Source organism: Musca autumnalis, unplaced genomic scaffold (assembly GCF_047663935.1).
Source record: "Musca autumnalis isolate F117 unplaced genomic scaffold, ASM4766393v1 scaffold_2, whole genome shotgun sequence".
NCBI lineage: Eukaryota > Metazoa > Arthropoda > Insecta > Diptera > Muscidae > Musca > Musca autumnalis.
This window is the reverse complement of record NW_027411755.1, coordinates 260,654,651-260,798,829: the sequence shown is the minus strand read 5'-3', so window position 1 is coordinate 260,798,829 and position 144,179 is coordinate 260,654,651. Positions and strand designations below refer to the sequence as shown.

Here is a 144,179-nt window from a genome sequence, read left to right as displayed (position 1 = left end):
GGCGATCGCCAAAGATAAACTCGCCAACCTTTTGCATAGAGAAGATTTCACACTTTTCACAGAGAGTGAAAACATCATCACTCAAACAGAAAGCCAAAAACACAAAACAACTCATATCAACAAGTTAGAAAAATTAAAACAACAACAACATCGGGAACTCATCACACAACACAAAAGAGAATGGTTCGTCAACATAACCAACACCAACATACCCACCAATGTGGAGTGGTTGCTTTCGTTGGGACCAAAATTCGCACTCCCAACAACAAAGACAACTTTCCCACTGTTCAATGTTATTGCTGAGGGAGAAGATTGTATCCAGACTCTAGAGAGTAGAGAACAACAGGAGAATGCGAGAATGAACTTTGTAACTCTAATTAACGACCACATGCGTAACATCAAATTGAGCAAAAGAGATCGCTTTGTTTTAAGTACAGTGGTGCAAACTAACAAGTTTCTCAAGGAAAATAAGGATATATTAATCCTAAACTCAGATAAGGGTGGAAAAACGGTTGCAATTCTTAAAAGCGAATACGAGTTAAAAATGCAACAATTACTAAGTGATATGTGCACATACAAACGCATTAGAAAAGATCCCACATCAACCTTACAAGAAAAGTGCAACAAATTAATCATGCAACTGTTCGAATTGAAAGTCATTAATGAAAATGACAAAAATAAACTCATAAACAGGACTTCGGTAGTCCCAAAAATCTATGGACTACCGAAAATTCACAAGGACGGGACTCCATTACGTCCTATTTGCTCCTTTATAAATTCACCATCATATGAGCTATCAAAATACATGGCCAATATTTTGAAGTCTTTGACAAAAGACTCAAAATACAATATAAAAGATGCATGTGAATTCAAGTCTTTGGTCAACCAACAATTTATAGATGACGACGAAATGTTGATTTCCTTCGATGTTGTTTCTCTATTCCCCAGTGTGCCAATAAACCTTGCGATCAATGCAATAAAAGAAAAGTGGAATATAATTAAGGAACACACACAAATTCCAATGCATTTATTTATAGATATACTAACCGTATGTATTAAGGACTCGCGTTACTTCCTATATAATGGCAAAATTTACGAACAATTAAAAGGCATGCCAATGGGTTCACCAATATCCCCAATAATCGCGGATATAATCATGGAAAAATTACTTGACGAAACCATGCAAAAATTGACTACAAAACCAAGGATTCTGACGAAGTATGTCGATGACATATTTTGCATTGTGAAAAGGGATGAAGTTGACGCTACCCTCAGCCTTTTAAATTCATATAATCAGCAGCTACGTTTCACAATGGAGGCTGAGAAAAATAATAAGTTACCATATCTTGACTCACTTGTAATTAGACAAGGAAATATACTGTTGCTAGATTGGTATCAAAAACCAACTGCGTCGGGAAGAATTATAAACTTTAATTCAAAACACCCACGACGCATAAAAATAAATACTGCTACAAATTTCATACGCAGAGTACTCAATATAAGTGATAGTAAATTCCACGCGAGTAATGAAATCAAAATAAGGAAGATTCTGGCCATGAATGACTTCCCAAAAAAGACTATCAATGAATTAATAAAGCAGGCTAAAACCAATAAAATTTGTCACACAGAACAAAAATCAGAGAAGATTTACAAGAGAGCAACGTATGTGCCAGGTTTCTCTGAACGTTTCTCGAATTCAAATCTATACAGCAGAGAAAAATACCAAATTGCATTGAAAAGCAACAATACCAACAACAACTTTTTCAGCCGCACAAAGGCGAAAATTCCAAACGAAGAAAAATCGAACGTCGTTTACAAGATCAAATGTAATGGCGATATTTCTAATACATGCGAAAAGGTTTACGTCGGGACAACCAAAACAAAATTAAAAACAAGGTTAAGTGGGCATAAATCTGACCAAAGAATAAAGAGCAAACCTATAGAACAAAAAACTGCACTAGCAGCACACTGTGCAGTAACAGGACACACACCTGACTTAAATGATGTACAAATACTGTCACAAGAAAATAACTACAGACGGCGATATATGTTGGAAATGCTCCACATCATTAATGTACCATCAAAATATCGCATTAATTACAAGACAGATACTGAGAATTGTGCTCAAATCTACCGAAGCACTATTGAGAAACACAGAAATTCTTCAGTTGGAAAATACCTTAGAACATGAGTGGAAGTAGAATTTTCGCCAATTTATTAACGTAAAACAACAAAATGTAATTATTGCTAAATTTATATATTTTTGTTATTTAAAAAAAAAATTTTTTATGTAACAATATGTTATTGTTTTTTCTATTTAAAGTCAAAAACCCTGATGATGATCGTCGAGGACGATCGAAATATCGGTAAAATAAAGTGATACATTAAAACCAACTACAAATGGTTGTTTTTATGTTTTGCATGACCTCAAGCCAAACCAAAACTCCAAGAATTTATTTTCAACTATTATAAAAAAGTAAATCAAACGTGTTATTATTCATTTGAACTCAATGTAAATGCGGTTATAAAAGGTGCATTGTATTATAAAAATTGTTTTTTTTCTCAAGGAAAATAAGGATATATTAATCCTAAACTCAGATAAGGGTGGAAAAACGGTTGCAATGCTTAAAAGCGAATACGAGTTAAAAATGCAACAATTACTAAGTGATATGTGCACATACAAACGCATTAGAAAAGATCCCACATCAACCTTACAAGAAAAGTGCAACAAATTAATCATGCAACTGTTCGAATTGAAAGTCATTAATGAAAATGACAAAAATAAACTCATAAACAGGACTTCGGTAGTCCCAAAAATCTATGGACTACCGAAAATTCACAAGGACGGGACTCCATTACGTCCTATTTGCTCCTTTATAAATTCACCATCATATGAGCTATCAAAATACATGGCCAATATTTTGAAGTCTTTGACAAAAGACTCAAAATACAATATAAAAGATGCATGTGAATTCAAGTCTTTGGTCAACCAACAATTTATAGATGACGACGAAATGTTGATTTCCTTCGATGTTGTTTCTCTATTCCCCAGTGTGCCAATAAACCTTGCGATCAATGCAATAAAAGAAAAGTGGAATATAATTAAGGAACACACACAAATTCCAATGCATTTATTTATAGATATACTAACCGTATGTATTAAGGACTCGCGTTACTTCCTATATAATGGCAAAATTTACGAACAATTAAAAGGCATGCCAATGGGTTCACCAATATCCCCAATAATCGCGGATATAATCATGGAAAAATTACTTGACGAAACCATGCAAAAATTGACTACAAAACCAAGGATTCTGACGAAGTATGTCGATGACATATTTTGCATTGTGAAAAGGGATGAAGTTGACGCTACCCTCAGCCTTTTAAATTCATATAATCAGCAGCTACGTTTCACAATGGAGGCTGAGAAAAATAATAAGTTACCATATCTTGACTCACTTGTAATTAGACAAGGAAATATACTGTTGCTAGATTGGTATCAAAAACCAACTGCGTCGGGAAGAATTATAAACTTTAATTCAAAACACCCACGACGCATAAAAATAAATACTGCTACAAATTTCATACGCAGAGTACTCAATATAAGTGATAGTAAATTCCACGCGAGTAATGAAATCAAAATAAGGAAGATTCTGGCCATGAATGACTTCCCAAAAAAGACTATCAATGAATTAATAAAGCAGGCTAAAACCAATAAAATTTGTCACACAGAACAAAAATCAGAGAAGATTTACAAGAGAGCAACGTATGTGCCAGGTTTCTCTGAACGTTTCTCGAATTCAAATCTATACAGCAGAGAAAAATACCAAATTGCATTGAAAAGCAACAATACCAACAACAACTTTTTCAGCCGCACAAAGGCGAAAATTCCAAACGAAGAAAAATCGAACGTCGTTTACAAGATCAAATGTAATGGCGATATTTCTAATACATGCGAAAAGGTTTACGTCGGGACAACCAAAACAAAATTAAAAACAAGGTTAAGTGGGCATAAATCTGACCAAAGAATAAAGAGCAAACCTATAGAACAAAAAACTGCACTAGCAGCACACTGTGCAGTAACAGGACACACACCTGACTTAAATGATGTACAAATACTGTCACAAGAAAATAACTACAGACGGCGATATATGTTGGAAATGCTCCACATCATTAATGTACCATCAAAATATCGCATTAATTACAAGACAGATACTGAGAATTGTGCTCAAATCTACCGAAGCACTATTGAGAAACACAGAAATTCTTCAGTTGGAAAATACCTTAGAACATGAGTGGAAGTAGAATTTTCGCCAATTTATTAACGTAAAACAACAAAATGTAATTATTGCTAAATTTATATATTTTTGTTATTTAAAAAAAAAATTTTTTATGTAACAATATGTTATTGTTTTTTCTATTTAAAGTCAAAAACCCTGATGATGATCGTCGAGGACGATCGAAATATCGGTAAAATAAAGTGATACATTAAAACCAACTACAAATGGTTGTTTTTATGTTTTGCATGACCTCAAGCCAAACCAAAACTCCAAGAATAATAAGTCCAAAGGTCAACTATAATACAACATAAAAAAGTTGAAAATAAATAATAAATAAACTAAACCGCTTTATTTTCATTTAATTTTTTGTATAAAGTTTGTACCGATAGCTAACAAAACTTCACAAGAAATGAAGAAATCACGTCAATCAAATTGTTTTTCTAATGCTGCCACTATTGTTTTGAAAACAATACTCTCTATAACAGAGAGTAGTATCAATGCTCCAGACTTGAAGCATTTGTTTTTGTACAACATAAAGTGTCGCTTTTTATAATCCTGTAAGTCACGCAGTTGTGACCACATACGGATAAAAAAGCGATAACAACATATTTGTTCTTGTAAAACGACAACAGTCGCATTTTTAACTGAATGCAGACACTTTATAGAGACACATTTACTGAGAGAAGATATATTTAACTTCCAAATGTTTGGAGGGTATATGAATGTTACTGCGGGTGTGTGGGTATGTGAGAAGAGAGTGTGCATGCGCCAAGTATATGATGTCGTCGTTGATGTTTTTTTGCTGCTGTTGTTGTTGTTGTTATATGGGGATGGGGCTATTATTTAATGTATTTGACTTTATGTACCAAACGACGACGACGACGGACAGACGAAATACAAATGGAGAGCCACACACCAACAACATCGCCACCACCACACCACACTGTTTTTTAGTTGGTGGCTGTCTGACTTGGCTTGGCTCACTCTGCCTGGCTGGTGATGATGTCGTTGTTGTTGCTTCTCCACAATATACAATGGTGCTTCACACAGGTCTGTTTGTCTGTCTGTTTGTTTTTGTTGTTATTTCAGTTTCGTTTTCTTTCGTTTCATTCGTTGATTCCGCTTTAAAAAAATTAAGCGGGCGGGTCTTCTGTAAATAACGCCAGTTACCAGTTAAAAATTGACTTTAAACGCAAAATGAAATGAAAAAAAAAACACACAGAGAGCAACAACAAAAATCGTTTATACAGCTAATGAAGCTCCCCATGAAAAACAACAACAACAGCAGCAAAGGGGTTCTAAGGTGTTTCTCGATGATAGCTCTGAGTAGCTGTAATTAACGCAAAAAAACCAACAATTTCTACGACGATATATTCCGCTACAGCGAATCAACGTCACGGAAAATAACGCGTTATATTCTTAAGGTCGTTTGCTTTTAGCGATATGGGGAGAGGGGGGAGCAAACACATCATGAAATCATCCGGTAATGTGTTTTCGTTCTCCGCAATATTATCTGATGATATGTGAATAGAAAACAGTAGAGCCAAGGCTGGAGAAATTAGAAAAACATTGATGAGGCCAATGCCTTGGGACTAGGGAGTTTCTTAATGCATTAAAATATGAACACATTAGGACCCTCAATATGCCTATAGAAATTACAAGAGTGTTTTACTACTCTTTCTTTATGTTGATTCTCAGAGTTTAGATCCGTCCTTGATTAAAATAATTTCTCGTACTAAAATTCAATTTTATATCGTCATGAATTTTTTAGTACACCTCAACAGGAGCCCACTGTAATGCATGGCTATTGACAAAACACGTTTTGACGCCTTAAGGAAATTGTATTTCATACCGGTAAACGGAAGTGGCCGGAAAAAAAGCATTGCCACACAAGAGATTGTAATCTAATTTCGCACACACATTTGCAGTGGTCATAGAGAAACATTGAAGATATCTGTAATTAAGTGTATTCACATATCCGGAGATGGGTTACGCAGACAATGGATTATTTATGTAGGTAATGTGCTTTAAGAAAAACACAACTACCACAAATTATTTATGCAACTTTAAAGCGATTAAATCTATATAATTCTCTAGGTATAGTAAGATTTTCATAATACTACCCTAAAAGGACAAGGAAGACTTGGCTTATATCAAGTCCGAAAGAAGTGTATAACGACACTACATATAAAGAAGGTTTACATGACTGAAAATGTCCGCTAAATGTTAACCAGAGTAAGTAAATAATATATTTTGAGCCAACTCAATGCTTCTGAGGCAGCGCAAAACTAATTTACCAACCCGATAGGCCCATTGATATTGCAAATTATTATTTTCAAAGTGGAAAATAATTGTTTCAGTCATTGATCTCACAACTTGTCACGTTACAAAAAAATTGACAAACCGACTACATCCTGCCATGGTTGGTACACCAACTCAACATCATGGTTTTGCAAGTGCAACAAAATGACAATTCACAAATAAACGGTACTTTCCTTTCGAAATGGACAAACGGAATCAACAACGATCCACTGACCGACCATCATCTAACGGATGATTGCACTTTTCCTTGCATTTGAATAGGTTTAACTCAACATCTGCATTTGTAACCCAAAGGAGAAGCACACCACACAATGTGACAGCACGTTCACGAGCGTAAATACCAGAGTACCACCACCACCATCATTTTTTTTTTTTTTTGCTCTGTATGTGTCTCCCGTTCGTTTCTCCATCTGATACACAATTTAATGTTGTGATATATTTTTTTAATTAATTTATCATGACCGCAAGGAAGTCAGTCAGACAGCCAACCGACCATTGAGTAAAGCGTGCACTGACTGACTGTATCCAAGGAAAGCAAAGGAAATCAGTTCGATGTTCAAATCCTGAGGGTATTATATTGTCTGAATAATAATGAAAAAGTGAGAAAATAATTTAGTTTGGAAAAAAATGTGAATGGCAACATTAAAAAAACATTGCGGACATAATGTCGTTTAGATACGCTATTGATAAAGCTCTTCGCTAAGGGGATTGAGACAATGTTGTGTCCAAACTTAGTCCACTCTTGTGGAAACAAATTAGGACTAACAATGAAACAGATCATTCGAGGGGACTAACATAAACGGAAACACATAAAGGGAGAACAGAACACGAATGATTAACACGTAAAATGGTCTTTCAGAACTTGTGTCATACTTCGTTTAAATACTGTTTAAGGATTCTTTTACGATTGTTTCCAACTTTTCATCGAAGGTAGTCCTAGTGATCCTGATTACTACGATATTATTTTATAGTCGGCAAGTACATACTTCTTGACACAGCTCAAATCTATGCTGACCAACTGAAATACATATCTCGTGAGAACGATAGCTACCGAAAGGAGTGACTGACATCGTAATATGTATCTCAAACTGAAATGGAGTACGAAGAAGATCTATAAAGGATATATCCTTCAAGTATTTCTCCTACAAAAGTTCGAGTTTTTCTCTTAGATATAGTTTAAGGACTTTTCGAGGATGATTTTTACACCCTCAGCAATGTGCCTCATCGAAATAATGGTTTTAGACCCCAAGTATGTTTGGACGAAATGTGTTTCAGACAATTTGGAATTGAGTTAGCCATGTCCGTCCGTCTGTCTGGCTGGAGCGCACGATAAATCTCGAACGGATCAACCGATTCGGTCCAAAATTTGGCTTTCGTAATATTTTGTCCAAACTTAGTTTAAGTTCGAAGATGGGTTACATCGGTCCACTCCTTCCTCCCCACAACATTTCGAAAATGTTCGGAAAATGTGTGCGCACAATAACTCTTAAAGGGAGAAACCGCTTTGGTCCATATTATGCACATCGTGAAATTTCTCCCAAACTTAGATGAGGTTCCAATATGGACTCAATCGGTCCACTCCTTCGGGTACCTCCCACACAAAATTTCGGAAAAGTTCAGTTTAGGACCTGCTCTCGAATCGCATTGATTCTTGTTGTAGCAACATGTATTCACTGCCCCCCATACGACGGCACAAGTTTCATCAGGGTCAAGTCCATTTTTCCTGAGAAAATAGCGTGAAAGGTGCAAAAAAAACCACATGACACCGTGTGTAGTGGTTGGAGCACAAGATAGCTCTCGAACGGATCTTCCGATTCGGTCCAAAATGTATATATAGTATATATGTCCTTTTTATTTGTTACATACATATATCTAAATACAGATTGCAAATAAATATATTTAACAAAGGTTGATGTTGAACATAGGGCGATTACGAATTCTCTCCATCTTCTTCTGTCATTAGCGATATTCTTGACTTGGTTCCATGTCTTGTTGTGGGCTTCGTATTCCTGTTTGACCGTTCTTATCCAAGTGGTTCGTGGCCTTCCTGGTCTTCGCTGGCCTTGAGGATTCCAGTGTAATGCTGATTTTGTCATATGATCGTCAGGCCTTCGGGGAACATGACCGATCCAGGTCCATTTGCGCTTCTTTATTTCTTTCTCAACTAGTACATTGTTGGTGCGTTCTGGCAGTTTGAATGTTGTTATTGTGTTGGGCCAATATATGCGTAGTATTTTTTAAGACATTTTTTTAAGACGTTTGGGTCTTCTTCTTGATTTTTACCTTGAGACCTATGCTTGCGGCGTTTATTACCAGTTTGTTTAGTATTTCCTGAATATCCACAAAACGGTGGGCCATCAGGCAAATATCGTCAGCGTAGTCAATGTCATTAAGACGATCGTTGAGGTTCCATCTAATGCCATAAGGTCCAAAATGTGGCCTTCGTAATATTTTGTCCAAACTTAGTTTAAGATCGAAGATGGGTTACATCGGTCCACTCCTTCCTTTCCCACAAAAGTTCAAAAATGTTCAGAAAAAATTTCCGTACAATAACTCTTGATGTGAGTGTCCGATTTGGTCCATACTTTACACATTCTAATATATGTATATACCATATGCAGATCAGGTTAGAATATGGACTATATTTGTCCACTCCTTCGGGGCAATCCATACTTCTTGAGAAAACAGCTCGAAAGTTGTAAAAACCCCCTACGGCACCTTATGTAGTGGCTGGAGAGCTCGAACCGTATACTGAATTCGTCCATAGACGTAGCAACCGATTTGGTCCTAACTTTGGATCTCTACAAATTGTCAAAACTTAGTTTATGTTCAATTTGGGTCCTATCTGTCCAATTCTTGGGGTACCACCCACACAAATTTCAACATTTTTGTGTGGTTGACGGTCTGTTTCAGGATCCTTTGGACATTTTTACCGAATGTTTCACTAGTGGCCCTGTTTACAGCGATATTATATTTTTCATAGGCTAGTATTTTAAAAAAGTCCTATCTATCGTTATCTTCTATCCATATTTTTGTCGGTTCATAAGCCCAAAATTTCGAAAACGAAAAAAAACGGAAAAAAATATTTCAATGTGTGGGCTGAAGATATATCTCTGTCGGCAAATCGGACTGATACTTTTTTACTTCTTAATAACAACTATCGAAAGAAATGATTCTCAAACTTAGAGCAAGTTCCACGAACTACGTACAGCCACTTTATTGATAGTGTCTGATTGTGTTGAAATTTTAATACATAGGATTTTTTGTGATTACGTCTAAACATTTCATAGGTTAAGGTATTACTTTTCGTCATATGGGTCCCTAAATGTTGCGATGTTTAGGGTACCTTCTTCATACACCTCCTGCACAAAAGTACAGTTTAGTCCAGTTTTTTACTCGTGGCCTCTATTACAATAGAGTTACGTAGGGGGTGTAAGATACTAAGCAACGGCCTTGACCAGCTTTAACATAGAAAAGTACTTATCTTGGTCCCTTTCTCATCTCAAATGGACAATGACCTCCCTAAGGTTACTAACCAACCCCTAGAAAAAATCATCCTACTAAGAAAAAACAAATGAAAAGAACAACAAACCCCTCTAAAGTTGAAGACACCCGCAAACGTTTTAAGGTCCATGATCTGTGAATCTGCACCTGGGATTTTTGGATTTTTGTTTTGTAAAAAATTGAAATGAAAAATATTTGCCTTCTAAAATTTATCATTTGATATTTATTTCCTTTACAAAAGTTTTCATTTCAAATTTTCATAAAACAAGAATTGAGCCCTTGGAATGTTCGCACTCTTTATAGAGAAGGTGCAGTTTACTCACTGGCAGATTAGGGATACGCAAATCGACTTTAGATTAATCGATTCTTCGACTTGTTGGTTAGAAAAGTCTAAAAATCTAAGTCGATCTTTGACTTCACAGAAAATCGAAAGATCATTTTTCTATTTTGATTTTTAGATTTAATCAGTCGAAATCGAAAGATCGATTTCTGTTTAGACTTTTAGATTTTAGTAGGATGTAACGACAAGAAAAGCAAAACGAAAAAGTTTACAATAACGCTAACAGAGATATAAAACCATTGTCTCAGGCATTTATATGTGACAATCAATAAATTCATCATGCCATAACTCAACTTTGATCTATGACGAAAATTTACTTTTGGGAATAAAATCGAATGATCGAAAAGTCGACTTTTCAGTTGTGAGTAAAACTCGAAGATCGATTTTTGAGATCTCAGTAAAAATTAAAACATCGATTTTTTTAATTTTAACCAAAAATCAAAAGATCGAAAAGTAGACTTTTGCTTTGTAATACGTATCCATATGATAGAGGTACTTGAAAAGTACAAGGCCGATATAAGTGTCATTCAGGAAATACTATGGATTGGGAAAGACGTCACAACAACACCTATTGGTGGCGAACTGTATTATAGCTGCCATGGCACAAAGCATAAGTTTGGATTCGGATTTGTAGTTGGTCGGAGGTTAAAACATCTGATCTCCAGCTTCTTCCCGTTGAATAAAAGACTTGTTACAATTCGAATAAAAAAACTCAAAATTCTTCAACATCAGCTTTATATGCACGCATGCTCCCACTGAAGAGAAGGACGAACAGACCAAAAATATATTCCAGACTTGAGCATCTCCACATTCATAAGGGCATTTGGCTATCTCCAGATCAAAAAAAAAAAGAAATCAAATTGATCACGTTGTGATAGATGAAACACATTCATCGAACGTGTTGGATATACGTTCGTTCCGAGGAGCGAACATTAACTCAGACCACCACTTTGTTGCTCATAGCAAATAAAGAGAAGAGAAAAACGCGTAGCATACGTGAGAGGTATCGGGAGAAAAGGAGAGAGGAGAAACGTCTTTTCCGCAGAAAAAAGTCAGAAATGGTAAAGCGGGGGTGTGAAGAAATCGAGATGTACAGGAGCCAGAATGAATTCGGAAAGTTCTACCAAAGAGATAAACATCAAACTGTTGGCGTTGGTGTAGGCAAATTCTCCTGTAGAGATCAGCTACGTAATTTGGTAACTGATACAGATAGTGTGCTCAGGATATGAAAAGAGAATTTTTCGTACCCAAAAGTAGCGAAGACACCACAGATCCAAGCCCAGAAGATGGTATCGAATGTATACCATCAGGTAAAGACAGCAATAAACCAGCCGATCTCTTCAAAACCGGAGGCGACGCGCTGATAAGGTGTATTCATCAGCTAGTTAGTTGGAACCTGAACATCCTGTGCCCTGTTAACAAGAAAGGAGATAAAACTGTATGCTGGAACTATAGGGGCATACGTCTTCTCCCTATTGCTGCAAGATAGTGTCAGGGATATTGTGCGAATAAAGTTTATTGAATTGAATTGAAAAAAAAATTGATCTTCCGATTCGGTCCAAAATGTGGCCTTCGTAATATTTTGTGCAAACTTAGTTGAAGTTCAAAGATAAGCCATATCGGTCCACTCCTTCAGACACCTCCCCCACAAAAGTTCAAAAATGTTCGGAAACATTGTGCGCACAATAATTCTTGATGTGAGTGTCCGATTTGGTCCATACTTTACACATCTTAATATATATACCAGATATAGATCAGGTTCGAATATGGACTATATTTGTCCACTCCTTCGGGTACCTCCCACACAAAATTTTGGATAAATTCACTTCAAGACCTGCTCTCGAATCACTTTGATTTTTGTTGAAGCAACTTGCGTTCGCTACCTCAATTACTTACGACAGTAAAAGTTTTTTCAGAGGTAAGTCCATACTTCGTGAGAAAACAGCCCGAAAAGTTTAAAAAAACCCCTATGGCACCATATGTTGTGGCTGGAGAGCTCGAACCGAATACTGCGTTCGTCCACACTTTGGATATTGCAATATTCCTTCGAATATTAGATGAAATTCGTAGGTGGTGCTTATAGATCCACTTCTTCCGGTACCTCCCCCACAAAAGTTCGAAAATATTCGCTAAAATGGTACGCCCGATTTCTCATAGACGTAGCAACCAATTTGGTCCAAACGTTGGATCTCTAAATATTGTCGAAACTTAGTTTATGAAATTTGGGCCCTATCTGCCCAATCCTTGTGGTAGCACCCACACAAATGTTCAACATTTTTGTATGGTTAGGGTCTGTTCGAGGATCCTTTGGACTTTTTTACCGAAGGTTTTCCTAGTGGCCCTGTTCACAGCGATATCAAGTTTTTCGTAGGGTAGTGGGAAAAGTATTTGAATCCACACAGGCTGAGGGTAAATCTCTGTCGGCAAAGCGGACTGATACTTCTTTACTTGTTAATATATCGAAAGATTAAAAAACCCAAAACCACTCATATTTTGATGAAAAATAGTAACAAAAATTACTCAAAAGTTTAACTTTGAATATTATTGAAGTTATGAAAATATGAATCAGGAAAAACGATACTGTATGTCGTCGACATACAAATACCTGCTCTATACAGCAACCTCTGTACTAAGAAAACAAAACAACCAATGCACAAATTATCTGATTGTACGTCCAAGACTGCGGTATTGCCGAGAGGAAAGCAAAAATACCCCTGCCTTCTAATTACCATTTGCAGAGTATTGACGTATACAATGCTCATATAAAATTGAAAAAAGAAATTTTATTTATTCTTATCAATGGACATCCCAAATCTACTTCCTCAAAATACTCAAAAAAAAATGTTGTAAATCATCAATTTTATGACTTCACCCTTTTGGCCTCAAAAACTAAATCACACCGATAAAATGAAAGCGCTTTGCATTCCAAATCTGAATCCAATCATTATAAATTCAATGCAAATCAAGTGTCCCCAACAAGAACAATTGCATTGTATTTGGTGACTCTAAGGAAATGAAAGTCGTCCTGAACTGTGGCAATGCGCGACCGACCGGTGGACATCATTCGTTTGAAGTAAATTAAACGAAGAAAACGAATGACAAATAGTTCGATGGTGTCTTATGTTTTAATAAATGATACCTTTCTCTTCAACGAGTAAAATAACAACAACAAACAGCAAAAAGAAGAAAAAAGACGATGCTCTCATCTCAGACGTAAGAGCAGTCCCTGTGTCCAGCCTGTGTCCAACATTGGATAGTGGTGGTGCTTTGTTTTTTTAATATTCAAAGTAACACCGTTTGGTTTTGCTAAACATGGTCATAATGATGGGTTTTCTTTTTGTTTTTTCAGTTTAGTGACAAAGGCAGCGACGCTAACAAACTGGATTTGTCCAAAAATACATACCACGCGAACATCAACCAGACACCATAACAACAACAACAATAAGAAAAACCACAAAATAACACATGAGCTGGATGTTCGTTCATAGAATCATATGTTGGCAATCGCAACCATGGATGGTTACAACTAAAACAAAAAAAAACACCAAAAGCCTCTCCAATGAAACAGTAGCCCAAAACTTGTGCAAATTTCCATGACAGACATGGACATTTACGGACCACTCAAACAACACTCACTCACAAACGGTTTGGTCAATACGGCCCCCGTTTGCTATTCATTCATTCATGCACAAGAAGTAACCATCACCCATCCACATCCATCCAGCCAGCCTAGCTGGCTAGCCAGTCATCCATCTATGCAAGAAACCATCGTGATTTTATTCATTCACCACAACAACCGCCACACAGCTTTGACCATTTGTGGTCATGGTGAAGTGATACCATTACAAATTTCAATGGAAAAGGTACTTCCACAAGTCGTCTGCAGCTGTCAACTGTGCGAACGACCATCTATTAAATCTTTAGATATGTCAGTACTCACATCCACACTGGCGGCGGCACCGCAGCCCAATGACAATGTTCCTCCATGCTTTTTGGGAAAGTAATGAAGATCACTGCTCTAAATAGTAAAAATATAGTAGCAGCAAATGCCACAGAAGAGAGATATACTCCTTCAGATTTGATTGATCTTCATGTGGATCACTTTAGTATGCCTATCTCAAATGTAGTGAAAATTTTTGTATTTTTTATTTGAAACCCTTTTTTGAAAAGCTTTCTTTTTTGGAGGACTAGAGTTCCTTGGGTAGCTGCGGCATAAATCAATTGCCACTGTTGCAGATGAAAAAAATTGTTTGACAGCTGACTAGCTTTTAGTGACAGTTGACAGACAATGAATGACATGTTTAAACTAAGCTAATGTCAAAGCATAATAAAATATACAGCCGTAGGATAATTTTAGTCACACAACACCTAACCCCAAAATGACAGTCACCATATTTTCGGAAGATCATCTTTTTCAAAATTTAGTTCAAAATGTACTGAATAATGGAAAAAGTTTGGGTGTTAGTTGTTTGCTAAGAACGTGTATGCGTGCTTGGCAATAGACGTTGAATCTTACGTATCCACAAAATCCATTCCATCCTTGTTGGTGGAAATAATCAACAATGCTAAAGCGAACCGTCAACCACCACATCTTATATCAAACTGATCTACAAAAGTCAAAAGCATTCGCATTTTATGTAACTAACCAAGATGTATAAACGTGCAAAAACTGAGCAATTGTGAGTATTGTTTTTTGAGACAATGTTGTTGAGAAAAAGAGTACCATATTTTGTTACGTTACTAAGAGATATGACTATGATGTTGTTCTCTTTGTTACGAAAACTAAACCAGAATATGTAGTTAAAACCTGTTCACTATCAACTCATCAAAAGAGAATTGGTTTCAAACTGAAAAAATATATAAATGAAGGATTATGACTATGATGTGAAATTATTTCAGGTAATCTAGAAAAATATATTTTCTTCTGAAAAAAACTATTATATAAAATGTCCACTTCTATATATGCAAACGAAAGAATATACGATGATCAGAGGATAAAAATCGTTATTTAATAACACTAAATGTAGTAGACCAAAATTATGAAGGGGTGTGATGTATTAATTCTGTTTTGTTGGTGTCCAACGGATTTCCTTCGGTTTTCTTTTCGTTAGAAGAATCGAATATTATATTTCAAACAAGCCGTTATTTTTTGAAATCATTTAACAAATGACCAATGTATAGTGGTTTAAGTGTGAAAAAACGTATTAAAATGTTTATGCTCGGGCTCCAAACTGCTTAGAAGGAATGTACCAAACGCGAAAATTGGCAAGCTTTCTAAATTCTAAATTTTTCTGTAAAATGGTGTGAACGATAGCTCTCGAAAGGAGAAATTGATTTGTTCCAAACTTTGTACATCGTATTATTGCTTCCAGACATAGATCGTATATGGACTTTATTCGTCCACTCCTTCGGGTACCTCCAACACAAAATTAGGATAAAGTGAAATTTAAGGACTCCTCTCGGATGGTTTTGCAATTTTTTTTCGGTAAGTTTTCCTTGCGGCTCCCTTTATGACAGTACAATTCTTTTTGGGCTCAAGTTCGCATTTCCTGAGATCATGGCCTAAAAGCTCCAGAAACCCTGACGGCACCAACCAAAATTGCAAATCCACAAGATAATTCTCGTATTATTTCATCCAGTCATGTATCAGGTTGGAATATGGACTATATCGGTCCACTCCTTGGGAAACCTTCCACACAAAATTCGGATAAAGTGAAGTTTAAGAGCAACTCGTGGATCGTTTTGAATTTTTTTTTCAGCAGGTTGTCCTTGCAGCTCCCTTTACGAGGGCAAAATTTTTTCGGGCGCAAGTCCATACATCCTGAGATAATGGCCTAAAAGCTCGAAGATAAGATGACGGCACCAACCAAAATGGCAAATCCGCAAGATAATTGCAGCAGGTAGTTTCTGATAGGTGCAGACTTTGCACATCGTATTATTTAATCCAGTCATGTATCAGGATGGAATATGGACTATATCGGTCCACTCCTTCGGGTTCCTTCCACACAATGATTTGGTATTGTCCCACATTACGGTACCTAGAGATTACGCGTATTTTTTGTCAGTGGCTGAGGGTATATCTCCGTCAGCACAGCTGACTGATACTTTCTTACTTTTTTGTTTTTTTTTTTTGCTTTTTGTTATAATAAATTGCATTTGGAACTCGTTGAACTCATGCTGCGTATAATAGATAGTATGGTTTTTATACGTAATGTGTATCATACGCATTATGGACTCCAACGTTAAGAATACAAAATATTTATACAAAAAATACCAAAAAGATAAAACACAAAAAATTGCATCAGTTATCTATTTCTTAACTGATTTTATTGTTTCTCTCATTACCGCTTACTTACTTTCCTTTGGGAAAAAATAAGTTATCACCGTTTAAGGTTGAAAATCTAAGAAACATCATTTCCTCTACAATTACCCTCTTAAAATCAAAGAATTAAGTGGCCCAAAGAAACCTAAGATATTTTCGTCTTCCATGGTATCCAATAAACTGAATTGGTACCTCAGAATTTCCGCATTTTTTAAATTTTTGACTAATAGCTTTATTAATAAAGAAGGTTAACTTGAAAATTATAAGAATTAAATATTGATTTTTTATCCTCTAAATTGCGGAATTTTCACTCCTTATACTTCGAAGACTATTACCTTTGGATGAGTCTTCTAACGATATGTGACTGTAACTTTATGAAATACTAGCAAAGTGCCCGCTACTTCGTATGCGGAAAGGGTATAAAAACAAATAACAATATATAATATGAAAATGGCGAATTTTAATCAATATTTATTTTAGTACTGTTCGTCCCTTTTTAGTTCGATTTTCAAAAAGATCAGCCTTATCTCACCTTTACACATTAACGGCGAGACAAACGTTACAATACTCACTCTAACTCCAAAACATACAGATTCCAGCACAGTCCCTACACCCAACAAATTGAGTACACTTATAGCACGTTTTTCGACGACATGTTTCAATCCTACACTAACTTGAATACAAAATAAAAACAGTAATCGTAATTCTAAATCTCAAGATTCCAGGTGTATCTGTTCATCCAACTCCAAACTGTATCATTTCGTACTCTTCGTACCCATAAGTAAGGTTTTCGAAAACTACCTCAATTCTTCACTTAAACAGTAATCCTAATTCCACATTTCAGGATTTCAGCTCTATCCGTTCATACAAATCCAAATTTTACCAAATTTAGTTCCATTTAGTACTTTTCGTACCCATAAGTACACATTTTCAAAACTATCTCAGTGCCATGTTCAAACAATAACCTTAATTCCAAATTTCAGGATTCCAGATATATCCGATCACTCAAATCCAAATTTGGTACCATAGAGTACTATTCGTATCCAAAGTAAACCTACCTCTATCAACTTGGAGTGTTGATCAATTTTAATTCCCAATTTCACGATTCCAAATGTATCCTATCAATGAAATACAAATTGTACCATTTAGTACTTATCCTACCCATAACTAAACATTTCCACAACTTTATCAATGCTACACTCCAACAGTAGTCCTTATTACAAATCTCGGGATTTCAGCTATATCCGTTCACCCAAAATCAAATTGTACCAAATTTTGTACCTTAGTATTATTCGTACCCATGAGTACGAATTTCCACAATTACCTCAATCCTACACGCCAACAGTAATCTTAATTCCAAATTTCAAGATTACAGCTGCATCCAATCACCGCAATCCAAATTGTACCAAATTTGGTACCATTTAGTAATTTTCATATCCAACGTACGAATTTCCATACCTACTTCTATCAACACTCTAACAGTAATCGTAATTCCGAATTTCAGGATACCAAATGTATCCGATCACACAAATTAAAATTGTACCAAATTTGGTACCATTTAGTACTTTTCGTACACATAACTAAACATTTCAAAAACTTCATCAATTCTACACAACAACAGTAATCTTTATTCCGAATCTCGGGATTCCAGCTATATCCGTTCACCCAAATCCAAATTGTACCAGATTTGGTACCATTTAGTACTTTTCGTACGCATAATTACAAATTTTCAAAACTCAGTGCTAAGTTCAAACAATAAGCTTAATTCCGAATTTCAGGATTCCAGATACATCCGATAACTCAAATCCAAATTTGGTACCATTTAGTACTATTCGTATCCAAAGTACGAATTTCCAAATCTACCTCTATCAACACTCCAACATCATCGATTCCAAATGTATCCTATCACTGATAACTAAAAATTTCCAAAACTTTATCAATCCTACACTTCAACAGTACTCCTTATTCCAAATCTCGGGATTCCAGCTATATCTGTTCACTCAAATCCAAATTGTACCAAATTTTGTACTATTCGTACCCATGAGTACGAATTTCCACAACTACCTCAATCCTACACGCCAACAGTAATCTTAATTCCAAATTTCAGGATTACAGCTACATCCGATCACCGTAATCCAAATTGTTCCAAATTTAGTACCATTTAGTACTTTTTGTTCCCATAGGTCCAAATTTCCAAACCTACCTCTATCGAACAGTCCAACAGTAATCTTAATTTCCAATTTCAGGATTCCAAATGTATCCGATCACCCAAATCCAAATTGTACCAAATTTGGTACCATGGAGTACTTTTCGTAGCCATAAGTACAAATTTTCACAAGTATCCCATCCCACACTCCAATAGTAATCATAATTTCAAATTTCACTATTCCTGCTCTATCCGATCACTTAAATTCATATTGTACCAAATTTGGTACCATTTAGTACTTTTCGTACCCAAAAGTACGAATTTCCAAAATAGCTCTATCGTACACTCCGACAGTAATCCTAATTCTAAATTTCAGGATTCCAGGTCCATCCGTTCCCCCAAATCCAAATTGTACCTTATTTGGTACTATTTAGTACCTTCCGTACCCATATGTACGAACTTCGAAAACTACCTCCATATCTCAAACCTACACTCCAACAGTAATAGTAATTCCAAATTTCAGAATTCCAACTTTATCGGTTAGCCCAAACTCACATTTTACCAAATTTAGTCCTATTTAGTACTATTCGTACACATGAGTACACATTTTCAAAACCACCTCCTAATATCAACTTATCTTCTAAACCTTGATTTTCATTCCAAATTTCAAGATTTTTGCTCTGTCCGTTCACGTTATACCAAATGGTACTAAATTTAGTAACTTTAAGTACTTTTCGTACACTTATAGTTCGAATTTCCTAAAACCCTTAGGTACACCTTTCTAACTCTCCATCAGTGAACCTCATTCCAAATTTCAGAATTCTAGCTGTTCGCGTTTGCCTAATACTAAGGGTACCATATTTAGTACCTTTTAGTACTTTTCGTACTGTTATAGTTCGAATTTCCAAAAACCGAGCCTTATCTGACCTATTCGGACCATGAGTGACCCTCACCCAAAATTTCAAGATTCTAGCTCCAGCCGTTTAGCCTGGGCGTTGATTATCAGTCAGTCAGTGAGTCAGTGAGTCATCATTACTGAACTCTTTTATAAGTATAGATTTTATTGGACATGTATAAGTTGATTCCTTGTTATCCTCTAGTCTGAAATCAAAACATTTTCAATAGTGTTATGAAAAACCAACACCAAAATCGTACCTACCAACTGCTTATTTCTATGGCGCACATCTCTGCCTCCACTTGACGTATTTCAAGGAAAGAAAGTCCTTATAATTAAAGTGGACAGTCTGATGGTGTGTTAATGTTCATGGTCAAATATCAGAGTTAATGCTATAAGCTATCCCAATTTTAATATGTTTAAATTTGTATTTCAATGACAAATATCTCTGCTTATATTTGTAATATGTATTCAAACAAGTAAAAAAATATCAGTCGACTTTGCAGACAGTGATATACTACCCTCAGCCAGTGTGAATTGAAACACTTTTTTCCAAAATATGTATCTATTTATTTTCAGAATTTGTGGCTGGTGGTGAAATTTGAAGGAGGTGCTTGCTGGTCGTATAGGTTTTGCAAGTTGCTACAACAAAAATCAAAGCGATTCGAGAGCAGGTCCTAAGCTGAACATTTCCGAAAATGTGTGTAGGAGGTACGTGAAGCAGTGGACCGATAGAGTCCACATTTGAATTTCATCTGCGTATGGTAGAAATTTCACGATGTGCAAAGTATGGACCAAATCGGTTACTCCCTCAAGTGTTATCGTGCGCACAATTTTCCGAACATTTTGTAACTTTTATGGAGGAGGTACATGGAGGAGGTACATGAAGGAGGGGACCGATATGGCTCATGTTAGAACTTAAACTAAGTTTGGACAAAATATTACGAAGAACAAGTTTTAGTCCAAATCGGCTTATCCGTTCGAGAGTTATAGTGCGCTCCAGCCACTAAATATGGTACTATAGCGGGATTTTACAGCTTTCGGACCCTTTTCTCAGGAAGAATGCCCCTGAAAAAACTGTACGGTCGTAACGGGGGCAGCGAATACAAGTTGTTGCAAAAAGAATCAAAGCGATTCGAGAGCACTTTTCTCAAATTTTGTGTGGGAGGTACCCGATGGTGTGGGCAGATAGATTTCATATTGGAAACTCAATTTTAGCGAAATGTTTTTAATTTTTGGAGGCAGGTACCCGAAGGAGTTGACCGGTATGATCTATCGTCGAACTTAAACATAGTTTGACAAAATATTATTTTTTCATTTTTGCGATTTCAATTGTACTGGCGAATATCGTAGCCTTGGTTGAAAGCATTTCAACAAAAGTGTCCAATATTAAAGAAGAAATTCTGTCCAATATTATTTAAGAAATTCTGAGCTTTCAATTGGTCCCAATTGTGTTAACAAAAGTGGTCAAATACTAGAGATATAGGAAATGACGATCAGGTATCCCAATTTCCAATTCCTGAAATTTAATTTCCAAGGCGGATATCACCGCTTCTGTTGAACATGTTCCAAGAGAAATGAAAGTAGACCGTCTGAGCTTTAAATCAATACCAAAGAAATGTCTACCGTGAAAAGCTCATTCAGATGGCTAGTGGGGTTGGTTATCACATAGTCGGCCCCGTCCCGACTATAGCCTTTGATCACTTGTCTATACGTTATATCGTACAATGTTCGACACACTGTTAGGACTCGGCGATAAAAATGATGTTCCATCACCGTCACTAAATTAAGTCCAAATCGATTTTGTTATGATGGATAACATACACCATGTATGTTGGACGTTCAATGCATTCTAGAGGCAAATATCGACTAGGATATTCCTCTTCTTCATGAAATTTGCGCAGACAAGTGAAAAATGCGGAAATTAGAAATATTTTAGCTAACATGATTACTTTATGAAAGTACTTACTCCTAATTCCGATAACGGAATGTTTTTCATAAAACGTTTCTTCAACGAGCATCGTAGGAGGGACTACAGAATCTTCTCTCATACCAAGGAGTGCATCGACATTCATATTACCTCAACGATAAGGGATCAAAGTCCGAATTTTTATTATAGTGCCGAATATATCTGTTCTATTATTCTATTAGCTGCATTTTATTACGTTACATTATTGACATAAACGAAGACCGGTCGAGCTTTATGTCACTCGAGCTAAAAGTAGAATTGCACTAATGCATATCAGAGAATGTTTATGAAACATAGTTCTTTTAGTAAAAACCTTTTTGCAAAGTACATTGAGGCGTATGACTAATTATTTGAATTTGCATTATGTATACGCAAAACACTTAATTTTCGCAAATCCTTTGGTCATATATGTAAGGTTTATTAATTATTTTTTTATTATAGTACCAAAGAAAGGAGGGTTGGCGTTTCTTATTTGGCATAACGACTTCTATTTTGCTTTTCAAAATAGTAAGGCTAAATCCCATAGTAAAAACGACTATGTGATTAAGCCTGGTTATTTTGAAAAGCAAAAAGTTCCAAAAGAAAGTTAGTAAAATAAATAAAAATAAAAGAATGCACATAACAAATGTTGAAGTTAACGGAGTTTAGAATTCATCATAGAAAAAACTCTGTTCATTAGTTTACCGAACCTTATATTAAAATTTGCCTTATTCCAAACATAAATACGTATCCTAACTTTATAATATCCTTAAAACAATACATTTCAAGTTAATATAACTTTTTCATTCACTTCCATTCATTGATAAAATTCTCTGTTAGAAGTCTCTTAAACAAAATAAATAGCAACGATGTTTTAGTTTACTCTTCTGTTTCATGTCTGCCATAGTCTCTCAATATCAGTACTCAATTAAGTGAGCTAACTCTAGTACTACTATTCCAACCTAACTTATCTCTCTCTCTCTTGCAAAAGTGATCTTCTCATCAAAACACAAACACAGCTTAGACAACAATAACAACAAAGACGACAACGACGATAAACAAAAGCATGCTACAAATACATGTTGGGCGGAAGATACTCCACCCAATTTCGGATGCAAAAAAGTAACAACTTTTAAATGGAATGCCAGCCAGTCAGCCAGCCGTCCAGCTAGCTAGCAGGCAAGCATCAAAACGTGCTCCAGCCACCTCTGTCTGTGGCTGCTGTGACGCAGATGTGTGGTCGCAGACAAGCAAGCAGTGAGTTCTCCCCATAGTTGGTGCTGCCTGCCTACCAGCCAGTCAGCCAAACTGAATTACGACGACGAGACTACAAAAACAGTTAACTGAATAACTGAACATTCATGACTTTGGCTATGTGCTGTGGTGGTGTGTTCCTCATGTGTTGTTGTTGTTGCTGTTGGTTGGTTGATCGGTTTTGTTTGGTTCATTCATTCATTGACTAGCTGATGATGGTGGTGGTGGTTTGGGGATTTCTGTTGTGGGGTAACTGGGGGTTAGCTGGCTGGCTGGCAAGAAGGAGGAGGAGGGCAACAAAAAGGGAGTAGTGGCTGGCTGGATGGCTGACTAACTGGCGCGCACAAATGTTTTGGGTGATTTCGATGATCTTTTTGTGTGTGCCAGCAAAAAGGATGGATGCTTGGCTGGCTGGCTGCCTGGTGGCTTGTAAGCTTCTGCTTCAGTTGGTAGAGCTTCTTAGGCGTTGGCGTAGCCACCGACAGAGCCAGTACGTAGTATTAGAAGTTGTGCGGTGGTTGTTATTATTTTGTAATGATGCTTTGGTGCTGGAGATGGATGGTCGGTTGGTTGGCGGGCGGTTTTGCTTGAGCTTGATTTGAATTGCTTGTAATTGTAACAGTTTCATATGTAAGTCGTCTGTCGGTGCTGGTAGGTACACCTTTCCGCTCTCGTTGTAAGAGATGCCTAGGTGGATGATGATGTTGGTTGGAGCCGTGTTGTTCACTCGTTGTTGTCTTCTTCAATTCTGTTCGCTTCGAAGATTGTGGCTGCCGTTAACTTCTGACTTGAGATGAATAGAAGAAGGTTTTGTTGCCATAGTCGGTTGGTTGGTCTTTGACGTTGGCTGCTCTGCCATGACTGTGTAGGTAGGTAGGTCGCTTGCTGGTTGATCGCTTTGTGTGTGCAGCGCTCTATGTAGCTCCTCAACTGATATTCACTTCATAGTTGATCTCGTTCAGTATTGTCGTGGTTGTTGTTTTTGTTGCTCTTTTTGTTGGGATGTGTGCTGAGTCTGTTTTAGTTTTTTTTTGTTGTGTTTTTGTTCCAGTGAGTTTTGTATTTTGTTTGGGGTAAAGCTGAAGCGTTAAGATTGTTATGAATTCAGTACTTCATCACGTACCTGTAGAGAATGGTCGTCATTACGGGTTAATCCAGTTGTTACACATTTTTTGAACTTAGAAACCGAAAACTGTGGAAAAACTCTGTGTTGTTGCATTTGCATTCGATGGTGATGATGATGAGTGTGTGTGCTTGATGAGCATCGAGTGAATGTGTAGTAAACGAGCATCGTGCCTGCAAATGTGCAATTCGAACGGAAAACTGTAACAAATGCCAAACCCAATTCTAGGGGATATTTTAAAAAAAGCAACAAAAAAATAAATTAAAAATCAAAACTTGAAGAGCGGTTTTCTACCACCCTCTTTCCGGCTGTAACAACAAACGAGAGTGAGCGTAAAAGTAAAACATCGATCGATCGTGTGTGTGTCGTATGGTGCAAATGATCGTGAAAAAAATTGGAGCACTTTTAGTCAATCATTTTTAGTTTCGTGAAGAGGATATTCAAAGCGGATAATTAAAAGTCAAGCAAAGTAAAATAAAAATAAAACAAACCAAAAAAGAAGTAGAGAAAAATATTAGAACAAATAAAAAGAAAGTGAATTATCTAAAGGACATTAATTTAAAATAAAAATATTTGAAACAAAATAATCCTTTTTTCTGGTGCTTAATTAACATTTACCACAACTTGTGTTAAAATAAAGAAAACCTGCCACAAACAAACAACAAAAAATCGTTCCCACGAATCTAAAGCGGACAAACGGATATGCATAATAAACGCAAGAAAATCATTAAAGATTGCCGCCCATAAATAACGGTTACCCCAGTGTGCGTCTGAGTGTAATATAACTTCCGGAAAAATGTGTTTGTGTCTCGCCTAACAGTCACAGTACCTGCACACCATAAAAATACATACCAAGGATGCCCCTCTTAAGCTAACGCAAAAACTCCCCGCCCCAAAACCCAACAACCCCAATAAACACCTGTAGTGATTTGTTATTTTTTCCTGTTGAAGTTGGCCCCCCTCCAGACATCCTCTTCAATAGCTGCACTCTTTGTGAATCCGCGAGTGTTTTTTGTTTTTCTTTGCAAAAGCGGATATCCGTTTAATCATTCTCTCTATTCCTACAACGCGCTTAGTGTGTAGTCTTCCAATAAGCAAAAGAAAATATAGAAAAAAAAAACAACCAAGAAAATAAGAGAAAAAAGTTCACAACAAAACGCCAGTGAGAAAAAGTGGTCCAACTATTATCATTACCAATGGTTATGGAATAATCAGCAAACAACTCTCAAAACAATTTATGCGGATATTTATAATTTGCATGTTATGGAAAATTGATCATCAACATCGGCGTCATCCTCATCTTTGTTGTCTGTCTATCAAACCAACCTGGCAACAATAGCTACAACATCATCTTCCGTTTGCCCTGCTTTTATGATCCTCTTCTGGTCTCCTACAAAGCCAACCAGAGATATTTGCTGTTGTTCCTGTTCTGTTCCAGCCGGCTTCCATTAAAAGAATGTAAGTTTTTATTTCTTCCTTTACACCCTCTCTCTCTCTCTTTTTAGACTCTGTGTCTATCATCATCTTGTTGCTATAGTTTGTTATTCCTCATTCTATAACGGTATATTTCGATTAGAAGAATTTAATTTTTTTATGCAAATTATCCGTTTCCATATAACAACAACAGCTACAACAACGAAAAAGAAAAATAAACCGCAAGGGCGGATATAAAAACCGTGTTGGTTGGCTTTATGGAAATTATATCGGTATTTTGTTTTGTTTTTCCAACGAATCACAGAGCATTTTATTCGTTATTGTCTCCCTTTCTCAGTGTGTGTGTGTGTGTGCGCGCCAAGTTGAGTGTTATGCATTTATTTGTGTGATTGTGGATGTGTGTGTGTTTAGTAGAATTTGAAATATTTATGGTGACATGGAATTGATGTCATATGTAAAATTGTTATGATTCGCCCATGGGTGTGTGTGTATGAGTAGTAACAGAGGATGTTATAAATCTCTGCCATACCAAAAATGAATGTGGAGCATGAAGGAAGATCTTACCATTTCCAAGAACTAGGTTTTTAGAATATACAAAGAGTGATAATATCATGTTAGACAATATTTTAGGGTATTTTATTTGAGACAAGGACATAGAAAATATATATATATATATATATATATATATATATATATAAAAGAAAAAATACTGGATAGGTTTGACGGTATAACTAGAAAATTTAGTAAAATTCTGGTATTGGTTTTTATAGACGAAAAACGTTGATTTATTCAACATTTATCCATCGCACTCTGTTTAGGTCTAATAAGAACTACTGCAGAAACTATATAATCTAATAATACATTGACATTCTATTCAACAGCTTCACCTCCATCCCCTATTTCCTAAAAGGAGAGACTTGTAAACTTGCCTAATGTAGTTAGGGACAAAGCTTTTTTATGTCCGTCCGTAGTTTTCTTTGATTCTTGGATTGTCATGAAATTTGATAAGGAATTAAGATTTCTCTATTCCTATTGAAAGTTAAAAATCGGACTTAGTATCATTATTAAAATTGAAGAGGTCAAATAATCTACTCCATTAAAGTCGTAAATGTATTTTATCTAAACACTAGTGCATTGGTTAGTCTCGGTCTATTTTATAACATCGGATTATGAGGATAATTATTTAAAACTATTTTTTGTTAAAATTATTTATGCCGACGGTGTTCATAATTAAGAAACCTTACACCACTACAGTTATACAACATTTTCTGCATAATGAATCTGCATCTGCAATACATACAACTACAAGAAAAACATCAACCTAGATAATCTAATAACACTGTGCAACATTTTTAAGATAATTTTGTGCAAACAATTTGAGCTGAGGATTTTTTGAAAGTACAGACCCAAACGACAAAAACCCTAGTTGGGTTTTGTTGTGACAGATCCAGCTTGCATTTTATGGCCCCATCTAAACATGGTTAAATATTGATTTTTTAAAGCAATTCTGGGCTATATCTATGAAACCTATGTAAATCTTCATCTGACCTCTGAAGAAAACTTGTAGATAACGGCAAGAATAAACTATTTGGATAATAATGAACTCAAAAAATTACATTTATTGACTAACATTGTATAAATATCACCACCCTATCTCCAAACCCGTTAAATTTTTCGTAATGTTTTCTTTGGAAAAATATTCTCAGAATGTAATGCACAACTCTTCAGAACATGCCATTATTGTAAAATGCCTCTATCACGTTGTTTTGAGTATAGTTTTCAACGACCATTTAATAAATATGTCAATAATGTGGTAAAATCCGAAATGCGAGAATAAACTGTTGGTGTGAACAATGTGTACATGTTGTAAAAGATATGATGCAAAATATCAGTGAAACAACATGATGTAAGCATTTAGCTTTACTTTTAGCCGGAACTTTGAGAACTTTCTTCGGAAGATTTTTGCAGAGGGTTACTTGGTTCAACTCCCAATAGTTAAGCTGATACTGGCCATAATTTCAGCAAATATGTAATATTTCCTATATTATATAGATTTTGATGCCCTAGATGGAGTGCCCGAACTGGATCTGACAGGACAAAACCCCACTAAAGTTTTTGTAGTCTCAATATGCATTTTCAGTGTTGCATAGTGTTATTTATTAGTTAAGATTGGGACAAAAATCCCTATCGCCATAAATCCAAGTTTTGTGGCAAAAATTATATTAGTCATAATAAATGTCCAAAAATAATTATTTTAAAGTAAACTTTTAAACATGACATAAGTTAATATTTTTTTTAAGAAGAAGTCAAGAAGTTGAAATGGCAGATTATAGTTGAATATATTTTTAAGTGTAGCTAAAACACTCACGATATCAAAAATCGGACGGTACCGTTGCATATTGGCTATGACAAAAGGTGTACCGCATAAAAAACATACATTTTTTACAATCTCAAAATCCTTAATATGAATTTTTAGGAAAATCGCTTGTAAAATGAAGATCTTAACCTCACTTAACCTTAACCAATTGAATACATACGGTAATTTAACATATGTGTCCAAAATTTCACTGTAGATTGTGATCTGCATATGCAAAGACAATCAGTACGTTGAATTTGCTGTCGGAAAAAATGGTTGCTATTTCAAATCGAACAAAAACACAGGAATCCTTTACAAAATATGTAAGAAATTATTATTAGATTATTATTATAAATGTGAAAAATTATAAAATCGCGAAAAATAAAATAGTTGCTACAAATAGCTTTGTGTTTTTTTTATTTTCACCAATACGTGGTATAAAAGAAATCGAAATGAATGGGATTTTCCAAAAAAAAAAACGAAGTGATAGCTAATATATATTTTTCACAGCAACAACAATTTTGACAATTTCTGAAATATTGGATAATTGTAAAGCTTAACAAAAGCAAACTTTAATTATATTTTTCCAAGAAAAGTACGAAACTTTTTTGGTAGATTTTTTCTTCATCTGAGAGAGCATAAATTAATCCGCTTTTTGATTTTTTTTTTTTTTTGAACCTATAAGAAGTTTTGTGACAAATGGTTGTCTACGAAACCCTGTTATTATTGAAGAGTTGTACTGTGCCGACTCTAGATCGAAAACTAATAAACCGATTATGGGCTTGTGGGCTTATCAAGGACATTAAAACCTAGTTTTTCATCGATCGATTTTATAATAATATAAGATTTTACGGAAATGGTGTACAAAAATCTGAAGTTTTTGGTCATAAAACCGACAATCAATATGTTGTAGTCATTTCTAGATTTTTATCGGATCACCTAATAATTAAGATTTTTTTAATCTTATGAAAAATATCTAAATATGATACAGTGATATGAGATTGAAAAAATAAAGAAATACATAAACATACGGGTAAAACTATTAAAAGACAATGAAATCGTGACAATATCGAGTTCTTGGATGTGGGTAACCTACATAAAATTTTCGTCGGAACATCTTTGTATAAATTTTTCATGTAGAAAACCTGATTGTGTGGTCAGTTCAAGAACAAAAAGGATATGGAAAGAACTAAGCTATTTTCTCAAGCATTATTGGGGGCCAATCAAAAAATCTTTACATCATAACGCAGAAACTTCAGCTATGAGATCCTCTGGAGTTTTTAATATACTCAATGGGGGCTTTCATTCCATCTCACAGTGTCCGATTTTCCAAAAAACCTGGCCAAAAATCAAAAAAAAATTATCAATTTACACTAAAAAGGGTCAGATATTGTTTATAGGATCCCAGTGCGTGTAATTATGAAAAAATATATACATTTCTTGTTTAATAAGTGGGTATAAAAGCAAGTCGAAGTGACCCTATTTGGAATTTTTTTTTTAATATTTAAGTTGTTTATAAACCTATGATAATATGCAAAATAAACAACGGTTATTAAATATTTTCTTTTTGTAATTGTAATGAAAGGTATGTGAAACGTATTTAAGATGTTCAGTGTCGCCAATGAATTGTGCGTTCTTTAATAATTGATGTCCGTATATGTTAATTTTTTTCAAGATCAATTTTTACAATAAATTATGAAAATAGTTGTGAGTAAGATCGAGTTGGTCCATGTAATTTATCATTTCATAAAAAAGGAAGGGTTTTTTATCAATTTCCATCGAAACATCCTGCACATATTTACACTTTTTGTTTTTATGTGATATTTTGTCTTGCAGGTATATACAGATTTTCTTTCATTCAGATTGTCAGAATATAGTATAGGGTCACATTGTGGCGTTTGGGCATAATTTAGAGTTTTAATATATTTTAAGACCTGCAGTAAAACTTTATGGCGAACAAATTTCTAGAATATTTTGGTCTGATCCGACCACATTTTATAGGAGATTTTAAAGATTTGTGGAAAAAGGGACCAAAAGGACCCCTTTTATGACTCCCACGAGGGTTAATTTTTTTAAGACAAATATTGCTTGCATTCTTGTCAGTAAAGTTGCCAAAGACACCTAAAGTGTAAGAATTCCGAGTGATCTTAACCCAAATATTTCCAAAACTGTAGAAATTGTGGAAGCTTGCACCCCTATTTTAGTTTCTTGGTTTTTTGGCAAAATTGATACCGATATTTCCTTGGTTTGTAACGCGTATAGAGATTTCATTTCTTTGGTGACTTATAGTGAAATTTAGCTGAGAACATTTTTGTCTTTGACGCCATTTTTCTAAAATGACGCTTTGTATGACAATTTTGCCAAAACTTTAATGAAGTACGACATTAACCCTAAAATGTTTTTCTAATTTGCATATTTCTGGAGTTAAGGTAAGATATAGAGTTTTGGTGTATTCTAGGACCTATAGTAAAAATTGATGGCGAAGAAATTTGTAGAATATTTTGATCCGATAAGATCACATTTTATAGGAGAAGGGGTCAAAAAGACCCCTTAAAAGACCGCCTGAGGGTTAAATAATATCAAAAATTTAATCAGCGGCCCGAAAAATATAAGAACCAAAGGTTAGGTCAAAATCCATTCATTTTTAGAGTTTTGGCCAGATTTTTCGGAAAATCGGACACTGTGAATCGGACCAAAAAATATCGACATGCATTTTGTAATAAAAACGGAGATAAAAAGATTAGACTTCACAGGATAGTAAATATCCTGTTTTTGAATCCGTTACAATTTTTAAAAATGTAATATATTGTGGCCAGTTGTTCTTTATTATGTACAGAGAGCTTCTAACAAGTTGTTTCTGTACTTTGTCGTTGGATGGGATAACAACAACAATAATATTGGCTGATCCTCAAGAACGGGGCTTGCAAAACAATAGCAACAATAGAATATTATTAAAAATGGCAGTGTCATCGGTGTAAATTAACTGTACATTTGACTTAAATTTGTCTTTTGGGGCATGTTAGTGTCATTTTAGAAAGAATTTGCATTTGTTATCCTAACAGGGTTGCCACTTTCTCAAACGTTTCCCATGGTCTGGGGAAAATATCATAATACCCCCAAATCAAAACTTTTTCCCTCATATAAACATTTAAATTTTAAAATATTCATTCGAAAATTGGATTAATATCAACCGTTCTTTTGTTTGCCGCATAATAAAAAAGTTAAACAACCGAATAGTGGTAAATGCGATACATCCTGGTGTAAACCCCTTGAGGCCATTGGCACATTGTGGCTTGAAACGTTGAGGAAACTTTAAAAATAATGCGAATAAAACCAACCAAGTATTAGTTGGGGCTCTTATTTCCGATACATGGCCCAGAGTACTTCGCAGAGGAAGTTTTGAAACCAATTCGAGAAGTTATACAGCTCCCAACTCAAACAACACAACGGTCAAGAACCTATTGTTTCAACCAACAGTGAGTAAAATATCCTCATATGGCTAATAATACAGGTTTTTCTATATTTTTTTTATTAAATCTTATTTTTAATATAATTTATTGAAAATAAAATAAAAAATCTTATTGTCGCTTAAACCATATAAAACATTGTATAACAGTGTATAACTTTTTAAATTGTTTTCAAAACTTCTTCTGCGAAGTACTCTAGGTCATATATCGGAAATAAGAGCCCCAACTAATTCTTGGAAGTTCCTATTAGCGTTATTTTTAAAGTTTCCCCCACGTTTTCCGCCAAAATGTGCCGTTTGTGTTTACCAATATTTGATTTTTTAACTTTTTATTATGCGGCAAACAAAAGAACGGTTGATATTAATCCACTTTCCGAATAAATATTTTAAAATTTAAATGTTTATATGAGGGAAACAATTTTTGATTTGAGGGTATTATGAGATTTTCCCCAGACCATTCGAAAAGTGGTAGAAAGTGGCAACCCTGTTAGGATAACAAATGCATATCCTTTCTAAAGTGACACTACCATGCCCAAAAGGCAAATTTAAGTCAAAAGTACAGTTAATTAACACCGATGACACTACAATTTTTAATAATATTCTATTGTTGCTTTTGTTTTGCAATCCCCGTTCTCGAGGATCAGCCAATATTATTGTTGTTGTTATCCCATCCAACGACAAAGCACAGAAACAACTTGTTAGAAGCTCTCTGTACATAATAAAGAACAACTGGCCACAATATATTACATTATTAAAAATTGTAACGGATCCAAAAATAGAATTACTGCAAAATCCTAGATTTGTTGCTTTTGATATGCACAACACTGTAGGTCAGGTTTCAATATGGACTCTATCGATCCACTCCTTCGGGTACCTCCCACACAAAATTTTGGATAAATTCAGTTTAAGACCTGCTCTCGAATCACTTTGATTTTTGTTGAAGGAACTTGCATTCGCTGCCTCAATTACGACTGTGAAAGTTTTTTTCAGGGGCAAGTCCATACTTCTTGAGAAAACAGTCCGAAAGTTGTAAAAAACCCCTATGGGCCCATATGTAGTGGCTGGAGAGCTCGAACCGAATACTGCGATCGTCCACACTTTGGATATCGTAATATTTATTCGAATATTAGATGAAATTCAAAGGTGGTGCTTATAGGTCCACTCCTTCCGGTACCTCCCCCACAAAAGTTCAAAAATATTCGCTAAAATATTCATAATTGGTTTTAGAAAATATTCCGTTGCTCTTGTCAAATAAATATTGTGTTGAGAGTAAAGCGTATTGATATTTTATACTCTTAATTATTAATTTTGCGAAAGCCATGTAATTATTGGTTTACAAACAATCATGGTTTAGAAACAATCATGCTTGTAAAAACTCTTTCTGATGATATCAAGTGCGTCTACCCTGAGGTAATTACCTACCCCATTCTTGCCAAGGGAAACCAAAAAACCGTTTTTGGTCAGCGATTGTACGTCGGATGCTTCAAACCAATATTGACTTAGTGATTGATTCAAAGATCATTCAAATATTACTTTAATGCACTGCCAATCACACTTGGTGGTGATCTGAAAAGTGAATCTGTTATTTAATTCGTTCAACATTTATTTCCTGCTATCGCATCTCAAGATCGCCGAACATTGAAATAATTGAATTAAAAACATGTGCAGAAAATTGTTCAAAATAAATTGGATTGAATTTATTTAATGAATCTTTATCAGTGAAGACAGCAGATGTGGTGTGTGGTGCTCTGTGGTCAGTTGGAAGATTGCATTGCAAATCAAACCCTTCTCCAATTTATGGCCAACAAGGCAAGGTAACATAATATTGATGTTGTTGGGATCCTCTGCGAAAAGCGTGATACGATGATGTCTGTTTTAATTAATGTATTGGTAGTTGTTGTTGCTGTTTAGTTGGTCTTTAATTCTTAAATAGGGTGTGAATAAGCATCGCTTTTTAAGATGTTTAATACAATTTAACAAATCAAGATACAATTTATTGCAACTTTTTGTGCATTTTTGAAAGCTTTTTGTTCGGTTTGCTGCATTAAAAATTGTTCAAAGTTAAATAGAGTTTAAAATTAAATACCTATTTTTTTTTTTTTTTTTTTTTGTTTTTGCAAGTTTATGATCGAAACATAGTTTAGTGTTTATTTAATATCATCACTATCATCAAAAGCAACAACAACAACAACGTACATACGACGACAACAGCCATACAATGGCAAGCAATTATGCCAACTGAAAAATGAAGAGTCTATTAAGTGGCGTTAATTGAAGTTTGTCGAATGTTGTTTTAATATGTTTGCATTTGTGTTGTTGTTTTTGATGGTGATGTTTTTGTTTTTATTGTGTGTGCAAATTTAAATGTTTTTGCGGTGATTAATGTTGTTGTTGCTATTTAAAGAGCTAAAATGAAAACCAGCAAATTAACACCTTCATTGAAAATGGAGACTTTGTGGGCCCATTTAGGCAAAAATAGAAGCGATTTTTAAATAGAAACTTCGAAATTTGAATATCACAATAAATATCAAAGAACTTACCCACCAAAAATTTGAGAGCTACATGAGACGAATAACCCATTACAAAATAATGTTAACAAAATACCTTATGCATTACAAGCAAGCTAAAAAATAGCTTATTATTATTACGGTGGCACAGAGCGTGTATGTCCGACTACAAAACCGAGTGTTGTGATTTCATCGTTTACCGTCGGCAAACCGCTTTTTTGATGAAAAAAAAAAACGTTGTCATGTGTCTGCTTTTATATTCTCGTATTATAATAATTATGTCTTTGTAACTAGATTCCAATCAGAGTTTACGGTGCGCCTTAACTAAATTTAAATGAAATGTGCTTATACCTGGAAAGTTTTTGCGGTTTCTACAACTACAATGTTAATAGATGAGAAAAATCAAAAAACAAAAAAAATCGACGGAGGAATTTTAAATAAATCGCGGTCAAAGTTCACATTTTTAGGGCTTTTTAGGTTTTCACGATTTTGCTTGGAAACCGCAAGACCTATAGAAATGGGATTAAAGACAATGTTGTAGCAGTGAAAATTCTCTGCATGATTGACCTTAAAGTTATTTTCGTAGGTTTTACCATTTTTGAGATATAGAAGTTCAAATTGGGACAATGTGCTGACTGTATGGTCCCCTATAAAACAATGTCATGCAGGGTGCACCTTACTTAACATTGTATAAAAACCGCTTACGCCTGGGAAGTTTTCTGATACAGCAATGTTCATCGCTGGAGGCATTTTTAACGAGGGTACATACACTTTCATACGGGCAAAATGTGCCTCATCGAAATAATAGTTTTAGACCCCAAGTATGTTTGGACGAAATGTGTTTCAGACAATTTGGAGTTTATTTAGCCATGCCCGTCGGTCTGTCTGTCTGGATGGATGGTGCGCACGATAACTCTCGAACGGATCAACCGATCCGGTCAAAAATTTGGCTTTCGTAATATTTTGTGTTAGTTTAATTTCGAAGATGGGTTACATTGGTCCACTCCTTCCAGTACCTCCCACACAAAAGTTCGCAAATGTTTAGAAAATTTGTAAGTGTGTATGGTCCCTACTTTGCACATCGTGAAATTTCTACTAGACTTAGATGAGGTTCCAATATGGACACAATCCGTCCACTCCTTCGGGTACCTCCCACACAAAATTTCGGAAAAGTTCAGTTTAGTACCTGCTATCGAATCGCTTTGATTTTTATTGTAGCAACTTCTATTCACTGTCCTCTATACGACGGTACAAGTTTCATAAGGGGCAAGTCCATACTTCCTGAGAAAATACCCTGAAAGGTCCAAAATTTGGCCTTCTTAATATTTTGTCCAAACTTAGGTTAAGTTCGACGATTAGCCATGTCAGTCCACTCCTTCAGGTACCTCCCCCCAAGAGTTCAAAAATGTTCGGAAAATTGTGCGCACGATAACTCTAGATGGTAGTGACCGATTTGGTTCATACTCTACACATCCCAATATGTCTACCAAATATATATAAGGTTTGAATATGGACTATATTTGTCCACTCCTTCGGGTACCTCCCACACAAAATTTTGGATAAGTTCACTTTAAGAACTGCTCTGGAATCATTTTTGTTGAAGCAACATTCATTCGCTGCCTCAATTACGATGGTAAAAGTTTTTTCAAGGGCAAGTCCATACTTCTTGAGAATATTAGATGATATTCGAAGGTGGTGCTTGTAAACAGAGCAACCCGGTTAAGGGTCTGTGCTAGGATCCCTTGAAATTGTTTACCTAGTGATCCTGTTTACAGCGATATCATGTTTTTCGTAGGCAAGTACATGCTTCCTGATATAATGGCCCAAAACCTTTCAACTATATGGTGACCAACTGAAACGACATGTGGTCGCGATATCTATCGAGGGGAATGACACCCAAAATAAGACCCACTTTCAAAATGGAATATGTCATGTTCATTCCTTTAGATACCTTCCGCGCAAGACTTTCTATCCAAATCCATATTTGTGTTGGTTCATACGCCCAACATTTGCAAAACCCCTTAAATATATAAGATTTTTGGAGTGTTTGAATTCACACAGGCTGGGGATATATCTCTGTCGGCAAAGCCGACCGATCCTTTTTTACTTGTTTTTCCTAGGTTGTACCATTTTTGAGATACATTTATAAGTTTAAGTTTGGAAATTGCAGTCATGATCTTGTTTTATAATGAGAGGATACAGTCAGTAAATTGTCAAAATGTGAACTTCTATATCTCAAAAAATGGTAAAACCTACGAAAAAACCATTGAGGACAGACTTGTAGAGAATTTTCACTGTTACAACACTTTCTTTAATCCCATTTCGATAGGGTTTCCAAACAAAATCGTGAAAACCGTGAAAAAAAGCCCTAAAAATGTGAAGTTTGACCGCAATTTATTTGAAAATGCCTCCGGCGATTTTTTTTTGTTTTTTTTTGATTTTTCTCATCTATGAACATTGTAGTTTCAGAAACCACAAAAACATCCCAGGTATAAGTACCTTTCATTTAAATTTATTTGAGGCGCAGCGTGAGTTGTTTGTGGTCCTATAACCATGTGCTCCGAATCAAGTGATACGCAGTTCGAATGCTTAGTTCGAATCTGTATTATTAGAAGTGCACAGTCTAACTCCGTACTATCGAGGCGACCTGGATAAGTACACCTAGCGGATTTCCGTCGGTCCCAATCGTGGTGGGAGACCTGGATAAGTACTCCGGTGGATTTTCCAAAGTAGGCCTGGATAAGTGCTCCTTGCTAGGACGCTTGCGTTGCTGGCTCTGATGGAGACCTGGATAAGTATTCCTTTCTATTCCGTGGTTATGGCTTTTCGGAGTCCTGGTTAAGTACTCCCCTGTTTTCGGCGGTTAAACGGTTGTTGGGATCCACTGAAGATTAACGAACGATCCTACGGTCAGTCGAGGATTGACTAAGGCAAATCTATGTTTTACGGACACCACTTAGGCTTGTCGCGGCCGTTCAGCGCTCACCGGAGGGTAGGATAAGGGAGACCTAAGAGTTACGGACACAACTTAGGCTTGTCACGATGGACCAGAGGGTTAAAAAAGGAGACATAAGAGTTACGGACACTTCTGGGCTTGTCACGGCGGCCCTATGCTACCGGAGTGTTAGATAAGGATGGCCTAAGAGTTATGGACAGAACTTAGGCTTGTCACGACGGTCCATAGGGTTAAACAAGGGAGACCCAAGAGTTACAGACATAACTTAGGCTTGTGACGGTGGTCCTATAGTCGCCGGAGTGTTAGATAAGGAAGACGCAAGAGTTACGGACACAACTTAGGCTTGTCACGACAGTACGGAGGGTTAAACCAAGGATACCTAAGAGTTACGGACACAACTAAGGCTTGTCACGATGGGCCAGAGGGTTAAAAAAAGGAAACTTAAGAGTTACGGACACAACTTAGGCTTGTCACGGCGGTCCTTTGCTACCGGAGTGTTAGATATGGAAGACTTAAGAGTTACGGACATTACGTAGTATGAAACGACGGAGGCCTAAGAGTAACGGACCCAAGTTAGGCTTGTCACGGAGGTCCTATAGTCATCGGAAAGTTAGATAAGGAAGACCTAAGAGTTACGGACACAACTTAGGCTTGTCACGACGGTCCATAGAGTTAAACAAGGGAGACCCAAGCGTTACCGACATAACTTAGGCTTATCACGGTGGTCCTATAGTCGCCGAAGTATTAGATAAGGAAGACGCAAGAGTTACGGACACTTCTGGGCTTGTCACGGCGGCCCTATGCTACCGGAGTGTTAGATTAGGATGGCCTAAGAGTTATGGACAGAACTTAGGCTTGTCACGACGGTCCATAGGGTTAAACAAGGGAGACCCAAGAGTTACAGACATAACTTAGGCTTGTCACGGTGGTCCTATAGTCACCGGAGTGTTAGATAAGGAAGACGCAAGAGTTACGGACACAACTTAGGCTTGTCACGACAGTACGGAGGGTTAAACCAAGGATACCTAAGAGTTACGGACACAACTAAGGCTTGTCACGATGGGCCAGAGGGTTAAAAAAAGGAAACTTAAGAGTTACGGACACAACTTAGGCTTGTCACGGCGGTCCTTTGCTACCGGAGTGTTAGATAAGGAAGACCTAAGAGTTACGGACATTACGTAGTATGAAACGACGGAGGCCTAAGAGTAACGGACCCAAGTTAGGCTTGTCACGGAGGTCCTATATATATATATATATATATATATATATATATATATATATATATGTCCTTTATTTACATCAGTATATCTTACATAAAAAAATTGCATTAATTACATAAAGAAACAGATGTAAAAAGTTCAGGTAGAACATAGGGCATCGACAAGCTCTCTCCATCTCCTTCTATCATTGGCCAGATGTTTTGCCTGGCCCCAGGATATATGGGCTGATTCAAGCTCTCTTTTTGTACAACGGATCCATGTGTTTCTTGGGCGTCCTCTCTTACGTTGTCCTTGCGGATTCCAGTCTAGAACTGTTCTGGCGATGTCACTGTGCGGTCGCCGAAAGATGTGGCCTATCCAAGTCCATTTCCTCCTTCGAATTTCTACCTCGACAGGGAGGTCCTATAGTCATCGGAAAGTTAGATAAGGAAGACCTAAGAGTTACGGACACAACTTAGGCTTGTCACGACGGTCCATAGAGTTAAACAAGGGAGACCCAAGCGTTACCGACATAACTTAGGCTTATCACGGTGGTCCTATAGTCGCCGAAGTATTAGATAAGGAAGACGCAAGAGTTACGGACACAACTTAGGCTTGTCACGATGGACCAGAGGGTTAAAAAGGAGACATAAGAGTTACGGACACTTCTAGGCTTGTCACAGCGGTCCTATGCTACCTGAGTGTTAGATAACGAAGACCTAAGAGTTACGGACATTACTTAGGATGAAACGACGGACGCCTAAGAGTTACGGAGCCAAGTTAGGCTTGTAACGGCGGTCCTATAGTCATCGGAGGGTTAGATAAGGAAGACCTAAGAGTTACGGACATAACTTAGACTTGTAACGATGGTTCAGAGTGTTAAACAAAGGAGACCTAAGAGTTACGGACACAACTTAGGCTTTTCACGGCGGTCGTATGGTCGCCGGAGGGTTAAATAAGGAAGACCTAAGACTTACGGACACAACTTAGGCTTGTCACTACGGTACGGAGGGTTAAACCAATGAGCCCTAAAACTTACGGACACAACTTAGGCTTTTCACGGCGGTCGTATGATCACCTAGGGGTTATGTAAGTGAAACCTAAGAGCTACGGACACTGCTTAGGTTAACGCTGCTCTGTAAAGGATAAAGCACCACTCTGACTCTCCTGGTTTGCTATGTCATGTAGAAAACCTGTTCGTCGACTGCCCCTCTTCAAATTTTTTCAGTCCTTTTATAGGAAAAACCACGTGGATATTTCACTCACTAAATAATTTATTTAAGAATCTTGTTGGTTAGGATAATCGTGGTGATAGATGACCTATTAACAGTTGGTAGCAGATGTGTGGCCTTGACACGATCGGTCATAGATTCTAACGGTTTACATTTAAACTAATTTCGTAAACAACTATGACAGTTGTTACTTCAGTTGAGAAATAGTTAAAGCATAATGGTTGCAGACAAAAACGACCGTAGCAATTTTCGTCGTTACACTCCTTAGGGAACATCCCACACAAAACTTAAGCATTTTTGTTTAAGAGCAGTTTCAGATCTGTTGGAAGATACGTTGGAAATTTATACCTAAGCTACTACTTGTGGTCCTGTTTACAGTGAGATAATATGTTCATGCATCCTTACATAGTGGTCCAAAAGCTCTAAATTATACGCTGACCAACTGAAATGACTGGTGGGCGCGATATTTATTAAAAATAAATGACTCCCAATAATAAGATCCACTTCTAAATACACTTTTGAGCTTTAATTCAAATCCATATTTTTGTCGGCAAGTTCTTTACGACCATTGGTAATTTTTAGGACATTTTTGTATATTTTACTCATAAGGTTAAAATTTTGTTCACTACCGAAATGGTGTATTTCTGATTGCTTCCCTGCTATAGACCCAACTGCCATCAAACAACATAGGGTTAATAATGAAGCAACCCAAACAACAGTCAATTTGATACCACCTCATTAAATCAACAAAAGTGTGAATAATTTTTTAAAGTTTCGCTTTTACGAGAACTTCATTGCACAAAATTTAAGTGCCTCAGCAGTATAGAATGACAATATCATTGTCACAAAATGTTGCAGTGATAACAAATAAAACCAAAGTGTTTTAGTGACTACTACCCTCCTACCAAGGTTAGTTATTTCATTCAATAAAATATGCATCTAATAATATTCATATTTTTATATATGGTAATTATTATATCAGTAATATGAGGACTTCCTTGCCATTGAAAGATAGGCTAGAACAAAAGAAAAATGGTTCAGAATATGGGGATAACAACGTTACCTTCAGGATTGTAAAAGGATAAAAGAGAAGAACAAGTATGGCTACCGAACACAGTATTAGCATAATAATATGTATATAGAAGTTCCCACGAACATCTCCGAAAATACAATGGGAGACTTTTCTCATATCGAATTCATCGATCAATGAAAAATGTTTTCAAAAATATCTTTGAATTTGAAACCCTGAGTTTGAGTTAGTTCCAACAGCTTTCAATCACAGCCACCTTCCATCCTCTTGAATGAAAATGTAGGTCAATAATGCTTTGCAAATCAAAATTGCACAATTCGATCAAATATCTGCTGTATATGATTTTGATATGACCTCTACTGGATGCATCTAGAAAATGCCTTTGCACGGACAGATTCCGTTTCTAGGTTATATAAAAAATATAAATAAAATATCAAGTTTTATAAGCAAGTCAATGTAAAAAACAAAATATCAAAATCCTCTAAATATGTATTGCATTAAATGCAACAATAGCTTCAAGAACACTGCTATCACCTCACCAACCTCCTAAAAAAACTCTTCACTTGGTAAACAACGAAATGATCAAAATCGTTCCAGTAATGGATCGTGGACAAATGCAAAATAAGTTCTACCTTACTTTTCATGCTAATGAAATTCTAAATTTGCAAAAAAAAAAAAAAAAAGAGAAAAGCACCTTCGTTCACGTTCCTTGAGATCGAGTAGCGTAGTGTAGTGGTAGGTGGTCTTGTAGATATTCTAAGAATATTGCTAAGCTATGCACACGGTGCATGATGACAATATACATAGGTATGTATAAATAACACTGTGTCGGCGTCGCACCGATTTCAAAATGATGTTCTACTTGCATTGCAAATTCATTTCTTTCTTAACCTATTTATGTTTATTTATATTCAATTTCATTCATTTTGTGGGCCAGTGGATCGTTTAAGCGGCACACGGATTGTTAAGATTGTTTTTCTTCATTTGTGCGTCACTCAAAATATTTTTGTTGGGGGAGGAGGAAGAGGAAATCTGTTGGTATTTTTGATTTGAATGCCCCTATTACAATTATTGGTGATTGTGATGGTGGTTAAATGATTTTGCATAAATTCAATAACAAATTTGTTAAGAAATCTTCTACATTTCGAATCAGCGAGGTTGTGTTCGTAATTGATTGGCTTTGATTTGGAGATGTTGTTGTTGCTTAGAGAAATCAAAATTAGATTTCTAAGGCATTAAATCAAACGCGCATTAAATGGCCATTTAAACAATTTAATTTCAAGTGTGCAAGTATTGCTTCTCCTACCAGCATCAGTTTGCTATCTCTCATTACCTCTCTAATAAAGTGGGAACACAGGCAAGTTAGCGTCCGGTATGAAGCTTACCAGGTTATTATTGCTGTTTGTGGCTGTTGTTTATGATTCATATCTTTCTTTCGAAATTTGTTAAAGGCCAGGTTTTACGGATTCACAAACGCAAGTGCTACACATTAAATGATTTACACGTCTTTCTCGTATCCCCTTCCCCATCTAGTAGAGGTTTTAGACAATTTGTTAGGCAATTAATTTGAAATTTTAAAAACTATGAATGAAATAATTTTGTTTGTTGTTGTTAACTATGTTTGATTTTTTAAATGGCGATAAGCAACCCTATATAAATAATACTTTCTATAAAAAACTTGGGAAAGATGATGATATACAAGACGAAGATTTTTTATCTTATAAACGATGGAAACAAAAAAACAATTGAAATAAAATAAGAAATATAATATATAAAATATAAAACATGAAATATAGAATATAAAATATGAAATATAAAATATAAAATATAAAATACATAATAAAAACAATTTAATATAAAATATAAAAAAATTAAATATAAAAAAGTAAAATTTGAAATATAAAATATAAAAAATAAATATAAAATAAAACATATAAAATATAAGTTATAAAATAATATAAAATATGAAATATAAAATATTAATTATAAAATATAAAATACAAAATATATAATATAAAATATATATATAAATATATATAAATATATATAAAATATAAAAAGTATAAAATGTAAAATATAAAATAAAAAATTTAAAAAAGGAAATATAAAATTTAAGATATAAAATATAAATTATAAAATATAAAAGATAAGATATAAAACATAAAAATATAAAAATACAAAAATACAAAAATATAAAAATATAAAAATATAAAAATATAAAAATATAAAAATATAAAAATATAAAAATATAAAAATATAAAAATATAAAAATATAAAAATATAAAAATATAAAAATATAAAAATATAAAAATATAAAAATATAAAAATATAAAAATATAAAAATATAAAAATATAAAAATATAAAAATATAAAAATATAAAAATATAAAAATATAAAAATATAAAAATATAAAAATATAAAAATATAAAAATATAAAAACATAAAAATATAAAAATTGAAAAATTTAAAAATATAAAAATATAAAAATATTCAAATATAAAAATATAAAAATATTCAAATATAAAAATATAAAAATAAAAAAATATAAAAATATAAAAATATAAAAATATAAAAATATAAAAATATAAAAATATAAAAATATAAAAATATAAAAATATAAAAATATAAAAATATAAAAATATAAAAATATAAAAATATAAAAATATAAAAATATAAAAATATAAAAATATAAAAATATAAAAATATAAAAATATAAAAATATAAAAATATAAAAATATAAAAATATAAAAATATAAAAATATAAAAATATAAAAATAGAAAAATATAACAATAGAAAAATAGAAAAATATAACAATAGAAAAATATAAAAATATAAAAATATAAAAATAAAAAAATATAAAAACATAAAAATATAAAAATTGAAAAATTTAAAAATATAAAAATATAAAAATATAAAAATATAAAAATATAAAAATATTCAAATATAAAAATATAAAAAAATAAAAAATATAAAAATATAAAAATATAAAAATATAAAAATATAAAAATATAAAAATATAAAAATATAAAAATATAAAAATATAAAAATATAAAAATATAAAAATATAAAAATATAAAAATATAAAAATATAAAAATATAAAAATATAAAAATATAAAAATATAAAAATATAAAAATATAAAAATATAAAAATATAAAAATATAGAAATATAAAACTATAAAAATATAAAAATATAGAAATATAAAAATATAAAAATATAAAAATATAAAAATATAAAAATATAAAAATATGAAAATATGAAAATATAAAAATATAAAAATATAAAAATATAAAAATATAAAAATATAAAAATATAAAAATATAAAAATATAAAAATATAAAAATATAAAAATATAAAAATATAAAACTATAAAAATATAAAAATATAAAAATATAAAAATATAAAAATATAAAAATAATAAAATATAAAAATATAAAAATAAAAAAATATAAAAATATAAAAATATAAAAATATAAAAATATAAAAATATAAAAATATCAAAATATCAAAATATTAAAATATCAAAATATTAAAATATTAAAATATAAAAATATTAAAATATATAAATAAAAAAATATAAAAATATAAAAATATAAAAATATAAAAATATAAAAATATAAAAATATAAAAATATAAAAATATAAAAATATAAAAATATAAAAATATAAAAATATAAAAATATAAAAATACAAAAATATAAAAATATAAAAATATTAAAATATATAAATAAAAAATATAAATATATAAAAAAAATAAAAATATAAAAATATAAAAATATAAAAATATAGAAATATAAAAATATAAAAATATAAAAATATAAAAATATAAAAATATAAAAATATAAAAATATAAAAATATAAAAATATCAAAATATCAAAATATTAAAATATCAAAATATTAAAATATAAAAATATTAAAATATATAAATAAAAAAATATAAAAATATAAAAATATAAAAATATAAAAATATAAAAATATAAAAATACAAAAATATAAAAATATAAAAATATTAAAATATATAAATAAAAAATATAAATATATAAAAAAAATAAAAATATAAAAATATAAAAATATAGAAATATAAAAATATAAAAATATAAAAATATTAAAATATTCTGTTATGGTTTTATTGTCGACCTTTGATTTTCCTCTTTCTTTTTGTGATTTAGTTCGGCTGTAGGTCTTGTTTAAATAAAACAAAGAATTTTCGTTTTATTTTAATAATTTATTTCCGATATTTCGGCCGTCTCCGACGGTCATCATCAGGGAACTTTTGAAAAACAAACATAAAACATTGATTACATAAATGTTTTAACAAAAATACTTAACAATATCATACTTTTGGTATTATTTAACAAATATCAACTGTCAATCCTGCATCACTGCTGTTGTTAAACTGAAGTTTTTCTTAGTTTTTTGATGTTTCTGTACGACATTCCGATATATTTGCGCACAGTGTTCTGTATCGGTTTTGTAATTTATTCTTTTTTCTGTTGGCACATTTATTATGTGCAACATTTCCATCATATATCGGCGTTTGTAGTTATTTTCTTGAGTGAGTATTTTAACATCTTTTAGATTCGGGGTATGACCTGTTATAGAACAATGAGCAGAAAGAGCTGTTTTTTGTTCCAGTGGTTTGTGTTTGGCTTTTTGATCTGATTTGTGTGCACTAACCCTGGTTTTTAACCTCGTTTTTGTGGTGCCAACATACACTTTTTCGCATATGTTGGACTTATCCCCATTACACGCTATTTGATAGACTACATTTGACTTATCGTCGTTAGATATTTTTGTTTTTGTACGGCTGAAAAACTTGTAGTTTGTATTGGTAGTCTTTAGAGCGATTTGGTATTGATCTTTATTGTACAAGTTACTGCCAGTAAACCGTTCTGAGAACCCAGGAATATATGTGGATCTTTTGTAAGTTTTATCGCTTTTTTCTCTATGTTCAGTATTCTTATTTTTGACTTGTTTTATTAAGTCATTAATTGTGTGTTTTGGAAAATCGTTCAATTTAAGGATTTTCCGAATTTTCTCTTCATTTTTGGAGTGGAACTTATTATCACTTATGCTCAACACTCGGTGTATGAAATTGGTAGCCGTGTTAATTTTTACTCTTCTTGGATGCTTGGAATGAAAATTGATTAGTCTTCCAGAAGATGTAGGTTTCTGGTACCAATCTAAATATAGACGATTCCCATGTCTCTGAATCTCAGCATCAAGATATGGTAATTTATTGTGTGATTCACATTCCATTGTGAATTTTATTTGCTTATTGAAATTATTCAGTGCCGCAAGTGTGTGTTCTACCTCATTTTTCTTTATAACACAAAAAAATATCATCCACATATTTCGTTAAAATTCTAGGTTCTGCGCTCAGAGTTTTAATTGATTCATTCAAAAGATGTTCCATCACAATGTCAGCCACGATATAAAAATATAAAAATATAAAAATATAAAAATATAAAAATATAAAAATATAAAAATATAAAAATATAAAAATATAAAAATATAAAAATATAAAAATATAAAAATATAAAAATATAAAAATATAAAAATATAAAAATATAAAAATATAAAAATATAAAAATATAAAAATATAAAAATATAAAAATATAAAAATATAAAAATATAAAAATATAAAAATATAAAAATATAAAAATATAAAAATATAAAAATATAAAAATATAAAAATATAAAAATATAAAAATATAAAAATATAAAAATATAAAAATATAAAAATATAAAAATATAAAAATATAAAAATATAAAAATATAAAAATATAAAAATATAAAAATATAAAAATATAAAAATATGAAAATATAAAAATATAAAAATATAAAAATATAAAAATATAAAAATATAAAAATATAAAAATATAAAAATATAAAAATATAAAAATATAAAAATATAAAAATAAAAAAATATAAAAATATAAAAATAAAAAAATATAGAAAAATATATATATAAAAAAATATTAAAATAATAAAATGTAAAATATAAAATATCTGGAGATACTCGTATGTATAGCCTCAGGATAGGAGGAACCTGCAAAAAATGTAGATTTTGTATGCTGATATCTAACGAACGGTTACAGATACAGTATCCAAATTTAGAATAAGTAAGGGAATTCGGTCTAGAAATAAATTTGCCAAACTATATTGAAATCGGTTCAGATTTGAATATAGCTCCCATATATATTTTCGGCCGATTTCGTGTATTTTATGCACCAAACACGCTATGAATGTCCAGTTTCCTTGACATTTGGAATGTGTGACGGATTTGGTTTAAAAATAAGTATGCCAAATTATATTGAAATCCGTTTAAATTTGGATATAGTTCTCATATATATTTCCGGCCGATTTCATGTATTTTATCATGTATTTCATTATAGTATTTAAAATGGTATAATTATATATATATGGTATAATTATTATATAGGGTTCAGCTAGTAAAATTTAAAATATAAAAAAATATGAAATATTAAACATAAATAAATATATAAAAAATAAATTAAAAAAAATAAGTATAATATAGAAAATATTAAACATACTTAATGAACCTTAACATATAGAATGTGGGTCACTGTTTGATATACGAACTTGGAACAATAAGGTATAAAATGCTGTGAACTGGTAAATCTAGAATTCTGAAACTTGGAATGTGAAAATGTAGAATATTGATTTTCATTTAACTAAAATGTATGGTATCGTTTTAGTAACTTTTTCGTTACTGTTAATTATTCCAGAAACTCATTTGTTTGTTTTTAGTTGTTACAACAACATATATTTTAACAACTTTTCCATCGATAAAAGTTGCTGACTTCGGTCACAGAACATAACGATTTATTGCCATATTAATAATGTTTAATTTGTACTTCATTCCCTTTCCGCGGCCTCTTTGCCAGTCTCCAATATTTTTTTATGCTCCAAATTAAGAGCAAAATTAAATAATTTTTAAAAAGGATGACTAACAAACCGTTGATCTAGTTTGAAATCTTACATACATATGTATAGGTATGTGTGTAATAATTTTCTTTTCATGTTCATCATTGTCTTCATCATTATTATCATCATCATCATCTCTGCCTGTGTAATATTGGTATATGGATTATTTTATTTCCCACAATTGCACCGACAAAAATATTTCAAACTTATGGATTGTGTGGCTGACTGGCGATTCATCGGCTGGGTTAACTGCATGAAATCATGTGTGTAATAAACTTATCTGCGATTAGTAGTGGTTTTAAGACCAAACATCAAAAAACCGACAGCAAAGACAATAATAATAACAACAATAACAGGCGCAGAAGAAGAAGAAATCATAGCAACACAAGAAACCAAGTGGAAGTTGCGGTAGCCAAATACCGCTTCAATGCAATTTCAATTCGTAAATAGTAACAGCAACAACAACAACAAAAGGCTACGTAAACACCATTAAAATGATTTAACTTTTCCGGTTAAAAGAGCAATTATCGTCTTAAGCCGCTAAAACTAAGTCGGACAACAGTAGCAGCAACAACAACAACAAACAAAAGCAGAAACAATCATTTGAACTCAAAAATTACAACAACAATATGTAGTATATACGAATTTACAACATAATGTGGGCAAAGGCAGGAGAAGGAGGAGAAAGACTGGTACAATACAGCTGTGCAAGAGCTAAAAAACATTGAAATTACTTTTCAAAAATTACAACAACAACAAAACATCAAAAGTTGTATTAAATGAAAAGGAAAAGAAACTTAACAAATAATGGAAATTTATTTCGTATTAAAATGTTAAGCATTTAGCAAATAAAACCAACTAACCAACCTTCGTAACAATGCGGCCGACCCAAAAAGTCATTTCACAGAAGACAAAAAAAAACAAATTTGGTAGTAAACGTTTACGCACTTTCAGTTTCATTTTTGTTAGTTTTTATTAGCGTTGTTGTTGTTGCTCGATTGCATTTGGAAAATCCATCCGATGAAGAAAACAAATTCCATTGAAATGACCCAATAAAACGTAAACTGAAGTTTTATTTCTAAACGTAACGCACTTAAGACGCATCGGTCGCATGCCAGAATCTTATCGTTAATTACAAGCCATAAAAAATGTAAATTTAAAAATGTTAAATCCAGTGGTTAGTTAGAAAACGATCATGGTAATGACGAAAAATTGTCGTGGTCAGTACAAAGATAATTATATAATTGGTAATTTTTGGCTACTGCGGTAGTCAAAGTGTGTCTTAGTGATGTCAATAAATATTTATATATTGTAAAATGGAGGTTCGTGGAAAATTGTACGACGATCGATCTTCAATTGAGCAAATTAGAAAAATATATTATTTTCGCCTTATTAAGGCGAAGGTCTTTTTTTATAGTGACATTTGATTTAATTAGAAAAAATAGGTCATAACAGCTCAACACGAACGGAAATTAATTGAAAAATATTTAACCCACGGCAGCGGGTTCTATCGTACCGGATTGACCCGAAACCATAGTGTTTCGGCCAGCGGCTGCCAACCCAGCATCAAACCTATGCTTCTACGTAGCTTTGTTGATGCTACAACAACAACAACATGGATCTTTGGCATCAAATTTCAATACACAGTTGAAGTTCGATAAATCACAATCCGCAATAACTCGCAATAAACTGTCCCTTTCTTTATGCGATCTCCGTTGTTTTTAGCCCAGCTAGACGAATTACATTTGTCCCTCTGATTGAATTTAACTCCATCGCAGCCGATACCTACCTATCAATTTGATATCTTATGACTTCTTTAGGCGAAAACTTTTATGTATTTAAAAATGCCTGAACTTAATATTATTTGCGATCGAAAAATCTGCGTTGGAATGTTCCGTTGCAGGAGCAATGTTTTTTACAACAGGAACAAAGTTCGACATTCAAATGTCCTTATCATTATGATTACGACTGCTGTAAAATTCTCTTTTTTGAATCTTTTAGAATCATAAGTATATTTGTTGCTGTTGTTGTTGCATCAGTTCGGCTGGAATCAAAAGATCTTTCTAGAGGAAATAAAAGAAGTAGAAAAAATAAAAGCAAATGGAGGATTACCAAATACATATTCTATCCATATTTCTTACACACTATACGGATTGTAAACACCAGAGTACAATAATACATTTTGAAATTTAAGCGTTCTTCTTTCACTTAAAGTTTGTCGGTCCTTATGTTGTTGTTGTTATTGTAACAGTGGTATTATAGTATGTTTATGTGTTCGTTCTTCTGCTGAATCTGGCTCTGGGTCTATTACCAGTTCCAGGAAAGTGGCTGCTTCGATGGGATGTAACCACAGATCCACTGGAGATAGATGAGTAGGTTTGGCAGCGCAGACAAAAAGGAACAGAGTATTGTGCGGGCCCATGCCGTATCCTGGACAAATATTTCGCACGGTGCGATTGATCTTTGTCCTTTAAGAATTTAGGCGATTGCAATACCCCGAGCGTAGTTGAGCCAAAGCAGCCAGCGCTCCACAGCTACGATAGATGGGGGATGTACTCCGAGGACTTTATTCACACTATAGTTGCTTAGCAACTGCTTCCGTTTGAAAGCTATTCAAACCTGCTTGATAAGCTTCTTGATCTAGGAGTTCTCTCCTGTGGCTCCTAACGCTCCCCAGCTGTTTTAAATGGGGGATGTACTCCGAGGACTTTATTCACATTATAGTTGATTATTGCCTTATCAACTGCGTCCGTGTGAATGCTATTTAAACCTGCTTGATATGCCTGTTGATCTAGGGGTTATCTCCTGTATCGTTGGACCTCCTTCTCTAGCACGTGAAGATCCTTCTTGCTGTGCCTGCGTGTGTCGGGCCTACCCACCAGAAGATGATTGGAATAGCTCTCACGATAACACCCAAACAAGTACTGTAACGAAAGCATCTCATTGTGTTGCTGTATCTTTGCCTCCTCATGTAGATGGTCCACTGAAGACATAAGGAGGCACCCTGTTGCTGTACTCAGGGCGGCATTCTGACAAGTTTGAATATTATTCCATTGCGTATCACATAAACTCGCGGACCAAACTGGCGACGCATAGCTTACCACAGACCGACCTATCGTGTTACATGTTGTCAACAAGGTTTCCTTATCTGCACCCCAAGTGCTGCCGGCTAGGGACTTGAACACGTATTCTTACGTGTGAACGTGCTGTCGAATGTGACCCCTAAAATCTAGAGGCAGTTTGTGGTAGGAATTCTGCTACCATCGACCACGACATTTAAGTCTCTTTTCAGCTGCGATTGTGGTGAACACAGTGACCGGATTAGTGATGGATATCTACATATTTCGATTAAATAGGAATTCAGTCTTTCCCAGATGTCATCAGGGAAGGTACCTGACCAGGAAGGTACCAATGCCGGAGTTCCGTTTCCGGAGGTATCACCCCACCTTGGGGAACTCCCTGTTTCACTCTAAGGTATTTGGACTTCTTCTTCTTCCTGAATTCCACGTACGACTGGCGTCCACGCATATAGTTGATTATCCAACGTTTCAGATTTGGCCGGATGGTTGTCTGATCAATGTCCTTAAACAGTGTGGAGTGCCTGACAGTATCAAAGGCTTCTGATAAGACAATCGCCACCATCACTGTTCTATCACACGGTTATCCTGGTTGAGTCCTCGACAAATATGTGTGGAGATGGCGTGCAGGGCTGTTGTCGGGCTGTGCTGCTTACGAAATCCATGCTGATGATCGGCAACTGAATAGCTATTTCTGACGCTGGGAAGGACTAAGGCCTCAAGGGTCTTTAATACAGGTGACAAAAGCGAAATCAGCCTGTACGATTCACTTTTGCTGGCATCCTTGCTTGGCTTCAGTAGCGGGACCACCCTCCTCATTTTCCAAAATTCGGGAACGATCAGGTTGGCTGGCGACAGGTTGACAACTTTAGTAAGATATTCCAGTCCCGGCTCATCCAGCTGTTTCAGCATTACCATGGAGATTCCATCAGGGCCGAACGCTTTGGATTCGCAACATCATCCATTGTAAACTGAGGTGGTTCATCATTGTAAACTGCAGGAAGTGATCTGATGAGACGTTGTACTCTCTTTTGCGCCCTATTACTCATGGGATGATCAACAAACTATCGATTGAAATAACTTGCTCACCTCTTCGGGTCAGTCAACATAAAGTCGCCAAACATTACTGAGGTCCTATCTTCCCCTTGCAGGATTCGAGAGTGACTTAACCGTTGTCCACAATTCACCTATACCGGCTCCAATGTTGCAACTCTTCATACGGTTTAACCACTTGTTCTGCTTATGCTCGCCGACCAACCTGTTAACCTCCAGTGTCAGCTCCATGACTCTAGGGTCACTGGGGTTAGCGCGACGAAGCTCATCCCGCTCATTTGCTAATCCCGTCGCCTTTGCTGGGAAGTTTGGTCTCACTTAGGGTATTCAACCAACGGGTATATGGCGAGCGGCTGCAGCAGTGGTGACGTCTCGGAACTTCCTTTCAGCTACCCGAATATCAGAAGGATTGGGAGGATCTCAAAAGCGGTGATTAATGAACACTGTGAAACTCGGCCAATCGGCATTCCATGATTGATGAAAGTGGCGGTCCTTAGGTGGATGCAGGCAGCTACATGGAGTTCTATTCAAAGTAGTACCAGAAGTTCTAATGGATGCGACTGGGAGAGAGATCTTCCACAATTTATTGATGGTTATGGCAATATGACTGATAACCCGTCAGCAAGAACTGTCAGCATCACATTATATTGTCTGCTGTCAGAACCCAAGGCACCTTACAGAGTTGATCGACACAAGGCATTTGAACACAACCCTATGCAAATCGAAATAATACGGAACTATATTCATAACGAGAGAGGCTAAATGAAAGATGCGGAATGTGGTTCCGCCCGTTCATTTCAAGGAATCATTCATTTTAACTACACCATTTTCAGAAGTAATTCAAATCATTTTAATTGTAATTCGAGAATTACATTTGTACTTCGATAATATATAATAATTGTTCCACAAACATCACAGGCGGGACAGGGGAGACTTCTCTCATATCAATGAGTGCACCCCGATTCATATTAACTCAATGATATGGGACCTACTGTTTATCGCCGATTCCGAACGGCGTGTCTAAGACACCACTTGTAGATAAGTTGTACAAGGCTGAAATACTCAGAAAATGTCGCCAACATTACTGAGGGGTATTTTGCCACCGTTGAAAAGTGTTTGATGTTGACTGGCCGGGAAGTCGAACTCACGACCTTCAGCGTGCAAGGCGGGTGTGCATACCATTGTACTTCGATACATTTCAATTTTAATTTGAAAATTCCATTTGTAATTCGAAACATTTCAATTGAAATTCGAGAATTCCATCTGTAATTCGAATCAATCCATTTGTAATTCATTACGTTCTATTTTAAATTCGAAATATTTCATTTGTAATTCGAAATATTTTATTTTTAATTCGATGTTTTCCATTGGTAATTCTAATTATTTCATTTGAAAATTCGAAATAAAAAATTACAAGATTATGTGTAGTTGACATGGTTTTATATTTGGTTTTTCGAATTACAAATAAAATGTCTCGAATTACAAAAGGAATTTTCGAATTACACTTGAAATGCTTCGAATTAAAAATGGAATTCTCGAATTAGAAATGGAATAATTAGAATTTCAAATGAAATTTTCGGATTACAATTGAGATGCTTCGAATTAAAAATGGGATTCTCGAATTTCAAATGCAATTGAATTGAATCTAAAATAATTAAATTTACTTTTTAAAATGGTGTAGTTCGTCCACGAACGTCACAACTTTATGAAATACATTATTTTCCATTGTTTGTTGATTTCCGTACTAGAGTTGGGTAATTGAACGACCTAGTTCAAAAACGTATGAGTAACGTCATACCAACTAACGTGTGATATTACCGATGTCTATTGAACTACATAGTGAACTAGTTCGTTCAATATAGTTTAATTGGCACAACTCTATTCACTCCCATTGAATCCACGACCTTCTGCATACAACAGCTGCCAGTACAGTATCCTTAATCCAATGATATAAATTTATTCGATGAATTCCTGTCTAGAAACCTGGGCTTGACAGTTAGAATTGCAAGCATGCAAGTTTCTTATTGTCTCTTCCTGATCCGATGTATGCGTTATACTAAGTTATCTTATCTAATATGGATCCCACACGTGTTTTATGTTTTAGCGAACAGTTGGCAAATTTCGCAAAGATCAAATCTCGACTTTTCTTCTTCAAAAAATATTGTCATCTTCCATCACATCCATATTATCACCAAATTTAGTTCAAGTTCAATGTGCAAAACAAAAACGTCAAACATTTACAAGAAATTACCAAATTTCTTTCACAATATCATCGGCAGCGTCATTAACATTGACGCCCTCAAATGTTTAATTCAAGCTCACTGTTGGATACAGTTTCTTGTTACAAGTAAAACAACAATAACAACAATGACTATGAGCAAAGCTACCGCCACCAAATAAATTCAAACTTGAACTAAAAAAACACAACAACGACTGACAATCAGACAAACATTCAGCAGCATCCACTCATTGCTTCTAAATGAATTTGCATTAAAAAACGCAATGTATGGTGAACAAAATCGTAACAAGACCACACACATACATCGACACCACACACAATGCAAGCCCAATAAATATTTGACGGCGACGAAAAAAAAAACACACAACAACAACGAAAATAATTGCAGATCACCAAAGGAAATAACATCAATAATCATAAATGATGCAAAAATATAACAGCAACAACAACGGTGAAAAACGCTATTCATTCATATTTTTCAAGTTAGGTCTGGTCAGGTCTTGTCTAGCCAGCAAAATGTCGTTCCATTATTTTTTTGCACACAAATCCAAAAACACATTTCATGAATGAATTCCATCATTCCGTCATATGACCATCGTTCATTAAGCTGAGAAATATCCAACCATTCATCCGTCACACACTAAACGCAGGTACTCCCTCAACTTGAAGGTTACCTTGGAGACACCTTTGAAGCAGCAGTAGCTTTTAACAATCAAACCAAATCAAATGGCATGGAATAATGCAGTAGAAAACTTTAATTAAACCCTAAGAGATCTTTGGGCAGCAACAACATCGAGACAAGATGAAATAATCAAATCAAAATTGGGACAATTTCCACGCTGCTGAACAACTAATCGCATTTTGGAACAATTTATCGATGATGGAATTGACCACGAACCAAAATAATAATGACAACAACAACGGCAACAACAGCATCATCATCATCGCCAATAGCCCAACATCTGTAGCTAACACTTGACCCCTAATTTAATGTATATTGACTAAGAAATCTTCATACAATCACACAAACAAACAAACACACATCCACTGCACACAATTCAGCCAAGACCAAAATCAATTGTTGTTACCGTTATTATGATTAGCATGTTGTAGTTGTTGTTGCTGTAGCTTGAATGTTGTTACGGTTAACACACCCGCTAAATATTTTTGGAATATACTTTTTTCAGTTGTCGTAGGTTATTATATTGCAGATATGAAACGAGGGTCCCTTAAACAATTGGGTTATAGTTTCTTATACGATATTTTTCATTAATTATTAAGAACTGGAAAAACTAGAACTCAAAAGTATGTAGTTTATTACATTACTTATTTTATAGCCTATATGATTGTACATTACCTATCACGCATTTCAATATCCTATTTTGGCACGACGTCAGTCAGTCACTCAACACCAGGGAACTTCTAAGATATAAATTCTTAAGGGAAATGCGCTTTGTGCTCCTTTTTGTTGAAGCGAGTACGAGGTCAAATTCATTTTTAACATTGATGGTTTGTGATAGAGATGGCCAAAGAATTCCTACAAAAGGCCCGCTCACACACGAATACATCGAAAGGCTTGATACCTACACCTATCTCAACTCAAGAATATTTACTTGTAAAATAAATTATGAAAATTTTAAAATGTGCATGCATTAAATGAAATTGTTTAGACAAAAATTACGCACGATCGTACCACTCACATGGTCTAAAGCACTGCCGACCAAGAAGAGAGCACACAAAATTCTTAATATTGGCAACTTTTGACATTTGATCTCTTTTGTGTGCGTTCGGGTCGTGCTTGTGAATTACCGAAAACCTTCGTAACTTCAACAATACCAAAGAACGACATTGGTCTAAAGTTTAATGCTGTTATCGGCACTAATACAAACTCATTGTTTGAGGTCTCACGCATACGTCTCTCTCTCGGTCTCTCCACAAACAGCGTGTGCGTTAATACAGTGCTAAAACTAAGAATCATTGAAACAAACGACAGCAGTACCTTCTTCATTGACTTCTGAACGAAGACTGAGTGGTGGTTATTCTGTTGTTATTCTCATCAAGGGCACGTGTGCCCCTTTTTACCGGATGCTGGTTTAATGTATCAAAAATGCAAGTCATGAAACAACATTGAATGTTTGCAGGGAGCAGGCGGGATAGGACGTCAGTCAAACGCGTTCGTCTATATTCAAGATCCTAACTCCTAATACAATGGATTGGGCCAGGCTTCACAACAACACCTAAAGGTGGTGCACTGTATTATAGCTGCCATGATACAAAGCATGAGTTTGGTTGCGGATTTGTAGTTGGTCGGAGGTTAAAACATTTGGTCTCCAGCGGGGTGAAGCGAATGAAAGACTCGCTACAATTCGATTAAATGGAAGATTCTTCAACATCAGCTCTATTTGCGCTCATGCTCCCACTGAAGACAAGGATGAACAGACCAAAGATATATTTTACGAGCCCTGCCCATGACATTAAAATTATTCTAGAAGATTTTAATGCCAAAATTGAAAAGGAGAATATCTTTGGCCCGTCAGTCAGGAAATTTAGTCTCGACAGTGAAACATGTGACAATGGAATGAGGCTGAAAGGATTCCCAGCGACAAAAAACATGGTAGTAGGCACTTGCCTGTCTCCAGATCGAAGAACAAGAAATCAAATTGATAAATGGAAGACATTCATCGAACGGGTTGTGGATGTACGCTCGTTCCGAGAATCAAACATAGACTTGGAACACCACCTTGTTGCAGCAAAGGTGCGTATCCGGTTAAATGTATCAAATAAAGTACGAACAGGCACAACACGGAAGTTGGACATCGGTAAGCTGAAATCACATCAGCGTATTCCACTCAACTGGCCCATTTGCTTAACCAAAGCACTTCTCGTCCCCATAACATATCAGCACAATGGCAAAATATTGCCCACTTCATACAAGCAGCCGCAAAATCAGTATTTGGATACCAAAGACCTCCACCAAGGATCCATGGTATGCGCAGGAGGTTCGTGCTGCTACCGAAGAAAAAATGCGGCATATTGGCCTACTTTACAATCAGTAGCAACTCGTAGTACACGAGAGAGGTATCGGGAGTGTGAAAAATGCTGTAGAGACCCAGCAAGGTAATATGGTAACTGGTGGTATGGTGAGACAGTGTGCTAAGGATATGGAAAGAGCAGATCCAATCCCCGAAGATGGTATTGAATGTATACCAACCGCCCAAGGTCAGGTAAAGACATCAGTATACCGGCTGAAGAATAATAAGGCAGCAGGAGCCGATGGCCTACCAGCCGAGCTTTTCAAAACGGGAGGCGACTCGCTGATAACGAGTATGCATCAGCCAGTTAGCATCATCTGGCAAGAAGAACGCGTATCCGACGATTGGAACCTGAGCATCCTGTTACCCGTCCACCAGAAAGGAGATAAGGCTGAATGCTATAACTATAGGTGCATAAGTCTCCTCCCTATTGGCTACAAGATAGTGTCAAGAATATTGTGCGAACGACTAAAGCCTATGGTAAACGAAATATTTAGGACATACCAATGCGGATTTTAATGTAGCAAGTCAACCATTGACCAGATATTTACTCTGCGGCAAATGCTGGAGAAGACCTAAGAGATACTGATCGACACATACCACCGTTTTGTCAATTATAATGCAGCCTTCGACAGTCCCCTACGTTCAAAGGTATTCCAATCCATTTCTGAATTTGTTAAAGCTCATTCAGATTTGTAAAATTACTCTTACTGATACTCGGTCCTCAGTTAAAATAGGAAAGGACTTCTACGAACAGTTTTATACCAAAAGAGGTTTCAGACAAGGAGACAGCTTTTCGTGTGATCTCTTCAACATTCTGCTGGAAAAGGTTATACAATCTACATCAATAGCCACATGTTACTTGCTTATGCTGATGATATAGACATCAATGTACGATCAGTAAAAGAAGTAACTGATACCTTTATGAAGGTCGAAGGAGAATCTGCTAAAGTAGGTCTAGCGGTAAACGGTGCGAAGACCAACTTGATGGTGTCGAGAATTGGCTTACAGATGCTACTTTGGTTTAAGTAAGCAGTTTAAAAACAAAGCCACATCTCGTCAAACAAATATAACGCTTTACAAAACACTGATACTACCCGCGCTGATGTTTGGTTCCGAAGCCAGATAAGGCAATGCTTGGTGTGTTTGAGAGAAAAATTCTTCGAAAGATCGAGATACAATGATTGCGTTGGCTAGGCCATATTATAGGAGTGAGCGATGATGAACCCGCTAAAAAGCCGTATAAATACGGGCCACATGGCGGTACATGCAGAACTGGCAATCCAACGCTTCCATGAAGCAAACAAGTGGAAACCGAAAAAGTGGTATTCCAAAAACAGAGAGAAATTGAGATTTTTTCATAGTTCGGGTTAATGATCAAATGTTCTGTAATGGGCCAGGACGTTACTCAGCCACTTAACACCCGAGAATTTTTAAGATACAGGGAAATATCCTTTTGAGTTGTTGGTTTGCTAAAGCGAATACGAGTTTCTGCGCACAGATTTAGGATGATAAAATAGATGATCAGGTAATTGGATCGTTTACACACAAATACGCCGAAAAGCACGTGCAATTTAAAAAAAAAATATTATAGAAACTTCGAAACTTTGCATTTATTTATAAACTAAAATGACTATTCGTCTGACCAAAAATTACGCACGAACGTGTCACGCGTGATCTGAATCTCCGTTTAGACACAATGCCACTCAAATGGCTTAAACTTGAATTTATCACAACCACCAGGATATTTCAATATGCCAGATGTAAACGAAGCACTAAACAGAGAGAATTGGAGATCTTTTCTTAGTTCGGTCTATGGAACAAATGTTCTGTAATGGGCCAGCTAAGTAAGTAAGTAGTAGAGGTAAAAGATGTAAGTCCCTCATCACGAAAAAAATACGCACAGAATAGGTGTAATGTTCCGCTACTGGAGGGCACAGGAAACTATGTCTGCCCATGTGTTGGTGTCCATGACTGCGGTATACCTACGTCAAGGTATTTTGGGTAAAGGGTGCAGGACACGACACCCTACGTCTTGGTTTAAAAGTTTTTAAGTAGACTGTTCGAAAAAAAAACTACTACCCAAGCACTACCACCCCCACCCACACTACTGAGTCATTTAATAAGATGCAGAGCATAAATGAACAAGATGAGCACTCGCCTTTACGTTTTCGTACGATTCACCTCGTGTGCATCATTGATGTAGAGTGAAGTAGAATCAATTTTTTTTATAGAACGACATTTGTTTGATATTTACATTATCCTCTCTGAGAAAGTATTTCCTTGCTAAACGACGACAGATGTAGATCCGATAATGTATATGGGCGAGTAACATGTGTTTTGCGTATAGTGTGTCATATTATTTCATGTTCCCATATCCTAAAACCTCTTCCAACAGAATGCTAAGAAGATCAAGCGATACATTTTCTCTTTGTCTGAAAAATCGATAGTTAGTGAAGTGGAATATTAAACATAGTCATGGCTTGGAGCACCATTGATCGTATAAGGCTGTCGAAAGCAGTCTTCGTTGAAAAAATGGTCAATGCATTGGTTTGCTTTCTTTTCATTTTGTATGCCTCTTTGCCCAGGTACGTGGTTCAGTGTCAGAAAAGAACATCAATTACGGACGTTATTGGTGTACCTTAGCAGCAATTATTCTTCAGATTGTTTTTAATTTGTTTATACTGAAAGTAAAAGCTACCTAATATGAATGAAATCCTACGTTATATAAATGAAATTTGTCATTGATTTTGAGGCACCGTAGAGCTTTATTGAATAAATCAAAATCGTTTCATTAAAGTAAAATTAACGAATTTGTTCATTAATGCAATGCAAACTTCTTCATTGATGGAATGAAACTTTATCATTAATGTAATGAAACTTTTACATTAGTTCATTGAAACATATTCATTAATGCAATGAAACTTCTTCATAAATGCTTTGAAGTCTTACGTTGGTTAAAAATCAATGACAAATTCCATTGATGTAACGTAAGATTTCATTCATGTTAAAAACTCATTTCATTAAATACACTAAACAATGTTCCTCATACTCACATAATGAACACAAAGATATTGCAAAGTAGAAGTATTGTGACTCCAAACATCGTTGTTTCAATTTCAACATTTATTTTTGTTAAATCCAAAAATAATTTTTGTCAACTGAACATTATTCTTCTCATTTCTTCGACAATTGTATACTCTTCTGTCGGTATTCGATGTCGTAGTGAAAAAACAAGTTTGACGAGTTTTGTTCGTAAGACAGGATGATTTTATCTTTGTTTGTCATTTTATGTATGTCGCCCATAATATTTACATAAATACTAAAACATTATGTTCATCGTTTCTTTATGTACACGTACACTGTACGTGAGAGAGAGAGAGAGAGAGAGAGAAGCAATTGCAAAAACAACTCACTGGGCGCCCTCGCTATACTGTCTTGCAAAGAAGCTCGTCCCTGATGTACACCAACAATGAGATTCTTGTTTTTTATGTGTTTCTTCTTTCTCATTCTTCTGATTTTTAATAGATGAGTAATACCGGCACAATTGAAGAAGTGTTTTTGTGTTTTCATGTTTGTTATGGTTTTTAAGTATTCCTTATGTTGTGAAGGGTGATTGGATGAGTGCAATGAAGTAAAGCAGCAGTGACATTTATTTTAAAGTTATGTGGAAGGTGTATATGAGAATTATATGCAGTCAACTCAAAAATGTCAGTAACAGGTTTTCTGAGCTGACAATAGTGTTTGTAAAAATTCTAAAAATTATAATAATTCCTACCATCGGTATTGTTAATGATTTTTACAATATTGCGGAATTTCGCAAGTTCTTTTTGTTTTGAATGTTTGGAGCAAAATATGGTACTTTTGGATTTGCAATAACAAGGCTTGAAAAAACAAATAAATTGCGACAAATATGATTTCTCTGCGTGTATGGTCAGAAAAAAGGCGCTGGCGCTCGCTCTTGAAAAAAACTGAAGTTTTTCGGTTAGCTGAATTTTCAAGTCCTGAAAAAAGTATTCTCTCTATAGAAGACCTGTATTAGTTCTTCTATCCATAAACGATCTATGAAAAGTCTGTCTTCATCCATAACCCGTAGCAAGCGATTCTATGGAAAAACTGGGGAAGTTCTTCTATCTATAGATGACCATGTAGAAGATTTTTTTCAAATAAGAGATGTAGAAGGTCTCCCTACATCTATTGAAAGATAAAGAAAGTCCCATATTTATGGAAAACCTATATACGGCGTTATATTTATAGAAGCCTTATAAAAAGTCTTCCATTCATAAAAGATCTGTTAATAAAAATACCCTCTATCCACACAAAATGTGTAGACGAACATCTAACCCTAGAAGACCAGTAAAAAGTTTTCTGCACTTGCATAGGAAAGGCCCGCAGAAAGTATTCACAGAAGGTAAGATGAAAGCGCTTTGATATGTTTGGATCCAAACATGTTATTTGGATCAAACATGTTATTCGTTTGCACCCAAACATATTACTTGTTTGCGGCATTTATTTCTGTGCGTGAAGTCTTCTATATAGAAGACCCTTAGGGTGTATCTATAGATAATCTACTGACGATTTTTAGATATTCTATCTAGAAAAGACCTGTAAAAGGTCTTCCTTCATGGAAGAACCTTAGAAAGTTTTCTATCCCTAGAAGACCCGTAGAGATTATTTTATTTATAAAATATCTGTAAAAGGTATGTTATTTATAGCAGATTTTCTAAGTGCTTTGGATCTTTTTAAATATCTAATCCAATCTTTATACCAACCTCGTTGTTGAAAAAACAGTCAAATCAAATTCATACTAAAAACAATTGCAATGCTTCCTTGGTTGAAATGATAGTTTCTTTGTTGTTGGTTGGGTGATGCTGATGATATTGAATTGAGCTGCAACTATGTATATTAACGCTCATTGTCGCCTTCGTCATAGTCATCGCCGCCGTCTGCCGTTGTCGTCATCTTCATAGTCATTGTCAGATGATGCTATTTTTTTGTTTTGTTATTTATTTTGGTAATGGGAAATAATCTCAGAAAATTACTTTTTCAAAAATAAACACACAGAATAAAAAGACAACGAAGAAGAAGGGAGCAAAGGTGGAGGAGGAGGAGTAGGAAAACAAAAAACTTCAAAATCATTGCAAATCAAAACAAATAAAGTTGTTCGCATGAATTTTTTTGTTGTTATTTGTGTGGATGACAACGAAGAAAAACGTCAAGTGTTTAAGGGGACGACCTTGGACCATAAAAACCTCCCATTGTTTGCCACAAACGACGAAGTAACAACAACAGATGACAACAAAGGCGACGAAATGACGAAAAAACTGTAACAAAGTTATTGTTAAAGAGTCGAGAAAACCACCAAAGACAGATGGGTTTGGTACGAAACCCCATTCAATGGCATCATCACATATGAGGAGATGTTTTTGTATTGATGGCGGCTAGTAGCTTTGATAAAATAAGCTTTGGCTGTAATATTGGAGATGTTAAACTGGAAATGAATTTAATATATGAAAGGATATGCTCATAAAAACTACAGTAATATCCGCCTATTTTGCCCCAAATTCCAAAAAAATAATCAAAATCATTTAATTAACTCTTCCTTGGCTCTGGGTTATTTACTTCAACCTCATTACATTTATTATTAGATTAAGATTTCAATTCCCCCGGGGGCGTAAAGTTAACCCAAATTATGGCAATAGTCGGCTCATGGTCGCAATGAACAATAAATTCGTTCACGAATTCCACAAAATGAAATTTTTGCGCCACTCATGTTGGCAATTTGTGTAATGTCAATACGTCTTTTGGCATGACATCAATGTCCGCCAAACAAACACCTTCTTAGAGAAAAGCCATTAACTCCCTTAACCGGATGATGATTGATATCGAATCTAAATTTAACTACGAACACACATCAAAAATATTTTTGCTGACTAATGCCAAACGCCTCGAATAAGAATCAACAACAAATCGATTTAGAAGCAGCAGCAACCTAGCAATTACATAATTGACCTGTGACCCAACAATGTCTGTTAAGAGCAGTGAGGTGGAAACGGCATAAAAACCTACATTTGTCGATAATGTCTATCCGGATGTGTATGTGTGTGTGCGTTTGTGTTCATAATGCTCTCAATCAAAGCCGTTAGTTATTAATATTCTATGGCGTTGAGCGGCGTGATGTGAGTGTTAGAGGAATGTCAACAACAACGATTTCAATGAACCGCATATAAAAACTCGGGTTTTTCCTCAGTGGGCAGCTTATGGGGATTTTCTTACTGTTGACGGATTTTGCATGGAATTTTAATTGTCAATATTGGTAGCAGGGTAATCAATGAAAATTTCTTTGGTCTATAAGATGTTAAACTTAGTTGACACTTGCAAAATTATACAGCATTCCATTACCGTTTTAGTTCCGCAATGCAAACATTGGAGTTCTACTTAGCGGTATACTCGTCAGCCCCCTTAATCAAAAAGTTATATCAATGGAAGATAGGTTATAACCTACAGTAACTGGACCTTCTGCTGGTAATCCTAGAACTGAAGACCTTTTACAAGTAGTCTTTGTATAGAAGACCTAGATACATATATCCCACAACATCCCAGAAGGGCCAAACGTAACTTCTCTCATATCAATGAGTACACGCTGATTCATATTGGCTCAATGATATGGGACCTAGATTTTATTGCCGAGTCTGAACGGCGTGTTTTGCGACATCACTTACAGAGAATTTTTTCATTCGCTTAGGGGATTTGCCCCCGCCGAAAACTTTAATGTTTCGGTCGGGGATTGAACAGCAGACCTTCTGAGTGCAAGTCGGACGTGCTTACCATTGCACCACGGTGGAACCTTTCTGTGCGTCTTCTCTGGATACAACACCTTCTACATGTCTTCTACAGATGTAAGACCTTCTACAGGTCTTCTACGGATAGAAGACCTTCTATAGGCCCTTTACCGATAAAAGACATTCTAAAGGTCTCCTACGGATAAAAGACCATATACACTCTTCTGGGTCTTCTGGGGATAGAAGACATTCTACAGGTCTTCTATGGATGGAAAACTTTTTACATGTCCTCTGTGGATAGAAACCCTTCGATATGTCTCAATGTATGGATGACACATTAACAGGTATTCTGCGGATAGAAATCTTCTACAGATCTTCTATGAATAGAAGACTTTCTACAGCCTTCTATGTGTAGAAGACCTGGATAGACGAACTTCTACGGATAGAAGACCTTCTATAGGTTTTCTACGATTAAAATCCTTTCTACAGTTCTTCTACGGATAAAAGACCTCCTATAAGTCTTCTACGGATGAAAGACATTCTACAGGCCTCCTCCAATTAGGAGACTTTCTACAGCTTTTCTACGCAAAGAGGACCTTCTAAAGGTCTTCTACGTATAGAAGACTTTTTTAAAAGCCTTCTACGGATAGAAGACCATCTATAGGTCTTTTACGCATAAAATACCTTCTACAGTTAGAGACCTCCTACAGGTATTCTATTATTATTCTGTAGAAGACCTTCTGCAGACCTTCTATGGATAGATTACCTTCTACAAGTCTTCTATAGATAAAAGACCTTGTGGAGGTCTTCTATGGCTAAAAGATTTTCCACGGGTCTTCTATGTATAAAGACCTCCTACAGGTCTTCTATGTATAAAGACCTCCTACAGGTCTTCTATGGATAAAAGACCTTCGGCAGGTCTTCTGTGTATAAAAGACCTTCAGCAGGTCTTCTATGAATAAACGACCTTCATCAGGTCTTCTATGAATGAAAGATCTTCTGTAGGTATTCTATGGATAAAAGATCTTCAGCAGGTCTTCTATGGATAAAAGATCTTCAACAGGTCTTCTATGAATAAACGACGTTCATCAAGTCTTCTATGAATAAAAGACCTTCTGCAGGTCTTCTATGGATAAAAGATCTTCAACAGGTCTTCTATGGATAAAAGATCTTCAACAGGTCTTCTATGAATAAACGACGTTCATCAGGTCTTCTATGAATAAAAGACCTTCTGCAGGTCTTCTATGGATAAAAGATCTTCAGCAGGTCTTCTATGGATAAAAGATCTTCAGCAGGTCTTCTATGGATAAAAGACCTTCAGCAGGTCTTCTATGTATAAAAGATCTTCAGCAGGTATTCTATGGATAAAAGACCTTCAGCAGGTCTTCTATGGATAAAAGACCTTCAGCAGGTCTTCTATGGATAAAAGATCTTCAGCAGGTCTTTTACAAATAAAAGACCTTCAACCGGTCTTCTATGGATAAAAGACCTTCAGCAGGTCTTCTACGAATAAAAGACCTTCAGCAGGTCTTCTATGGATAAAAGATCTTCAGCAGGTCTTCTATGAATAAAAGACCTTCAGCAGGTCTTCTATGGATAAAAGACCTTCAGCAGATCTTCTATGAATAAAAGACCTTCAGCAGGTCTTCTATGGATAAAAAACCTTCAGCAGGTCTTCTGTGGATAGAAGACCTTTAGCAGGACTTCTATAGATAAAAGACCTTCAGCAAGTCTTCTATGGATAAAATACCTTCAACAGGTCTTCTATGGATAGAAGATCTTCAGCAGGTTTTCTATGGATAAAAGACCTTCAGCACGTCTTCTATGGATAAAAGACCTTCAGCAGGTCTTCTATGGATAAAAGACCTTCAGCAGATCTTCTATAGATAAAAGACCTTCAGCAAGTCTTCTATGGATAAAATACCTTCAACATGTCTTCTATGGATAGAAGATCTTCAGCAGGTCTTCTATGGATGGAAGACCTTCAGCACGTCTTCTATGGATAAAAGGCCTTCAGCAGGTCTTCTATGGATAAAAGACCTTCAGCAGGTCTTCTATGAATAAAAGACCTTCAGCAGGTCTTCTATGGATAAAAAACCTTCAGCAGGTCTTCTATGGATAGAAGACCTTTAGCAGGACTTCTATAGATAAAAGACCTTCAGCAAGTCTTCTATGGATAAATGACCTTCAGCAAGTCTTTTATGGAGAAAAGACCTTCAGCAGGTCTTCTATGCATAAAAGACCTTCAGCAAGTCTTTTATGGATAAAAGACCATCAGAAGCCTTCTATGGATAGAACCCCTACAGCAGGTCTTCTATGGATAAAAGACCTTCAGCAGGTCTTCTATGGATAAAAGATCTTCAGTAGGTCTTCTATGGATAAAAGACCTTCAGCAGGTCTTCTATGGATAAAAGATCTTCAGTAGGGTCTTCTATGGATAAAAGACCTTCAGCAGGTCTTCTATGGATAAAAGACCTTCATGAAGTCTTCTATGAATACACGACCTTCAGCAAGTCTTCTATGGATAAAAGATCTTCAGCAGGTCTTCTATGGATAAAAGACCTTCAGCAGGTCTTCTATGTATTAAAGATCTTCAGCAGGTCTTCTATGGATAAAAGACCTTCAGCAGATCTTCTATGGATAAAAGACCTTCAACAGGACTTCTATGGATAAAAGACCTTCAGCAGATCTTCTATGGATAAAAGACCTTCAGCAGGTCTTCTATGTATAAAAGACCTTCAGCAGGTCTTCTATGGATAAAAGACCTTCAGCAGGTCGTCTATGGATAAAAGAACTTCAGCAGGTCTTCTATGGATAGAAGACATTCATCAGGTCTTCTATGAATAAAAGACCTTCAGCAGGTCTTCTATGGATAAAAGACCTTCAGAGGGTCTTCTATGGATAAAGACTTTCAGCAAGTCTTCTATGGATAAAAGACCTTCAGCAGGTCTTCTATGAATAAAAGACTTCAGCAGGTCTTCTATGGATAAAAGATCTTCAGCAGGTCTTCTATAAATAAAAGACCTTCAGCAGGTCTTCTATGGATAAAAGATCTTCAGCAGATCTTCTATGGATAAAAGACCTTCAGCAGGTCTTCTATGGATAAAAGACCTTCAGCAGGTCTTCTATGGATAAAAGACCTTCAGCAGGTCTTCTATGGATAAAAGATCTTCAGCAGGTCTTCTATGGATAAAAGGCCTTCAGCAGGTCTTCTATGGATAAAAGATCTTCAGCAGGTCTTCTATGAATAAAAGACCTTCAGCAGGTCTTCTATGGATAAAAGATCTTCAGCAGGTCTTCTACGAAGAAAAGACCTTCAGCAGGTCTTCTATGAATAAAAGATCTTCAGCAGGTCTTCTATGGAAAAAAGATCTTCAGCAGGTCTTCTATGAATAAAGCAGGTCTTCTATGGATAAAATATCTTCAGCAGGTCTTCTATGGATAAAAGACCATCAGCAGGTCTTCTATGGATAAAAGATCTTCAGCAGGTCTTCTATGGATAAAAGATCTTCAGCAGGTCTTCTATGAATAAAAGACCTTCAGCATGTCTTCCATGGATAAAAGACCTTCAGCAGGTCTTCTATGAATAAACGACCTTCAGCAGGTCTTCTATGGATAAAAGATCTTAAGCAGGTCTTCTACGAATAAAAGACCTTCAGCAGGTCTTCTACGGATAAAAGACCTTCAGCAGGTCTTCTATGAATAAACGACCTTCAGCAGGTCTTCTATGGATAAAAGATCTTCAGGAGGTATTCTATGGATAGAATACCTTCAGCAGGTCTTCTATAGATAGAAAACCTTCATCAGGTCTTCTATGAATAAAAGACCTTCAGCAGGTTTTCTATGAATAAAAGATCTTCAGCAGGTCTTCTATGGATAAAAGACCTTCAGCTGGTCTTCTATGGATAAAAGATCTTCAGCAGGTCTACAGTCCTCTCTGGATAGAAGACCTTCAGCAGGTCTACAGTCCTCTCTGGATAGAAGATCTCCAGCAGTTCTTCCTAGTATAGAGGACATTGTAAAGAAATTCTACGGATGAAGGACTTCCTACAGGTCTTCTACGGATCGTTGGCAGGTGTTCTACGGATAGGAAACCTTCTAGAGTTCCCCTATCATGGAGTTTCTACAGGTCCTCTATGGATAAAAGACCTTCAACAGGTCTTCTATGGATAGAAAACCTTCTACAGCTATTGATAGAAAATGTTCTTCAAATCTTTCCTGTGGATAAAAGAAAAAACGTGTTACAACTCTTCCACATATCTTATTTCCAAACCGATTCGGTTCCTAATAGCTCAACAACTCCATCCTTCGCACAACACCTCAACTGTAAACCATACCTAACACCATTCTTACACATGTCTATCATTCTGTCTCGAATGTGTTAACAAAAATTTACTCCCACACTTTTGTTCGTCCCGTTGAAATCTCAGCACAAGCAGAAGAAGAAGAGGAAGAAGGAGTAAAAAATAGATTTATCACAAAACACAAATCCTACAATCATCAAAACAACAAACAAAAAAAATGGGGGGCACACATGTTGGGTAAACTGAGAAACAGCGAAATTATTTCAAACCTACTCACAACAAATTCTTACATACGAAAAAATATGCGCTGTCATAAACTTCATATTGTCGTCTTTGCCCAGATGTAACTCTCATCTGTGGCACAAGAAAATATATCACCAAAATGTTGGCAAATTAGCCAACAGCGCCAAGAACCAAAGAGGAACGGAGCTTGGAATTCTACAAATGTGCAACAACCTTCGTTTTTTGTTTTTTTTTCTTTGTATTTTTTGTACAGATGTACGTAGGTATCTGCACACATGATGTGGATGCTGAAACTTCTGTTCGAGTTTTGTTACAGATGCAGGCTGCAGCTACTTAAAAGGCTCAGTTATTTAGGCCCAGTAACAATAAACGGCAAACGACATACAACAAACATTGATGACGACAGGCGAACAGGCAGCAGCAGCCAGACAAAGCCCGCACACACACACACACTATCACATAAATACCCAGTACAACATTAGTCACGTGCCTTTTATTTTGACGTTTATGAGCATCGAAACTGCGATTGATTAACTTGGCTGTCGTTTTCCTAACTTCTTGTAAAGACTGCTGGCTGGCTGGAAGGCTGATTGCCGGAATGGCATTGTAACCACATAAACTTTAAGACGGTTTTTCCATCATTTTCGGTAATTGAGCTTATGTGAGCTTAGCAGCAGGCTGCAGCTTCAATTTCATCTACAATGCCTTGAATCAATGAATGAATGAATGAGTACTGAAATGGTACTCTTTGTAACAAACCACTAAATGACTGACGAACTGACTGGCTGCTCTGCAATTGGAATTGCACTGACTGTAGGTCTGCTGTTTGCTGTTATATTGGCAAGGAATGTGTGTGCGTTTTGGTCATAATTTTGCTTAACAAATGTTGCAGTAGATATTTCTTATTTTTGACTTCTTTTCTTCCCCAAACGAAATAGACAAGAAAATAATGTTTACGAGTGCACATGTGCGAGTCGCTTGTCATTCATCTCCATCCACCACCAAGTCAGTCGGTCCACTCAGCCAGCCAGCCAGAGTTACAAATTTCAAGCTTCGCTCAACGCAAAAGAGTGATAAAATAAAATAAATGAACTCTTAGTACTGACACTTTTTGGCTGCCTGCCACCTTGCTTCTGCGGTTGTTAGTTATACGCCACCACCGCCAGCCACCAGCCAGCCAGCAGCACCAGCAACCGAATAAATTTTGCTGTCATAAATTGTCTTATAGTTTTGTGGCGATATCACAAAGCTACATATCCCAGATTGGGAAAATACAGCAGCAAACAGAGAGGATTGGAGATTTTTTCTTAGTTCGGCTTATGGAACAAATGTTCTGTAAAAGGCCAGCTAAGTAAGTAAGTTTTGTGGCGTTATAATGCGTTTACTATTTTCTTAGTGATAAAATTAAATTGAAATATTCATCAAATTATAAATAATGGGAAATATTGGTTATATTAGGGTAGAATTAAGGTAAAGTTGTAATTTTGAGTATAATAAGATTTTAGGGGCTATGTGTTTTACGTTTATTTAACAGCGGCAGACGCAAAAGGCGCTGTTTTTTGTTCCATAACCGAGATGTTATATACCTACAATGACGTTCATTTACGTTGTATGAATTTGTTTCAGATATATTCCAAATTTTCAACGTACCTAGTGGAATTTTTGTACTATGAAGAGATAACCGAAGGTCCCATATCATTGTCCTAATTTGAATCGTTGCACACATATTGACATGAGCGATGTCTTCCTTGTCCCTTCAGGTATGTTCGTGAGAAACTTATGGGTGTAAGCCAGATTTTGATATTGGCCAAATATACATATTGGAGCAATATCACATCTGAACCGATTTTCATAAAATTTTCGGCGATTGGAAAATAATTGTGCCCTGCAATACAAATTACTATGGAAACAAAGATCGCTAGGATGGCGACGTTAATCGATCGCCATAATATTTCATATATAAGGTTTTTGGATCAAATGGAAAAAATAGGGGGTAAGCGTTTACATTTTTCTCTTTCTTTTTTTTTTTGGATCAGTCTAATGTGGCATCATAGGTCAGTTAGCACCACATGTTGCTTTGCATTTGCATGCGTTCTTTCCGCTTTATACTTTCAATGGACTCCAAAGTAAAATTGAAGTATTGGTGGAGTTTTTAAGTAAAAATAACATTTTGATTGCGGCTGTGCTCAACAACGACTGCAGCTTACAGAGTTCTGATGACTACAACATTCATGTTGGCACCGTAAGTGGATTATCATTCCTCTTGCACTTATTTCTCTAATTTTGTCAAGTGTAGAACTACCGAGGATGAATTGTATATACCGCGAAATATAGCTTTACTCCACGTATTAGAGAAATTCGATGCAGATCATTGGTTGTGGAATTCTGTCGAGAGAGGTTTAGCGCTGGCAGGCACATAGCTCTACGCTGCACATGAACGTGGACACACAGAATTAGTGGATAGTGTTACAGTTCGACAGACATAACCACCTAACACCATGTGGTTAAATCATTTGAAGAGTAGCAACATTGCAGCCGAAATACGTGAATTGTGGGCAACGGTTAAGTCACTCTCGAACCCTAGAATAAACGCAGATAGGACGTTGACTGATCGGAAGAGGTGCGCAAGTTATTTCAGTCGGCAGTTTGTCGAGCACCCCGGAAGTGACAGGGCGAAGAGAAGAGTACTAAGTCGAGTCAAAGAGTTCTGCCGAGGATTAACCACAAAAATGTACAATGGCTGATGTTTGCGAATGTCAACAGGAACGCTAAACCATCCAAAGCGTTGCGTCCTGATGGTATAATCTCCATGGTACTGTTGAAACAGTCTACACCACCGTTACCGAAGTCTGGAAAATGAGGAGGGTGCCAGGCAAGGATGCCATTAAAGGTAAATCCTACAGATCGATTTCGATTTTGTCGCATGTAGCAAAGACCCTTGAGGCCTTTGTCCTCCCCGGTGTCAGAAAAAGCTATCCAATTGCCGATCATCAACAAGGATTCCTTAAGCAGCACAGCACGACAACAGTCTGTCTTCTCTACACATATTAGTCGAGGACTCAACCAGTGACGGTGCTTGACTCATTAAAAGCCTTTAATACTGTCAGGCACTCCACGCTGTTTAAGGACACATTGAGCAGACAACCCTCGGCTAAGCTTGCAACGTTAGACAACAATTATATGACTGGACGCCAGTCATACGTGGAATTTAGGAACAAGAAGTCCAAGACCCGTAGAGTGAAACAGGGAGTTCCAAAAGGTGGGGTAATATTTCCGGAACTGTTGAACCTATACCCGTCCGCCCATCCAGACGGCATTGAGATCGTTACGTACCCGGACGATTGTACGATCTTGGCATCAGATACCTTCCCTGATGTCATTGTGAAAGGCTGCACTCCTATTTGATCGATTTTACCACTTTTTTCCACGCAAAGAATATGAAAGTATCTGCAACTAAATCTACGACCACTCTGTTCACCACATGAACGGCACAGATGAGAGTTAAAAGTCCATTCGACAGCATGTTCTCGTCGTCAGCGCATCAACAGCTGACAAGCTGAAATGTAGAACCAAGGTCCTCAAGTCCCTAGCCGGCAGCACTGGGGCTGCAGATAAAGATATTTTGTTGACCACATATAACGTGATAGATCCACATATAACGCGATAAAAAGATATTCAAACTTGTCAATATGCCGCCATGAGAACAGCAACGCGGTGCCTCCTCATGACACCAGTGAACCTCCTCATGATACCAGTTGGGTGTTATCACAGTGAGCATCATTGTCGCGTTTTAATGGACAAGTTTCCACCACAGAGGCACGTCAGGACAGATCTTCATGATCCAGAGTAGAGATAGGCAGTGGGCGCTTACTGAGAGCAAGAACTTCATGTTAAAATGCATGCTCGCTTGCTCTCAGAAAGCGCACACTGCCTATCGCTGCTCTGTCCTGACGTGCCTCTGTGGTGGAAACTTGAGGTTTACTACTCTGATTGTATGCCATCAGCATACATATATAATATTTGTTCCACAAACATCCAATACGGGACAAAAGAGACTTCTCTCATATCAATGAGCGCATGCCGATTCATATAAGATCAATGTTTATCGCTGAGTCCAAACGGCGTGTTTTACCACACCACTTGTAGTGAAGTTTTACATGGCCGAAATACTCGCCAACATTATTACCTTCCGATGAAGGCGACTGGGTGTACATACAATTGCACCCAGTCGAGGCTTTAGACAGAACAGACCATAACATATGTACCTATCGGAAGCCTTTGTTACCGTCAACCACGCCTCACATCAAGCAAACCATCCTAACTTAAAAAAAGAGTTGAAGCTACGTTTAGTGAAACTGACACTACCTTTATTGTATTCCACCACCTCGTTACGTATGTGATTGATTGTACGATCTATTGCTATTAACCTTTTTCCGATTCCATATAACATTTCCGACCACTAAACACCCTAACATATTAGAGGGTCACATTCGGTGACATGTTTAAGTCGTCCATGGGTTCCAGATATATGTATGTGGGACTGGCCGGCGGAACTAGGTCCTCAGTTTTTGACATTACTTGGGAAAGAACCCCAGTAAGGTTGTTAAATGCAAGTGCAACGCAGTGGAAAAGTTTGCAAAGCTGTCAGACCGTCGACTTGAATACTCGTTGGAGTTGAACTGAATGATCGAAGTGTTTTGCAAGTGAAAAAGGAAAGCCGAAAATTGGAAGCCACACAACCACCAGATTATGTGACCGGTTTCGCTGTTAATTACGCAACTCATCAGACATATCGGATGTGGAGCGGCTTTTCTAGCAATGCCTCGAAACTCATACTTATACCGAAGTTATTGATGATGAGCTTTTTGCCATTCAACTGGCATGGCAATGGCCCATTCAACCTGGAACCACGACAAACGCTTTTTAGCGCAGCTTTCGGATGAACGTGGAAACCACAGTCTGACTCAAGCGGATTTATTTTATTTGAAAATCTTGTCTGTTAGTTTTCATTAGTTTCTCGTTGAAGTTGAGCTGAATGATGGAGGAAAATTCGAACCCACACAACCACCAAATTATATGACAGGTTTCGCTGTTAATTACGCAGCTCATGTCGTTACACTATCTACTGTGTGGATAGGATCACCCTGAGAGGAGTGTCAAGAAGGCACCTCATGATCTAAAGAGCGAAAACCCCTATAAAAACAGGCATATTAGACTTGGTTGAATACTATTCAAATATACAGATGCAGTCCCTGATATCATAAAAAAGTTGCAGGTGATTTTTCTGGTACATCTGAAGTTTTCGACTTACCTGGAGAACAGCGGACACATCTGAAAGATAAAAATATAAAAACTTATTATTTTGTTAAGACATATATATTAACAATTATTATTATTATTGGCGTGATTTCACTTATAAAAAACTTGGAATTTTTTGGTCTAAGGCCAAAGCGTTCTTTGAGTTATTAACTTTGCAGCTAAGCGTATCTGTTTCGCAGGATGTGATATCTTCAAAAATCTGCAATAATAATTATATATGTATGTATTCAGATTTTTCAGAATACCTAACACTGCTTCTCCCTAATTATCTACTACCTTTATATGTTTGTTTAAAAAGCCGTTGCAACCATTCGCTCCCGTTTAATTCCCTTTGCAATATTTCCGATGTTATACTTTAAATGGTGAAATTTCCGTCAAGGACGTCAATGAAATAAATGACCAAACCAAGTCAGGTGAAATAAAATCAAAAAAAAAAAATAAAAAATAAATGTGCCACAAAATTAAGAGACTCTTTAAAAATTTAAAGAAAATCCGAAAAAAATCAACAACTGTCACTGCCAACAAAGAAAGAAAGGCCATTATGAAAATGGACCTGTAGCTGCCGCCATCACAAGGTAACCATGAAACTAAATCATGGCACGGTATGATGATGATGATGGCATGATGGCCTGACATTGCCAGCCAGGCATCCATTCAGTCAGTCAGCCAACCATCCAGCCAGCGCCAGGCATTTCATCTCTGATTGCCAAGTCATGTCCGTTAACGACAAGTGCACAGCTCCACTTTATTTTCCAATTGTAGGCACAAATGAGTTGATCATTGCTTTGTATGTAGTTATTATTTTGTTGTTGTTGTTGTTGTCTTGACCGTATGCCAATCCTTTGAACGGAACGTGCATCTTTGGCAAATTCCATAGAAAATTAATACAATATTTGTACATTTTTTGCAAATGCATGGAAATGGAAGCCTAGCCAAAGGGGGGACTGACTACTAACGAAAAAACCTCCACAACATCGCTTTCGGGAGAAAAGATAGATATGAAATGTCTATGAATTTGTTGTCAAATATTGACGATGAATGACTATTGAGGAGCATATTTTGGTATTTCATTAGCGATCAGCAAAAAAATATACAATGCTAAAGGCTGTCAAACAAAGAGAGCCAGACAGACGGATGGACAGACGGCTAAACAGTAAAGAAATTAAAGTAACAGCTAAAGGATTATGACGTTTGTTTGGGGGGAGCACTGTGGTTCGGAAGGTTTAAGATTGAAAATAAGACACAAATAATTTAATAACGCTGAGGAGAAACGATTGGAACAAAAAGTATTTTGATATGGGCAACATCGACCAGATCTTCGCCTTACGTCAAGTAGTGGCATCGACCTACTGCCTACAATATTCCTCCTCTAGTGAAATAGTAAAGAAAAAAATAACCTCTCCGAACAGTTCAGTACCCAACGAAGAAGAAGAAGAATTGAGGTAAGAAGTCAGCCAAAAGTGTGATACTTTTTTACATCCTTCAGGAGAAGGCTATGCGAGATATCCAAGTTCTCGATAATCTCGACAACTTCACGTTTCTTTCCGACTCATAGGAATATCTTGAAAATTCATTGCTGTGACCTTTTCGGACATCCTTATCTATTGTGCGCCTTAGAGCTTTGAACAATCGTATTTTATCCTAAAGATCCTGCATTTTGCCTATTTGGCTTCTCCTAAGAAACCTGGAAATCCAAGGATTTGTCTTCTATGGATCCTGCTAAAAATCTGAATATTTATATTTATCTGTTTGGCAAAATTGAATATGCACTTTTTTGGTCTCCTAAAGAATAAAAAATCTTCTAAACTCTAACACGTAGAATATCGTTAAGTTTTTATACCCTAGCGAACTTTTTATACCCTCTGTCATAGTTTCCATTCATGTCCACAATTTTAAGTTGAGATATTTTGTGACCACCGAAAATACTTAAACAAGGTCAGAAAATTTATCAAAAAATGTCTTCAATCGGGCGCCACCTTTAAATGGGGGCTATATCAAAGAGTTGACATATGTTGACAATTTTTGGAGGAGAAATGTTGTGACCACTGGGAACCGCAAACGTCAACCTACAGGTACTTTCATCAAAAAAGTAGCTAAAATCCTCCAAATACCGAAAATCGGGAGGTACCGTTCTAAAAAAACATACATTTATGTTGACAATTTTTTTGTGGAAAAAGTGTTGTAGCTAAAATTCTCAAAATACCATAAACCGGGAGGCACCGTTCTATGGGGGCTATACCAAAACATGGACCTGTGTTTGCAATTTTTGGTGGAGATGTTTTGTGACCTCTGGGAACCTCAAATGTTAAATTACAGGTAGTTCTGCCAAAAAAAAAAATATAGCTAAAATCCTCAAAATACCGAACATGGGGAGGTATCGTTATATGGGGCCTATACCAAAACATGGACCTATATGGACAACCTTTTGTGGAGAAGTGTTGTGGCCAATAGGAGCTTCAAATGTCAAACTGCAGCAAGTTCGGTCGAGAAATACAGCTAAAATTCTCAAAATACCGAAAATCGGGAGGTACGCCAAATTGGGACCTATACCAAAAAGTGGAACTATATTGAAAATGTTTAGTGAGAACATTTTGTAACCACTTGGAATCTCAAATATCAAATTACGAGCAGTTCCGTCAACCAATGTAGCTAAACCCTCAAAAATACCGAAAATCGGAGGTACCGTTATATGGGGGCTGTATCAAAACATGGACCTAAATTTACAATTTTTGGTTGGGAAGTTTCGTGACTGACAGAGAACCTCAAATGTCAAATTACAGCTAGATCAGTTAAAAATTGAAGCTAATATCCTCAAAAATCCCGAAAATCGTCAGGTACCGTTATATGGGGACTATACCAAAACATTTTCGTATACTGATAACTTTTTGTGGAGAAGTGTTTTAACCAATAAGAGCTTCAAATGTCAAATTACAGCAAGTCCGGAAAAGAAATACACCTAAAATTCTCAAAATATCGAAAATCGGGAGGTACGCTAAAATGGGGTCTATACTAAAAGGAGGATCTGTATTGAACATTTTTAATGTGAGAACGTTTTGTGACCACTCAAATGTCAAATTACTGGTAGTTCCGCCAAACAATGTAACGAAAACCCTCAAAATACCGAAAATCATGGACCTATGTTGACGATTTCTGGTGGAGCAATTTAGTGATCCCTGAGAACCTCAAATGTCAAATTACAACTAGTTCGGTTAAAAATTGTATCTAAAATCCTAAAAATACCGAAAATCGGGAGGTACCGCATAGGAGCTATACCAAAACATATATTGACAATTTTTGGTGGAGATGATTTGTGACCTCTGGTAGGTAGATAGTTCGGTCAAAAAAATTTAACCAAAACCTTCAAAATATTGAACATCGGGAGGTACCGTTAAATGGGGGCTTTACCAAACCATGGACCTATGTTGAACATTTTTAGTGGAGATGTGTTTTTTACCACTGGGAATGTCAAATGTTAAATTGCAGGTAGTTTGGTCAAAAATTTAGCTAAAATTCTCAAAAATACCGAAAATTTGGAGCTACCGCTATATGGCTGTACCGTAACATCGACCAATGTTGACCATTTTTGTTAAAGATGTTTGTGACCCCTGGGAACCTCAAACGTCAAATTACAGGCAGTTCCGTCAAAAAAGGTAGCTAAAATCCTCAAAATACCTAAAATCGGCAGGTACAGTTACATGGGGGCTATACCAAAACATGGACCTATATTGACAATTTTTGGTGGAGATGTTTTGTGACCTCTGGGAACCTCAAACGTCAAATTACAGGTAGTTCCGTCAAAAAATGTAGGTAAAATCCTCAAAATACCTTAATTCCTGAGGTACCGCTATATGGGGGTTATAGCAAAACATAGACATGTGTTCACAATTTTTGGTGGAGACATTTTGTGACCACTGGGAACCGCAAACGTGAAATTACAGGTACTTCCGTTACACATTATACAATACTGTTTCTATCAATTCACAGTTTCAGTCGGTGAAAGAGGGTGTTGAGAGGTAAAGCGTCCCCATAGCCTCACCTCTTTCCCCCTAAATGGGATAATCCCAAACCGCCACAAAGCCCTTTGGTATATTTCAGTTCTAAAAATATCCGATCTTAACTGACTCTTTGAGTCTTCCGAAAGGGTCTTGAAAAATATATGTTCCTCAGCATCTTGAAAAATCCACTGTAAATTACATGAGTAGGATGCTGCCAAACATGCCGATTTGGTTGTTGATGATGACGAGGTGGAGGATGACTATGACAAAACCCAGTCCATGTTTTTTTTTTCTAACTTTATGATGTTGGCTGTCGGTCTCCTGTTCGATCGCTCGCTCGCTTCTTTGGTCGGTCGGTCGTTGGCTGTTTGCTGATGATGGTGGCGATAAAACAACATAACATTCAACACTTTGCTTAAAACGAAATTAGTTTATTTACGACGGTCTACTCCTCTCCAATAATTTGGCATCATTGGAATGTCAAATACATTGTCCAAGAGCAGCTGTGCCTGTCGCTGTATCCGAAGCCAGGCAAAGTGAAAGTGCTCCAAATTTGCCATCAAACAATCGAAATAAATGCAGAAGCCAAAGCAGAAGCTACTGTATAATATTAGAGTGCGGTCAATGGTAGTGCCTCATGATGCTGCATGGTCGTCTGCTGTTGGGGAGTCCTCATTCATTGGTATGCTGGCATGGATAAATGAAAATACGGTTAGTGACTACTATGGCTCCTTTTAGTAATCTCCACATTATTAAAGTTATATTTTAGCGATGATGTTAGGCGCACACACACACATATTCACCTACAAACATGTTGCGGAGCATGGCTCTTGAAACAATTGCCGTTGATGTGGTTGAGGATCACAAAGTTTTTTTTTTTTCTTTTCTCCTCAAAAAAAAAAAATGTTTATTGTTTAATGCACATTGCCCACTGCTGTGGATTTGGACTTTTGTTGGTGTCCATTGTGCTTAACTCAAATGAAATGGTGCTGATCTCAAAATGTCCACCTTCCTAGACCATACTAGTGTAGTTTTTGTTGTTGTAATTCATGCATACTGACATTTCTTGGACCATGTTTTGCTTTTGTGTGTTTTTTGTTTATTTTTTTTTTTCTGATATTCCATTGGCTTGCAGCTAACAACATTAACATCATCACCGCCACAATTCCAAAGAGTTGCGGCACAATAAAGCTGAACAGCTACCCAGGAGTAAAAGTACTGGGGGAAAGATACTTTCAACCACACGTTCCTAAGACAAAACCAAAAAAAAAACCAAAGCCATTGATCGGTCATTTATTTCTTTGTTCCACATCCACATCATTGGAGGAGGCACAAAACACAGCAAAAAGTGGATAAAAAAAAACGTAACATAACATACCACCACCACCATCACGGCAGTCCAATTTCAATTCCATGCAACAATTTTGAACATGTGGTGGCTTCATTTGATCCGCTCATCGTATGGTCGTAGCAGTCGTATGTGATGCTGGGTTGTTAGACATTTTTTTCAACATTCACCATTTGAGCAGTTGTTCCGCTTTCCGTTATTTCTCCCCTCATCCCTTTCTTATTCCTTGTTTCATCTTGCCAATGTGGCAGACATCATCCTTTATTCGTTTTAGTGTTTTTATTTTTCTTTTTAACTTATATGGAGCATCTAAGCTTTTCCTTAGCCATTACAGCCGGCCTGGACATAACATCCGCATGTCCACCATTACGATCCAACCATTCATTTAACTGATAACGTTCAGTTGAATTTAAGCTAAGCGAAGTTAACAGCAACCCACAACTATGGCTTCCATTTAAGTTAAAGTCCTCCATCGCCACCACCGCATCATCATCATCACCGGCATCAAGCCCGAAATTACGTAGCCTTAAAATGCTACAATTTTTTTTCTTGTCTTGGCCAATATTGAGCTCTAAAATTGATTTCTCATTTTGTGGAAAATTTGTTAATTTTCTTTTGAAAAATATCTACTTTTTATCTGATTTTCTACGACGAAAGAAATGGGTTCGCTTTCAAAGTTAGGAGAGTTTTAGAGTGTTTTTATTGTTGGCCCAAAGAATGTTAATTTGTTTTTGTTTTATCTTAAGGGGGAATGGTGAGAGGTATTGTTGTACATCCCCAACATTATTGTATTTTTAATTGGAAACGTTTGGACGAAAACAACAATTAAGAGAAACAAATTGTGTATTGAAAAAAAACGTGTAGTTAGGAAAGCCATGGACTTCAAATCCAGAATCAGGGAGTCCTTTTCGATTATCAGGTTTTTATAGATAACACCCATTATACCTAAAGACTGGTTGATTAGAGAGCTTTCGATTCGATGTCTTCGATTATACGAACTTATTTTTGAACGCCCAATTTGTAAAATATGTTACATCTACAAACTACTGAACCGATTTTAATGAATTTCAGGAAATATATAGGGATGGCCCCCGTTGAAAATAGACTGCATATTTTGTTTGATATTTAAAAAATCGCTACATTTACAATAATAAAGAATGTATCGGTTTGAAAATTTGCGAATTTATCTAGAATCTATATATATTATCTAGAATCTAGGTACTTCTTTTGGGCCTAAAGACCCGACCACACTTCATTTTTAAATATGTTATATTTCCAACAAATGGTCAAGGTCTGCCGTGGCAATGTATACTTTATGAATTTCAGAGGAGGTGGGGTACCTTGGGCTGTGTCTTCGACCGTAGGTACATATATGGAGTCAAAATACCGAACCACGCTCACTTTTTTAAATATGTTATGTCTTGGTGCCAGAAGCCCGTTTTTAAGTATGTTGTTTTTTTTTTCTCATCTATGAAAATTTTAGTTTCAGAATCCGCAAAAACTTCCCAGGTGTAAGCACCTTCCATTTAAAGTTACTTCAAGAGCACCGTGGTCTTCAATATTAGGGTGGTTGATTTTTTTATACCCTCAGCCTATAGGCTATAGAAGGAATATGGTAAAAACCAAAAATGTTTTACAATCGACGAATCCGAGTTTCAACCATTCAGAATTAGCGAACTGTTATCATATTCTTATAGTATGAATGAAAATCTTTAAAATGTAGTGTTTTAGGAGAGATCCCATAATGCCGCCCATTAAAATTAATAATCGTGAAAACTGTTTTAGCATAAATGTAGAAAAATGGGTAAAAATGGGTTGAAGCCAACAAGTTTTTTTATGTTCCCTTCCGATTTTTGGCTTAACCTTACATTTTGTAGACCTATGCCCAAAGAAAGAATCACAGAATACTCCATGGGAAACATGATACTAGTATATGAGTTTTCGATACATCCACTGCATCCATTTAAAATTGATGCTGACATTTTGATGCCGGAATTTTTTGAATAATCCGGCCGCGCAAAGATAATACTCAAAACTAATAATATTACTATAAAACTCGTGATTTTACGTCGTTTAATGCATATCTCATGAGTGTGCTCCTTACAGCATCCTAGTAATTGGAGTCTAAAGGCCAATATTTGATGCGTGAATTTTTTTAAAAAACCTAATTTCTGCGTTTAAAATTTACAAGTGTCATTCAATTTCCTTTGCACCCCGCGTGAATTTAGTTTTTTTACGCGACGGATCTAATGAGCCCATCCGCCCATCGAATCCATCCACTAAAACCGCGGATATAGATACCCTGAAAATAGGAAAATCAGCAAAAAATATATATTGGCATTGTGAGATGCAACTGACGGCACACTATGGCCGCTGAGTGAAACATTGAAATATGCATAGGCATTAAAAGAGATTGATTCGCTGTATTGCAAATCGGATGCGCATCAACCGACTTTAACTAATTCGCGAATAACAAGCAGTTTAATTTTCATATTTTTTGAATGATTGTAATTTCAATATTACTCTTAATTTCCTATCCTTATAAGTTATCAAAGTAAACAGTTAAGCTTTCGCGATGGTAAACTATATTTCTTGATGAAGTTTTTGCAGTATACTTTAATTATTGTATGGGAATTTAGCGAAACAGTTGGAGAACTCCCAAATTTTTTTTCTAATCGAACAAAAAATATATTTGGAATAATATTTTAACAAGTTTTTTTTCTTTTGTTGTTGCTATAATATACAATTTATAAAGCCAATGTTTATAATTTTGGTTTCATTTTTTTACGTGTTGTCTATATTGTATGTATTTTTAATTTATTTTTTAGAGGTTTATACGGACTGTGAGGTAGTATAGTTTAGATTTGCTCCCAGGTTTTTTTATTTTATTTTTATTTATTTTTATTTTTTTTTTTTTTTGATTTTCCGCGAAAATAACAAATTTTAGAAATTATGGAAATTATGGTGCATCTACGGATGGGTATCAAATGCTGTTACTGATATATGCATACATTTTCTCAATACAACAAATGAGACATTTAAAATTTTATTTCTTTATAAGAGAATAAAAACCGATATAACTTTTACGCGCCAATTTTGTTAACACGAACAGATGTGAGACCAGCATTTTTTCTTTAACCTCTATACCAAAAATCGAAGATGTGCTCGCAAAAAATTTTTTAATTTTTTTTCAAATAGAATTGTAAAGGAAATTTGGTTTTTACCATATACACTTTGATGCGATCAAAATCAAAAATGTGCCACACTGAAACAATGTTTTTAAACCCCAAGTAGGTGTGGAAGAAATCCGTTTCAGACAATTCGGAGTCGATTTAGACCTGTTAGTCTATCTGACTGGCTTGTGCGCATGATAATTCTCGACTGGATATGCCGATTTGGTCCGAACTTTCGTAATATTTTATACAAGTTTAGATCAGCAATCGGCTGCTCTCAGCAAGCGCACGCTGCCGATCGCTGGTTTAGATCGAGTTTGAAGATGAACTATATCGGTCCACTCCTTCAATTACCTCCCACACAAAGTTCATAAAATGGTACTCACGATAACTATCGAATGAAGTAATCGATTTGGTCCAAACATAGCAGATGTTTCGATACCTTCATACAAAAACTTTTACAAAAGTGCAGATTATGGACATGTGTCGCATTGTTTTGAAATTATTGCAGCGGTCGCTATTAAAATGGTAGAATTTTTGAGACAAGTTCATAGCTACGTTAACTTTGCAAATCATAATACTTCTACCAATCGTACTTTAAACTTCAAGGAGGTCCCTTTCGGAAATCACCTTTGGTTTAAGTGCAGTTTAAATGCTATTTGAGGATCGTTTTGAAATTTTCGTCGAAGGTAGTCCTTGTAAAATCCTAAGTTGACTACTAAAATGACAGGTTGAAACTTTAACTGCCGAATGGAATGACTCCCAAAATTAAATGTGCTTTCTCAGTCCATTCCTTTGGTACCGTTTTAATCCCGATTAAGACCACTTCTGGGATCGTGTTAAAATTTTAATAATTGTATATTATTTTTTGCTAAGGGTAGCCAATACTTCCTGAATTATACTTCCTCCTTATAACAGCCCGAATATTCCAAAAGCGCCGTCCAATTAATGTTCTTACAATTATGTACAGTCAAAGGCTGTGGGTATTTATACCCTACACCACTATGTGGGGAGGGTATTATAAGTTGGTTTTGCCCAAAAAGTTTGTAACGCATCGAAATAATGGTCGTAGACCCATACGTATATATACCAAAATGATTGTCTCGACGAGTTGAGTCGATCTGGCTATGTCTGTCCACCTAAACCTTGTAATCACGCTACAGGTCGCAATTTCGATCGGATCGTCACGAAATTTTGGGGGTTACTGGGGGTCCTAAAGAGGAAGAAGTCTATTGATTTTGGTGATGGTCGGATAATATTCAGGGGTCGGAATGGGCAAAAACACTTATTTGGAGAAAAAGTCAACGTTTTAATGAAAGTAGAAAATATAAACTTTACAATGATGTAACGTAGGTTGTCAACAACGAAGATATCGCAATAGTCGCTAATAGAACCTAACTTTTCATTTTTGCGGTTTTAATAATAATGACGGATATCACAGCTTTGGATGCGGACCTTCAAAAAGCAAAGTGTGACTATGAAAGTAGAAAATCCCACCTTTACAATGGTGCAAAGTAGGTTGGCGTAGGTGTCCAAATAACGGAGATAGTCGGTAATACATCCCATTTTTCCATTTTTTTTGAAATCACGCTACAGGTTACAATTTGATCGGATCGTTACGAAATTTTGGTGGTTAATGGGGATCCTACAGATGAAGAAGCCTATTGATTATGGTGATGGTCGAATATTCAGGCGTATTTGTAGAAAAAGTCAACGTTTTATTTCAAAGCGAATATCTCCGCTTCTATAATTGGTACATCAAAAGCAAAGCCTGCTAATGAAAGTATTAAATATCACCTTTGCAACGAAGTAACGTAGTTTGTCGTAGTCAAACAACGAAGATATCGCAATAGCCGCAAATAAAACACAACTTTTCATTTCTGCGATTTTAATAATTATGACGAATATCACAGCTTTGGTTGCGGACCTTCCAAAAACAAAGTCTGACTATGAAAGTAGAAAATCTCATCTTTACAATGATGTAAAGCAGGTTGGCGTAGGTGGCCAACTAACGGAGATAACGCAATGGTCGGTAATACACCCCATTTTTTAATTTTTTTGGTAATCACGCTACACGTCGCAATTTTGATTAAATCGTCACGAAATTTTAGGTGGTAATGGGGGTCCCACAGAGGAAAAACCTATCGATTTTTGTAATGGTCGGATATTATTCAGGGATCGGAATGTGAAAAAACTTATTTGGAGAAGAGACCAACGTTTTATTTCAAAGCGAATATCTCTCTTCTGTAAGAGGTTTGTCGAAAGCAAAACCTGGCAAAGAAAGTAATAAATATCGCCTTTACAACGATGTGAAGTAGGTTGTCATAGGTGATCAAACAATCACACTACAGGTCGGAATTTTGATCGAATCCTCACGAAATTTTGGGGGTTGATGGTGGTCTCACAGAGAAAGCAGCCTATTGATAGTTGGCGTACATCTCACTTGTCCATTTTTTTATTTGAGTTGTACTGACGATGCACTTAAATGCGTTTTAACAAAATTGACCTGTACTAATGAAGACATTCAGAGCAAAGGCGCTAAGCTATCCCAATTTTAATATTTTGAATTTTACCAGTCAAAAGCTTATGCTGAGGGATTGTGGTGAAGGGTATCACATAGTCGGCTCCGATCCGACTATAGCTTGGCTCACTTGTTTTCATAGTATAATGTTTTCCTGGTAGCGATTTTCGACTTTCCGATTTTGGTCAAAAACTAAAAATGCGATTTTTCAATCTGGCGATTTAAGTTGTCTTAAAACTCGAAAAAATCTCAAAAAAAACCTTTGAAAATTTGAAAATTTCTTTTGAAACTGTAAAACCGCCAAAAGTGTAAAACCACCAATAGTAAGTTTACATTTACGAAATCTACTCGATTTCAACTGTCAATTCATTGCTTAAAAGTCAAATGAAATCCAATAGATTTCAGATGAGTTTTCATTTGACGTATACGCAAAGGAATTGACAGTTGAAATCGAGTGGATTTCAAGTCAACAATCTATGGACAAACTCGAAAGTCGATCACATAATAATCGATTATGCGGTTTCCCTCCAGACAAAAGTCGACTACGATTTTTAGACTTTTTACTGCAAAAAGTCGATTAAACGAAAGTCGACTTATCTATCCCTAAGCTAAATCACTCAAGACGTCTTGCCTAAACGTATAGGAGTCTTAACTAAAAGTGGTATGGAAGATTCGCCAAATCAATTGCACATTTATTCTAAAATTCTTGACAGGGATTTGCTGAGAACATTCCACTAAGAAAGCAAGAACAAACACAACATCCAACTTTCGTGGGCCAAACGTACATTTCGGTAACCGCAGAGTGATGCGTAGCGGGGTAACTACTACGGTTATGATTTTTACAACTCTTTACCTAAAATTAGATAAAATCATAGGTTTAAGGCGATTCTATAAAAAACTTCACGCACAAAATCTTTTGAAAGCTTTTATATATGAGCAATTTTAAAAAAGTTTTCATATCACTGTAAGCAGATAATTAATTTAAAACAAGCTTTAGAGCCAAACGACATAACCAACAAGACATAACCTTTAGTTTCGCACTCATTTTATCATCATATCATTTTATTTCATATCTATATATATATGTATATAAAATAGAAAAATGTTTGTATGTTTGTTTGTTTGTTTGTTTGTTTGTTTGTTTGAAATTTATAGACTCAAAAACCGCTGAACCGATCTTGCTGAAATTTTCAGGGTATATTACTACATCGCCTGAAAGTAACATAGGCTATAAAAAGTTTCGAAATTCCGCTCTGATCCGGAGATATAGCACCAGAATCGGAGGTACCTCCAACAAATTTAAACTTTGTATGCAAATATCTATAGAACGGTTACAGATACAGACTCCAAATTTGAAATGTGTGATGGATTTTAGCCTTAAAATAAATGTGCCAAAATATATCGAAATCGGTCCAGATTTGGATATAGCTTCCATATATATTTTCGTCCGATTTCAAGTATTTGATGTACCAAACACGCTATATATGTCCGATTTTCATGAAATTTGGAATGCGTGACGGAACGTGGCTTATAACAAAATGTGTTAAACTATATCGAAATCGGTTCAGATTTGGATATAGATCCCATATATATTTTCGTCCGATTTCAAGTATTTGATATACCAAGCACGCTACATATGTCCGATTTCAATGAAATTTGGAATGTGTAACTAAATTTGTTGCAGAAATTAGTATGCCAAATTATATTGAAATCGGTTCAGATTTGGATTAGCTCCTATATATATTTTCGGCCGATTTCATGTATTTGAGGCACCCAACCCACTATGTATGTCCAATTTCAATGAAATTTGGAATGTGTGACTAAATTTGTTGTAGAAATGAGTATGCCGAATTATATTGAAATCGGTTCAGATTTGGATATAGCTCCTATATATATTTTCGGCCGATTTCATGTATTTGATGCACCCAACCCACTATGTATGTCCAATTTCAATGAAATTTGTCCCGTATGGGATGTTGTGGGACAATGTTTAGTTTTGTAACTAAATTTGTTTTAGAAATGAGTATGCCGAATTATATTGAAATCGGTTCAGATTTGGATATAGCTCCTATATATATTTTCGGCCGATTTCATGTATTTGATGCACCCAACCCACTATGTATGTCCAATTTCAATGAAATTTGTCCCGTATGGGATGTTGTGGGACAATGTTTAGTTTTGTAACTAAATTTGTTTTAGAAATGAGTATGCCGAATTATATTGAAATCGGTTCAGATTTGGATATAGCTCCTATATATATTTTCGACCGTTTTATGTATTTGATGCACCCAACCCACTATGTATGTACAATTTCAATGAAATTTGGAATGTGTAACTAAATTTGTTTTAGAAATGAGTCTGCAAAATTATATTGAAATCGGTTCAGATTTGGATATAGCTCCTATATATATTTTCGGCCGATTTCATGTGTTTGATGCCCCAAACACGCTATGTATGTCCAATGTATCACTAAATTTGGTGTAGAAATAAGTATTGAAATCGGTGTTGATTTGGCTATAGCTCCCATATTTATTTCAATGAAATTTGTGCGTTATCTACGAGTATATCTATAACGGAGGAAAATGTTTGTACGTTTGTTTGATTTAAGGTTTATGGACTTAAAAACCGCTCAACCGATCTTCCTGAAACTTTCAGAGTATATTACCACATGGCCTGAAAGTGTCACAGGCTATATAAATCTTAAAAATTCCGCCCCGATTTGGAGATATAGCCTCAGGATCGGAAGTACCTCCAAAAACTGTAGACTTTGTATGCTGATATCTAACGAACGATTATCGATACAGTCTTCAAATTTGGTATGTGTGACGGAATTTGGTCTAAAAATAAATTTGCCAAAGTAATTTGAAATCGGCTCAGATTTGGATATATATTTTCGCCCGATTTAATGCATTTGATGCATAAAACACGTTTTGTATGCCCAATTCCAATGAAATTTGGAATGTGTGACGGAATTTATTGCAGAAATAAATGTTCCAAACTATTTTGAAATCGGTTCAGATTGGGATATAGCTCCCATATATATTTTCGGCCGATTTCATGTATTTTCTACACCAAACACGCCATGTATGTTCAATTTTGACGAAATTTGGAATCTTTGACGGAATTGATCCTAGAAATTAGTTTGCCAAATTATATTGAAATCGGATCAGATTCGGATATACCTCCAATATATATTTTTGGCCGATTTCATGTATTTTATGCAATAAATACCCTATGTTTGTCCAATTTCAATGAAATTTGAAATATGTGGCGGAAATTGATCTACAAAAAAATTTGTCATATTATATTGAAATCGGTTCAGATTTACATATAGCTCCCATATATATTTTCGGCCGATTTCATGTAGTTGATGCACCAAACACGCTATGTAAGTCCAATTTCAATGAAATTTGGAATATGTGGCGGGAATTGGTCTACAAAACAAATTGGTAAATTATATTGAAAGAATTTCAGTCAATAGAATTTCAGGAAATGTACGAACGTACAAATCCATTGATACTGTGGCAACTGAAGACGACTATCCAGTTGAATTCCTAAGTTCGTTGGATCTTCAGGCTTTCCACCACATAATTTAGTGCTAAAAGTTGGTGTTCCTATTATTTTATTAAGAAGCATAGACCCACCTCGCCTTTGCAACGGTACAAGGTTAACAGTAAAAGAAACTACATAGCTATTTAATTGAGGCAACGATTATTACTGGGAAGTATATAGGTTCAGAAGTACTTCTACCTCGAAACCCTCTTATAGCAACCGAAACGCCCTTCAATTTTAAAAGATTGCAGTTTCCTGTACGTTTGGCATTTGCAATGACTATAAATAAATCCCAAGGACAGACTCTTCGTGTATGCGGCCTAAATTTAGCATGTTCTTGCTTTTCTCATGTTCACGTGTTGGTACACCGGCCGATTTTTCCTGAAGGAAAAACAAAAAACATTGTATATCTTTCTGATTTCAAAAATCCGTAAAATTTCAAATGCATATCAATCCAAAGGGGGTAGCGAAGCGCACCGGGTTCAGCTAGTATCATATAAATTATAAGAGGTTTGTGCGTGGCCATTTTCAATATTTAAATGGAATAAAGTTATTTTTGTCATTAATAGGCCAAGGTTTATTCATTGTTCATTCATGCAATAGGAATTCTTACTATTGACTATTTTGTAAAAAAATATATCCTTTGTCACGAATGAATGAGCTTTTGCCTATTAGTAACTAACATAATGTTTATTCCATTTAAATATTGAGAAAACTCACGCAATTAATTTTAAATAATTTTTATTATTTTTCAAATCTTTTTGTGGCTGGGGGTTTCTATCGAATCACCTTACCTAATCTTAAATAAAAATTCATAAAAATATGGTACAAGGGTGCGAGGTTTTAAAAAATCATCACCCAAATGCGTAGATGAGATGCTAGTAACGTCTGATTAACCGTGCTGGGGAAGTTGGTGCAGAATATATCGAACTTATACAACTGTCATTCGTTGTTTTATTTTTGCTATGACAAACCATCCATTGACGTTTAATTTTAATTGCTCTAAAGTGAAGTGCTCTAGAATGGGTGGAGTCACCTTTGCAAAATGCAAATGTGAACAATAATTAAATAAATAATTGCTCAGTAGATCAACATACAAATATACATATGTACATGGATGGTTATCAGATCTTTAAACATCCACTTACTAAAGATGTCAATCTTTGTTTTCAAATCCAACTACCAAAGAACTGCAACCAAATGCCTTTGTCAAGAAAATCACCACAACATTTAATTCAATTATATCTTCACAATTAAACAACAAAAACAACAGCAACAACAACAACAGAAAAACTGCAACAATCATTATAAAAATTGTCACCAATATTGGCAAATTATAATGGCCAATCAGACAGACATGGATGGCGTTTTTTTTGCATCTGTCTGTCTGTCTAACTGCAGCATTATTGCTTGTCATTATTAAAACTGGTCTGTCTGTCTCTCTGGTCTGCCGTGGTCTTGTAAAACAAAATTATATTTTATATTGGGTGTAAAAAAGAAACGAATGACATGTGTAACAATTAATTTCAAATAGAATTGAATGCCTGTAAATTGTTTCAAATAATTGCGCATATACATGCATATGAATATTACTCATACAAATGCACAGTTGCCGATCGATGTACTCTGGCTGATGCAGAGTTGTTAATGTATCTGGGAATAAAAAATAATCTCTCACTGCGAAAGATGCAAGCAAGTGGAACTGGCTAATAGTTTTGTTCAAATCGTCGCAATTTCCCATAACATTTAATCTTTATCTGTGCAACAACAACAACACATGAACGCTGACTGACAACAACAACAAAAATCACACACAATTTAATACATCATTTTATAATCGAATCGAATAAAATGAATTCTTTCAACATATTTTTGCATCATTACACACACGTCCATCCAGGTATTCATGTCCCTGTATTTCTTCTCTGCTCCGCTCTGCTGTTGTTGTTGTCATTGCACTGGTTGTTGTTTGGAGTTTGTAAAGTTATTTGTAAAAATGTATTGGATATTTACAGTGGATGGGTTGGGGTATTGAAGCCGGTTGTGAGGTAATATAATGCAATACTGGGGCTACTGAATTGATGTGTAAAGTTCAGAGATGGGTTTATCGGTCCATTACACAGTGGTCCCACTTGTGTGGGAAGCTGGGACAATCATTTTTTCTATATATCCGTTTGATCTCAGTTTTTCATCAGTGGTGCATAGTGAACTAAAAAAATTAGCTAAAAATAAATAAAACGGAAACAGTGGGTTTCAACAGCAGAATACCCTCAACCCATGACCGTACAAAAACAATAACAGGAGTGGTGAACCTAAATGCACTATAAACAGATCCCTTAATTAAAAAAATAGGTTTTACCTAGGTGACAAAAGAAGTTTTTGAAGTTTATAGAGTAAATTTTATACCTTTGGGTAGATATTAAAAGTAGTGGGAATACCTATTCCATTGACAAACCCAACAACACTGCCCATTTCTCAGGAAGTTTAGAGTTCCACAAGCAAAACATTATGTTGCAATTACGATCCGCTATTAAAATTTTAGCATTACTTTCAGGAAATCGCTCTACAGGCCACAATTATTTCCCAATCGATCAACAAATTTGACCAGTTCATTGCTAACAACTGAATCCTACAAAAATTTGTGAAAATCGGGCCATATTTGGGCCCTATTATGTAGCTAATTTTAAAATCCAATCCGATTTTCAAAAAAATTTGTAGGACTCGTTTTTAGCCACAACAATGAAAATTAACCGATCGCCATAAAATTTCATATATAAGGTTTTGGACCAAATGGAAAACATTTAGGGTAAGCTTTCAAAAAAGAATTTTTGTCGATTTTTTGGCAGCCCTAATGTTCATCATAGAACTGTATATAATTTAAGGACTAATTTCATTCGATAGTTATTGTGCCAACCATTAATTTTGGTTGTGCACCGTAACATTTTTAGTGGCTTCAATATATCAGGGTGGACTTTCTCACGACAAAATATGCCGTTACAATCAGGACCACAAAGGCTACAAGCGGTACAAATTTCAAAACAATTCTCGAAAAGCTTTTGTACTACACTTATGCTAGAATTTCGAAATTTTCTAAGGGAGGTTCCAGAGGACATTATCCGATATAGCCCAACTTAAATCTGAGATAAATATTACAACGCGCAAAGTTTGGAAAAATGCCAAACACGTCTTTCGATAACCATCAGCCCACCAGCTATTTAAGTTGGACATCGAAGGATTTTAGAACTTTTGGCCAATTATGTCAGGAAGCATGGACTGGCCCGCAAAAAAATATTATATTCATATAATATCAGGACCACAATGAGTATATTCCAGCAAAAATTCGGATCCGTTAGTCATTATGTAACCCATTACAAAGTAATGTTACAAGGTAAAACTACTAACTTCAGTACTTACTAAGTAATGAGTACGGTGGCACAGAGCTTTTTTATCCGACTAAAAATCCTAGGCTTGTGTGTTCAACGCTCACGGCCGATACGCGAGTTTTTCTGTTAACAATATAAACAAGTAAGAACGGCGTTAAGTTCGGCCAGGCCTTTATAACCTCCACCACGAGTTGTATTGAAGTAAAATGGAACAATTAGTTTCCTTTCGTTTATGAAGAAGACTAAATACCAAATTTCAGCAAGATCGGTAAAATAATGTGGCTAAATTTCAAAATACCGAAATTCGGGATGTACCGCTCCATGGGGGCTATATGAAAACGTCGATATATATGTACCTACAAAATTCTGATGGAAAGAAGACAAAGAAGACTAAATACCAAATTTCCGATATTTCGGTAAACCCTTCAAAATAACGAAAATCAAGTGGTACGCTTCTATGGGGAATATAGGACAGAGATATACCCTCAGCCTATGTGGATTAAAACTTTCATCAACATACATAATATGTACATATGTATTACATATCGAATGTATTTAGGGTATTTTTAGAATTTTGTGGTCATTTTGGACATCTACACTTGCCGACAAAAATGTGGATTAGGATTAAAGTTCAAAAGTGTTGCGGAGGAATGGACCGATATAGTCCAATGAAAGTGGATCTTATTTTGGGAGTCATATATTTTCTATTGCGCCCACTAGTCATCTCAGTGGGTCATCGAAGCATGGACTTGTCCACAGAAAACATAATATCGCTGTAAACAGGACCACAACGAACAGCATCGGTATACATTTCCAAAAAACCTTCGAACAGACCTTTAACTGCACTTAGCTTGTGGGGGAAGTATCATAATGAGAGGACCGATGTGGGCATTTTAGAATTTTAACTAAATTTGGACAAAATATTAGGAGATCCAAAGTTTGGACCAAATTGATTGCCTCGTTTAAGGGATATCGTGCATACCATTTTAGTGAAATTTTTAAATATTGGGGAGAAGCACCGGAAGTTGAGTACCGGTATTGCCCATATTCGAACTGAAACTAAATTTGAACAAAATATGACGAAGCCCAAATTTTTTACCAAATCGATTGATCAGTTCGATATGCGATAGGGTTTTTTACAACTTTCGGGCTGTTTTCTTAAGAAGTATGGACTTGCCCCTGAAAAAACATTTACCGTCGTAATTGAGGCAGCGAAAGCAAGTTGCTTTAACAAAAATCAACAAAAATCTAAAAATGACCTTCGCCTTAATAAGGCAAAACAAAAAAAAAATGATTTCAGCATGAGCCAGGCTGGGATTCGAACCTGGGACCCCAACAACCAAGTGACACGGTTGCAGGCGTCTTAGCGTTCTAAGCCACCATCAACTTGTCAAAGATTCCGATGACAAATATTGATGATCAAAATCTTCTGATACAGAAGAACTAATAAAATGAAGGTGGAAAAAAGCTGCCTTAGTATTTGTAATAAAGCATTGAAAAATAGGGTTACGAGCCAAGTCGGACTATAGGAAAGGTTTGGAATTAAATGACTAACATTAAAATAAATAAATAATTCGAATATACACATTTCGAATGATTTGTGATATAAATGCTAGTCTCCAAGCTTAGCCTTCGTCCACCCACTAAAAAACACCATTCAATATGCCTAATGATCGGTCTAACCACCCGTGAAACGTAGCATAGTGGTTGAATGTGTGGGACTTCGGTGGATTCCTAATTTTTCAATGTACCTATTAGGTCTAAATAGCTCAACTCGAAAGAGAATTAATTCAAATATCACTCTAAAAATGACCTTCGCCTTAATAAGGCAAAACAAAAAAAAAATCAAAGTGATTCGAGAGTAGGTCTTAAAGTTAATTTATCCGAAATTTCGTGTGGGAGGTATCCGAAGAAGTGGACATATATAGTCCTATATGACCTATATGACTTATCTTCGAACTTATAAGGCAGCGATACAGTCAATGCATTGTCCCAATTTGAACTTCAATATCTCAGTCACGGTAAAACCTACAAAATTATCATAAAGGTCAATCTTGTAGAGAATTTTCTTAGCTACACATTTTCTTTCGTCCCTCCCATTTTGAAAGGACTTGCTATTTTCTAGAAAAAAAAACCCTAAATAGGGCAACTTGAATCGCGATTTATTTCCGGCGATTTTTTTTATTTTTCTCATCTATGAACGCAAAAACGTCCCAGGTGTAAGCACCTCCCATTTAAAGTTGATTCAAGAGCACCGTGTGCTGAATCGACTTCAAATTGCCTGAAACGGATTTCGTCGAAACATATTTGGGGTCTAGAACCATTATTTTGATGAGGCACATTTCGCCCGCATGAAGGTGTATATACCCTCGTTAGCATTAATGCTGAGGTACAATTTTTTCCCAATTTGGAAAAGGGTATTTTTTAGCAAATTTCTGGATTGTTGACTTTAAGAAGCGTTTACAAGAAGTGAGATGTTTTATTTTTTCTCAGGTACTAAATTTTAGTAAAATTCCAACTTTAGTGGACTAGAGCATGGAACAAAGTTTCGTCTTCCCAGAATGATGCATGAGAATGTCCACTTTCAGTCCGATTAACACTTTTTTAAATTCATTGAAATTACATGGGTGAAAAATGTTTATTTTTTCATACCGTTTCCAATATAAATTATAGCTGTTTTACACAAATGGAAATTTTTTTAATATTAAAAAAAAATTGAAAAATTTCATCACAGCTTATCCAAATTCCCAATAATATTTTTTCATCATCTGCCTGCCATAATATCTGCATCCAACACTGTATATGCAATTGCTTTGAGTATTAATGATGCATAGTTTAGTTGTAGATGTGTGGTGAAGTAAAGTGAAGTGATATTATGACTTATTAACACAACATGAAACATCGATTATAAAAAACGAGAAGAAAAAAAACAGAAGAAGAAAAATGGTATGAACGTACCGAGCAATGTGGTCGCCCGGTCAAGTATGGAAGTCTGGTGTGGTCTGTCTCTTTGGCCATTGCAATCCAAACCATCATCCATTCATTCAATGTGAACAACAACATACCAAAGCTGGAGTTCAAAAAGATAACAACATGAAATGCATGAAATCAAAATTGTTTGATCTATGATCTGGTTTTCTGCGTTTTTTCACTGTTAAACTTTTTTCCTGCTTCATCTTCCAACTTCCAAATGCAAAGTAAAGCAAAATAAAAAAACATTACGTCCAAGTTTACACAGGTCAATTAAAAATTAAAAAAATTAATAAAGATCATCTCATCTCATTTACCGGCCACACATCACCACCATTTCCATCGTTTACGACCACCGTCCGAATGTCTTCTGTGTGTGCGGTAGCCACAAAATTTTATAATTATATTTGTATTTTTATGTTTTTACAAGACATCAACGATGGTATGCGGTGGCAACAGTTCAAACAGGTCCTTACCATAATAATAAAAATTGTATCTCTCTGTCTGCCCCTCTCACGGATGGAGTTTGAGTTGTAAATTTAGAAGATGCAGAAAATTTTTTAGTTTAGGGCGAACGAGTATATTTAGGTTTTTGGTACAATGTCCTACCAGGATTGAATAACTCACATAAAAAGTGCTTAATTATATCTCAGAGTTCTCACAAAAACTCAGTAAGAAGAGTATTGGACCTAAGTGTACTATGAACCGGTCCCTGATTTGTAATAAATACTATTTTCGTAGGATGTCTCGACATCCATAAGTGCACCTGGCTGTCTCCAGATCAGACAACAAGAAATCAAATTGATCACGTTGTGATAGATGGAAGACATTCATCGAGCGTGTTGGATGCGCGTTCGTTCCGAGGAGCAAACATAGACTCGGACCACTACCATGTTGCAGCAAAGATACGCATACAGTTAAACGTAGCAAACAAAGTACGAGCAGACACAAGACTAAAGTTAGACATCGGTAAGCTGCATTCACAACAGATAGCCACAGCATGTTCCACTCAACTAGCCCAATTGCTTAATCAAAGCACTCCTCATTCCGATAACATATCAGCGTAATGGCAAAGTATTGCCCACTCCATGCAAACAGCCGCAAAATCCATACTTGGATACCAGAGGCCTCCACCAAGGAATCCATGGTATGATCAGGAGTGTCTTGCTGCTACCGAAAAGAAAAATGCAGCATATAGGACTACTTTACAATCCGTAGCAACGCGTAGCGCCCGAGAGAGATATCGGGAGAAAAGGAGAGAGGAGAAACGTCTTTTCCGCCGGAAAAAGAGAGAGATGGAAAAGCGGGAGTGTCAAAAAATCGAGATGTACAGGAACCAGAAGTAAGTCCGAAAATTCTACCAAAGAGTCAAGCATTAAACTGATGGCTTTGGTACAGGCACATCCTCCTGTAGAGACCAGCAAGGTAATTTGGTAACTGATACAGATAGTGTGCTCAGGATATAGAAAGAGCATTTTTCAAAACTGTTGGTACCCAATAGCAACGAAGACGACGAAGATAAAGACAGCAATAATTCGGCTGAAAAATAATAAGGAAGCAGAAGCCGACGGCTTACCAGCCGAGTTGTTTAAAACCGGAGGCTAGGCGCTGATAAGGTGTATGCATCAGCTAGTTAGCACCATCTGACAGGAAGAACGAGTACCCGACGATTGGAACCTGAGTATCCTGTGCCCCGTCCACAAGAAGGGATATACGATTGTATGCTCTAACTATAAGGGCATAAGTCTACTCCCTATTGCCTACAAGATCGTGTCAGGGATATTGTGCGAACGACTAAAGCCCATGGTCAACGAAAAAATTGGACCATACCAATGCGTCTTTAGACCTGGCAAGTCCACCATTGACCAGATATTTACCCTGCGGCGAATCCTGGAGAAGACCCAAGAGATGCAGATCGACACCTACCACCTTTTTGTCGATTATTCAAAAAGGTTCAAAGGTATTCCAAGCTATGTCTGAATTTTATATCCCCGCAAAGCTCATCCAGCTTTGTAAAATGACTCTAACTGGCACGAGGTCCTCAGTTAAAATAGGAATGAACCTCTCCGAAGAGTTTTGTACCAAAAGAGGTTTCAGACAAGGAGACAGCCTTTCGTGTGATCTCTTCAACATCCTTCTGGAAAAGGTTATACGAGAGGCAAACGTCAAAAGATGTGGCACAATCTACACCAATAGCCACATATTACTTGCTTATGCTGATGATATAGACATCATGGGACGATCAGTAAAAGAAGTAACCGATACATTTATGAAGGTTGATGGTGTCGACGCACAATGCATCCATTGAGCTCGGACCAACTGTGGAAGTTAGTTCCCATCATTTTGAGGTAGTAAAAGACTTCGTCTACCTCGGCACCTCCGTAAACACAACAAACGACATCAGTTGTGAAATAAAAATAAGAATGCTACTTTGGTTTACGTAAGCAGTTTAAAAACAAAGCCACATCTCGTCAAACAAAAATAACGTTCTACAAAACACTGATACTACCCGTGCTGAAATTTGGCTCCAAAGCCTGGATACTTGCGCAAGCAGACATGGCAGTGCTTGGTGAGTTTGAGAGAAAAATTCTTCGAAAGATCTACGGACCAATCTGTGTTGACGGTGAATATCGACGTCGCATGACGATGTAGATTGATGATGACAAGATCGGTTGATGAGCGGGTTCTACGATGATCGGGAAAGACGAAGCTGACCGAAAATAGGGTTCTACGATTTAACGACGATCGGGAACGTGTTGATTAATGATTAGACGGTTGATCGGGAATAACGATATAATGTCGGATCGGTCGGGAACTTTGCGGATGATAATCTGGATCGGCGATATGATGAAGTTCGGGAACGACGATTGTAATGACTAGCTATTATAACTATAATAACCGGCTACAGTCTCGTTTAAAATACTGGTACTTCTAGAAACAGGGAACCGATGTTCCTGTGAGGTACTGAATACCAAAGTATATGTGTGGGGCAGGAAGTCAAAGCTGAGACAGAACACTAAAGTCTATTTGTGGGACAGAAAGCCGAAGTCTCTATGAGAAACAGTAAATAAAAGTTTCTCTGACAATGTGTTGATATGACTGAATGGGTAGTATTTCCAAAATGTGTTAACACAACTTTTCACCTAGGACTACCTTGCCGTATGGCGCAAGCCCCCTACAGTAGCAAGCGAGCAATGTGATTAATATATGCCAGGTTAATTTACATAAACGTTTCGTCGCGTTACAAAAGCTTTTAGGCCATTATCTCAGGATGTTTGGAACTGTCGCTAAACGACAGATAATCTGTGCAATCTGTTACTCAATTTGAGAGTTATTGTGCGCACCATTTCAGCGAACATTTTTGAGTTTTTGTTATGGAGGTACCCAAAGAAGTGCACCGACATGGCTCATTATTAAACTTGATCTATGCTTGGACAAAATATTTCTGGGTTGTTATAGCTTTTATATGAGAAACCAAGGGTGCGGCGTCGGTATTTAGTCACCAGAGACGCGATATCTGTCGGTACGTTATGACGAAGTCGGATTGTTGAAGATGAAGGTAATTTGATCAAAGTTACATACAGTCACGCGAGAAATATGCAGATATTCGCTACAAAATCTACGGTCACTCTGTTCACCACATGGACGGCACAGTTTGAAAGTGATTTAAAATGTCGTTGTCGACGGTAGCAGAATTCCGACCACGAATAGTCCCAAAATTCTAAGGGCCACATTCACCACTACGTTCACGCATGCTGCAGCTATCTGCGAAAAACTAAAATGTAGGAACAAGGTCCTCAAGCCCTAGCCGGCAACAGAAACCGGAACCTTGTTGACGATAGGTCGGTCTGTGCTAAGCTATGTGGTACCAGTTTGATCAGCGAATTTATGTAATACGCAATTGAATAAGATTTAAACATGTCAGAATGCCGCCCTGAGAACATCAACAGGGTGCCTCATCATGTCTTCAGCACAACCCACTGGACCTTTTCAACTGCCCGGCCAAACCTACTCATCTAACTCCAGTGGATCTGTGGTTACATCCCATCGAAGCAGCCACTTTCCTGAAACTGGAGATAGACCCAGGCCAGATTGAGCAGAAGAACGTACACACAAACATACAACAGCAGTCATGAGATCCTACTGCGGCTCGATTAGCAAAACCAAAGCTCATCCATATTTTCATGTTACTTAAAATAAAGTTTGTCACCGCTGGGTTTGTTGTTGCGTACTTAACATTCATTTATTCCTAGTACCTTCAATATATAAACCGTACCTGACATTACGCGATAGATTGGCTGACTTCCGAAACGTCAAAATATTTCAGTTGCACACTCATGCATTGTTCCTGCATTACAACTGCAACGTTTTGAAATACTTAGCTTCGCAGTTGTTAAGTACCTCCGATATTTCCAAAGCAACTGACATTTCGGTAGTCAGCCATTTTTACATCATGAACCTGAAAACGTTTCCGGGTGTCTTCAACACTAGGTTTCTTCGTCTCTTACAGCTAATCAGCTAAGCAAATGGTTTTAAACATAATAAAGCTCCAGATCTAGAAAAATATCAGATTTATTTGGCGTCACAATTTATAATGAAGGTTTATCGCTCAATAAAATCCAGAAACAGTACCCGCTTTTTGCCGAGTATGATCAGAAGTAATCGGTTGGAAATAGCCGGTATATGTCATGTTTTTCCGACGCATGCTTGAACATCTTATACCCAATAGGATTTTGACAAATTGATATAAGATTAGTCAAAGCCAGAAAAGTGCTTGAGAAGATTCCCTACATTATGTAGAGTTATCTGATGAAGGCATGGACGCCTTGCTGACGTTATAGCAGACAGCCTCCAAGTGCTGAAACTGACCTCTACCGGTGAGACACTAAATGATAAAACTTGGAAAAGATCAACAAAAGAAGATACTGAAGGGCTACCTGTTATGCAGTCAAAAAGAAAACGTTGTAAATCACAGAGATGGAACTATAGAAGATCAAGATAAAACTCAACCACATGAGGAAATGTTTCCTAATAAGACATTGCGGGGACCTCGGGATCCGAGGTTGATTGAAAAACAAACTTGATAGGTGCTTGCTACCCAAAAATTCGGCCCTTTTACAATACGCGAAATCTGTTGTATTCTTTCTTTGGCCTAATTTACTGGAGGTATACTTGGTAACTTCTCAATTCCGCTGAATTATATACAATTATTGCCACGACGATTTACATGCAAGGCTAATGAGCTTAAATCACGTCACCTCCTAGATTATAGTTTAAACATTAAGCTGAATATGATTTGAAAAGGTAAGTGTCGTGGCGAAGTTCGTGTCACGCGGACTTCTTCTAAAAATCACCTCTAATATTTAGGCATTTAAATAATGAAACCCCCAGGACCAGATTTGCATTATATAATTTTGCTTTAGGCAAATGCCAGTTTGACGGAGAGAGAGTTGAAATATATGCTAAACCTTAAACTCCCAACACCCTCTGTCATCGACAAACTGACAATTGCCGCAAGTAAAAATGTCTAATGTAAATCTGGACTTATGCAGAGCAAGTGTGTATAATGATCGAGCCTTTTTCGTTCGAGCATAATTGTCGTTTGGGTCCTCCTCGATTTGAATGCTTTCTCTCAAAAAAAAAACGTCCATTCTAGGCCCTCATGCAAAAATACTATTTTTGTCCTAAACGGGGTATTTTCCCTACTTATTACACATTTAACTTAATCAATAAAATAGTACGACAATATTTTCTATATATCACATGGTCAGCTCTGCCACTTTACCTTTATTATTACTTGTCAACTTTAAACATTTAAAGGTGACACTTTTTTAATAATGCACTCCAAAGCAAAAAATCGTAATGTCTTGTCTTGTTCACGTTTGTTAACACTGATTTTTTCAAGGATTTGCATTTTTTGCAGATAAAACACCGTCGAGTTTCAATGAACAATGGCAACAATTAAGATGTTAACATTGTTTTTGGTTTTTATTTTTTTTTTTCTTTCTGGTTGACCCCTTATTGCTCCACATTAATTTGAAAAGGGCAGCAGCCAGGCAGGCAGTCACTGTAATTAATGAAGTTCGTGTCTTAAGTCTTTTGTTTTTCAAGACATTGAAACAAAGCGTTTTGGTTTATGAACTTTTAAGATTTTTTTATGTTACTATGGTACGTCATTTCTATGTCAACTGAAAATATGCAGCCTCGGATAATGGCAAAATTTGATATGAGGGAAAATATTTTTAGTTTGCATGACGTTTGCCATTGAATCTGTATGAGGCCTCCACAGTGCAATGGTGGGGCCAGGTTTAAACATTGACAAATATACTTTCGGTAAGGTTTTCTACTTCCTGGAGATGATCCAAAAACAGCAGATCGATTTCTACCATCGTTTTGTCGAACAAATGAAACTAAACACAAAATCGATTAAAAATATTTCATTCGTATTAAAAAAACACCACGAACATCTCTAAAGGGACAAGATATAACGTGTGGTTTTCTCTAGGGCTGAGGTAAGCTCAGCCGCTGCCAGGGTTGACCTAAGGACCCACAAACCTTAAGTAAAAACACGAGTGTTTACAATTTCAATATTTATTATAAAACTCTTGGTGTTGGATATACGAACAATATGTGTGAGGAATATGGATGAGATGTGTGTGTTGATAACCAGTGCCAATCGCGTTGTTGTAATAGGCTCGATGGGGTTGTTGTTGTCGACTCGATGGCAATCGTGTATGTTTGCATCGGCTCTGATGTATTCGGATGCTGTCCGCTATTCAGGTGACTGGCAACTCGGCAGTCGTCGGGTGTATGGCTCGGCTCAGTGGTGTTCGGATTGTTGTCGACTCGTTGACAATCGTCGTGTGTGTGGCTCGGCTCTGTAGTATTCGGGTTACTGTCGGCTCATTGGCAATCGTCGGGTATGTGGCTCGGTTCTGTGGCATTCGGGTTGCAGTCGGCTCGTTGGGTATGTGGCTCGGCTCTGTGGTATTCGGGTTGCTGTCGACTCATTGGCAATCGTCGGAGGAGGAATATGGATGAGATGTGTGTGTTGATAACCAGTGCCAATCGCGTTGTTGTAATAGGCTCGATGGGGTTGTTGTTGTCGACTCGATGGCAATCGTGTATGTTTGCATCGGCTCTGATGTATTCGGATGCTGTCCGCTATTCAGGTGACTGGCAACTCGGCAGTCGTCGGGTGTATGGCTCGGCTCAGTGGTGTTCGGATTGTTGTCGACTCGTTGACAATCGTCGTGTGTGTGGCTCGGCTCTGTAGTATTCGGGTTACTGTCGGCTCATTGGCAATCGTCGGGTATGTGGCTCGGTTCTGTGGCATTCGGGTTGCAGTCGGCTCGTTGGGTATGTGGCTCGGCTCTGTGGTATTCGGGTTGCTGTCGACTCATTGGCAATCGTCGGAGGAGGGTATAATTAAATTTGTCATTCCGTTTGTAACACATCGAAATATTCGTCGGAGACCCTATAAAGTATATATATTATTGATCAGCATAAAATTCTATGTCGATTTGACAATGTCCGTCTGTCCGTCCGTCCGTCAGTCTGTTAAAATCAAGATACATCTCGAAATTTTAAAGATAGAGAGTCAAAATTTGGTACAGAAGTTTTTATTACTTGCAGGATGGTTGGTATTGAAAATGGGATATATCGGTCTACATTTTGATATAGCCCCCATAGAAGGGTACCTCCTGATTTTCGGTATTTTTAAGGTTTTAGCTTCATTATCCTACCAAAATGGCAGAAATTTGGTACGTAGTCTTCTTTAGGGGTATAAAACTTTCCCCCAGAATTTTGTCGGTATCGGTCCACACCTTTATATAGCCCCCATAGAACGGTACCTCCCGATTTTCGGTATTTTTAAGGTTTTAGCTTCGTTATCCAACCAAAATGGCTGAAATTTAGTACGTAGTCTTCTTTAGGGGTATGAAACTTTCCCCCAGAATTTTGTCGGTATCGGTCCGTTCTATAGCCCCCATAGAACGGTACCTCCCGATTTTCGGTATTTTGAAGGTTTTAGCTTCATTATCCTACCAAAATGGCTGCAATTTGGTACGAAGTCTTCTTTAGGGGTATACAACTTTCCCCCAGAATTTTGTCGGTATCGGTCCACACCTTCATATAGCCCCCATAGAACGGTACCTCCCGATTTTCAGTATTTTGAAGGTTTTAGCTTCATTATCACACCGAAATGGCTGAAATTTGATACTAGGTCTACGTTGGTGATATAAAACTTTTCCCCAGAACTTTGTCGGTATCGGTCCATGCCTTCATATAGCCCCCATAGAACGGTGCCTCCCGATTTTCGGTATTTTGAACGTTGTGGCCTCAATATTCCACCGAAATGGGGGTACTCAAACTTCCCCTTTAAATTTGTCGGTATAGGTCCACGGTACCTCCCGATTTTTCGTATTTTGAAGGTTGTGTCTTCAATATTCCACCAAAATGGCTGAAATTTGGTATTTAGTCTTCAACGTGATATAAAACTGTTCGCCAGAAATATGTCTGTACAGGTCCACGCTTTCATATTGCCCATTTCTGATTAAAATTCGTCGGTATATGTCCACGTTTCGATATAGCCTCCGTAGAACGGTACCTACGGATTTTCGTAATACTGAAGATTGTGACGTCAATATCCAACCGAAATGGCTGAAATTCGTTATTTCGTCTTCCAAGAGTTATAAAATATTCCAGAAGAGTATTATCAGTATAGGTCCACGTCTTCCTTCTTCCTTCTTGTTAATTCAATGACATGGGAACTCATCCCGGGTGCACCGACACTTCAGGATTTGTTAAAGAAATCAATAAAATAAAAATACTCTTTACATTGTGCCGCACTATGTTCGCCACATTTTCCCACATCCTTCAGAAGAAACATTCAAGTTACAACTGAAGTCCTGCCAAATTATGACAAAATAAACTTCTCATGGAAAAACTATTATAAACAATATTCTCACTATCGATACTTTAAATTCACACGTCCCTGCTGCATACCCAACATTTGTGAAAAAGACGACAAAGTGTTGGCGAACCATTCCAGCTACTCGGTTGAGCTCTGAAAGAAAAAAAAACTAACTGGCTACCTAAACAAACAAATGGTCAGGCAACCTGGATAACTTATGCATGGATGGATGCAATGGCATGCAGCTGAAAGATTACAAAAAAAGAAAACATAACATCACATCACTAGAAGAACAGCAAGAAAAAAAACGACGACAACAACAACAGCAACAACAACGAGAAATTGTAACTGTTACAGTTTGCGACATTCGTCGTTCATTCATTTTATGTTACAACAGTCAAAGCTTGTTTTATTTTCTGTTACTGTCCATCGTTGCCGTTGTTGTTGTTGCTTCTCCGTTTGTGAAAATTGAAACAATTTCCGATGTCACTCTCACTTTTTATAAGCAACAATAACAGCAAGAGCAACAACATGCGCCTCATCACTACCAGCTGAAAAGTAAAACACAAACAACAACAATCGAAGAAGAAGAAAAAACCAGAGCAGCAACAACCACCGGGACATGCAACAATTGCATAGTTATAATGGTAACAGTTGCAACACTTGTTGTTGTCCACTCAAAAGCCATTATATTGGCCAAGATAGATTTACAACTATGCGCCAAAGTTGCAGCAGTGGCAGCCAGCCGCTGCTAGTAGCTTGCAGCATCCCAACAACACAAAACAAGATGAGTTGCTGCAAAAACAGCTGCTTTAGCTGGTTAAATATGTAGCCACAGACACCCGTTGTTGGCCATCTAACAGCGTTGTTTGGCTGGGGGATGCTGCTGCATCTTCAGCAAACACCATCACCACCACCATCTTCATCCCAACCATCATCACCAACTGGCTGTTGCACTATTTCGGTTTCGATTTCATTTAAAGTCGTTGATCAGTCTTAGAAAGAAGCTAAAGATAGAAATGCTTTGCTTTACTTTTTTCACAAATCAAGCAAAGCAACGACCGAACGAACATCTGCATCACTTGCAGTTGCAATTGCTTTCGCACCGGGCAATCTTTTTTCGTTTTTTTTTTTTCTTCTGGTTGTTTATGCTAGCCAGGGCAGTTTTCCTCCGCAAACACTTGCAAAAGAAAAGAAAAGCCCGTGTTGCTGTTGTTGTTGTTGCTGTTTTTGATCCTGTTATAGTTATGTTTACTTTGGCCATGTGTCTGTCCACTGCTCTCGATCACTCTTTAAATGGTGAGTTGTTTGAAGAAAACCAAAACAAAAAAAAAGATGTCGTTGTTGTTGCTGATGATGTTTTCTGGTGGCTGCTCGTTTTCTTTAGACGCTGATGTAACAACCATCAAAACACGGTTTAATTTTCCATTTCAGTACATGTCCGCACGTACGATGTCGGTCTAATGAAATGTTATCGTTTGGTATTGTTGTTGCTATTGCTTGATTTAGTTGTGCGGGGCTTCTAATTACTTTAATTTAGTTGTTGGGCAATATATTCTAAGTTGTACAAAAATGTCATCACGCAGAATTCTCACACATGTTATATTTGTAATATGTAATAGGTTCTCAGAAGAGAGAAGTGGTGAATTCCGATTCTACGAAAAAACATGTTGGTGTATGAGATGGTATTCTCTATTGTCCTTCTATTAAAAGACCTGTTGGTCTACCTAAAGGGATTGAGAGAACCTAGTTGACCGCTCTTAGTGGTCTTTTGATCTTCTATGAGAAGACCTGTTGGTCTTGTATGAGAAGACCATTGGCCCTCTGTGAGTAGACCTTTGTTAATCTGTTAACTCTCTAAGTTTGTCTTCTATGAGAGGACCTAGTGGTCTTCTATGATAGGACATGTTTGACTTCTAAGAGAGGACCTATTGTTCTTCTTTGAAAGGACATATTGATGTTCTATGAGAAAACCTCTAGGTGTTCTATGAGAAGACCTTTTGGTCATCAATGAGAAGACCTATTGATCTTCTATGAGAAAACTTACTGATATTCTATGAGAAGGTCATCTCATCTGTGTGAAGATCTTTATTCTTCTCTGAGAGACTTGTTGGTCTTATAAGAGAAGACCTATTGGTCTTCTAAGAAAACATATGGGTCTTCTAAGAGAAGACTTATTGTTCTCCTATTGGTCTTCTATCAGAAGATTTATTGTCTTATTTGAGCAGACTTATTAGTCTTTTAAAGGAAAACCTATTGGTCTTATATGAGATTACCTATTGCTCTTTTATTGAAGACCTAATGGTCTTCTATGAAAACACCTCTAGCTCTTTTGTGAGAAGAACTTTGTACTTCTGTGAGAAGACATGTTGGTCTTCTGTGATAAGACATATCGGTCCTATTGTTCTTCTATAAGAAGACATACTGGGAAGACCTAATGGACTTCTATGGGAAGACCTATTGTTCTTCCATGGGAAGCTTTTCCCTATTGCAGTTCTATGAAATGACTTGTTGGTCTATTTGATTCTATGAGACGACCTACTTGTCTTCTATGAGAAGACAGACTGGTATTCTATAAGAGGACATGTTGGTCTTCTATGGGAAGACTAGTTGATCTTCTAAGATAGGGCCTACTGGTACTCTATGGGAAGACTTACCTCTTAGTCTTCTGTGGGAAAATTTCCTGGTCTTCTCCCTAGTCTTTCAAGAACAATCTTGCTGGTCTTCTATGAGAGGAACATTTGGTCTCCAGTGAGTATTGTTGGTATTCTATGAGAAGACCTATCTACTACCTAGAAGACCTACCGGTCTTCTATAAGAGGACATATGGTCTTCTATGGAAAGACCTATTGGTGCATTCTTGGAAACGTGGTTAAAAAAAATGTGGAGACGTGGTTTAAAAAACAAAGAATGTTGAAACCTGGATTTAAAAACAATTGTGGAGACTTGTTTTTGTAAAAGATTTTTTGGATGGGTGGATTTTTAAAAGATTTTTAAGGAGACGTGGATTTTTTACAGATTTTTTAGGAGACGTGGCTTTTAAAAAAAATTTTGGGTGTCGTGGTTTTTAAAGACTTTTTTAGGAGACCTGGATTTTTTAAAGATTTTTGGAGATGTGATTTTTTTTTATTTTTGGGGACGTGGATTTTTAAGATTTTTGCGAACGTGGATTTCTTAAAGATTTTTTTTTTTAAATTTTTGGGGACGTGGATTTTTTATTTACGATTTTTGAAAACTTGGATTTTTTATAGATTTTTTGGGAGGTGAAGTTCTTAAGATTTTTTTTTAATTTTTGGTGACGTGTTTTTTTAGGTTTTTTTTTAGATTCTAGGGGACGTGGATTTTTTAAGATTTTTTTTTTAGATTTTAAGGGACGTGGTTTTTTAATTTTTTTTTAGAATTTTGCAAAAATGAATTTTTAAAGATTTTTTAGATTTTTGGGCACGTGGTGTTTTAAGACTTTTTTAGATTTTTAAGGACGTAGATTTTTGGGGACGTGGATTTCTTAATTTTTTTAGATTTTTGGGGACGTGGATTTTTAACATTTTTTTAGATTATAAGGGACGTGGATTTTTAAGATTTTTTAGATTTTAAGGGACGTGGATTTTTTAAGGTTTTTTTAGATTTTTGTGGGCATGAATTTTTTAGATTTTTGGGGACGTAGATTTTTTAAGATTTTTGGGGACGCTGATTTTTAAAGATTTTTTTTTTAATTTTTGGGGACAAGGATTTTTTTAGATTTTTTGGGACGTAGATTTTTTAAGATTTTTGGGAACGCTGATTTTTTAAAGATTTTTTTAGATTTGTTGGGACGTGCAGTTTTTAAGTTTTTTTTTTTTAATTTTTGGGGACGTGGATTTTTGTAGATTTTTCAGAGTTTAGGGGTCATGAATTTTTTAATTTTTTGGGGACGTGGATTTTTTTAAGATTTTTAGGGACGTGGATTTTTCAAAATATTTAGATTTTTGGGGACGTGGTGTTTTAAGATTTTTTTTTAGATTTTTGGGGACGTAGATTTTTTAAGATTTTTGGGGACGTGGTGTTTTAAGATTTTTTTAGATTTTTGGGGACATAGATTTTTTAAAATTTTGGGGACGTGGATTTTTTTTTTTGATTTTCGGGACGTGGATTCTTTAAGATTTTTGAGCTCGTGGATTTTTTAAAGATTTTTTGGGACGTGGAGTTTTTAAGATTTTTTTTTTAATTTTTGGGGACGTGAATCTTTTTTGATTTTAGGGGACATGTTTTTTTAGATTTTTGGAGGCGTGGATTTTTTAAGATTTTTGGGGACGCGCATTTTTCAAGATTTTTGGGGACTTGGATTTTTTAGATTTTTGGGAACGTGGATTTTTTTTAAGATTTTTGATAAAGTGGATTTTTTAATTTTTTTTTTAAATTTTTGGGGACGTGGATTTTTTTAAGATTTTTTTTTTTTTAGATTTTTGGGGACGTGGATTTCTCAAGATTTTTTTTTAGATTTTTTGGGACGTGGATTTCTCAAAATTTTTTTAGATTTTTTGGGACGTGGATTTCTCAAAATTTTTTTAGATTTTTTGGGACGTGGAGTTTTTAATTTTTTTTTTAATTTTTGGAGACGTGAATCTTTTTTGATTGTAGGTGGTTTTTTAAATTTTTTAGACGTGGATTTTTTAAGGTTTTTTTAGATTTTTGGGAACGTGGATTTTTTTAGATTTTTGGGGACGTGGATTTTTTAAAGATTTTTTTTAGATTTTTGGGGACGTGGATTTTTTAAAGATTTTTTTTAGATTTTTGAGGACGTGGACTTTTTAAGATTTTTGGGTACGTGAATTTTTTAAGATTTTTTTAAATTTTTGGGGACTTTGTTTTTTAGAGTTTTGGGAACGTGGGTTTTTTAAGATTTTTGGGTATTTGGATTTTTTAAGATTTTTAGGAGATGTGGATTTTTTAAAGTATTCTTCGGAGAAGTTGTTTTTTCATTTTTTTAGGATATGTGGATTTTTTAACGGTTTTTTTTTTTTTTTTTTGAGATAGGGATTGTTTAATTTTTTTTCTTTAGGAGATGTGGATTTTTTAAAGATTTTTGGAGGGGTACATTATTTTTTTGGACGCTTTATTTTTAAAAAATCGAGACGGTTGTTAGAAAAATATGGTTTCCTATGTGAGGACTTCTTTTTCATTCACGAGAATACCTATTTGACTTCTATGAGAAGTCCTGTTGGTGTGCCATGAGAAGTCTTATTGGTTTACTACGAGAAAGCTAATTCGCCCGCCCTTTTCTTTAGGATGTCTTTTATGTCATATTGCAAACATTTAATTTTAATTTTTATAAAAACTTTTTTAAATTCTTTTTCAAGACACCTGTGGCTGTTTGATGCCACCGCTTATTTATATTAATTTTATAGTGCGACATTTCTGCTTTCGTTCAAAACTCATTTTACTCTCGTTTTTCATTGTTGCACAAAAAATGGCCGTTGCGACCAACCGACCGTCCATAGTCCGTTGCGGTTGATTATGCACATCTATTAAAAAGTGTACCGCTTTAGTTTTCAATTTTATTGTTGTTGCTGTTGCATCGCACGATGACATCGATGTGTTCAAAAGTGGTCGCATTTTGTCTCTTTGCCATCGTCACCAGTGGTAAGCATCAGCATCATTGTTGTCGCCGTAGTGCAATGGACCTCAATTGGAAATGTTTGCGGTGGCAGTTTATGTTCAGTGGTTGACAGTTTTCACAAAAGACTGGCGCTTTTTTTTTGTTTTTGTTTTGGTTGTTTCTTGTAGGGATTAATGAAGTGGACTCGATCGCAGCAGTGGGCATCTGCATAAGAAACTAAGTCACAGAAACGAATCCGCTCGAATTCCCACTTTTCACCAATGGGGGATTCAGTGCAACTTGGCATGGTGCCTGTCAGGCTATGATGTCTTACAAGGAGTCCCAGAGAGTGGTGACAGAGTCAGGAAAACTGTTTTTGGTTTTTTTTTCGAATCATTTTACTAGACGAAATATTTGGGTATCAAACAAGCAGTTGTGATACATATGTTTTGAAAGGAAAGATAAATTTTAAATGGTATGCGATTGTTTTTCCTTTGTTTCTTCTTGCTATGCTGAGAAATGGGGTTAGAAGCATAGCTGCTGGAATGCGCTTGTGTCTTAAGTCTTTTGATTTTAAAGTAAAACGAATTGAAGTTTAATAATTAATTTCAAAAAGAATGTAACTCATGTGAAGTGAGGGGACTTTTTTTCCTTTACAAAGGCCTTAATTAACAACTTTTATTTAAAATTTTGAACGGAAATCCCTGACAGCAATGAGAGTAGCAAAACACAAAGAACACCAACACCTGTTAAAATCAAAACATAAATATGCGCTTCCTCTCATTAAAACCTATTGAGGTGAAGATGACCCATTCAAAGGTCAACACTTTACTTTCATTTTTGGCCAAAAGAAAAAAAAGCAGAGGAAACATTGCCATAAACAATGAAAGAAAATTAATGAAAAAGAAGCCAGTCATTTTTTAGAAAGGAAAAAAAGAAATTCAAGCCGCCAACCATTAAGACCGCCACACAGACAGCCAACCAGGCAGATAGTCAGCCAGCCAGCCAGCAATTGCATATGATTAACCAAGAAAACTGTTTCAATTTCAATTATAAACAATTATTGTAACAGTCGGCAGCAGCAGCAACAGCATCTAGCTCATCAACGAACGCATTGTCATCTGCATCGACCCTCTGGGATGATGCAGAGAAGAGAAGTGTTTGGGGTCAAGCTGAACAACACCATACCGACCAACTCATTCGTTTCGCCAACAAAGAACAACAACAACAGTGATTGTTTCACAAATTAAAAGAAAACAACAAGGCAAACGACAACATGCAGATCAACAACAACAACAATACATGCTTTGTTGCAGATGCAGATTTTAACTCGTTGATTGTGTTGATGATAGTCACTGTCACCGTCATCCTCAGGAGATCTGATCATTAAAATGAAAATGAAGATCATGGTGATGATGATGATGGCGACAAAATTCAAATCTGTAGCGAATAAAAAAATGATGGGTTGCGTAGACACTCAAAGCCCAACTGTTTTCTTTTAGTCAAACCAAATCGACAAAAAAAAACTTAATTGAAAATATTTTTTTTGTTTTTGTTTCTTATTACTGTTTTTGTAAAGCCAAAACATGACAAAGGTAATTTCAACTTTTACTTTAAGTTGATCAGACCGCAATTGTTTTTAAGAGTACTCAATGCTCGTGCATTGCAATGAATGAGCATTCATTCATTAGATAGTTTAATAATTAACTGTTGTAGTAGATTGATGAACAACGAACATAGGGCATTGCTTGTATGTTAGTCACCACCACATATCGAATTTTTAATAATAATTAACTTGATCACTTTTGAAGATTTCGATGAAGGGCAAGATTTTTAGAGCCCTATAAAGTTCTCAAAACCCCAAAGGGGGTGTTCGATCAGTGCGTTGAATATGTAGGTTCAGTCCTTTTTTGAGACGTGAATTTCTTGTACCCGGACATAACTCCCAAAATGATTTTGTGACTAATGTCCACCAAAATTAACTCAAAAATAAGTCTTAAAATTTGTTTGTTTGTTTGCTGTGTTTCCGGTTTTTTGCATCTGTTCAAGGGTTGAAGTCTCAGGCCAGGCGTCCTCTTCATCTTTTAATTTTGAAATAGATAAGAAGGCAAAGAAGATTTGGTTCCCGTAACCAGATTTTATATCTGTCCAAGAGTTGAAGTCTTAAATACCGGCTGTAAATTGACAAAAAGAATATAACTCCCAAAATCAAATTTAATTTTTTAAAGATTTTTTTATTTTAATAAAGATATGAATTTTTTTAAGATTTATTGAAGACGTGGAATTTAAAAAACTATGCAGGAGATGTATATTTTGAGAAGTTTTTTGAGACGTAGATTTTTTTAAGATTTTTTGGAAAGGTGAATTAAAAAAAAATGGAAACGTGGATTTTTATGTAGACTTGGTTTATTTAAAAGTTTTGTATTGAAATTTTTAATGATTTTTTGAAAACGTGGATTTTTTATAGATTTTTTGGAGACGGGCTTTTAAGATTTTTGGAGACGTGAATTTTTTTAAGATTTTTTGGAGACGTGGATTTTTTAAAGATATTTTGCAGACGTGGATTTTTTAAAGATATTTTGCAGACGTGGATTTTTTAAAGATATTTTTCAGATGTGAATTTTTTTAAAGATATTTTGCAGACCTGGATTTTTTAAAGATATTTTGCAGATATGAAATTTTTAAATACATTTTGCAGACGTGGATTTTTTAAATACATTTTGCAGACGTGGATTTTTTAAATACATTTTGCAGACGTGGTTTTTTTAAGAAATTTTGCAGACGTGGATTTTTTGAATATATTTTGCAGACGTGGATTTTTCAAATATAATTTGCAGACGTGAATTTTTTAAAGATATTTTGTAGACGTGGATTTTTTAAAGATATTTTGCAGACGTGGATTTTTTAAAGATATTTTGCAGACGTGGATTTTTTAAATTTATTTTGCAGACGTGGATTTTTTAAAGATATTTTGCAGACGTGGATTTTTTAAAGATATTTTGCAGAAGTGGATTTTTTAAAGATATTTTGCAGACGTGGATTTTTTAAAGATATTTTGCAGACGTGGATTTTTTAAATACATTTTGCAGACGTGGAACAAAATGGCATCAAATATATTTTGCAGACGTGGATTTTTTAAATACATTTTGCAGACGTGGATTTTTTATAGATATTTTGCAGACGAGGATTTTTTAAAGATATTTTGCAGACGTGGATTTTTTAAAGATATTTTGCAGAAGTGGATTTTTTAAAGATATTTTGCAGACGTGGATTTTTTAAAGATATTTTGCAGACGTGGATTTTTTAAAGATATTTTGCAGACGTGGATTTTTTAAAGATATTTTGCAGACGTGGATTTTTTTTGAGATATTTTGCAGATGTGGATTTTTTTAAGATATTTTGCAGATGTGGATTTTTTTAAACATATTTTGTAGACGTGTCTTTTTTAAATATATTTTGTAGACGTGTCTTTTTTAAAGACATTTTGCAGACGTGGATTTTTAAACACATTTTGCAGACGTGGATTTTTCAAATATATTTTGCAGACGTGGATTTTTCAAATATATTTTGCAGACGTGGATTTTTCAAATATATTTTGCAGACGTGGATTTTTCAAATATATTTTGCAGACGTGGATTTTTCAAATATATTTTGCAGACGTGGATTTTTCAAATATATTTTGCAGACGTGTTTTTTTAAAGATATTTTGCAGACGTGTTTTTTTTAAAGATATTTTGCAGACGTGGATTTTTTTAAAGATATTTTGCAGACATGGTTTTTTTAAAGATATTTTGCAGATGTGAAAGTTTTAAAGATATTTTGCAGATGTGAAATTTTTAAAGACATTTTGCAGACGTGGATTTTTTAAATACATTTTGCAGGCGTGGATTTTTGAAAGATATTTTGCAGACGTGGATTTTTTAAAGATATTTTGCAGACGTGGATTTTTTAAAGATATTTTGCAGACGTGGATTTTTTAAAGATATTTTGCAGACGTGGATTTTTTAAATACATTTTGCAGACGTGGATTTTTTAAATACATTTTGCAGACGTGGATTTTTTAAAGATATTTTGCAGACGTGGATTTTTTTTATATATTTTGCAGCCGTGAATTTTTTAAGATATTTTGCAGACGTGAATTTTTTAAGATATTTTGCAGACGTGGATTTTTTAAATACATTTTGCAGACGTGGATTTTTTAAAGATTTTTTGAGACCTGGATTTTTGGGTATGTGGATGTTTTACAGATTTTTTGGAGACCTGGATTTTTTGGAGACCTGGATTTTTTGGAGACCTGGATTTTTTGGAGACCTGGATTTTTTGGAGACCTGGATTTTTTAAAGATTTTTTCGAGACCTGGATTTTTGGGGATGTGGATGTTTTACAGATTTTTTGGAGACGTGGATGTTTTAAAGATTTTTGGAGACCTGGATTTTTAACGATTTTTTGGAGACTTAAATTTTTTAAGTCTTCGAATTAGATTTTTTGGAGACGTGGATTTTTTAAAGATTTTTTTGGAGACATGAATTTTTTAAAGATGTTTTGGGAGACGTGAATTTTTATAATTGTTTTTTTTTTTGGCGGCATGGATTTGTAATTGTTTTTTTGCCGACGATGTTTTTTTAATTTCTTTGGGACGAGTGTTTTTAAAAGATTTTTGGAAACGTAGATTTTTAAAGCTTTTTTGGAGACATGGATTTATTATGATTTTTTTTTTTAATTTTTGGAGACTTTGCACTTTTTAATTTAGGGCACGTGGATTCTTTTTTTTTTAATTTTGCTTTCTTTGGGAATATTGATATTTTTAAGTTTTGGAGATGTCGATAAAAACAAACTAAATTTGGAGATGTTGATTTTTTAAAAATTGGAACGATTTTTTAAAGATTCTTTGGAGACGTATATTTTTGAAAGGATGTTTGGAGACGTGGATTTTTTAAAGATTTTTTTTTTCTAGGATTTGTTAAATATTTTTTGTGACGTGAATTTTTGCAGATTTTTTGGAGACTTGGATTTTTTAAAGATTTTTTGAAGACTAATATTTTTTTAAGAATTTGTTGGAGACGTCAATTTTTTTTTTTGAAAATTTTTTAGAGACCTGAATTTTGGACAGATTTGTATTTTTAAAAATTAGAGACCTGCATTTAACAAAAATTGGAGGATTGAATTTAAAAAAAAAATTTGAGACTTGATTTTTAAAAAAAATGAGATTTGAAATTAAGAAAAATTGGAGACGTGATTTTCTTAACTTTTGGAGACTTGCATATAAAAAAATAGAGACTTGAATTAAAAAAAAATTGAGACTAGAATTTTATTTAAAAAAAAAAATTGGAAGACGGTTTTTTTTTTGGAGACTGCATTTTTTAATTTTGGGGACGTGGATTCTTTTTTTAATGGTTTTAATTTTGCTTATTTTGGGAATATTGATATTTTTAAGTTTTTGGAGTCGTACATTTTTTTAAAATTTGGAGATCTTGATAAAAACAAATATTGAAGATGTTGATTTTCTTAAAAATTGGAACGATTTTTAAAGATTCTTTGGAGACGTATATTTTTAAAAGAATGTTTAGAGACGTGGATTTTTTTACATTTTTTTTTTTGTGAACTAGGATTTGTTAAATATTTTTTGTGACGTGAATTTTTGAAGATTTTTTGGAGACTTGGATTTTTAAAGATTTTTTGAGGACTAGAATTTTTTGGAGACGTCAATTTTTTGGAAGATTTTTTAGAGACCTGAATTTTGGACAGATTTGTTGGTGATTTGTACTTTTAAAAATTGGAGAACTGAATTTAACAAAAATTGGAGGCTTGAGTTAAAAAAATTAAGACTTGAATAAAAAAATGAGATTTGAAATTAAGAAAAATTGGAGACGTGGTTCTCTTAATTTTTGGAGATTTTCATTTAAAAAAATTGGAGACTTGAATTTAAAAAAAATTAAGACTAGAATTTAGAACAAACTTGGAGACGTGTTTTTTTAATTCTTGGAGATTTCAATTTAAAAAAATTGAGACTTTAATTTTATAAAATTGGAGACTAGAATTTAAAAAAAAGAGACGTGTTTTTTTAATTACACTGTGACACAAAATCGAGGTGAAAATCTGGGGCAGAGATAATTCCTTTTGGGGATGAAAGCCCTTGGTGAGTATATTAAGAATCCCGAAGAACAGATCCGCCGTGAGTCGAACTTCCGAGTTATGGCGTGATGAATTTTTTGCTGGAGACCCTATAAGCCATCAGAAATTAGCGTTATATCTTTATTCGCTGTTGTGTTAGCTTCTGTTTGAGATGACATGTGGGAGGAACCCGAAGATGTTGCGTGATATGCCCGATCTTCGATCGTCATCTGATTATTACCAGATGCAAAGTTTCGTCGTAATCGACTCCAAGGTATCTGAAACAGATTTCGTTCAAACATATTTTTTGGGTCCAAAGTCATTTTTTGACAAAAAGCTTTACAAAATCTCATAACAGCAAAATATACAAATCTCACTTCAATAATCCTTAAAACGCCACAATTTATTTTACTGCGCATTTAATTTTGTTATTGTTGTTATGGTGCTGGTGGAGTGGGCAATTTCCTTAAACATCTGCTTTTAGAGATAATCTACTTATGGAAAAGCATTGATAATCTCTAGCAATTCATATCAATTATTTTCACTGGAAAATATGCAAAACCAAAGGAAAAACTTGAACGGGTGAACGTTGCGCAAACGATGGCGAGCTACGACAACAAGGCACGAGGAGTAGAGATGAAAATTGACAGTTGTATTTTCTGGTAAATTTGAATTTTCAATCGATATGATTTCTTATGTCAAAAGCGTCCAAGCGAGGGGCTGTTTGGGATCTTTACGAAGTGCGAAAAGACCTGTTCCATCCAGTCGTTGTTGTTATTGTTGTGGCAGTTGTTGCTGTTAAATTACCACAAAAATACAGCCAACACTTAAATCCTGGAGACTATCAATTACCATTGGCCTCCCGCCCGCCGACAAGGCGAAAGAAAACAAAAACAACATCGAAAATCAGAGTTTAAGTTCAGTTCAACATTTCATAGAAAAACGACAGACCATTCATCATAATTTTCATCATAGTTTAATTTTTTTGTATTTTCCAAATGTTTTATTTTTTCGCCGTGCGATTAACTGGAAAAACTGCAGCAAATTTAATCTAGGCAATGATGATGACGTCCATGGTGATAATGGTGGTGATGATGACGTACTTTTGCCTTTTTTGCATTGGCCATTGAAAAGAGAGAAACTGTGTTTTTGTCTTTCTTGGTAGCCGCTTTAAACCCTGGTAATAAGAGTGATTTGGCACAATTTTCACTTTATTACCGTTACTGCCAATAATAATAGTTTGAGACACTTGGTTAACCTGTATGTAAGTAATGGCATCGTCTCTGGGGATGTTGGTTGAATGTAAATTTCAAAACAATATTTAGTTGGGATATCCTGCAATGATAAAGATCCAATGTGGTACAATGGTAAGCTGTCCGAGATCTGGAATTTAACTACCGCCAAGGCCTAAAATGTGCAACCGTTGTGCGGGAGAAGTCAGAAAAAATGATCCTAACAATTCAGCTGACATGACCAACACGGATTACTCGAATAAAATCCCACTTCCCTAATTGTTTACAAAAAGGGTAATTTTGGATTGGTGGTTCTGAGAAGTGTATTAGGGTATATCTATTCAACTGAAAATGTGTAATTGAAAATACTCCATCCTCAAACCCAATACAAATGCATCTATACATATATTACCAGTTTGAGGGTTAAAAATCTGAATGCAGTTAGTGGCAATGACGAAGACAATGCCTTCAGTAATGAATAACAAATGAAATCTCCAGCTATTTTTTAATGCTTGACCCTCATCATTTGAAGGGCAACAAACTAAAGTTTAATTTGAAATTGTAACCATCCCCTCTCTCCCCTTCTCCCTCCAGCAACTCTCCAACTTTAAGTGACAATTGTCATCATAACTAAAACAAAAAATAATTATTATTATTTTTATTAAACAAGCGGAAAGCGTTGACAAAAAATGAAAATCATTTTCCCTGCAATTGGCCTGCAGGCCCGAAGATGGTTATGACGATGATGGTTATGACGATGACGACGATGATGATGGTGGTGGTGATAACCGATGCCACACAATGAGTGAACCCGTTTTGTGGTCTTTATGACTTTTTTTTTGTTGGCTGGAATCAAAATAAAAATTTCTTTATAGGTTTTCTGCTACAGTTTTTCTCGGCTGACTGGCTAGCTAACTGGATGACTATCAGGCTCCCCTCAAAACTGATTGTAAATGTTGCTGCTGTTACATTTGTCCACTGTGTAATGATTTTGTGGCTTAGCTCTGTGTTTATTTTCTTTTGCTTCGTCTTCATCATTTGCTTGATTTGTTTTGATGTTTACAACTCTTGGATGTCTTGGCTGACTTCTTTTTTTCCTATCCAGTGCTCTACTATTTACCACTACGTAATCAAAAATTGAATGCATAAAAAGCTGGACGGATGGATGGACGACAACACGGTGGACAGTAATAGCGGCTGCTATGCCTAACAATGCAGTTAGAGTTGGTAATGCTGACGACGATGCCGATGTCAATGATGATGAAAACAACAGTAACAAGCTAACCACCAACACCAGAAACAACAACTAAAACATCAATTGCACTAGAAACGCAACGGCATCAGTGAGAGTGACAGAAATAAAAATGACGCAAAAAAGGAAAGCAGATCACTGTTGATTGTCACATTAATGAACAACGTACAGTGATTTTAGGAGGTGGGATGGAAACACATTGGAAAAAATCTACTTAAAAATATTAGGCCTAATTATTCCACTGACAAGCCCACTTAACACAGTCTATATAGAATATAATTCTAGAATTGTAACAAGGATCGCAAAAACTACCCGCTATTAAAATTGCAACACGATCCAAGGATTGCCCTAAAACTGGATTAAAGCTCAAAAGTGTTAAGCATTTGCGGAGGATATACCTGAAGGAATACACCAAAATAGTCTATTTTCTTGGAACTGAATGTAATTTTTGGAGTAATTTTTTTCGAGCCATTATTATTTGGGCCATTATTATTGCAATGCGTCTAAAACTACCATGCAAAGACCACTGTCGCAGCTCTGGTAACGAGTAAGAATAAGAGGTGGAGGACCTATTTTCTACATAATTGATAGCTTCACATTTTCCCCGGTCAACAAAGACTCTCCTATGAGGATAAGAGAAGATTGTACCCGCTCGCCGGAGATCAGTGGCACCCGCTCTGTTAAAAGAAGTGTCCTCGTAACCCGTCATTTCCTTTGACTCAGACCAACTTCCTATCATCACCTCCGTTAACAGACCTCTCGACTCCATAACCCCGTACCGCCTTACTTCTCTGAATGAGATGAGAATTTAACCAATAACCGCCTCGGAGAGCTGCAAATTCCCTCACATCCTCGGGTAGCAGAGAGAATTTTCCGAGACATAATCACAACTGCAGCCTCCCGCTAAATACCTGTTGCTAAAATTACCTAAAAGGGGCTAGACCACCTTAAGCCGTACAAAATTGGTACAGGATTGAGTAATTCATTCTCGAATCCGACAAAGAAAACAGATTAACGATCCAAAGAGTTGTGCGTGTTATTTTAAGCGGCAATTTATAGAACACCCTGAGAGTGAAAGGACCAAGTGGAGTGTGGGCTCGTATGCGGCTCAATGGTAATGAATAAGCAACTGGATGAACCCTGAGAGTTGAGTATTTAACAAGTGTCCTCCTCCATTTATCGTTAGCCACACTTATGTTGCACCGGAAGCCTGGATATTTGGCAGGTTGGTACCGCTACTGAAGATAGGCAAGGATACCGGCATAGGTAAATCGAAAAGGCCGATTTCGGTCCTCTCGCCAGTAACGAAAATTCTAGAGCCACTTCTCCTGCCCATGATGAGCAGCTATTTCCCAGTTGTCCAACATCAGCATGGATACCGGAAAATATGCAGCACCATAAGAGCATTACACGCCATATTCAATACCACGGCAGCGGGTTCTATCGTACCGGATTGACCCGAAACCACAGTGTTTCAGCCAGCGGCTGCCAACCTAGCATCAAACCTATGATTGTACGAAGGTTTCCATGCTGGTACAACAACAACAACCCGCCATATTAGTCGAGAACTGAACCAGAACAGGCCGTCCGACCCAAACAGTCATGGTGACTCTTGACCTATTGAAGGCCGTCGATAGAGAAGACATCTCTACAACCGTGTTTGTATCGTTGCATAATCAATTACATGTGTGGACGCCAGTCGTTTCTGGAATTTTGAAATAAGAAGTCGAAAGCGCATTGTGTAACACAGGAAATTCTCTCCGGGGTGACATCTCCGCAACTGTTTAATCTCTACCTTTCTGAAATGTCACACCCTCCAGACGGCATAGAGAGCATATGCGGAGATTGTAATGTTAGCGCCCGGTCTATTGTCAATGATATGGGTGATAGGTTAAACATCTACGTAGCTGACTTAGTGCAGTTCTTCCATGTGAGAAATGTGATAATATCCGCCTCTAAAACTAGCGCTACACTGTTCGCCACTTCGACGGCTGAAATTAGATTCCCCCTGAATATTTGGTTGATGGTGTCGTGATTCCACCACTAACTACTGCAAAATATTGGGTGTAGCGTTCTACAGGAACAAGCCACAGCTATTTGTGACAAGATCAGAAGTAGGAACAAGGTCCTGGGTCGCTGGCCGGCAGCACCTTCCTGTCCCCTTATAAAGCAATATGCCGGTCTGTCGTAGGTTTTGCGGCGCCTGTCAGAATGTCGACCTGAGGACTTCAACTGGGTGTCTCATCATGGCAACAGTGGGTCATCTTCATGAGGATGCAAAGATTTTAGCAGTGCATCAGTACACCAAGATGTTGTCGATGCAGTACCTACTTGGCTGTTATAGCCGTGAGCATCCCTGTGACAAGGCACGTCAGAAGGGATTTCCCATGATCTACACCATTTTCGCATGTAATTCGAATAATTTCAGTTGTAATTCAAACATTTCATTTGTAATTTGAGAATTCCAATTGAATTTCGAATTATTTCATTTGTAATTTGAGAATTCCATTTGAAATATTTCATTTGTAATTCGATTTTTTTCATTTGTAATTCGAATTTTTCCATTTGTAATTTGAATTTTTTCATTTGAAATTACAAATGAAAAACTTCGATTTACAAATAGAACAATTCAAATTACAAATGAAAAAATTCAAATTACAAATGAATTAATTCGAATTTCAAATGGAATTCTCAAATTACAAATGAAATGAAATGAAATAATTCGAAATTCAATTGGAATTCTCAAATTAAAAGTGAAATGTTTCGAATTTCAAATGAAATAATCAAATAATCATAACTTGCGCTAGTGTAAGTGGAAAGGTAAACAATACATTAACCGAACGAATGTGTTTACAGTGTGCGTGTGTGTCGTATGCCCGCGGGCATAGGAAAGTTGTTGCTGGTGGCCATCACTGATATAGAGAGAGAGAGATCAAAGGTAAGAACAGCTAGACCAACGAGCCTGTCAGACAGCACTTACGCGGGCAATACAAGGATACATCACCAATTCCGTATTCGGAAACCACCGTACCGGTGACCACACAATACGCTGCCTTTTTCCACACAATACGCTGCCTTTTTATACCCTCAGCCTTTAGGCTTTACACTTTGATACGATAATAATGTGCCTCATCGAAATAATGGTTTTAGACCCCAAGTATGTTTGGACGAAATGTGTTTCAGACAATTTGGAGTCGATCTAGCTATGTCCGTCCGTCTGTCTGTCTGTCTGTCCGGCTGGCTGGAGCGAACGATAACTCTCGAACCGATGAACCGATTCGGTTTGGCTTTCGTAATATTTTGCCCAAACTTAGTTTAAGTTCGAAGATGGGCTATATCGGTCCACTCCTTCCGGTACCTCCCCCACAAAAGTTCGGAAAATTTGTGCGCACGATAACTCTTTAAGGGGGTAACCGATTTGGTTCATACTTTGCTCATCGTCAAATATGTACCAGACTTAGATGAGGTTCCAATATGGGCTCAATAGGTCTACTCCTTCGGGTACCTCCCACACAAAATTTCGGATAAGTTCAGTTTAGGACCTGCTCTCGAATCGCTTTGGTTTTTATTTTAGCAACTTGTATTCACTGCCCCCCATACGACGGTACAAGTTTCAGCAGGGGAAAGTCCAAACTTCCTGAGAAAATAGCTTGATAGTTTCACAAAACCCATATGACACCGTGTGGGGTGGTTGGAGCGCAAGATAACTCTCCAACGGATCTGCTGATTGGGTCCAAAATTTGGCCTTTGTAATATTTTGTCCAAACATAGTTTAAGTTCGAACATAAGCCATATCGGTCCACTCCTTCAGGTACCTCCCCCACAAAATTTCAAAAATGTTCGGAAAAATTGTTCGTACGGTAACTTTTGAAGGGAGTAGCCGAATTGGTACATACTTTACACATCTTAATATATCTAGCAGATATAGATCAGGTTCAAATATGGACTACATTTGTCCACATCATCCAGTACCTCCCAAACAAAATTTCGGATAAGTTCACTTTAAGAACTCCTATCGAATCACTTTTATTTTTGTTGAAGCAACTTGCATTCGCTGCCTCAATTATGATGGTAAAAGTTTTTTCAGGGGCAAAACCACACTTCTTAAGCAGACAGCCCGAAGGGAGTAAAACCCCCCTATGGCACCATATGTAGTGACTGGAGATCGACTTCCATAACAGTCAATGTCGATCCATTCCCGCAAAACTTCTGCTCTTTCATCTAATCAACATTTTTGTCGGTTCATACGTTCAAAATTTTTAAAACCCTCTAAATACATACGTTTTTTGGAAAAAAATTGTTTCAATATACACAGGCTGAGGGTATATCTCTGTCGGCCAATCCGACTGATACTTTTTTTACTTGTTTGAAATTACATGGGTAAAAATGTGTGTTTTTCCGTACTGTTTCCTATATAAATTATAGCTTTTTTACACAAATAGATTTTTTTAATATATGAGTTTTAAAACAGTCATATGAGTTTTATGAAAACCTAAAGATTATTTTTTTTAATTTTGGAAAAAATTAAATTTTTTGAAAAAAATAAAATTTTTTAATTTGTTGTTTTTCATGGTTTGTTTATTGGCGTTGGACCTTTTTTTAAATATTTAGAACATTTGAAAAACTCAAAAACACTAATATTCTGTACGGAGCACCTTCGCCAGAGCCGACTTTATTGTTGCTACATAAAGATCTACCATGGGAAAGTTGTGAGTATATCATACATCTAGAACGATCTTTAGCGATCGGTGACATCAATAAAATCGGAACTGACGAAGCCTGCCCCATGTTACCCTATACCAATCAACCAACCACAATATTTACTATGTTAAGGGTGCATATCATGACCTCCCACCCAAAAGCAATTGTAGATTTTTTTCTTCGAGGGCACTGTGAAATTTCTGTTATAAAATGCTGCTACAATTCTGACTTCTATAACTTAAAAAACAACGCCACAATTTAAATGACCTTAAAAATGTAAATGACAAATGTTTTAAAACAATTACGATTACAACATAACCTCAACTCAATAGTGGGAGAAGGTGGAAAAATAAATACAGCAAAAAATACCGTTTTATAAGAATTTTCACAACCAAAAAAAAAAATTATTTAAACAAAAGATTCTATTGTTTGAATAGCAACAGACAAAAAAAGTTTATACCGATGGCCACGGCATCAACCGTCAACATTTTTACGAGCATCAACCCAGAAACCCTAAATAGACAATTTAACACTGAACGACAATAACAGCGGCAGTAGTCGGTGGTAGTTAGTTACTGGCGACAACAATCAACTAACAACAAATGGCCGCCACGAGCTTAGAAGGAATCCCACAGCCACCAACAATAATAAAACAACAATGCCAGCAGCAACAACATCGCCATCAGCTCGATTCGAAGACCACATTTTTCCGAAAAAAAAAATACAAATTAAATGTTTAATTTTTAACAAAACTGTGAATTGGGTCTTCTCGCCGCAATTCAAGAAATGAATTGAAACAATGTTCCACTTGAACGGCCTTTACATGAATGATATATGGATGGGATGATGTGAAGAAATACATACATATGCGAGTATTCTTTGGAGGGTTATGTTGCGAAACATTACTGCTGCTGCTGTTGGCAACCAGAATTCAAAGCATATAATTTTAAAAATTTTATGCAATAAATAATTGGTGTAGACTAGATAAAATGCATCATATCTTAGGGGACGATAAGCTATTAAAACTATTCAAGCTTCGGATTTTCAAAATGGATTGTAAATATGAACAACTGCATTCTTACGTGAAACACTTATTTTTGTCCTAAGGACAAGTATTTATCCTTATCTTAGTTATTATGTTTTAAAGAATTGTAGAGGAATGCTTTTCCGTAAAGGAATACTGGAAAAGAAGAGGAATAATTATCTCTTCCATGGCAACTGTTAAAAAAAAATAATTTGCCCTATGAACAGATTTCCTTGTTACAGTACAGTGCTAATGTATTTGTTTCATAGTTCCTTCATTATACCTTTTTCAAAAATATTTTGTAACATTTGATCTTAAACTTAATTGAAGAACTAGACTAAGAAAATGTTCGAGATTTTTATCTGTCAAAGAATTTTGTTAAACATTTAACAACCGTTTATTTGAGACATTAATAAGGTTAATAACGGAACGGAACAATGGTTGCTGCTAACCTCCACAATAATTTCGATTCTTATTTGTCTGTCATGACACTACTCTTGTTGCAAGCATACTTTTGTCTTGCATCCGGTCCTTGGGAATTTTTCCCATCATTGAATCAATTGCTCAGAGAAACAATAATACTCATTTGACTTTGTAACCGCAACACAGTTTTTATGCTTTATTTCCATATTAATTTAGCTGTAATATTTTCTGTTTTTTTTTTTCTGTGTTTCTTTTTCAATATTATTTCACGCATTATCATTAGATGCAGCATTAGCTACTGCTACAAGTCATCCATCAGCTTCATCATTTTGAAAACATTAATTTTTTGTTGGTAATTGAAAATTCACATCAGTGTCTTTTTCTATGCAGAATAATTTGATGTCAAGACAATGAACCGAATCGAAAAGAATAATTTTGGGAAGGAATTTTAAACGTTTTTTATGAAAAAAAAATTGACATGATTAAAGTGGTGTTCATATTTCATGTGGGAGAAGAAGTAGATTGTATAATCAACAAGTAAAAACAACGTCAAGTTCGGCCGGGACGAACTTTTTATACCCATAAATTATTGAAAGCAGATGTCAGGCATTTCGGTAGGATATGTAGATAAAACCTTCAAAATTCCAAAAAATTGGGAGGTACCGTTCTGCGGCGGGTATATCAAAAGCCGCCAATTTTTGGCAGGAATATTGTTTACCCCCAAAGAAAACTTAATACAACATTTCAGCCTTTTTTGTTGCATAAAGTAGATAAAGGGGTCGATTATGGATAGCAACCCAGTTGCATTGTCAACAGCAAATTTAATGATTGAAATTTTTGTTTCCGCATTGAAATTCATACTTGTTATACCCTCAGCATTTATGCTAACGAGGGTATATCACGAATATTGTCAATTATTTCATATTCCATTTCAGAAAAAAATGATAAATTTTTTTCGCGCTACATCAACGATTTTTGATATGTAGGTCAAGAAAAAAATTCCCAGTACGAATCTGGTCGCGAGCCAATTTTTGGATGTTGCGGACAAAAGTTATGGCGCTTTTATTTCGCTTTTTAAGAAAGAAAATATTATAAAAACGCTAATTATTTTAATGAGCACAACTGTTGCAAAAAAGTTCTCTCGAAATGACTTCAGCGAGTAGATTGCATAATACCTGCAAAATGTTACACTAAATTCGCGGAATGTACATAAAATTGATAAATTATTGAATATAAGTCAACTTTTTTCAAAATTAAGGCCCATTTAGTGGTCATAAAATTACATAAAAATTTGTTTTGGATCAAAACTTCACGGCGAATCAAATGAGACTACAATCATACAGATTGGTGTTATAGTTTGGACGTTACAGCCGAAATAAGTACATATTATGGTAAAAAAAATATTTTTTGTTTGAAAAAATATTTTTTCACATGCATTATGTAGTGGAAAATATTGTAAACATTTATAGGAATACTACCTTCATTTTGCTTAAATCTCCCAACAAAATAGACGGATTTTGCTTTATTGACATTCATATTAAAGCTTTCCCATTAGGGAAGCTAATTGCGTTGGATATATGTCAAAGCTTCTGAAATGGAAATAGAGGTCAAATAACCCATTTTTATTTGTATGCATTTTAAAATACGTGTAAATCGCGTAATTATCAAAATCATTTTGTCCGCATTTGATTTTCATGTACAGCAAGACCATATCTGTTAATTTGTATATATTTTTCGAAATTTAATTTGGAGGATAAGATGTAGCATCAGCTGCATATTAGCATTAAAATACCTATAAAATATCTCTAATTTGCGCAAAGTGCATACAATTTTTGTCCGCATCCGATTTCAATGTCCACCATGAAAATCTACATCGATGAAATAGATATCAAGGCGATCAATTAAGAACCGTGGATGTAGCATCACACACTATTTTTTGGGATAAAATGAATGTTGCTCCCTTATCAGTGAAGTTTTCAAATCTCTGTTTCCGCTAAAACGAAGATGCTGTTTTAGTTGTTTCATTGCAGTGGAAACGAACCGCAGAATACGCGATAAATTACGCGATATTTCCAAAAACAATTTTAGGTGATTTTTCTACTTTGGACGTTCCTGTAACTCGCGTTTTTGTAGATGGATTTTCACGGGGAATGATTTATTAGATCCTGAACGTAAAAAACTAAAATGTGCAATCAAGTACGAGCAAATCGAATGACAATTGTAAAAATTAGGCCCGAAAAATATGTTTTTTACAAAAATGTTCACACAAAATTTCCGCATTTGGATGTAGATTACTATGAAGCTGTGCAGACTACATTCACAATATACGTATCAAATAACTCAGAATCACAAGTACTACAATCCTATATATGATTTTTTGAAAAACCTGCTTGCGGAATGAAATTAGAAGAAATTTTCAAAAAACACTGTAAATCTGGCTTCAAAATGTCAGCATCATTTAATGGTAGAAGGAGTTCAAATTTTGAAAAGTAATACATTAGTGAGATGATCCTTATTTAGTTTGCTTCTACTTTTACTTTGACAGGAAAATCGAGAGAAGTGTGGTTTACTCACAAATCGAGAAAAAACAAAAAAAGACATGATGGCTTCAACCCATTTTTACCCATTTTTTAACATAAATATAGCCACAGCTTCCATGCAAATTATCTTTTAGGGCCAATATTTTTTGCCGTGTCCAAAAACATTTCATTTTATCCAAAATCATTTAATTTGTATAATATAGAACCACAAGTCGCGTATTCTAAAAGGGTAAACCTTGGCTTCAGCTATGTTAAATTTTCAAAAATATTGGTGATATACACTTTCATACGGGCAAAATGTGCCTTATCGAAATAATGGTTTTAGACCCCAAGTATGTTTAGACGAAATGTGTTTTATAAAATTTGGAGTCGATTGAGCAATGTCCGTCTGTCTGTCTGGCTGGTTGGAGCGCACGATAACTTTCGAATGGATCAATCGATTCGGTTCAAATTTTGGGTATCGAAATATTTTGTCCAGATTCGATTTAAGTTCGAAGATGGGCCATATAGGTCCACTCCTTCAGGTACCTCTCCCACAAATGTTCAAAAATTGTCGCAAAACTTGTGCGCACGATAACTCTTGTAGGGAGTAACCGATTTGGTCCATACTTTGCACATCGTGTAATTTCTACCAAACTTAGATGAGGTTCCAATATGGACTCAATCGGTCCACTCCTTCGGGTACCTCCCACACAAAATTTCGGAAAAGTTCAGTTTAGGACCTGGTCTTGAATCGTTTTGATTTTTGTTTACGCAAGTTGTATTCGCTGTCCTCTATACGACGTTGTAAGTTTCATTAGGGGCAAGTCCATACTTCCTGAGAAAATAGCCTAAAAGTTACAAAAAAACCCTATGACACCGTGTGTAGTGGTTGGAGCGCAAAATTTGGCTTTCGTAATATTTTGCTCAAACTTAGTTTAAGTTCGAAGATGGGCTATATCGGTCCACTCCTTTCGGTACATCCCCCACAAATTTGTGCACACGATAACTCTTGAAGGAAGTAACCGATTTGATCCATACTTTGCACATCGTGATGAGATTCCAATATGGACTCAATCCTTCGGGTACCTCCCACACAAAATTTCGGATAAGTTCAGATTAGGACCTGCTCTCGAATCGCTTTGGTTTTTATTGCAACAACTTGTATTCACTGCCCCCCATACAACGGTACAAGTTTCATCAGGGGCAAGTCCATACTTCCTGAGCGCAAAATAACTCTCGAACGGATCTGCCGATTCGGTCCAAAATTTGGCCTTGATATTATTTTGGCCAAACATTGCTTAAATTCGAAGATAAGCCATATCGGTCCACTCCTTCAGGTACCTCCCCCACAAAAGTTCAAAAATGTTCGGAAAAACTGTGCGCACGATAACTCTTGAAGGGAGTGACCGATGTAATCCATACTTTGCACATCCTAATATATCTACCAGATATAGATCAGGTTCAAATATGGACTATATTTGTCCGCTCCTTCGGGTACCTCCCACACAAAATTTCGGATAAGTTCACTTTAAGACCTGCCCTCGAATCATTTTAATTTTTGTGGAAGCTATTTGCATTCCCTACCTCCATTACAACGGTAAAAGTTTTTTCAGGGGCAAGTCCATATTTCTTGGGAAAACAGTCCGAAAGGTGTAAAAAACCCATATGTCACCATATATGACGGTAGGAAAGCACGATAACTCTCGAACTGTTCAACCGATTTGGTCTTATGGGGCAATACCGCTCCACAACTTCCGGTACTTCTCCCTTATATTTAAAAAAATTTCACTAAAATGCTATGACGATATCATTTGAATGGGGCATCCAATTTGGTCCAAACTTTGGATCTCCTAATATTTTGTCAAAATTTAGTTTAACTTCCAAAATGGCCCATATCGGTCCTCCCTAAGGGTACCTCTCCCACAAAAGTTCAACATTTGTGTCTTAGTGCAGTTAATTCGTAATCCACAATTTTGTCGGCAAGTTCAAATATCCAAAAAGTGACAAAAAATTTTGAAGAGACCTTAAATATATTCGATTTGACACTTTTTTACTTGTTTAAATTAAATTTATAGTTAAAGGTTCAAAACACTGATGTTGAATGAATTTGACAAACTTTTCTGTCTTTTCACTTATTTTAATTGTATGATTTTCTGTTCTGGCAACGCAACTACAGTTGAGTTGCTATCCCTAATCGACCCCAAAACCTTCAGAATACAGAAAAAGGGCGGCTGTGGCAGCTATATCAAATCGTTTACCTATACCAACAATTATCCTCAGGAATATTTTACATCCCCAACGAAGATCAAATATCAATTTCTTTAAAATACCTACAATCGGGAAGTACGGTTCTATGAGAACTATAATAACAAATAGTTTATATCCCCGAGGGGATTAAATACGAAATTATAGCCCTTTCTGTTGAATAATGTGACTATACCGAACATCGGGAGGTACCGTTCACCTGTGCACCTGTATATATCCCAAACGCAGACTAAACACCAAATTTCATCTATTTCTGATAGATAATGTTGGCTAAAACCTTTTAAATATTTTGAACTTTATTTTTTTTTCGAACTTGATTAAGGTCCCCGAAGGGACAAGAGAGAAATATTACGAGGTGAAAATATTCACAGAAAAAAATTTTAGCTATTTGATAAAGAAATTCAAAGATTCAATCAAAAATGTATCAATAAAATATTTCATATATTGACAAAAATATTTATCAAAAGATTCCACATTGGGCTTGAAAGAAAAAATATTTTCTTGATGAAAAAATTGTATAAAAAATCGATAAATATTTTAATCAATATGTGAAATATTTTATCAGTTGTATTTTTACTTTGTGATCAAATAATTTTATCGAATTTCGTCAATATGACAATTTTTTTATCGCCGGATTTTTTCTGTTTTGGATCGCCAATCTGTCATTCCTTTAAGTAGTTGTTGTTGTATCAACGCAAATATGTTCGTTCGTATATCTTTCAGTTATCTAGTTCCGGTTTCTCTGAGTCAAAAGTTCTGGAGCCTGTACTGGCTGCGTCCATGGAGAATCAGGAGTCAGTTAAGTGGATTTAGTGAAACAAATGCAGCGAGACGTGCGGTCCCAATCCAATATGGGTCATGTGTTGGGTATCAATTCTTTCCCCATACGAGTTTAGGCGGCTGCAGCATCCGGATCTTATTTGGGTTAAAGCCACTCATGTTTTTCCTTGGAATCCGGGTACGGCATTCCCCCTGCGCAACTGCATCAGTGTGAATGCCATACAAGTCTCATCTAGAGGTTCTCGTTTTTACCTTTTGAACACTCTCTCTCTAGCTAATGAAGATCTCTCCTGAAGTGCCTGGGTGGAAGAAGCTCGTCTACTAGATTGCGAAAGAAATGCTCACGGCGATAACACACAAGCTGGTACTGCACCGACAAATTGTTCTTGTACTAATGCACCGGAAAGATCTTCGTCTCCCTATGAAGTTTGGTCCACTGGTGTCATGAGGAGACACTCTGTTGCAGTCCGCAAGGTGGTAACATTTGCGTACCACTTATTCTAAATTGATTAAAGCCGCCTAGCTTATCAGAAGCCGACCTATTGCTTTTTAAGAGGTCAACAAGGTAAATGAGCGATATATTCTCGACGATAGCACTTGACATACGTACAGTAATCCGCATACATTACGATATCTATGCCGTCTGAAGGGTGTTTAATTTCAGAAAGATGGAGGTCAAACAGTTCCGGAGATATCACATAGCCTTGGGGAATTCCTTGTGTCACTTTAGGAGACTTAGACTTCTTATTTTTGAATTCCACAATCGACTTGCGTCCACACATGTAGCTGATTATCCAACGTTTTAAACACGACTGGATGAAAGTCTTCTAACTGTACTCGAACAGCTTGGCATCGTTGACGGTATCAAAAGCCTTCAATAGGTCAAGAACCACCATGACCAGGGTTTATAATGCTAACGCCATATTAGCAAAAGCACCGAATATTTGCAGCTTTGCCTGCTAAAATTTCTTTGAAATATGTTTAGCAACAATGAACAACGGCAACATGTAGCAACAAATTTCACAAAAATATTGCTAGCGATGCTGATGCTATTTGGTATTGTCTCTATAATAAAATAGCATGGGACACGCGTACTCATATTTTGCAGCACACATGATCAACGAATAGGTTCTACCATATGATGGAGGTATTTTGACATTAAATGACACCTTTTTTATTACTGCGTTGGCAACTCTAATCACAAAACCACCCTCAGTTGCTAATTCGCTGCGACGAATGGTCAGCCGACTGCAAAATATGTAGCGTGGTTGTCGATTATGCCTAACGAAAAAAGATTAGGCGTAAAATAAGCAAAAATGTACAAAAATAAATATGCGTTCGGTTGCTTATTTAGCCGTGTGTGCCAATATTGTGTAGCAGTTGAAGTGTACAGCTAATGCTAATGTTTTTAGATGCTGGCTTTTAAACCCTGACCATGACTGTTCGGTCGCACGGCCTGTTCTGTTTCAGTTCTCGACTGACATGTGTGGATTAGGGTTATGACTTTTCGACATTTTTTCTCAAAAATGATTTCTTGTAGCACGGATGAATGAACTTGTGCCTATTAATAACTAAAATAACGTTTATTCAATTAAAATATAAAAAAGTTCAAAAAGTTCAAGTTCAAAAAAAAATTTTTTTGAAAAGAAATATGACATGGAAAAAAACCTCAAACATTATTTCTTGTTGAACGAATGAAAAAACTTAAGCCTACTAATAACTAAAATTACGTTTATTTCATTCAAATATTAAAACAGGTCATGCACAAACCACTTACAAATACCCCAGCGACCGGTTAGCACCGTTGCCCACAATTGTGGCTCTAAAGTTTATTTTCAATTATACATCTGCTTACAGTGACTTCAAACTTATGTAGAAACTCATCACGCTATGATGCATGGATATGAAGTTGTAAAAAAGTCATAACCCTAATATAGGCGATTTGCATGATTACAAATATCCCAGTGACCGATTAGCACCGTTGCCCGCAATTTTTCAATCCTGTACCAATGTTACATTGTTTCAGGTGGACTAACCACTTTTTCCGCCTACCAGCCTATTGACTTCAAGCGTAAGGTCCCTAACTCTTGAGTATTCAGTCTTCGTACGAATGAACATATCACGCTCACTTGCTAGTCTCATCGCCTCTGCTAGGAAATTTGGTATAATTTCGGGTATTAAACCAGCAGATGAGCGACTACAGCTGTGATGATATCCCGGAAAATTTTGAGAGAGTGAACATATACCTGAAGCGGTGATTGGTAAATTCTCTGATCGCTTGCAAGTCAGCCTTTCCATGGTTCAGAAAAGTACAACGGTCAGAGGTTATAAATTCAGGTGCGTTATGTTTGTTTGTTATTTAATGGTAGTTGCGGTAGCAAATAATATTTCCTGTTAAACAGAATCTGTGGAACTAAGTCGGATGAGTCGTATGCCAAAAAAACGCGAGCTTTTCAAAATACAAAAAGGTTTAAAACATTTAAACAATAACAAAGTAAAGTGTGGTAGAAGTACCAAAAGAGCAACATCAACACCATTAAATAAGAGGCCGCATGGCATCTTTTCTGCCATCAAATTTCGCTCACATGACAATGTTATTACACAAGTCGGAGACCTCGACTTCCTTGATTGGGTTTAAACAAATTACGACAAAATGTCGTTTGTCTAAATTCTTGTGTATTGTTTCGAAATTTAAAAAACATAAACATCACCCACCCACCATTTGTACAAATAAATTAAAAAACAATTTGAGTTTGTGGTACATCATCTCAAAATCGTTTGGAAGTTTTTCAAATTTTATTTACTCAGAATAAATAAAATATTTATTATTCCACCTACCTCCCTTTCCAAAAGCTATGCCCCCCAGGAACTTATATTTGATTATATGGTATTAATATTGTAAAACATAATTATTTTATTTGAACAACATTTTTTTAACTTTGTTTTCAATGTTAAAACGAGGAGCGGATGCCCGAAAGGTGGCCGTATTAAAATTTCAATTTCAATTCCGATGAAGTAATTGTATGATTTAGTGTCAAAATATCGATTCTGTGAGCAATTTTTATTTCAGTTTGTTTTCACATTCAATAATATTGATGGCGTCGTATTGAAAGTTTATTGTGAGCTTGGTTAACCTCACTCTACTACAGCCGTACATATTTAATGGAGGTCATTTGATGATGATGATGATAATAGTGATTAGTATTAGTAGTAATGTTCTATTTGTATTATATTGAAACACTTGTTTTGCATTTTTTATGTTGTAATATTTTTCGATTTTTTTTTTCATTTTTTAAATAGATTTGTTATCACTTCCAGGTGATTTTTATTTTTATTTATTTTGTAATTCATTCTTAAGATTGGCCCTAAAGAGTTGATTTTGGAGAAACACATTTACATTAAAACTCCAATAAAGTTTGTAATTTAAGACGAAGACCGTGAACCCAACATTTTTATAATACGCCGTTGAACTTCCCAATAAGCTGATGGGACGAAAAATTACTTCGTTATGGACACAATTCGAAGAGAGTCTAATTATACCCTCAGCCTTTAGGCAAAAGAGGGTATATACACTTTGATACGACCAAAAATGTGCCTCATCGAAATAATGGTTTTAGACACCAAGTATGTTTGTAAGATATCCGTTTCAGACAATTTTGAGTTGATCTAGGAATGTCCGTCCGTCTGTCTGTCTGGCTGGCTGGTGCGCACGATAACTCTCGAATGGATCAATCAATTCGGTTCAAATTTTGGGTATCGAAATATTTTGTCCAGATTTGATTTAAGTTCGAAGATGGGCCATATAGGTCCACTCCTTCAGGTACCTCCCCCACAAATGTTCAAAATTGTCGAAAAACTTGTGCGCACGATAACGCTCGAAGGGTGTAACCAAATTGAACCAAACTTTGCATATGGTAATACTACCTCAAGGCATACATCATGTTCGAATATGGATTATATCGGCCCACTCGTTCAGGTACTTCCCACACAAAATTTGAAATAAGTGCAGTTTAGTGACACCTCACGAATCGTTATGAAATTTTTTGTAAGAGGATGTTGGTGTAGCCCCCGTTACGTCATTATAATTTTTTCGAGGGCAAGTCCAAAGTTCCCGAGATAATGGCTCAGAACATCAAAAAACGCTGCACTATGACGCGAGTTCAAATAAACAGTGGCCAAATATAAAAGGAGTTGGCGTTGGCAGATGAATTTTGGTATAAATACCTATAGTTCGCTGACAATGTCGGGAGAAAAATATTGGGAAGGTCGTTTAACGTTTTGGGATAGTCTCCATGCAACGGTACTTCTTAGTGTTTCGGTATTTTGAATATTTTAGCTAAACTTATCAAGCAAATTGGTTGAATTTTGAGATGCGGGGGTTTCACTTTACAAAAAACTTTTGCGATAAAAATTATGGACATAGGTCCACGTTTTGATATAGACCCTCCCGATTTTCCGAATTTTGAAGATTTTACATATGTTTCACGCCCAAATACGCCGAAATGAGGATTCCCAATGGACCAAAGAACTTTTCTGATAAAAATTATGTACATAGGTCCACGTTTTGATATAGCTCCAATAGAACGGTATCGCCCGGTTTTCGGTATTTTCAGTATTCGTCAGGTCTTGCGAAATATTTTTACAGAAAATTGTTGGTATTGGTTCACGTTTTGATATAACCCCCGTGGAACAGTACCGATTGGATCCAAAATTTGGCTTTCGAAATATTTCGTCCAAACTTAGTTTAAGTTCGAAGATAGGTTATATCGGTCCACTCCTTCCGGTACCTCCCCCACAAAAGTTTGAAAATGTTCGGCAAATTTGTGCGCCCGATTCCTCTTGAAGGGAGTAAACGATTTGGTCCATACTTTGCACATCGTGAAATTTCTACTAGACTTAGATGAGGTTCCAATATGGACTCAATCGGTTCACTCCTTCGGGTACCTCCCACACAAAATTTCGGAGAAGTTCAGTTTAGGACCAGTTCTTGAATCGCTTCGTTTTTTGTTGTAGCATACGACGGTACAAGTTTCATCAGGGCCAGGTCCATACTTCCTGAGAAAATAGCCTATAAGGTGCAAAAAAACACTGTGACGCCGTGTGTAGTTGTTGGAGCTAAAGGTAACTCTCGAAAGGATCTGCCAATTCGGTCTATAATTTTGCCTTCGTAATATTTTGTGAAAATATAGTTTAGGTTCAAAGATAAACCATATCGGTCCACTCCTACAGGTACCTCCCCCACAAAAGTTCTAAAATATTCGGAAAAATTGTGCGCACGATAACTCTTGAAGGGAGTGACCGATTTGGTCCATACTTTACACATTTTCATAATATCTACCAGATATAGATCAGGTTCGAATATGGACTATATTTGTCCACTCCATCCCGTACCTCCCACACAAAATTTTGGATAAGTTCACTTTAAGACCTGCTATTGAATCACTTTGATTTTTGTTGAAGCAACTTACATTCGCTGCCTCAACTACGATGGTAAAAGTTGTTTCAGGGGCAAGTCCATACTTGTTGAGAAAACAGCCCGAAGGGTGTAAAAACCCCCTATGGCACCCCCATGGTCTATGTCGGTCCATTCATTTAAGTACCTTTTCCGCAAAATTTTTGAAGTTTTATCCTAATCATCATTTTTGTCGGTTCATACGACCAAAATTTTGAAGCCCCCCTAAATACATAAGTTTTTTGTGAAAAAAGTGTTTCAATTTGCACAGGCTGAGGGTATATCTCTGTCGGCAAAGCCGACTGGTACTTTTTTACTTGTTTCTTCTCAGTTTTATATGGAAACAAAATTACACAAATAACTAACAGCCCACTTTTATTTTTCTCTTTAATTTCAGATCTTCAATCAATGATCAACTTCCCCTCCATACACAGAACTTCCTGTAAAAACTTATAAATAAAAAAAAACACCACAACCAATCAGTACAGTACCCACACCTGACAAAAGCAATTCTTTTGAATGCCGCTGTTTTCGCCAGCCATTGTAAACTTAGTATGAGAGAAAAAGATCATTCTCCCAGAAAAATGCTTCCTAGCCCCAAACAAGGGTCTGTCTACCCTATTCTAGGCTCCATGCCCTACAGCAACTTCAATTCAAATGTACCTTATGATTTGTCATCACCAGCACGCAGCAACACTTCCTCGGCAGCAACGGCCCTTACCACTGCCCTGACGGCCTTGTATCAAACTCAAAAGGATTTGAAAAAAGAAAGAAGGCGTGGTCATAACGATCAACCCCTCGACTTAAGATTGGCCCACAAAAAACATGATGGTGGTGGTGGTGGGGGTGATGCGACGGGGACAGATGGTGGTGATTCCAATACCACCGAAATGATGGAAGATGAAAACAGCAATTTGGTAATGATAACTGGTGCACAAATGGACAAGTCTTGTCACAATTCCGAATGTAATAATAATACCAATACTAATTCTCGAGTCCTGCAAGATGGTGGTGGTTGTGGTGTTGGTGATAAAACCGCCGATCTCCATCTAATAAATGAATTAAACAATAACAACAACAATTTCCTGCTACAAAACAATCAAGCTTCTTTGCAAGAACAATTCGAAGCTTTGAACAGCAAAAAGATGCTAAGGGTATTAAGGGATCAAGCCAAATCATTACCAACCAATTTGGAACAACTGCCATTTTCTGTAACCGCCCTACATCCCACTTTACTCGAGACAATAGCCAAAGCAATGCCTCCTCTGCCGTATCGCAATCTCTTCTTCTTGCCAAGACCAAATCAGACAAATAATCCTGCAGCAAATGTAAGCCAGTTTCCGTTTTTCTCCTCCCCACCGGCGGCGGCCAGTAGTCTGGGTAAAGAGGCGAAAAAGAATACCACCACAGTGACGGCGACAACCACAACGCCTCCCATAGCCACAGCAGATTCCAATATGGCTGATCTGAAATTTGATGTTGCCGCCTCCAATAGAAACTCCCTAACCGAAAGTCTGGCCAATTCTTTGTTACTCAGTCAAAATGGCCCCACACCCACCACTACTCAAAACCCCACCACCAGCAGCAGTGGGCCACACTATCGCCAAAAGAGACCTGCGGTTAATCGTTCCAATGTCCCAGCTGGGGCCAATCATTTGTACAAATCCAAGGATCGTTACACGTGTAAATTTTGTGGCAAAGTATTTCCCCGTTCAGCGAATTTAACACGTCATCTGCGCACACACACCGGCGAACAACCCTACAAATGCAAATACTGTGAACGTTCCTTTAGTATATCGTCGAACCTGCAGAGACATGTGCGCAACATCCACAACAAGGAAAGACCATTCAAATGTGAAATTTGTGAACGCTGTTTTGGTCAGCAAACCAATCTCGATCGGCATCTAAAGAAACATGAAGCCGATGCTGTATCAATGGGTTTGGGCCTTAACGAACGCATACGTGGTGGCCTGCGACGATTTTGTGAAAATCCTGCCGAGGAATCCTACTTCGAAGAAATTCGTTCTTTTATGGGTAAAGTCACTCAATTGCCGCTGAATTCTACGACAGCCAGTGCCTCCTCCAAATTGGCATTAATGGATCATAGTACAACACCACATTCGGAACCTCATTCACCTGGTCGAAGTTCATCGTATGCTCCCTCAGATCCGGACTCTACGGCTAGTGGTTTGAGAATTATTATAAAGGAGGAACATAGCAATCACAGCAATGAATCGAATGAACAGCAGCAACAACAACAACAGCTTGGGCAAAGCAGTGATCAGCAACAACACCATCAAACTGTACCAACAAGTGGATCGGCTGCTTCCACACCACCTCCTCTTCATCGAAACGATGGTGGTAGTAGCAGTAATCGCGGTTCCCCTCTCAACATAAACACCACAAATAAACTAAGTCCTTTTGAAACATCGCCCATTAGAGAGTGTCCGACAACAACCTAACATTGAGTGAAATATTTTTATTTTAGTAATTTTTTTGTTCAGCTGGAAAGAAAGAGAAGAGGTAGAAAAGAAGAAGATACAAACTTACTTACTTACTTACTTAGCTGGCCCATTACAGAACATTTGTTCCATAGACCGAACTAAGAAAAGATATCCAATTCTCTCTGTTTTTCACTTCGCTTTCTGGAATACCGCGCCTTGTCATCTCTTCATCCACTTGTTTGCGCCATCTATTCTTTGGCCTGCCAATTCTGCGTGCACCGTAGCTCGAATTTATACGCCTTTTTAGCGGGTTCATCATCGCTCATTCTTATTATATGGCCTAGCCAACGCAATCGCCGCATCTCGATACGTTTAACTATATTGATGCCGTTGTATAGCAGATACAGCTCGTGGTTCATACGACGTCGATATTCACCGTCAACGCAAATCGGCCCGTTGATCTTTCGAAGATTTTTCCTCTCAAACACACCAAGCACTGCCTTATCTGCTTGCGCAACTACCCATGCTTCGGAGCCATACATTAGCACGGATAGTATCAGCGTTTTGTATAGTGTGTTATTTTTGTTTGACGAGATGTGGCTTTGTTTTTAAATTGCTTACTTAAACCATAGTAGCATCTGTTGGCCAATACAATTCTTCTTCTTATTTCACAACTGATGTTGTTTGTTGTGTTTATGGCAGTGCCGAGGTAGACGAAGTCTTTAGCTACCTCAAAATTATAGGTACCAACTTCTACAGTTGGTCCGAGCTCTATGGACGCTTTGCGCGTCGACACCATCAATTTGGTCTTTTCGCCGTTTACCGCCAGACCCACTTTCGTAGATTCTGCTCCGAACTTCCTAAAGGTATCAGTCACTTCCTTTACTGATCGTCCCATGATGTCTATGTCATCAGCATAAGCAAGTAACATGTGGCTATTGGTGTAAATTGTGCCATTTCTATTGACATTTGCATCTCGTATTACCTTTTCCAGCAAAATGTTGAATAGGTCACACGAAAGGCTGCCTCCTTGTCTGAAACCTCTTTTGGTACTGAACTGCTCGAAGAGGTTCTTTCCAATTTTAACTGAGGACCTAGTATCAGTTAAAGTCATCTTACAAATCCGAATGAGCTTTGCGGGGATACCAAATTCAGGCATTGCATGGAATACCTTTGATCGGAGGGGACTGTCGAATGCTGCTTTATAATCGACAAAGAGGTGATATGTGTCGATCTGCATCTCTTGGGTCTTCTCCAGGATTTGGCGCAGGGTAAATATCTGGTCAATGGTGGGCTTGCCAGGTCTAAAGCCATATTTTTGTGGTCCAATTATTTCGTTGACCATTGGCTTTAGTCGTTCGCACAATATACCTGACACTATCTTATAGGCAATAGGGAGAAGACTTGTGCCCCTATAGTTGGAGCATAAAGTTCTATCTCCTTTCTTATGGACGGGACACAGGATGCTCAGGTTCCAATCGTCTGGTACGCGTTCTTCCTGCCAGATGGAGCTAACTAGCTGATGCATACACCTTATCAGCGTATCGCCTTCGGTTTTAAAGAGCTCGGCTGGTAGGCCATCGGCTCCTGCAGCTTTATTATTCTTCAGCCGGTTGATTGCTGTTTTTACCTCATTTTCGCCGGGCGGTATACATTCTATACCATCTTCAGGGATTGGATCTGTGGTATCTTCGCTGGATACCAACAGATTTGAAAAATGGTCTTTCCATATCCTGAACACTATATCTGTATCTGTTACCAGATTACCTTGCTGGTCTCTACAGGAGGATGTGCCTGTACCAAAGCCATCTGTTTGATGTTTCACTCTTTGGTAGAATTTTCGGACTTCATTCTGGCTCCTGTACTCCTCGATTTTTTCACACTCCCGCTTTTCCATTTCTCTCTTTTTCTTGCGGAAAAGACGTTTCTCCTCTCTCCTTTTCTTCCGATATCTCTCTCGTGCGCTACGCGTTGCTACTAATTGTAAAGTAGTTCTATATGCCGCATTTTTAACTTCGGTAGCAGCACGACACTCCTGGTCATATCGTGAATTCCTTTGTGGAGGTCTCTGGTATCCAAGTATGGATTTTGCGGCTGTTTGCATGGAGGGGGCAATATTTTGCCATTGTGTTGTTATGTTATCGGGACAAGGAGTGCTCTCATTAAGCAATTGGACTAGTTGAGTGGAATATGCTGTGGCTATCTGTTGTGTTTGCAGCCTATCGATGTCCAACTTCCGCGTTGTGCCTGTTCGTGCTTTATTTGCAACGTTTAGACGGGTACGTACCTTTGCTGCAACAAGGTAATGGTCCGAATAAATGTTTGCCCCTCGGAACGATCGTACATCCAAAACGCTCGATGAATGTCTTTCATCTATCACAACATGATCAATTTGATTACTTGTTTTTTGATCTGGAGGCAGCCAGGTGCCCTTATGAATATCGAGATGCTTAAATCTGGTACTGCTAACTACCATGTTTCTTGCAGCTGCAAAGTCTATCAGCCTCATACCATTGTCAGATGTTTCACTGTCGAGACAGAAATTCCCGACTGTTGGGCCAAAGATATTCTCCTTTCCAATTTTGGCATTAAAATCGCCTAGTATAATTTTAATGTCATGGGCAGGGCAACGGTCATATGTTTCTTCTAAGCGCTCGTAAAATATATCTTTGGTCAGTTCGTCCTTGTCTTCAGTGGGAGCATGAGCGCAAATAAAGCTGATGTTGAAGAATTTTGCTTTTATTCGAATTGTAGCAAGTCTTTCATTCACTGGTATGAAGCTGGACACCAGGTATTTTAATCTCCGACCAACTACTAATACGCAACCAAACTCATGCTTTATGTCATGGCAGCTATAATACAGTGCGTTACCTTTAGGTGTTGTTGTGACGCCTTTCCCAATCCATCGTATTTCCTGTATGGCAGTAATATCGGCCTTGTACTTTTCATATACGTCTGCCAATGCGAAGCCTGCACCTTCTCTATAAAGAGTGCGAACATTCCAGGTGCATATTCGCAGATCATGGTCCTTAAAACGTTTGCGGGGTTCGTCAACTTTAGAGGGGTTTGTTTTTCTTTTCTTTCGTTTTTTCATAGTAGGCTGTTTTTTCTAGGGGAGGGTTACTAACCCTACGCCCAAACCCAAGTTGTTAACGTTCTTATGGGTGAACGCGCGGTACATGTTAGCTCACTACCTTTAACGGGTGTTAAAGGCAGTGTCCCAGGTGACACCACGGGGAGGTCAGTGTCCACTTGAGATGAAAGAGGGATCAAGATAAATCCTGGGCTTTGTCATGTTAAAACCGGTCAGGACCGTTCCTTGGTATCTTCCATCCCCTACGTCAGCCGTATGGCTATTGAGGGTGCACTGTTTAAAATAATGGCTGTAGGCTTCATTAAACCAAATCCGTCTCAGACAACTTGGTATGATCTAGCCATGGCCGTCCGTTTGCCTTGCTGTCTGTGGTTAACACGATGATTCTCGAAGGGAGTAAATGATTTGGTCCACCACTTCGATCGACTCCTTTGGGTATCTCCCCCACATAAGTTCAAAAATTGTTCATCTACTTCAGTTTAATGGCTGTTAGAGAATAATTTTGGAAAATCATACAATTCGTTTCTTGGCAAAGTCCATACTTCCTGAGATTTTTACTTACTCGTTTATTTTGGACCTCTTTTACCTTGTAGGTCTCATACCTGATGGTATTGCCTCCTGTACTCGTCTTGGTAGTCGATTGCCTGGCATTCTGGCAACATGCCCAAAGCATCTTAGGCTATTTGGTTTAATTCTGTTCTTTAGCAGCAACTAGCCACAGATATTTCATTTCTGCAGTCTGAATTATGCGTTGATTTCCTGATAATGTACCAAAAGCTCTTTTCGGTAGGTATTGTGTCCACCAATGACTTTAGTTGGTTATTGTAGCATTTGTAGAGATTTCGGGTCATTTTCTCAAAAGCATGACCTGCCCACAAAGACTTAATGAAAATCAAGTTTCAAGATTTTGGCCTAAAATGTTTCAATATTCAAGCCACTCCTTCACACACAAAAGTGCAAATAAGCCCAAGTTCTTCACTACCGGTGGTCTTTCCGATCTTTACTACAACGTTATCATCTTATTCACCCCGCTTAATTAGTGTTCTGAATTTATAGATGTTATTGCTGTAGAGTGCGTTAATTGGATCGGTCTGTGGAACATATTAGGACCGATGTTTCTGATACAAAGCCGAAATTATTATTTTTAAAATAAAGGATATTTTAAAATGTCATTAAGGTCCACCACTCCTGTTACTGGTTTTTGTACAGTCCTCATAGGCTGAGAATATTTAGCTGTTGACATATCGGAGCGAAGCTGGAATTGGGTCAATTTGTGGACTCTTAATATTTTTTACTGTCTTTATTTAAAATTGATTTTCTTTGAAGTATCTTCTTTACCTTTTCTACAAGCCTACACAAGTATAAAAATTAATATTTGTCCTATTTTTTAAAATAAATAAAACTCCCTATGTAAGTATCAATTAAATCCAAACTTCTTTCAGAAACATATGTTTCTATAAAACACAACTACAACAATTTCCTTTAAAGAAAATGAAATATGTATTCCATTACTAAACTAAGTTTGAATATTTTTTTAATAATTTTGTAAACTATTTAGCATTTGTATTGTATACTACTCCACTCCTCCTCCTCCTCCTCCTATTTAAAGGACATTTTCTTATCAACGATATCAACATTCCAGTTAAATTTTAGATTTATTGTAAATATAATTTTTTTATGAAGAAACTCCTCGAATCCCTTCAGTATGTAATTAAAAAATGTATTTAAGTTATACAAAGTTGTTCATAATCCATAGTTAGCTTGTCATGTAAACAAAGAATGTTAAGAGGAGCTCGCTCCCCTCCCCCATGTATGTATGTAATGTAAAAATAATATATAATATGAATGCATTTTGTAAAATATAGAATTGTAAGTGCAAAACATAAATTAGAAATGTATTTAAAATTGTACATCACATTATTTTGTCTTTTGTTTTTAAGAATTAGGTAAAATGTTTTATTATTGAGAATTTATGTTTTATTTCTTAAATAAATGTTTTTGCAAAAATTAAAACAAAAAAATTGAATTTTTATTATTCATATGTTAGAGAACAAGTTAAAAAGTGTCAGTGGATTTTGCCGACGGAGTTATACCCTCAGCCAATGTGAAGTGAAACTTTCACCTACGGACAGATCGAATGTATTTAAGGTCTCTTCCGAATTTTGTGGCCGTTTGTGGACATTTGAACTTGCCGACAAAAATGTGGATTAGGAATTAACTGCACTACACACACAAATGTTGAACTTTTGTAGGGCAGGTACCCTCAGGGAGGACCGGTATGGGTCATTTTAGAAGTTAAACTAAATTTTGATAAAATATTAGGAGATGCAAAGTTTGGACCAAATTGGTTGCCCCATTCAAGTGATATCGTCCTAGCATTTTAGTGACATTTTTTAAATATTGGGAGAAGTACCGAAAGATGTGGGCCGGTATTGCCTATGAAACAAAGTTTGGATATAATATGACGAAGACCAAATGTTGGACAAAATCGGTTGAACAGTTCGAGAGTTATCGTGCTCTCCGACCGCCACATATGGTGACATAGGGGTTTTTTACACCTTGCGGGCTGTTTTCCCAAAAAATATGGACTTGCCCCTGAAAAAACTTTTACCGTCGTAATGAAGGTAGCGAATGCAAATCGCTTCAACAAAAATCATACTGATTCGAGAGCAGGTCTTAAAGGGAACTTATCTGAAATGTTGTGTGAGAGGTACCAGAAGTAGTAGACAAATATAGTCCATATTCGAACCTGATCTATATCTGGTAGATATATTAGGATGTGCAAAGTATAGATTACATCGGTCACTCCCTTCAAGAGTTATCGTACGCACAAATTTTCCGAACATTTTCGAACTTTTTTGGGGGATGTACCGGAAGGAGTGGACCGATATAATCCATCTATGAGCTTTAACTAAGTTTGGACAAAATATTACGAAAGCCAAATTTTGAACCGAATCGGCAGATCCGTTCGAGAGTTATCTTGCGCTCCAACCACTACACACGGTGTCATAGGGTTTTTTTTTGTAACTTTCAGGCTATTTTCTCAGGAAGTATGGACTTGCCCCTAATGAAACTTACAGCGTCGTATAGAGGACAGCGAATACAACTTGCGTAAACAAAAATCAAAACGATTCAAGACCAGGTCCTAAACTGAACTTTTCCGAAATTTTGTGTGGGAGGTACCCGAAGGATTGCACCGATTGAGTCCATATTGGAACCGCATCTAAGTTTGGTAGAAATTACACGATGTGCAAAGTATGGACCAAATCGGTTACTCCCTACAAGATTTATCGTGCGCACAAGTTTTGCGACAATTTTTGAATATTTGTGGGAGAGGTACCTGAAGGAGTGGACCTATATGGCCCATCTTCGAACTTAAATCGAATCTGGACAAAATATTTCGATACCCAAAATTTGAACTGAATCGATTGATCCGTTCGAGAGTTATCGTGCGCACCAGCCAGCCAGACAGACGGACAGACGGACGGACATTGCTAGATCTACTCAAAATTGTCTGAAACGGATATCGTACAAACAAACTTGAGGTCTAAAACCATTATTTCGATGAGGCACATTTTTGGTCGTATCAAAGTGTAAATACCCTCTTTAGCCTAAAGGCTGAGGGTATAATAAGGGGACCCACGTGTGAAATAACAAGTAAGAAAGTATCAGTCAGCTGAGCCGACAGAGATATACCCTCAGCCACGTACCCGAAGAAAAAGAGTTAACACAATACTTCTGTAGGTTTTTTAGCTGTTGGGAAAATTTTCCAGGATGGAAAGGGCCGCAAAAAACTACATGTTGCAACAAAATTCAGAATGATCCAAGATGAGTGCATTTTTTCCAAACTTTGGGTAGGGTGTATCCATAGGAGTGATCCGATGTAGTACATATTCGGACCTAATACAAATCTATAGGAAATATTTTTTTTCTTTATTAGTTTTTGGATATTTTCCTTACAGACTATATAATTAAATATGTTGTACTTAATTTTCTGAATTTAAATATATTACAATTGTACTTTTCAATTTACAAAGTTTGAGCTAAATCGATTTCTCTCTTAAAGGGTTATTTTACACAATAGCCAGTTTAGGTGTTGCCGATGAGTGGACCGATATAGTCCATATTAGAAC

The 144,179-nt window shown here is 36.1% G+C and overlaps 1 protein-coding gene across 1 annotated transcript; it reads left to right on the top strand.

The window, feature by feature from the left end:
• The first annotated feature begins 24,117 nt into the window (after positions 1–24,117).
• On the top strand, positions 24,118–142,067 carry LOC141391958 (uncharacterized). The gene is made up of 2 exons (XM_073964744.1): positions 24,118–25,592; positions 134,906–142,067. Exon 2 carries the CDS (start codon positions 135,063–135,065, stop codon positions 136,968–136,970), a length of 1,908 nt encoding a protein of 635 aa, XP_073820845.1. The 5' UTR covers positions 24,118–25,592; positions 134,906–135,062; the 3' UTR covers positions 136,971–142,067.
• Positions 142,068–144,179: the final 2,112 nt, after the last annotated feature.

Coding starts and splice junctions, on each gene's coding strand:
- LOC141391958 (XM_073964744.1), top strand. CDS start 135,063: ATGAGAGAAAAAGATCATTCTCCCAGAAAAATGCTTCCTAGCCCCAAA.